Source organism: Meles meles, chromosome 1 (genome assembly GCF_922984935.1).
Source record: "Meles meles chromosome 1, mMelMel3.1 paternal haplotype, whole genome shotgun sequence".
Classification (NCBI taxonomy): Eukaryota; Metazoa; Chordata; class Mammalia; order Carnivora; family Mustelidae; genus Meles; species Meles meles.
The window spans coordinates 210410831-210551872 of NC_060066.1; the positions used below are offsets into that span (position 1 = coordinate 210410831).

The window sequence follows — 141042 nt, forward strand, 5'->3', positions numbered from 1 at the left end:
ACCCAGCTTCCCGCCCAACCCTAGCCAAGCCCTTGACTTCCTTCCCTTCTCAGTGAAAGTGGCCCCTCTTCGCCCCGTGGCCAAAGCAGAAACCCGCCTCACGGCTCACTGCCACCGCTGCAGGTGTCGCCCAACCTCGTGGTCTGCGTCACCATCGAGGGGCGGGGCTCTGAGTTTCACTCACCCATCCGACACGTGTCAAAGGCCACCAGACATGGTCCTGTGCCCCGAGGCTACTGTGACAAACGTCCCTGCCTCCAGAACATTCAGGTGGGGGCCGGGGCGGATGGTTCAGAGATAAGAAACGAATACATTTATAATACCTTGCAAGGTGGGGGGTGCTACGGAGAGCAAAGCAGGGTAGGGGGTCCGCAGACCAGGTGTCCTCCTCACTCTGCTTGGGCTCCGCATCCCACCCACCCCCCACCCCACCCCCCACCCCACCCCCCACCCCAGTCCAGCAGCTGCTGTCCTCGCCCCACATGTTCCCTTTCTGATTCTCTGCCTTACTGACCCCAGGCAAGGATTCCCCCTCTGTTCTCATTCCCTCGGGCTCTGATACTTCCTCACCAGGCCTGGGGTCCAACACCCTCACCGGCCACCCCGGGGAGCTGCTGGCGGGTCCCTTTCTTCCCCCCACCCTCTGCCCCCTGCCCTGTGCCCTTTGGACTGAATTGTAAAGGAGGAAAGGGAAGGAAGGGGAGAGGCAGAGAGGGTAGTGGTCCCTCAAATGGATATTTTGAAAATTTCAAACCCTCCTAAAAGCAGAAAGAGTAGCTCAGTGAATGCCACACACCCTGAAGAAAGGTGTCTTCCAGTAACGGAGGAATGGTCTGGGGGGAACTGAATGGGGTAGGGGCTGGAGGGGGGCGATCGGGTGCCGGTGGAGGGGCCCGCCCTGGAGGGCTGTGTGGACAGTCCGGCCACAGGCAGGAGGGCAGGGGCAGGGAAGCGTGTTCACAGGCGGGCGCTATAACCCGCGAGTCCATGCACCTCTCGCCTGGGCTTTGCGGGTTTTGTTCTGTGCAGTGGGAAGCAAGCTTATTGGCTGACAGAGGAGAGGGGAGGAGATGCTGAGAGTGAGGGTGGGAAGTGAGGGTTTTGGAAAGTCTCCCCAGGAGCCCCCCAGCACGGCCCCCAGGAGTGGAGTTGCAGGGCTGCAGAAGGCCCCTCGGGGGTTGGTGACCATGCAGCCAAAGTGAGACCCAAACGCGTGCCTGCTTTTCTCCCGATGCTGGGCTTTCGTCCCAGTGGGTCTGCACCTGCCCCTCCATCTTCAGCCCCTGCCCCTGCCCATCTGTCCTCACCCACGGAACAGCTGCTCGTTCCGAACACCCAGCCCAGTTACCTGTCCCCTAGCGACAGGGGCCCACATCCCAGGCTCCCCATCTTTGGGGTTGGGGCCGAGCGGAGTGAGTTGGGTAAGCTGGAGGCCTCCTGCCTGCACCCCCCTCCCGGAGAGGCACAGGGACAAATGGTCCAGCCAAGTCCCGCCTGGAGGGCTTCCAAGATCCTGGCACAACCAGGCTGGTTCCTCACCTCCCCCTGCCCAGGGCTTCTCTGGCTGAAGCTGGTCTGAGCTGGATTCTCCCACTTTCTCACGTGGCACATTTCAGTTGAGGCTTCTGACCCCAGGATCTTCTCTCTCACCTGTCTGTCCTCCAGTGCTCTTCCCCTCCCCTCCCCAGTCATGCTCCCTAAGTAACAAGCGCTGGTTCGTTACCCGTGAAACGGACAAGGCTCCTTTACACTATGGACTCTTCCCAGCTCCCAACAGCTTCTAAGAGGCAGGAAGCAATTCCCAAATTTTTGGTTTTGTTTCTGCTTTTTTCCAGGAGGAAACAGAGTCCTGGCAGAGTAATTAATTTTTCCAAGTGAGTGGACCAGTAGCTCACTGGTAGAGGTAGAATTCCACCCAGTTCCGTCCTTTGCGAGCCCGCCTTCTTTCCACGGAGCGGCTGGATTGTCCCCGAACTCCTCCTCTCACGTTCTGGATGTGCACACAGAAATTACCGAAGCTGGAGTGCTTGTACACAAGGACACTGCCCCGAAGTTTACCGGGGATCCTTGTGGCTTTCACGTGCCACAGTCCTGATTTCCGAGGATAGCCACTGTAGCTATCCGGTGGGAGTCCCTTCCTGCCAGCACCGGCTAGGTTCGTGGGTCCTGGTGCAAAACGAAAAGGTGGGTCCCAGGTTCAAAAATAATGAAGATTTTCAAGATGGCACAGCAGACCAGTAGTGGAGCGTGGAGCCCTTCTGAGTGTGGGGGGCTGTGTTGCGGCACGGACCTCACGCCGCTAAGGCTCTGCTTCCCGGTTTGCTTCTTCAGTGCACTCCCCAAATATGTCCAGGTCTTTAACTGTACAAAAAGCCAGCCTTGGGGCGCCTGGGTGGCTCAGTGGGTTAAAGCTCTGGGCCTCATCTCCGCAGCCGGTTTCTCCTGAGGCAGACTGTGGGTGGCGAGGTGACGGCCGGGTCGGCAGGTGCAGAGCTCTCTCTCCTCGCTGCCAGCAGCCGTCAGATGCTTCGCCGGCTGGAGAGATGCTGTCTTCATTTCATCAATTTCTCGATCTCATGACCAAGCTGCCTTTCTGGGGAGAGGGTGTTTCCACGTGGGGGATTGGGAGCTTGCGGTCCGAGCTGAGTCCCAGCCAGTGGGAATGTCCAGTCCTCAGGAGAAGGAGAGGGCAGTGCCAGGGGAACGTTTCACCTGGCGGAGAATAAGAGCGTGGACGGAGCAGGTGTGTGCAGTCAGGCAGGTGCGGGGAATGGGGGGCTGGGGGAGGGAGGAGCCCTCAGCAGGGGGCTGGCTCTGGGCTGGGGGCCAGTACAGGTGGCCTGACAAGGTCACAAGAGGTCTGGGCCTCATCTCCGCAGCCGGTGAGAGAGAAAACCAGCTCAAGCGCAGGGACGGCTGCGTCCATACGGACACCGGGAAGGTCTGGGTTAGCCCCCTGCAGCCGCCATAACAAGGAACCACAAAGTCGTGGCTTGAAACCACACACGTGCCCCATGTGACAGTCCCTCAGGTCAGATGTGCCACGGGGGTCTCACTGGGCTCAGCTCAGGCCAGGAGTTGAGGCCGCATTCCCTCTGGAGGACACGGGAGAGTCCGCTTCCTGGCCCTTGCCAGCTGTTTAGACGCGCCCGCGCGCCTTGGCTGGGGACCTTTCCGCATCTTCACAGTCAGCAGCGAAGCACCTCCGACCTCTCGAGTCCAGCGGCTCCAGGAATTAGGGTGCAGACATCCGTGGGAGCCATGCATTATTCTACCTTTGGGGGCCACGCATCTGAGACAATGAGAGTTTTTATTTATTTTTTTTAAAGATTTTATTTATTTATTTGACAGACAGAGATCACAGGTAGGCAGAGAGGCAGCCAGAGAGAGAGGAAGGGAAGCAGGCTCTCTGCTGAGCAGAGCGCCCCATGCGGGGCTCGATCCCAGGACCCTGGGATCATGACCTGAGCCGAAGGCAGAGGCTTTAACCCACTGAGCCACCCGGGAGCCCCAATGAGAGCTTTTAAAAACCTCTTCTTTTTTTAAAAAAATAAACCTGTGGGGTTATAATTCATGTAGTGCAAACTGTGTCCATCTGGAGTGTCCTGTTGGCTGAGTTTTGTTTTTGTTTTAAGATTTTATTTACTTATTTGACAGACAGAGATCACAAGCAGGCAGAGAGGCAGGCAGAGAGAGGGGGAAGCAGGCTCCCTGCTGAGCAGGGAGCCCGATGCAGGGCTTGATCCCAGGACCCTGGGATCATGACCTGAGCCGAGGGAAGAGGCTTAACCCACTGAGCCACCCAGGCGCCCTTGGCTGAGTTTTGACAAACACATTCACCCTTGGAACACTGTCTCTGTCAGGACGGAGGCCGTTCCCTTCATTTCTCGAGTTTCCTTGGGCCCCTTTGAATCTACCCTTCCCTCTGCCCCAGTCCCAGGTAACTGCCGACCTGTTGTATATCTGCTTTTAGTTACAAAACCCAATATTCGTTGAGAACAAAGAAAACAGAGGACACAGAGGCCCAATTTCAGCTCATCAAACTTCAGCTGAGGATGGGAAGGAGCGGGGTGGGCAGCCAGCCCCAAGGTCACCCTCCCAGGAGGAGCCAGCTCTGGGAGAGAGGGGCCATCCGGCCTCAGGGCCCGTTGGGAGTTGGGGGGATGTGGGGGGAGGCGGCGGGGGGGGGGGCATGGCCCAGGTCCGAGTTGCAGGAGGCGGCAAGAGAAGGCAGCGCCCTCAGGTGTGGACCAGGAGCGGCAAGTGACCGGGAGAGGGTGGCCGCTCTCAGGGACTGGCTGGGGGCGGGAAGCTGAGTTCAGGCCACAGCTCTGGGTGGGGGTTTGTTTTATTGTTGTTGTTTGTTCATTACTATAAATTCATTTACGTTTTCCAGAATTTTACAAAAATGGTGCCGTAGTCCTCCTTTGTGTCTAGCTTCTTGGGCTTAACGCAGTGGCTTGGAGACCCGCCGGTGCTCTGGCTGCGGGAGCAGCCCGGCCCCCGTTTCTAGGCAGCGTTCTGTTCTGCGGGTATGTCCATCCACCCAGCGATGGACATTTAAGCTGCTCTCCGTTTTTGACATTGTGATGAAGCTGCTACGAATTTCATGTGTGGGGTCCGTGCCAGGAGTGGGGGTGCTGGGTCACGGGGTACCTCGGAGCGCAGCATATCACGAGGGCTCCTCCAAACCCTCGCCCACACTTCCGCTGTCTGCCTCCGTCGCTTCTGCCTGTCCCCGGGGGGTGGGAGGTGAGGTCTCACGTACTTTTGATTTCCATTTCTTTTTTTTTTTTTTAAAGATTTTATTTTATTTATTTGACAGAGAGAGAGAGATCACAAGTAGGCAGAGAGGCAAGCAGAGAGAGAGGAGGAAGCAGGCTCCCCGCGAGCCCGATGCGGGGCTTGATCCCAGGACCCTAAGATCATGAACCGAGCCGAAGGCAGCGGCTCAATCCACTGAGCCACCCAGGCACCCCTGATTTCCATTTCTCTAACGACTACATGGTGAGTGACGGCTAGTGGGCACGGGGTTTCCTTTTGGGGTGATGAAAATGTTCTGGAATTAGACAGCGGTGATGCGTATACAGTGGCGATCAGTTGGGAACCAAGTGGAAGAGGGAAGACATTTGTCAGGGGAAGTGCCTGAGAAAAATATTCAAGTGACTGTCCCATTAAGCAATGATATTATAAAATGACCAGTTCCCCAAATTCTGTCATTTAAAAAAAAATACCGTTTTGGTTTAGAATAGTTTGAGATTTACAGAGAAGCTAGAACAGAGTTTCTGTGCACCCCACGTCTGCTTTCACCAACTGCTTACATCTCATATTGTTGCTGTGGGTCCTCTGTCGAAATGAATGGACCCGTAACGCTACTATAACAAGGTTCTGTTTTTACATGGATAATATTTAGGGACCGCATACCATTTGCATGTATCCTAGTGATGTGGGGTGGGCGGAAATAACAGTTTAACAAAATCTGTTTAAAAGCAACTGGGGGCGCCTGGGTGGGCTCAGTCGGTTAAGCATCTGACTTTGGCTCAGGTCATGATCTCAGGGGATCGAGCCCTGCATCGCCAGGCTCCCTGCTGAGCGGGGCGTCTGCTTGTCCCTCTCCCCAGCCCTGGCTCGTGCATGGAGGCTCGCTCTCTCTCTCTTTCTCTCAAATGAATGAAATCTGAAAAATAAATAAATTTTAAAAAGCAACTTGGGGTGTCTGCGTGGCTCAGTCCGTTGGACACCTGACTCCCGACTTCAGCTCAGGCCATGATCTCAGGGTTGTAAGATTGAGCCCCACACTGGGCTCCATACTGAACTTGGAGCTTGCTTGAGATTCTCTTTCCCTCTGCCCCAACCCCACTTGCACTTTCTGTCGATAAATAAATAAGTAAAAGCAATGTAAGGCTGCTGTTTACTCAGTACAGAGGCAGAAGATGGGACCTGCTAATCTGGTCTTTTTCTAGATTGTTCCATTGTGCCAGGGGTCCCTTGGGGACATTTGTATCCGCCCCTCTGTCAAGTCATCAGGGAGTGCAGTTGGTAGTTTGGCAGGTTTGAGTTAAGGGGCCAAAGAAAAATGAAGTATTAAATTCAACCCCCCCCCTTTCCTATTTGTGAAGTCAAAATAGAGAAGCCTGGAAGCCCGGCCACAGTGAGTTTGGAAGTTGCAAGTTCATGATAAATTATCAGCGTCTTGGCAAAAAGAAAATGAAATTTTTAGACAAAATCCTATCTCAGCAAACCTCTCAGCAGCTGTGGGGAGGACTCAAGGTCGTACATGCCCTGACCAGTGACAGCTGCTCTGTAGCTGTCTTCTTGGAAAACTGAAAACCATGCGCTGAGTGTTTCAGATGTGCCGTTCTTGTTCTGCTGGTTCGGGCTCCAGCACGCGCAGAAGGGGAGACCCTGCATCTCCTCGCTGGGAAGGAACACCCAGCGGGTCCTGGGCGTGTGGGTCTGCAACATGGGGCCCTGCCACGTGGATTTGTGCTAATGTGCATCATTTGGATGCATTAATCTGGAAATTTCCACTAATACTGAAAAGAAGAGTTAAATTCATTTATAGAGGGGCGCCTGGGTGGCTCAGTTGGTTGGACGACTGCCTTCGGCTCAGGTCATGATCCCGGAGTCCTGGGATCGAGTCCTGCATCGGGCTCCTGGCTCCATGGGGAGTCTGCTTCTCCCTCTGACCTTCTCCTCACTCATTCTCTCTCTCACTGCCTCTCTCTCAAATAATTAAAAAAAAAATTCATTTATAGACATTATTACAGCAAAAGGCCCCGAGGGGCCCCGGAAGCCTGTCTGTGACCCCTGTCACCTGTGTGGCCTGATTCTGACTGAGATGTCATAGGCATTAATTTATTGATTCCCACACAAGATTCAAGCTAAGCGACTATTTGATTAGTTAAGTAGAGAAAACATCAAACACGGAAAGTGCGTCTCTGCATATAGATCTTGGACTCAGATCTTTTTTGGGTCTCCAAAACCTGAACAACTTTTTTTTTTTTTAAAGATTTTATTTATTTATTTGACAGACAGAGATCACAAGCAGGCAGAGAGGCAGGCAGAGAGAGAGGAGGAAGCAGGCTCCCTGCGGAGCAGAGACCCGATGTGGGGCTCAATCCCAGGACCCTGGGATCATGACCTGAGCCGAAGGCAGAGGCTTTAACCCACTGAGCCACCCAGGCACCCCACCTGAACAGCTTTTAAGTTAAAAAAAAAAAAAAAAAATTCACCACCTGAAAACTCTTTCAAAAAGACCCCAGTAAATTTCCCCCGGCACCCCTAGCCCCGAGTGAAGCAGAGAAGCCCTGGGAGTCACACCCAGCGTTGCTCTCTGTCAACCCAAAGGCATATAATAGGGGTGTCGCCTCTTCTAGCTTTGATATCGTATGTGCTTTTTCTGGGCAGCGACAACTCAGTCTCTGGAAGTTCTCCCCAAACCCCAGAGCCTGCACCTAGTGGGAAACCTGGCCTCGAGCAGCTCCAAAGCATCGTTAATATTGGGTCCTTACTCACCTTTGGGGAGCAGGACAGATACCCCAAGGGTCAGCTGCGGCTTCGCCCTGGTTCTGCGCACATCCGAACCAAGTGGCTCCACCCACAGCCCCCACAGTCTGCGTGCTTCCACTGACGTCAGAGGTCCATCCCGGTGGTGGCAGCCAAGGCAGTGACCTTGGGTCCCCTGGGAGACCATCCCTTTGCCCCTGCACTCCTCTCTATGAAGGCCTCCCTGCTGGCCAGCAGATCCAGCCTGACGTCCTTCTCTTTGTTCGGGTCTCAGCAGGTCGGTGGCCAGACTGGTCAGGACATTCGCAAATGGCTGTCCCCCCTTTCTCCTCCCGAGAGACTCCCCGTTCTCGGACCCCCCCAGCCAGCACAAGAGCCTCAGCTCTGAATGTGGGTGAAAAGCACCTTCTCCTGAACAGATCCAGGAAGTCAGACTGGTTCCCCGGTGACCTCCAGTAGGAGACTGGAGCCTGGGTTTCCATCCTGAGACATCCCCACTGACCCTCATGGGCTGGGGACCCTCTGGCACGCAGGTGCAGCTCAGGGGAGAGGGGTCCAAAGCTGGTGTCACTCAGGCCTTTGCAACCTGAAGTGCTACAAACCGTCAGGACCCCTTCCCCCCCCCAGACCAGCCTTCTGCCCCCTTCTACCCCCACCCCCGCCCCCACCTCAAACACCCCTCCCCCCACTTCTAGGGTCATGGATTTTTGGGGTGGGGAGGGGCTTTGGCTGCCTCCTGGCCATTGCTGGCCTACCTGATGTTCTGACAGTAGTTCGTTATTTGTGACTGTTCTTTTAATCCTGTGTCCCCTTGTCCCCTGGCACGGTAAAGCCTAGGGGGACAGGAAGAAGCCCCCCCCCATGGAGATGGAATATGCATGACCTCAAGCCTCTCTGGGGTACCTGGTCTCCGTCCCCCAGCTCACCCGCATCTGCTCCAGTCCCCTGAGCTAGCATCTGGCTCTCTTGCCTGGCTTCGGAGGGCCCCGTGTGTCTCTCCCGTCACCTCTCCTCGGAGCTGAGACCTGGGAACACCTGCACGCTGGCCACCTCGTGGACATCTCGTTCCTTCATTCCACAGTATTTCGTGAGCCTCCGCTATGAGCCGAGGCATCTGCCCGGGTAGGTCACCTTCCCAAGGGGAGGCAGCCACCACGGAGACTGAATGGAAGCAACAGGACACTTAGGGACAGAGTCACGGGGGGTCCAGAGGAGACCTCTGAAAGCAGGCAGCCTTTGAGTGGTGCCTGCAGCTACAGTGAGGGGAGGAGGAGGACTCCGGGCAGGGCGCCCAGGGGCCTGGGTCCACCTGCTGTCTCCAAAGCATCTGACGCAAACGCTCACAGCTGAGTTTCACAAGACCCGTGCTCTGCCGTCCCCCTCCTAGTTTCCCTAGTTAGGAGGGGCCCTTCCACCCAGCCACCTGCGTGTGCTCCAAGCCCAAGGCCCACCTGGACACCACCCCGCCCCCACCTCCCATGGCGGAGTCCTGTGGGTCGTCCCGGCAATCGGCCAGTGTCCTCCCTCCTCCCGTTCTCACTGCACCTGCTCTCCCTGGAACCAGGCGGCTGCCCCCACTGGGCCCTCCTTTCATTCTTGTGCTCCTCCAACCTCTGTCTTCACCTTGTGCCCAAGCAACCTTTTAACAATGCACATTTGCTCCCGTCTCTCCCTTGCTTGAATTCGGCATTGACTCCTTCGTTCTTGGGGTGAAATTGGAAATCCCAATGCACCCTTCACGGGGGACCGCCTGCTCTCCTCCCTCCCCGGGCTCTTGCCACACTCTTCAATTCTTTGAAAGCTGGCCCCGGGGGCCTTTCCAGAAGCACTGGACGCCCCCACACGCAGTGATCTCATCGTCCTTGAACTTCCTCTCCAGCCTCCTGACCGCACTGGAGACGCTGTGTCCTGTGACCTCGCAGCCCTCTGCTGCCCGTGCGTGGACTGTACGCTGACCTCGGCCGGCCTCCTGCTCTAGGTGGGACTCCGCGGGACAGAGCCATCAGGACTCCGCTCACCACTGGAGCCCCAGTGCCCGACACAGCCGCGCACACGGGCCCTGCGCGTGCTAGGGGCACCGTCACAGCTATTGTGCAAATTTGACTGTGATGGATGAAGGCAAGAACGTGCTGTGGAAATCCCGGAGCTCCGCCAGCTAATGAACAGGGGCCACACACAACTCGAAGCCAGCAAGTGCGTCCAGTCCCACGTCGGTCCCTGAAGCCAAGCTGGCGGTCCCCAAGCCTTCCCCAGGTTCCTCCACTCCTGGTAGTGAAATGTCCTCAGAGATGCTACCATACAAAAGACTTTGCATCACAGGAGGGTCTTGGCATCTGATCACCTCTCAGAAGGGCCAGGTCAGCTAGGTCCTTGGCCCAGCCCCCTGCCGAGCACCCCCTGGGCGCCATGAACCCCACCCCCCATCCTCCCTTTGGGTGCTCCCATGTGCTGGGCCGCCCCTCTGCACTGTGATGGGCTTTAATGCCCCCATTGGGCCTGCACCTTCAGAGTTCAACTGAGCCCACAGAAAAGCAGACCCCGCAGTCACCAGGCAGCCCAAGCACAGAGCTTGTCGGGGGGACACTGACCAGGGGCACCCCTGGCTCCCTGCCCCTGGTGTTCTGGCTCAGCGAGGGTCCAGAGGGGCACCTTTGAGTGCTTTTTCTGAATCCACCCTGAAGTCGGACCTCCTCACCCAGGCTGGGCAGCATCCTGCTGTGTACTGGGGGTGAAGGTGTCAGTGACGAACCGGGCTGCCAGGAGGGTCAGTGGGCCACTGGGAGGCGGCTCGGGAGAAAACAAGGTCTGTCGCCCCTGCAGCTCTGGGGTCAGGTTGGGGCCTGCTGGTTGGGACAGGCTTTCTGCCTGAGCCCTCCTGGCTCACGCTGTCCCCAGGGACACCCTCCTAGGTTCTGGGCTCAGCCAGCTCCCGTCTGCCCCGCCCACCCAGGCCTGCCTCAGGCAGCAGGTCTCCTGGTTCCAATCCCTTCGCCTCCAGGGGACAGGCCACACTGTACTTGCCACTGCCACCATAAGCCCCAACACCCACTCTCAACCCTGTGTTGAAGAAATGGGTGAAATCGCTTCCGCCTGCGGCCAGGACCCCTCCCCACCGGGCCTGAGCCTCCCGAGTGAACAGAAGACAAGACGGACGGAGGTACGTAGTTCAAAGGTTGGTATCTTTTTTGGTTTCCTTTTTTGCTTTTATAAAGAAAAATAAGGTTGTGTTTTTTGACTGAAAGAAACGTAAGCAAGCCTCCTTCCCCACCCTGCCTCTCCCCTGCCCCTGCGGGGTGCTGGGGCCTCGGGTCTCGGGCAGGAGGGGCCGAGAGGAGGGGGCGGGCGCTCTGTGTTGGGGGCTTCCTCAGAGCCAGAGGAAGGGTACTCGGGAGTGGAGTTTGGCTTCGTTAGGCAAAAATAAAATTAAAAAACTTGACACACGCGCCCGCTCCACAGACAGGGGCCAAGCAGCACCATCTGTGCGTTGGGATCAGCCCTGGCAGTCGGACTCGGGGTCCCGGTGCGGCCCCCGGCCCCGCACGCCCCGTGTGCTGGCGGGGAGGCAGGGCAGGAAACAGCTCTCGGGACAGGAGCGGGGGCGGGGGCGGGGAGAGGAGAGAGGGGGAGGTCAGAGCAACTCCTTCCCCACATGGTAAAAAAAATTACTAAAAAAGCACCCAAGGCTTAAAAAAACGAAACCTCCCTGGCAGGGAGAACTGGGGGCATCCCGCAGAGCAGCAGAATGCCTTACCTGGCAAAAATGTGTAGAAAAATAAAATTAAACTTTATCCCTGAATGATAAAGACCCTTCCTCCTGTCCTCGCGACTACTCCCCTCCACCTCCCCCACTGGCAAGTCTCAGAGTTCACCGAGACCGCCAGGACCTTCCCGAGGGGCACAGGCACGTGCAAGACACACACGCGGCCCACGCTTGCTTGCTGGCCCGTGGCTGAGGCCCCGGGCAGTGGGGCCGGGGTGGGGGAAATCTGAGGGCCACATGCACACGCACACGCATTCCTCACAGCACTGGGTGGGGGCGGGGTCCCTGTGCCAGACCAAGGGCCTTCCTTCCCCCGCTCAGGGGCAGGACGGGACCCCTGGCACAGAGGCGGAGGGTCGCGGGGAGCAAATCGGTGGGAGCAGTAGGCAGGGCAGTGGCGGGGCCTGGGGTGGGAGAGAAAGTCAGCCGAGGTGGCCTGGAGACCGAGGTCACACTGAGCCTACAGTGACAGCACAACGAAGGGAGGCAGGAAGGAGGGTCTTGGGGGGGGCCAAAGGGGCCAGGTTGGTGGCAGGGCAGGGTATGGGGTTCGGTCTCCTTGGAGACCTGCAGGCTGCCCCGGGCCTGTCCCGCACGGCCATGTAGGCTGAGGGCTCCAGCGAGGCCCCTGTGTGAGCCCCAGAAGCGCAGGCCTGGGCAGGTCACTGGAGGTAACAAAATGGGGGCACACGAGGGCAGCAGGGAGGCTGGCAGGGGGACAGGGGAGGAGAAGTGCTTACACCAGAACTTGAGGGGCCCTGGGCTGGGGACCCCAGGCAGGAGAGCCAGAGGCCAGGCCAGACTTGGAACTGATAGGACAGGGCGAGACGGGGGCAGGGGAGGCCCGTCCTCGAGGGGGCCTGTCCAAGGGCTCTGTTCTTCCCCAGGCAGGACTGAGGGTGAGTGACACAGGGACTGTCCCTTGCTCCTCCCCCAGGGAACCTGAGGTGGCTGCGTGGAACCAGAGTACAGTACAGAGAGGTGTCTGGCCCGCAGCACAGGGTCGGGGGGCAGCCGGCTCCCGGGCAGTTACAGTCGTAGTGGTCCTCCTGCCAGGCGGGCTGGGCAGTGCGGGAGGGGACCCCAGGGTCCCGCAGCCCCTTGGGGATCCCTGGCTTCGGGATCAGGGTCAGCACCAAACACAAGTGATGTCAGCCGAGGAGACGGGCAGGGAGGAGAGTGATCTCACAGCCCACGCTCAGCCCTACGGTCTGTTAGGTGAGGAGGGGATCCCGAGGACAGGACGGGCCCAGTGGGGTCACGGGCCCTGGAGAGGACGACGGAGGCAGCGCCCCGGGGAGGGCTCCGAGGCCGGCAGTGGTGGGAGCAGCATGCACCGGGGCACCCCTGAGCCCCTCAGGGACCTGGAGGCTTCGGGCCGCAGCTCAGCGCAGGACCTGGTACAGGTAGGCCGAGGTGAAGAGCACGTTGGCGGCCAAGCTCACGGCCAGGAGGCCCCGGACCAGGGAGGGCCCGAAACGACCTTGGAGAGAGAGTGAAGAGACACTGTCAGAAGAGGGACCGGCAGGTGGTGGGGTCGCTGTGCAGGGGACCACCGACCCAGCCCCCCCGGGGCCTCCCCGCCCAGGAAGACCCCTGCCCCTAGGGTCACTTGGTCAACGAGGCGCCTCCTTTCCTGAGCCCGCGCTACCAGACGGGGACCGGGGTAGAGTGTCCTGCACTCGCACCCGGGTAGGGGTCAGGGGGCGACCGCCACCGCACAGACAGGAACAGGGGCTCTAGCAGAGTGAAGAGTGCCCCACCTAGGCTCTGGGCTAGGGTTCCCTCCCCAAGTCTGTGCTCGGGGGTTTCACGGCTGCTGGGTCGCACCCCACACCAGCCAGATGTGGGGCGCAGCACCTATTTCCGGTCGGCTCAGGACCACCTGCGCACACCTGTCCGCCCATCTTCCCCACACACGTGGCCCCCCGATGCCCCTGGGCTGACTCCTGCGTGCCCACCGCGTGCCTGGGGCTTCACAGAGCCAGGAGCTCAGCTCACTTCCCGCCCCGCGGCCCGCACGCAGGGGAGCCGGACGGGAACCCCGCAGCTCCCACGCCGGCACAGGCACTCCGGGTTGGCGTCCTCCCGGGGACCCCGTGCGAGGGCTGGAGTGCTCTGCGTCTGCGCTGGCGACAGGAGCCCCCCTGTGGCACCGGGGGGCTCAAGATGTGGCTGGCACAGCCGAGGCACTACGTTCTCACCGGTGCTAAGTGTTCCTTCCGTCAACTCTGACTAACCCTGAGGCCAGGGGCGGATCCAGACCCTGATCGGAGCATGGGGCATGGGCCTGTTGTCTGTCTGCCCTGTGAGGCTGGACTCGGAAGGCGCTGGGGGGGTTGTTTCACAGACTTCTGGCCCTCGAGGGCCCTGGAAAGCTTTCTCTCTCAGGGTCCCTGACAGACCAGGAGGGGCGGGGGCTGCAGACCCGTGGCCCCCCCGAGCCACCCCGCCCTCCTCCCCCAGGTTGGAGCACAGACCTCTCCAGGTGGCGGCCCCCTCTGTGCACCCTTGGGTGGTGGTGTCCACTACACAGGTGGACGACTGGGAGGAGTCATCCTCTTTCTTGATGGACCGGCTGCTGCAGGCGCTGCCTCCTTCCGGCCCCGACCTCATGTCTGCAGAGAGAAGGGGTGTCTCAGCAGGTGCTCACAGTTCACCCCCGGGGACAGACGTGGGGTGGCTCCACCTCCAATCCCAGGACCGTCCTTGGACGTGGCCCTGCCCACTTGCCCTAACCCTGGGCAATGGGAGGCCAGGTCCTTGTTCATAACCCGGCTGCGTAGCTGCCACGAGGGGAGCTGGTTTTGGACCAGGAGCAGCAAACTCCGTGCCCAGCAGGCGCTGGCAGATGATGGCCACAAGCGAGGCTTCAGGAGGTGGGACAGGGGGGTGGCCAAGGCTGGGACGTGGGATGTCAGCCTGTCCTTCCGCCTGTCTGGCCAGTATCCAGGCCCACTGTGGCCAAATCTTCTGGCGCTGTAAGAAGCACAGCAAATCCACACATTCAGGGGAAAGTTCTACATTGTAAAGGTTAGGCCTGATTTTAAAAATTTCAAAACGCTTGTCAGAACACCACCATCTGAGCAAAGCAAAAATATCTGTGACCAGACAGGAACAGGCTAGCAAGGCACGATGCCTTTTTGATCCATCCCAAAGAACAAAGGCCCCTCAAGGTCAAATGCAAAGGAAGAAAATAAAATCAGCCCACGGAGGGCAATATCTGACGGTCTATGGGCACCAGAAGCCAGGTCGGGAGTGTCTGGAGCTCAGGAGAGGGGCCTCACATGCCCAGAGAAGGTCAAGGACAGGCCCTGTGTGACCTCTTGCTGGGTCGTCCCACACCTGCATGTGACCAGCAGCCCTGTCACAGCTCGACCAGGGGGGCAGTCAGAGGGTCGTACCCATGTTGAACTTCGTGTCCTGTGCCGGTGATCTCTGCGGGACCTGGGGCGGCTCGAGGGGGAAGAGGCTGCCATTGTGGGGTGAGTGCTCATCTGAGCTGCTGGGTGTGCTGGGGGCCTCCCCGGGGGGTGACGGGAACAGCAGCAGCTTCTGCCCCTGCAGGTTGAGCCGGGCGGGGCTGATGAGGGGCCTGCGGTGGCGCAGAGAGCCAGAGCTGGAGGCCACGGAGCCAGCCACGGAAGGCGCTGGGGAAGGGAGCGGGGAGGAGGGACAGCATCCCGACAGCAGAGAGAAGTAATCTGGAGGGCAGGAGGAGGACAGAGACGACGACTTCTGGTTAGACTGGTGACAAGGCGTGAGCATTCCCTACTGTCACAGCTACCCTTGCTGTGGCTACTGTTCCTTGGTCCTGGGGCTTCTCCTCTAGTAACCCGGGAAGAAAGGCAAGGCTGCACCAGGCTGGGGGACTGCCGGGGGCTGAGGGCGGCCAGAGGATCACAGACCCTTCACCACATCCCTGCTGCCCCCTGAGGGCACTCCTGACTTAACTAAGGTTGGGGAACCCCAGCCCTGCTCCTGGCGGGGTCCTGAGTGCGCGCCTCCAGCAGTCATCACTGATAATCGTGACAGCATTCCATCGAGTCCTGGAAACTGCTGCGCCCATTTGACAGAAGAGCAAAGTGAGGCACAGGATGTGAGTCACTTGCCCAGGGCTACACTTGCTGGAGACGCAGGGCTGAGACTTGAACACCGGCCCCTTTCGGACCCTACAGCTCAGGCTCGCCACGCTGCTGTTCTATCCACGGGATGCTCCGGAAATTCCCGCCCACACCGCGCCCCATCGAAAGGAGCTTCCCCATCCTCCTTACCTGAAACAGGAACCTCTCCAGATCGAGACACCTGCGATGGGGGGCGGCTCCCGCTGAACAGATACCCCGAGTCTGGAGGGAAAGAGAAGGGTGACAGGTGTCAGGCCTGTGGGGACGACAGCCGCCGCCCCTCCATTCTCCAGTCCCGGGTCTGCTGACGTTTAACCTTTGTCACGCATGTCGGGCTCTCACGAAAACGGGCTCTCAAGCGACTCCGTGAACTACTGTCCGAGATCCGCTTCGCCCCTCTCAGTTCGTGGGGAAAGTCACCCTGGCCCCCTTCGCCCAGAACCACTCCTGCAGCCTTCTGGGGTCCCCCCCGCTAACCTGTGCCTGCCCGCCCGTGCTGCACCTCAGGGAGCACCGAACACGCTGTTACTCCTCAGTCAGGCGCCCCCCAAGGGCGGAGACTCCACCCCACACATCCTGTGTCCCCAGCGCTCCGCTGAGAGCTGAGTGTGGGAAGATCCAGCGGCCGCCGCGTGCTGTCCTGAGCGGCTGCTGCTTCACCGCCCTCGGGGTCCCCTGCCCCTTCCCCTACAAGGCCCACGGACACAGGCCCAGGCCAAGCCCTGTGTCTGGGTAAGCGTGGCCACGTGGTCTTTCCGGAACCTGTTCTATGGATGCTAGGAGAGCAGTGTCTTTGCTGGGCACGAGCTGTAGGGATGCAGGGATGAGGCCAGAAGCAGGGAGGAGTAGAGGAGAGCGAGAGCGAGAGAGACAGACAGACAGACACAGGAAATGGGAACCTGGTTACCTGAGCAAGGAGCTGCAAAAACTCATCCTCACCGCCCCTAGCTGGGAGGCCCTGGGATCCCGCCCGTCACCAGACGGTCCGAGACTGGCCTGGATCCTACAGAGATGCCCCACGGTCCTTGCCTCCAGCCCCGCAGGGCAACAGGGAGGCTGTGGGTCCTCTGTGATGGGTGGGAAAGCCCGCCCCCACGGCCTGCACTGGCTCTGGGATGCCGCGCCCGCCCCAAGTTCTCTGCAAGGGCCACAGGAACAGATGGACGTCTCTGCTCAGGGGAAAAGGAAAAGCATGAGTATGAACTCGGGATATAAGCAAAAAGGCCTTTAACTACCTTGGAGGAGCTAAGCCTCTGGTCATTGCCGTTACGGGTATTCCCATCCCATAGTAACAACAGCAGCGTGTCTGCTGAGGGCCCTGCTCTAGAAGCTTCCCTGATGTCACGCCCACCTCAGGCCTGAGGTACGGCCTCTGGTTCTAGGCCCTCCCAGGGTCATGGGCTGGGGACCCACTTGGCTGTTCCCAACGGACGGTTCCTGGCACTTCAGCTGCCCACATCAGGGGCTCACGGGACCCCCAGGGCGCGTGAATCAGCACGAGCCTGGCTAGAGATGGGGAAGCCTGAGCAGCCCCAAGTTGCCTCCAACAGACCAGCAGCTGGTGCACTTTTCTCCAGAGGGAGGAGCAGTGGGTGGGGGGGGGGGAGACTTGGGGCTGTTTTTCAACCCTGCGTCTGCCCTACGGGGAACAAGAAGGGCAGGAAGGTGCCCCTCGGAGATCAAGTCCCTGCCTTTCACCCTGCAGGACGTTACCGGGAGTCATTTCTTTTCGGGCGCTTGGGATCAAGAGTCCTCTGCTCTACTGACTGCGCCAGCCAAGTGCCCTGCTCATTTCATATCTTAAAGAGCAGAACAAGAGGCAGCCTTCCCCCACAGTCTGCACCTCTGTCCCCAAGACGGCCGTCCGAAGGCCCCAGCAGGACCCGAACTGAGCTGGTCCTACAGAGGCCTGGGAGCTTGTGTCCCTGTCCCCACCTCGGCCCCCACCAGCCACACCCTCACCCCTACCCAGAAGGCCTGATGAACAGCTCCACAGAACATTCTAGGGGAAGGGCCCAGCTGCTGGGCCTCCCAGGTTCCCAGGTTCAGGGAATTCCAGGGACCAGGGACCACCCCCAGGGACACAAGCAGGGGATCAGGAGCTCTGCTGAATGAGCGGAGGAGGGCGGCTCGTCCAGTAAGCCCGCTGACTTCTGGTTACACAGAACTATTCGGAGTCCAGGTGTCTGTACTGGGGCAATCACACCTTCGGTCCTACCCCAAAGGCCGTGAACCCTACCCACTGTGTGCCCTGTCCCTTCTGCGGTGTGACGCACCCTCTATCCAGGAGGATGCCTGAGCTCAGGAGCCAGACAACTGGGCACAAAGCCCGACTCTGAGCGCAGTGGGACCCTGGGCAAGTCATGGCAGGGGGTGGGGGGGAACCAAAGCTCAGAGGGGACTCTGCCTGGAGCCGGAGCCCCAGCCCAGCAAAGCTGCCGTGGGGCTTCAACGAGACACCAGTTGCAGGTTACCAAGCCCGGATTAACCAAGAGGGCGCCCACAGTCTTGGAGGCTGGGATCCTGGCTCGTGGCTTCCCACTTCTAAACCCGCCACCCGGGAAGCCAGCCCCCAGGACGCAGCCTGAGGAGGCGGCAAGCTCAGTCTGCCCAGGGGGCTTCCCAGAGCACCAAGGGCCCTCACAGGTGCTCCCCCCGAGGCTCCGAGGAGGAAACGCCAGATTTAATTGATAACTGACTTCCCAGGAAGAGTCTGCTGCAAAAGGTGAAGGATGGGACAACGTCTCTCTGGACAGGGCCCAGGTGTTGGTCATGCCAGGGCCTGCAGGCAGCAAGCACTCAATAAACCCGGGGAAATGTTCCAGCCCCCAAGCTCTCAAAACGTGGCAGTCAGGACAACAGTAAGAACAGCAGCAAAAGACCAAGGCCAATATGTGGACATCTACCGAGCGCCCGCTGCCCTTCGAGAAGGTGCTTTGAAAGCGTCACCTTGTTTGACCCAAACACCCACAGGCAGGTTCTGCTACGAGCCTTGTTTTCTTGGAGGGAAACTGAGGCTCAGAGTAGGAAGGCAGCTGCCGAGCAGACGCGGCACCAGGATCTGAGCCCAGTTCCGTCCGTCCCTCCGGCAGGAGCTCCCCCAGCAGCCCCCCGCGCCGCACCCCTTACCTGCCCGCGTCAGGGAGGGTATGGTTCCCAGCGAGAGGGCCCGGCTGAGGCGGCCCGGCAGCGAGGAGGGCGAGGCCCGGCGCGGAGACCGGAACAGCTGCTGGCTGGCGAGCGGCAGGAAGCCGGGCGGGGTGGGGATGAACAGAGACGGCGGCGAGGGGCCCGCGCTCGGGCAGGGCCCGGCCAGGCTGGGGCTCGTGGGGCAGAGGCCGGGTGCAACGCATGGGGAACACCTGCAAAAGCCCATCGGGCGTGGGAGAGAAGAGGAGGGTCAGCCCCGGGGGGCTCTGGAGGCGGCCTCCGCCCAGGTCCCGGCCCCTCTCCCCTGGTGCCAGGTGGGGCCGGAGTCGGGGTCCCAGGGAGGCGTGCGTTAGTTGAAGCGGAAAAGCAGTCCGACCACATTCACGCCATTAGGAGCGGGTGGCTGGAGGCGCCCGCGTGCCCCAGCCCTCCCCAGCCCTCCCTGCATGCCCCCTCGGACCCCCATCAGCTTCACAGCAAACTAGTTCCACTACTAGTCTCGGGATTAAAGTGACACTGTCGCCCTTGCCAAACCCACGCCAACCCTTCGCCTTGAAGCGAAAATGCCCACGCCCGCGCCAGGCACCCAGTGAAGGCCAAAGGCCTTGGGCTCCCCCTGGCCACTTGGCGCTCCATGCCAAGAGCCTCCTGACGGGGCCGCTGAGCTCGGGGAGCCCCCTGCTCCCCAGGGCCCGGCTCCGGGCACCCCACTGCTGCTCTCTGGTCTCGTTCACTCGTCTAAAGCCGCTTGCAGAGTGGAGAGGGAGGCGATCAGGCTCCGGGACCCCTGGGAAGTGGCTCTTGGGGACGCAAGCCTAACTCTAGCTTAGAAAAGCCCAGTAAACGATCGCAAGGCTGCCCAAAAGACGTAAGGTGACAGTGTCTCTTTAACTCGAGAATGGGACAAATCACACAAGAGGACCCGGTGGCCCCAAGCCAGATTGTCAACCATGCTTCTGATTAAGGCAACCGATTACAGAGGGAGGGGAGGGACAGAGGCAGTTAATACATTAGTCCGCCGTCCGGACCGAGCTGGGGGAGGTCCAGCCTTACCTCAGTCCCAAGGGACAACTGGGGCCATGGACAAGGTGCCGATGGATAGGCAGGCCGGCTCAGGCCCTGCAGCAGAGCCGGGGGCCGGCTAAGGGACCCACCCTGCGCCCCTCGTGACCAAACGCTCGGGGCACCGCAAGCAGAACCACACTCTGCTGACCTCCCTGTTTTTCACTCCCAGCCCTCGCTTTAAACAAGTTCCACGAGGCAAGCGTGGGGTTCGCCCTTGCCCCCCTAAGAGAATCATGGGACCTTTTGGTGCGTTCCAAAACACCAGGAGGCTACCTGGACGTTAGCAGCAAAGGCAGGGCCCCTGGGTTTGGGGGACGTGGGGAAATCATGGCAGGAAATCATCAAGCCCGTCGCCAGAAGTGTCTGGCCAACTCCCCGCAGGACGCGCCCACACGCCACATGCTGACTTGTCCCGCCCAAGCCCATCGGACCCCCACCTCCTTGCCCCCCCCAGACACCTGTGGAAGGTTCTAGCTCTACACAGGTCAGAACGGTGATACCACGTGGCAGGACGGTGCCACCACTGCGGGGGAAGAGCCAGAGGCGGGAGGGGGCGCTGCCTCACTGCAGGGGCAGGCAAGGCACACTGGGACCCTTGGCCAGCTTGCTCTGATCGCGTGTGAGGTTCTGTCCCCTGCGGGGACCTGCGCCTCCTCGGGGACCTGGCAGGCTGGCAGGGCAGGCCTGTCCAGCAGAGGGCAGCAGCACTCGGCGCCGGGCCTCCTGTGCCCACCCCCACCGCAGAGTCCACTACCCCCCGCCTCCCACCACCTTCCCCGACCCGCCAAGTGAGGGGAGCGGCTCCACGTCAGGCTGCAGCGTTCGGAGGTGGTCAGCTGTCAGCTGTGCCCAGGAGAAGCTGCCAGGGTCCTTCCAGCTCTTGCCCGCTTCCCCAGATCCTGCTCACACCTGGGGCCGCCCCAGTGCTTAGAACTGGAGTCTCAGCCGTCCGGCACGGGAGCTCTTCCCAATCTCTGATTCCGAGAACGCTGGCACCGAGGAGCCGGTTCTCTGGTCTGACCCCTCCTGCTGTGACACGCAGTGACATCAGTCACCTAGCAGAGCCTCGTAAAGTGCCAAGGGTGCTCCCATCACGGCTCCGCAGCAGACGGTCCCTGGAAACCTCTGCCAAGCTCCAGCGAGCTCAAAGGTATCGACGCTTCCTTTGGCGAGCAGCCCCCCCAAACCAGCCCGCACCCTCAGACCCCATCTCAGAGAGGCACTAAGCCCCGAATCCAAGTCTGCACGTCCACAGCATCAACGGGTTCTGGGACGGGGCGGGCGGCATGTCCCATCTGACGCTAAGGGGGCCACCCGGTCTCTTTCGACCCAATCCCAGTCCGTGTCGGGAACGGAAGGAGAGAAAGGACTACATTTTAAGCAGCAGTTTATTGAGACGGGGGGACAGACGACCCAGCCGGGCACGACGACAGCCGAGCCCTGAGCCGCTGGGGCCTGCATCGCCAGCACCCAAACCTGACTCCCGTGGGCACACCTGTGCCCCAAAGTCCCCTGCCCCGGCCCAGAAGCCTCTGAAGGAACGTGAAAGAACAAACAAAACATGGTGCCTGACGCCCGCCGGTGGGAGCGGAGCCCCGGAGGCATTTATTGAGAATACAGCATGACACACACGACATCTACGGCCGGAGTCACGGTTACAGCAAAGACAGTCACCGGCCAGTCCCCGCAGGTCACCACGCAACCAGAGAGGGAGAGACACAGGGCAACAGTCACAGACAGAAGGGACAAGGGCTCCTCCCCAGGCGGGTGTGTCCAGGCAGCTGCTCCGCCCACGATGGGGACCCGAGACGTGGGCCCCCCCTCACGTCTTGGAGACAGTCACCACCTCAGGTGGTCTGACAGTGGTCCCCAGCAGAGGGGACAGAGGTCCCAGGTAGGGCGACGCATTTCCAGTTAATAAGCCCCGATCCCAGTGCTGCCTGCTCTCTCTTAGCTGTTGCCAGCAAACATCAAAAAGCGTGGAATACACTCCAAGCAACGCACTTCGAAGGACAGACAGGTAATTTTAAAAAAAGTCACACAGAACTCTAAAAAGCCCAGGACCCTGCGCTCCGAGGGTGACTTTCCCTCCCCGCTAGAGGGCAGGAAAGACATCTGCTCAGCGGGGGCTCCTGGCCAGCACGGGGGCTGGTTGTGGTTATTATAAATAATTTAACTTAAATACACACATACACACAGATGTCCTGCTTCTACTCAACGCCAAGAAAAGCAGTCATTAGCATCACGCTGTCAGTTTCCTTGAGGACGGGCGCTTCCGTACACGAGGGCACGCACAGCCAACAGACCATGGGCTCTTGGCCTGGCACCTGCCGCCTCCTCTCCCTCCCCGGCAGGCTGACTGGGGATGAAGGGACGGGCAGTGGGCCATTGCCCCCAGTTCCTCCTTCCTGGACGGTCACCTTGCACCTCCCTCTCTGCAGAGAATACGCCAAGCCCAGCCAGGCGGGGGCCTCAACTGGGGCCACAGAGCTAGGAGGCAGCTCCAGACCCCCCCCGCCCCGACCCCAGGTGCAGGGCGGTGCCCCGGCTGCTGCACACGCATGTGCGTGGGGTAGGGTGGCTTCTTAGGACCCCGTGAGCATATAAGGACCATGACAGCGGGGCCCAGACTCCATGAAGGGCCGGGCACCTGCCCCTCAGGCTCGGTTAGTAGGTGGCCCCTTGCTGAGTGTGATCCTCAGGGGCACGTCCTCTGCTTTGCCTTCCCCCAGCTCCAATATGGAACGGGGAGCGGCTGGCACCCTCGGGGGCCCATCTGGAGGGGGACAGATACTCAGTGACGGGTGGTAGGCCACACCGGCCCTGGAGGGAGTCAGCTGAGTCAGCAGAACGCCGGACGGGGGCAGCCCTGGGCCCGCCCGCCTGCTGGGATGGCACTCAGAGATGGCACCCTAGGCTAACGCCTTCCTCCCTATGCGGGTGGCACTTGTGTGTTCACGCCAAGATCAGCACTCAGGGGCCTGGAGAAAGGTCCTCCTCTCATGTCAGATGGTAAACTGAAGCGTGGAAGAGCCCAGGCCTGGCTGGAACCAGCCAGTGACCAGCGGGCGTGCTTCCCCGGGAGCAGCAGCTCCGTCCCTATGTTTCCACCTGCCCCACGGGGAACCGGGAAGCAGGAGCCTCAGCAGCCTCCGGGAGTGGTGCCAGGAGGATTAGTGACAGGACAGAGAGGGACAAGTGACAAACGACCCGGTGTCATGTGTGCCAGTCTTGGGCCCCCGCCCTGTGCTATCTGCAGGGAGTGAGAACCTTCCCCAGGCATCCTACAGGGGCCAAGTGGAGGAAGTGGGACACCCCAGGCCTGGGGCAGGGGAGCAGCCGAGAGGACTCGGGCCTCGCTGCCAGCCAGGTGCGGCAGCCTCTGCTCGGGAGGCCTGTACCCCAGCCCCTGCGGCAGGTCGGGGTGGCGGTGCAGAAGGCTCGGCCACCGGGATCGGGCCCGGCTTTTAAGGGCAAAGCCAGCTGCATCTAAGAAGGATCAGTGCCCGAAAAACAGAAGACTGAAAGAGAGACTGCTCAGACCTCCCCCCACTGAGCGAACGCCCCCAGCAGCCTGGCTTCTGAGAAGACACTGACCACAGGAGCCACAGGATTCTCTACGTCCCCCTCAAGAGCCTCGTCCCACACACTCAAGGTCAGGCCCAGTCGGGACCCAAGAACAGTGTTCTCTGTTCCTGGGGAGGGAGGCCGAAGGACCATGCGTCTCAGGAAGATCTTGGAGCCGAACTGAACCGTACACCCCGGGGGCGCAGCCCTGTGTCCTCCTGGTTCCCCGGCTCCGTGAGGGCTGGCTGGGCCACTGTCACGACCAAAAGGATAGACCGGGGAAGTGATGTGGAGACCTGGTTGGGGGGGCTCTGCTCTGGCCCGTGCTCAGCAGCACCTGCCCATGCCCAGCAGCCCAAGGAGGCCATGCGGCAAGGGCCCAGCCCCCAGCCACTGTCACCAGCCCGAGCCAGGGGCTCAGGGATGGAGCAAAGTGAGAGGAGCAGCAGACAGCAGGGACCTGCCCCTCACCCCTGGTGTGAAAAGCAGGAAAGAGCTGCCAGCCAGAGGTCCTGGGTCAGAGGCAGGCTGTGTGGGTGCCCCCCCAGGATCCAGTTTCGGGGCGGGGGGTGGGGTGGGCTCTTTGGCCAGAAAGACAGCGGCAGTGGTGGGCAGCTAGAGGGCACTTGGGAGGGTAGCTTGGTGGTGCCGGAAAGGACAGGGGCTCTAGGTTGGGCAAGGGCAGGAGTGAGGCAGGTAAGATGCAAGTCAGAGGGGCCCTGCTCCGGGCCTGTCCGTCTGTCCGTCCTCCCCCCGCAGTCACTGCTGCTTCTCTGACCTTCGGGGCCGGAACCTCCGCGGGCCTGTCGCCTTCCTTGTGGCCACGGCTGCCGTGAAGCCCACCAGGCAGCACAGGGACGTGGTGCTGAACTTGAGTGTGTCCAGCCAGCCGGGCGAGGCAGCCTGCAGGTACTGCTCAGTCAGGTGCAGCCCCAGCAGCAGGGCCCACAGGCAAGTAGAAAAGGCGTCGATCCTCCGGAGCCTGCAGGACAGAGGAGGGCGGTGGTGAGGGCCTAGGACGGGCAGGGTTAAGAGCCCGCACCCTCCGGCCACTTCCAGTCTCCCGTGTCCATCCCTGGTCCTGCCCACAGCACAGAGTCTGGGGCCACGAGAACAGGGGCCTCTGACTCCCACTCCAACACCCATGTGCTGCACGACTCTGAATGGGGGGATCCCAGGCTACAGACCCTCCCTCGGAGCCCCCGAGATGACATGGACACTGTTCACCACGGCCTCCAAGTGCACGGGGGCGTGGGGGGCTAGGGCCCCACTCGGTCCCCAGACAACCAGGGATGGAGTTGGGCCAAATCACCCCACTCTGCACCAGAGAAGCCTGAGAGACAGAAGCATGCCAGGTGGCCGAAGCACGGAGCGGTGAGGGGCCGGCCGGCTCCAAGTGCCACCAACTCCCTCAAGCAGGCCACACACGTTTCTGCTGCCCCCCACCCCATCCCCACTGACTCCCAGCGGCCGGAGAAGAGGGACCGTGTCTCGTTCCAGCCATGCCACGGAGCCTTGCCCACGGCTGCATGCCCAGCAGGGCCTCCTGGCCTCGACTCCGGGTGCTCCTCCGCCCCCCGAGTCCTGCCCCGCTGGGCTCCGCACACACCTGAGGCGGCCGGCCAGCAGCATGGCCAGCAGGCAGGTGAGCAGGCCCAGGGCCACGACGCCCATCTGGTGGCTCTGCCCGAAGGCCCAGGCCTCACGCAGCTTCTCGGCCGCGTGCTCGGGCAGCAGGCCCAGCAGCTGCTGCCAACCCTCTGGCCCCGGGGCGCTGCTGTTGTCGGGTGCGGCGGAGCCGTTGCCACCGGGCGGCAGGGCTGGAGGCAGGGTGGCCTGTGGGGCAAAGGGGTTGCTGGTGCCATAGAGCGCGAGGGTCAGCAGGAAGGTACAGGCCAGGAAGGCGAGGGTGCGGAGCACGATGACCTGGACTGGGGCCTTCACCGCAGATGAGAAGCTCTGAGGGGGAGAGAGACCGGTTAGCGAGACGGCCAGCGCCATCAACGGTCGTCTCCGGGGCCCGCTCTGCAAGGGGGGTCTGACCAGGGCCCCAGCACACTTCTGAAGATCCACCTGGTTCCGGGGGCGCCTGGGCGGCTCAGCCAGTGAAGCATCCGACTCCTGATCTCAGCTCTTAGGGTCCTAAGCTCAAGCTCCGCTTGAACCAAACCAAACTGCCACCTGGTTCCTGGCGGTCAGAGACCCCCACTTTGTTTCTCGGTTTACTGCCGGGCTCCGCTGCCGCACCTCCTGCCTCTCCCGGCCTTCACCCACCACGGACGCCACCGTGCTGGGTCGGCTACGCTCTCCCACGTCCTCTAGAGAAACGTTTTTGATATTACGGTGACCTGTTTTTTCTAGTAAGTTTTTCCTTTTGTCCAGTTCTCATCAAAAGTTCCTACTGTGATCTTAAATGGAATTATAACACACACCGCGGTAACTCAGGCCAAAACGAAGTTAAAAAACCACAGCAGCCACGTTGTTTGGTCTAGGAACACAGTGGTGAGGAGCAAAGCCAAAGGTCAGTCCATCTGGCTTCCTGCTGTGTAGGAGTGGGCGTGCGGGCCGTGGCCGTGTGGTCAGAGGCCTAGGTGCAGCCTGAAACCACACCAGCTGGGCATGGAGAGGGTGGGCAGGAATGCCTCTGCGGGGGATGGTTTTGTTTTGCCTTTTTTTTTTTTTTTTTAAAGATTTTATTTATTTATTTGACAGAGAGAGATCACAAGTAGGCGGAGAGGCAGGCAGAGAGAGTGAGAGGGAAGCAGGCTCCCTGCCGAGCAGAGAGCCCGATGCGGGACTCGATCCCAGGACCCTGAGATCATGACCTGAGCCGAAGGCAGTGGCTTAAACCACTGAGCCACCCAGGCGCCCCTGCCTTTTTTTTTTTTTAATGTTATTTATTTGTCAGAGAGAGAACACAAGCAGGAAGAGCGGCAGGCAGAGGGAGAAGCAGCCTCCCCAGTGAGCAGGAGCCCCACACAGGGCTCGATCCCAGGATCCTAGCACCATGACCTGAGCTGAAGGCAGATGCTTAATGACTGGGCCCCCCAGGTGTCCCTGGGGTGGATGGCTTTTACTTCTAAGCCACCTGCTATTACCTCAGAGTTTCCAAACCAGAACATTCCATCAACCTAGCACAGTGATAATGATTAGAAATAGCTTCAGCTAGACAGTCCCGGGGTTCAAATCCTGGTGTGCGGCCCTCTGCAAGTTATTTAAACTCCCCAAGTTTGGCTTCCAGCTGTAACTGGGGGTCAGGGGGTGGGACGGCAGACCCACCATGAAGGGGGCCGTGGGGGACCGTGCCGGTGTCGGGGAAGCAGGGCCCTGACGCCCACCCCCACACCCTGCTCAAGCGCACAAACACACGCCAACACAATTGGAGCCACTCTTCCTGGGACCCCTGCTTGGTCTGAAGACAGGAAGGGACAGGGGACAGGGGTGGGAATGGAGCCCCTGGAAAGGCTCCTGCCTCCAGGAAAAGGACCTTAGCTCTGAAGAGCTGCCCTCCGCTCACGGGGGTTCAGCCCTCTACCAGGGAGTTTCCGCCCCATCTCAAGGTTGTGACTCCCCAAACGCTGCAGCGGGGGTGGTGGCGGGGGTGTGTGTGTGTCTCACTCCAACCTGCGCGTGGCTCTGGTCTGCCTCCCGGCGCCGGAACTGGTGGCTAAGCAGCAGGGCGCGCAGCTGGCGGTTCTGGTGCTTGATGTAGTACTCGACAGCCGCCTGGCACGGCCGACACAGCTTGTACATCTGCTCCAGGTGGTGGCGGTACACCTCGATCTCTTCGTCGTACCTGCCCTGTGGTGCGGACACACGACCGAGGCTTAGCATCCCCGGGGGGCGACCCTGAGCAAGCCATCCCCGCTGAACCTGCTTCCGGTGGTGCCCGACCCGACGGATGGCCTGCGGTGGTGATGCCGGCCGCCAAGTGGCAGGCCCAGCCCAGAACCTGGCATGCGGCAGGGGCCCACGGGTGACAGGGGCTTCTCCAGCCAGGTTCTGTGACCACACAGGGGGCACCAGGAGGCCAGGAACTTGAGATGTGGTCCCTGCCTCAGGCTCCACTCCTGGGCTCCGGGAAGGCAGGGGAGTCCCAGGAGAAACAGCTCTGGGCTGATGCTACTTAGATGCAGACAGAACCCGCCCAGAGGCAGGGCCTGCCCCTGCCCTTAAGATCAAGAATCCAAAAAACACTAGAGGGCTGAGGGCTTTCGTGGGAGCTGAAGGGTCCTTTGGGCTTCAGGAAGAGCCCAGAAGATTCAAATCTCAGCCCTCCTCCCTCGAGAGGCAGCAGCACACCTCTCCTTCCCCGGGGAGTCCAACACTCCAGTCTGCAGTGGCCAGGAGAGTTACCAGTTTGGTCTCTTACTGGCACCCAAATGCCACAGCAGCGGCTCCGGTTGCCAAACTGCACTCGCCTTCCCTTCTTTATGCAGGTTCCCCGTCTCCCCCTGCCCAGCCACGGCTCGGCTCTGTGCTACGCTCCTTCCTGCCAGCAGAACCGTGGGGAAGCGGGGTCTCTGGGCCCCAGGTGGGCTCCTCTCCAGCGGCCAGGGAACCCCTAGACCGGGCTGTGCTAGCTAACCGGCCTGCTGGGCCCCAACGTGGGCACAGGCGAGGCGAATCCCTAACAGGGGCTGCTTGGCTCTGCCTAGTTTCCTCTTCCAGAAGCTGGGAGTGCTCTCCGCCCACCCCACAGCACCCGCCAGGCGGGCCAGTGGACGAGACGGAGCCAGAGACACAGATGCGACAGTCTGACGAGGCCTGTGCTGGAGCCCCAGGACCCCACCTCCTCCTTGCCCAGGACAAAGCCCTCAGGCAGGCGCTGGGGTTTCCACGACCGTCCTGGCCTGGAGCCCTGCTGGCTGTGACCGCGTGAGCATCACTTGTGCCCCGACGGAGGTGGACAAGGTTGAACGGCTGGGATGTGGGGCTGGCGTGGGGCAGGAGGAGAAGGCCCCCCCCCCACCATGCGCCACCCCCCCCCCCCCGCCACGCACCCCCCCTCACCTCGTCGCGCGGCGCGAAGGCGGCCAGCTGCTTGATCTTGGTGGTCTGGTGGTGGCTGCACCTGCGGCACAGCAGCACCTGGCTGCTCACCCACTGCTGCGGCTGCGCAGGCGCGCGGGGGCGGGGCGCGCCGCTCACCACGTGGTTCAGGTGCTCCATGTACTGCGCGGGGATGGGCTTGTTGTAGTCGCCATTCTGGGGGAGGGGGTGCATTGGTGGAGTCAGTGGGGGCGCCCCTGCTGGCGCCACTCCAGGGAAGTGGGGGCGACCTCAAACCTCCCCCTTCTTTGCAGACAACGGCAGAAACAGCCTGCCCCCTCCCCACAGCCTGCAGCCCTCGGGACCGTGGCACCCTGTGGCTCCAGGGAGCTCCACAGCAACCCTGGGCTGGCCGCCTGGGTCTGTGCGCGGAGTTTCCCCGCACTGCAGCTGCCCTCCCCCCCCACACTCGCTGACCCAGGAGTCTGGTGGCCTGGCAGAGCCGGCCGGTGGCTGTAGAGCATGGCCCACACAGCCGCGCGACCCGGCCTCTGCAGGGAGCCTGCGGACTCCAGGTCTGACGCAAGGCACGGAATGGCCCCGGAGCCAGAAAGTTCCGGGTGTGCACCTCAACCCGCCACTTGTAAGGCTGTGACGCTGCCACGCCCCCTTCCCCAGGCCCAGGTCGTTCTCCCAGGTGGAGGGGCACCCGCACCTCCTGGAAGCCGTTGTACTGCTCACAGTGGGGACAGTCCCAGCAGTTGCGGTTCCCGTAGGGCACGACCGTGTCCTGGTTGCAGAACCAGCAGTTGACGATGGTGTGCGTCGGCTTCATCCTGTGGACGAGGACAGGGTCGTGTCAGCCAGAAGAGCTCTGCCACCTGCACTATGGGAAGCAAGACGGGGGACCCGGAGCCGGGGACGCAGCAGGCTGGAGGAAGTGACTCGGCAAAGGGCTTGGCTGCGTGCTGAGGGCTCACCAGGAGGCCCAGCAAGGAGGCTGAGGCCAGGTGGAGCTTCTCCTAAGGCCAATAGGCAAAGTCTGCCTGCTTGTGCTCCCGCCACCCCCCCCCCCCACCTCCCCAGGGAACACCTGAAGACGCATGAGACCCCTTGGCTCCCGCTGGTCTATGTGGGAACCCAGGGCCACCCCCCTGTCCTGGGGCGGGACAACAGGGGCCAGGCTCTAGGACCACCCTCCTGAGGCCTGCAGACCCTGGGCCTCCCCCTGGGCCGTGGAAACGGTGCTCTTCTGGGAGTTTCCAGATGGCAGGAGCCTCCTGTGCTCCACAGATGAAACCCCAAGAGATCGAGGCCAAGGAGACACAGGGGCGGGGACCAGAGACAGCTGCTCAGACTGGAGCCAAGCATCCCCGATGGAGGGGACAGGGCAGGCCATCCACAGGGGGCCTGGTTGGCCACGCATGTGGTGACAGGTGGGGTCTGCAGGATAATCCCAGCCCAGACACTGGGGGATCTGTGCTCTGGGCGCCTTCACCCAGCTCACTGGCTGTGGGGTGGGGGGAGTGGGGGAGGGAAGAGCAACTGCCCAGCAAACCCCTCCAGTCCCAGGGAATCCAGAAACCATGTGGGCAATGGATGGCAGCTGCTTGAGCCCTGGGATCCTGGCCTCATGGCCCCTGTCCCTTCTGTTCTCCCCGAGAGACCACCTCCAGCTGGGGTGCTGCCTGGGCCCCGCTGTGTGGGCACTCACACCACACCCAAGTGCTGTCCACAGGGCAGCCACGACCTCATGCTTCCTCGAGCCAGAGGTCCTGGGTCGGCCAATTCTAGATGTGAGCCCCAGGAAGCTTGTTCTCACCCAGCCTGGCCTGCATCTGCCAAGCGCGAGCGATCACAGAACCCGCGCCTCCATGTGCTACAACGATCCAATGGCACAAGACACCCAAAGGTGCTCTGCAGCGTAAAGGGCCAGCTCCGGGAACTCGAACCGCGGCCGCCTCCTGGCCCTTCCCTCACCACCCACCCCACCCCCGACCACTGGCAGGTTATGAGGGTCGTGCAGTCAGCCTTACGACCTGTCACCTGGGGACAAGAGCATGTCAAGGGTGGGAAGTACAGAACGATGCCGGCCTAAGTGCCTAATCCATGGTGGTCAGGCTGGGAAGGGGTTGGGGGAGGCGACGGTATGCAAGGAAGGGCCCCAAGGTACAGAGGGCACCCTGCACCGCCCCCAGCAACCACAGCAGCACACTCTCTGCCCCTGTTCAGGCCAAAGCCCTCACGTGGACAAGGGCCCGTCATGTCCTATCAACAGCAAGAGGCCAGAGTAAGGCCTAGAAATGGCCAGGCGGTGCAGCACCATGCTCCCGGCTGTGTGGTGTGGCCTCTGGAGAAAGTCACCTGCCTCCTGGAACCTCCACTGCTTAGGGGACAACGGGGATAATGATAATCCTTGCCGCAAACGGAGGCTGCTGAGGGAATCAAACCTGGGCATTTAGGAAAGTGCTGAGCTGGGCAGGAGGCTGGCACAAGGCACTCGGGCAGCTGCCCCGGGCTCCACGCACAGAGTGGGGGACGGCGGCGCCAGGCAGGGCGAGAGGTGTGGAAACCCACCCCGCCGAGATGCTGCCGCTTGCCCTCTGCTCATTCACGCCTGCTTCACAGGCGTCTCTGTGATGGTGCAGGGGGCCACATCCCCTTGAGTGATGACACAGGCCGAGAGACCTCTCTCACCTGCCCCCGGGGCCCCCATCCTCACCCGGGGCCTCCTCAGCCCCCCCACCACGCCCACCTGGCCTCTGGGGAGACGCCAAGCAGAGGAGCCGGGAGCCTCGGCATAAAGGGCGAGCGGGGCAGGAGATAAAGACGCCGGCCCCGGGGACTCCACGGGGGTGAGCAGGACCTGCAGCTTCTGTCCCAGGGAGTCCCCCGAGCCCCTACTGCCCCAGGAATCCATCATTTCCACTCCGAGCCTCCAGCTCCGCTGCTCAGGAAACGAGCCTGGCCTGGACGCGGGTGGCAGGAAGGAGAGGCGGGGATTAGCTCTGGTCCCCAGGGCCAGCCCGCTGCTCTGCCTCCTGTCGCTGTCACCCCGTGGTGATCCCTGCCCAGGGTGGGGGGTGACAGTGGGGGTCCAGAGGCTACCGAATGCTCCCCAACAGGTCCCCTGCAACCAGTCCTGGAAGGGTCCAGGTCCTGGGAGCGATGGACGGGCCAGCAAGCACCGGGGTGCTGGGGGCATGAGCGTCAGCAACCCGGCCAGCGCCGCTGGGCCCTGGAGGGCTGCACCCTCCTCCGCCTGGACCAGGCCTGACAAAGGAGTGAGGGTCTATTCTGAGAGCTTAGCACCGCTCCTGCTCCTGCTCAGGGAAACGCCCCCTGGTCCCCTCATGAAACCTCCAAACCCCTCCTCCCCAAGCCAACAACCTCCACCCCAGGGAGGCTCTCGGACAAACCACTCTGAGTAGTGGGCGACGTCTGAGGTAGTAAGACAGCATGTCTCCCTACCACAGGCAAGGGGGAGACAGGCCCTGGCGAGGCGGCCTGGGGGAGGCAGGCTGGGCCCCAGCAGGTGGCGGACAGGAGGGCCTGGCAGGGTTCACCCAGCTTCTGCTGCAGCGGGCTGAGCTCCTGGGCTCTCCTGGAGCCAGAGGAGGCCCGAAGCAGCCAGGAGCAGGGCAGCCCCTTGCGAGAAACAAGAGGCAGCTACGTTCTCCCGACCTAGCCCTCCACAACCCCGAACCCACAGACTGGGGGGGAAAAGACAGACACACGCCCTCAACAATGGTACCAGCCCATCAGCTCTGATGGGCATTCAGTGAAAACACAGCTCCTGTCCTACATTTCCTACACATGGGGCGGGGTATGTTCCAGGAGGGGGCCCTCCGCCGAGGGACGCAGCGCCAGGCCCTCGACACCGGCCGGGAGCCCAGCACCGCGTCACACGGAGGAGACACAAGGATGGGCTCCAAGCCGGCTTAGCGTCTGCGGAAGACCCAAGTCCACGTTTCCACCGGGCCCCAAGAAGTGCCCAGCCTCCCCTGAGAGACGGTCTCCAGGACAGGCAGGCCGGTTCCCGTAGAAGCCAGGAGGGCAGCCCCTGGCAGGGCCCCGACAGACAGCGTGGGACAGTCTCACAGGTGAGGGGGCCTCGCTGCAGCCCCAGGTGGCTCCTCACTTGCTCTTCTGTGCCCTGAGCGGGCAACGCGTGCTGTCCTAGCCAGGAGAGTCCGAGCAGGTGCCCCTGCGGCCGCGGCACCAGCAGCTCCAAGAAGCAGCTCGGTTCCTCCAGGCCTCCTGCCCCGACTCAAGACCCACCTCTCTGGGGACAGACCTGGCTTGGGGATGGCGGACCACCCGCCTTTGCCCCAGCACCGCCCCGTGTTCACGGAGCACACGCCAGGCTCGTCGGCAGGGACGAGCAACGCTCTCCACTTCTGACCCGGACACGAGGAGAACGGAGAAGTCCGAGGGCAGCTGGTGACAGATGTCACAGGAGACGCCAACCAGCAGAGCATTTGCCGTCACCCTAAAGAACGGGTCTGCTGGTCAGCAGGGCACAATGAGCGGATAGCATTCAGACAGGCGGGCTGCGGGGCCAAGCGGGGAGGGGACACCCGGCGGGCATCCAGGGAGGGCTGGCCCCTGGGCTGGTGTGTGGTGGGCGGGAGACGGGGACTCCGGACGCCAGGATGAGGCTCTGCTGCCCAACCCGGGAGGCTGGTCTTCTCCGTCTCTAAACCCCAGAAAGTACACAAGCCAGTAAACACCCAGGGTGCCACGGGCGGTGACATGGGAGGCCCCGAGCAGGGATATGCTGGCAGGAGATAAGATCCTGGACACAATACCGAGCAGCAGAGTCCGGAGACGGAGTCGAGGTGGGCCAGGAGCGGGCAGCCATCAGGAGCCCGGAGGCAGGGCAAGCTCGCCCCGCAAAGTGCAATTCAGGCTCCCAGCCCGGGGGGGACAGTGGTGGCCTCCTGCGCACGCTCAGCGAGGACCCAGTGTGGGGCTTGGTTAGGACCCGAAGGGCTGGAGTGGATCTGCTGTGCAATGGAGGCCAGAGGAGGGCATGAGCCCAAGCCCTCCAGGCCCCGCTTCCCTCATCTGGAGAACGGGCTTCTGGAGGCGGTGTGCCCGTACTACCGCAGGCTGTCAGCACCGAGTTACCAATGATCCGGGCAGGACTACTGAGGCTCTGGGAGGGCTGCAGCACTTCCGAGAAGCGGCCTCTTCCCCAGGCTCCCGGGCCGGTCTCCGATACCTCTGCGCTGAGTCCACCAACACCCAACCCTCCCAAGTCGCTTCCCAGAAACAACTCTCCTCATTCAAAAGCCACAGAGCGAAAGCCAACGTTCCTCGCTGTCACAGCGATCTTCCTGCTAGAGGGAGAAGGGCTCAGTCTCTGCAGGGCTAGTCTTGCTTCTGGAGCAGGACAGGGGACGATTTATGATACCCAGACAAAAGCCCGTGCTTTCTGACAATCCAGAGCATCCTGGGAGAGGTCTGGTCCTTCTCAGGCCAACCAGGAAAGAGGTCCCCACGCCACACCATGACTCTGGTGTCCTGTTGCTGGAGTGAAAAGGCCTTCCAGGTACCCTCCGGGCTGCCCTTGAATCAGCTTACCCAGCACAGCCCTGAGTCTCCAGATTCCTATCTCTGGGAGAGGGGAAGTTGCAGCCAGCAGCCCAGGAGGAGAGAACAGGACCCCTGAGAAAAGCCACAGCTAAAGACACAGGAGCGTGAGGCACAGTGAGCAAAGCCAGCCCAACTTCAGCCACACTAAACACAACTGAAGCCTGACCCAGGCTCTGATCCTTGGTGTACCACTCCCCACGCCAGGGCGTCGGGAGGCAGCACTGTCCAGGAGACAAGCCGGGCCCTGAGCTCCCTTCTGCTGTCCACACGCTCTGGGAATCAGAGCAGACTGCCACATGCCCCTGCACTTCGGTTCCCTCACGTACAAAATGACCACCTTGAACCAGCTGATCCTGGAAGCCCCTCCAGCTTCCAGAAATTGGGCAGGAACCAGAACACTGGGAGACCTGTGGTGTCAGGGACCCCTTGAACCGGGAGCTCCATCAATCTCCCGCTATCCTCCCCTGGGAAGCCACCCCTCCTCAGCCTGCCCATCTGGCTCACCCTGCAGACACAGCTGACGTCCTCCTACCCTTCCTCCTCCAGGAAACCTGTGACTCAGTCACCCTCCTGTCTTTCTCCCTTGGATGAGAAACAGCACATGGTGGCGGTTAAGGAAGAACCACCAGACTGCCCAGGTTCAAATCCCAGCTCTGCCACTTGCTGCCACGGACCGAAAGCCCAGTTCCTTTTCTTCTTCTACCTGGTATCTGAGCTTTGCAGGTCCCTTGCTGAAATGACAAACACCCACTCTGTCCCTAGAATGTGTTCACAATCCTGTCTTTTCCCCCTGTTCTCTGAGAGGCCGGATCAGATGTGGAATCAGCTGGGCTGCCCCTGAGGCCCTGCTGAACTAGAGGCCACTCCACTTTTCTCCCTGACCACGGAGGGCCCTCAGAACACCCGGGTCAGCATGATCTGAGCCCTGCCAGCACTGGGACAGTTACTGACCTAGCTCAGCAGCGGCTGCGGCAGCAGCAGGCGGACCGGATCATTTAAGAATATTAGGCTTCCGTGGAGCCTGGGTGGCTCGGTGAGTTAAGTGCCTTCAGCTCAGGTCATGATCCCAGGGTCCTGGATCCCAGCCCCGCTTCAGGTTCTCTGGTCGGCAGGGAGCCTGCTTCCCGCCCCCACCCCCTCTGCCTGCCTCTCTGCCTACTTGTGATCTCTGTCAAATAAAAAAATAAAATCTTAAAAAAAAAAAGAATATTAGGCTTCCCCGCTCTAGGACGTAGTGTAGCCTGGGGGTTAGCAATGCGGGCTCCAGGACCAGGTGGCTTCAGTTCACACGGTGGCTCTTCTAATTATGACAGTTTACTCAGCTCTTTTGTCCCTGGCTTCCTTCTCCAGGGGCTGCTGGGGTCATGACTCTGACTGGGCCCCTATGAAATCAGAACGACGCCCCAGCCGGCGAACGCCCGACCGGAAAGTGCCGGCTAGTGTCAGTCCATCCCAGCGTGTGCCCGCCGAGCCGGGCTGAAGGCCGGCAAGAGAGCAGTCCCCATCTCCCGGTACTCTCCGGCAGGGTGTCGGGGCCGGGGTGGGCGTGGGGCGGCCCTACAGATCCCGCGGCTCGGCAGGCACGCGTCTCCGTGGGGGAGGAAGTTTGTAACCCACGCGCTGGCCGTCCTCGCCCGCCCCGCATTCCTGGGATCCCCGAACCCACCGCCCGGCCGCTTCCCCACCACGAAGACTCCCAGCCCAGCCCCCAGCGGGACGCGGGCGTGCAGAGCGGGTCCCGGCGCGTGGGCCCATAGGCCGGGCCCCCACCGCCACGCCGGGGCCTCGCGGGCAGGGAGACGCCGCGCGGTCCGGGAGCGGCCGGGGCGGGCGGAGAGCGGCGGGCCGAGGCCGCGTGGGCCGCGCGCACTCACCTCCGCGCGATCCGGTAGAGCAGCACGCCGGCCGCGGCGCACGCCGTGACCCCCAGGCCGCCGGCCAGGCCCGCCGTGGGGCAGCGGGCCAGCAGCGCGCTCACTCCCTCCATGGTTCCCCGCGCGGGCAGCGGGCGGCGGGCGGCGGACGGCGGGCGGCGGGCCACGGGGCTGGGGGGGGCCCAGAGCCGCAGGCGGGACGCGGGGCGGCGGCGCGCGCCTTCTCGCGCCGTGACCTTCGCCGCTTTGTAGCCGGCGCGGGCCCGCCCCCTGACTCGGCGCGCTCCCGCCGCGCAGCCAATCGGGGCTCGGGGCGAGCCCGGGGGGCGGGGCGCCGGAGGAAGCGGCGGCACCGGGCCGCGCGCGCCCTCGCGCGGCGGGAGGTGGGAGGCGGCGCGGCGCCGGGTCCCCCGCCCTCCTCGGCGCCTCGCGACGCTGGGGGTGAGTAGTCTCCCGCTGGTCCGCTCTGCCCAGCGCTGGCCAAGCCCGGCTCGTGCTCGAACAGCTGTTTTTCTGCAAGCTGCAGCTCTTTTAAGCTACTCCATTCAACAAAAAATTCGTTACTGGAAACATGAACGTCCGTCCAGAGGGGCGAGGTTGAATGAATCTCAGGACAGCCCTACCTCTGAACTTCAGAAAGCGAGGCGGGGGCTACGGGTGCTGGCCTGGCGGGAGGACGCGGCTCAAATAAAGGGAAGGTGCACACCGATTTTGGGAATAACGAAGTTTGAATGAAGACACTGCTAGCAGGTGTGTGCTTGCCCAAGTCCAGGACTGTTAACGCTGAGCCCGGTTCCGCAGGGGCGTGGGTTCAGGGAAGATTCACTTTGTGCCAGTTTAATGGCTTGAGCTAAATTACTTTCATAACTAAAAAGAAGACATCAAAAACCCCAGCTGGTTGTAAATATTCGTATCTGTACACGACAGGTGTCTCGGTGTCCACGCTTTTCCAGTGTTTCAGAGGTCAGCATTGGAGTTCTGCCTGTGGTGGACGGTGCCCGCGTGGGGTTGTTTAGCAGCAAATGTTATCGTTGATTCCTGTTAACAATTCATAGTCACCGGCCTTCCTAGGAGCTGCAGAGAGGACAAGGAACAGGGCACAGCACCCAGGGGCTGGCGAGAGGGGCCGCTCCTATTTCTTCCATGTGGGTCAGAGCCAAGGTCTTGTGGGGCTCTCACCACAAATGAACAAATAGCAGTGAAACCATCTTTAGAACGTGTGGCACGGTTCTTTACGTACCATTTTCTTAACAAGGAAGACTCAGAGACTGTGTGACGTCCCACTCAGGGCGGACAAAGAGCGACCCAACCACCGTGTCCTGGGTGTTACCAGTACAATCGCACCTTCACCGGTGGTAGTGCCTGTGGGCTCATGACCTTGAGTGAATGGAACAGTTTGCTGGACCTTGGCTTCGGTCAGACCATTCTACAGGCTCAGATGCCCCCTCTAATTTATACTCATCTACCCAAGCACTGCAAACCCACTACTGGCCACTTTACAACTTACCATCTCTCTCAGACCTCAAGCAAGTCATTAAACCTCTGGCCTCTCTTATTTGTAAAATGTGGATCATGGTAACACCCGCCTCACGAGGTTGCGGCAAAAATAACCAACATGAGAAAATACAGAACATCTTATACAGAGGTTGGCACCCAGTGGTAAGCAATGAGGGCTTTTCCAAGTCTTATATATACAGGGACTTAAAAATAATGACTGAGCTTATGCACAAGAAACAGAGTGGCTGGGTGATGGACACTGGGGAGGGCATGTGCTATGGTGAGTGCTGTGAACTGTGCAAGACTGACACAGACCTGTACCCCTGAAACAAATACACTGTATGTGAATAATAATAATAATAAAAGAAAATCACGGGACCTCTCCACGGACAGCTCAAACAGTGACAATTCCCATCTGAAATATGACAAGCCCCTTTAGAGTTTCCTGCTTTTCTTCCTACTTCTGGCGTTCCCCTTTCTCATTTCAATGTCCTGGTACAGGAGAAGCAATCAGAGAGCAAAATGATCCTAGGTCAGCATCAAATTTATTAATTCAAGAATGTAGAAATTAAAATTATTTTCAAATAATTCTCACTCCAAATCTGCAAATATTAAGCAACCTAATTTTTAAACCTTCAGATCCTGAGGAAAATTCAGGTTTTAATATGAATACTAAAATAGGAAGATGTTGCTAACAGTTATCCTATCAAACAGTTAAACTGAGCTCCTGGAATAGCAATCTCTTGGCTGCCATGCGGTTTACAAGCACCGATGCTTGACTAAAATGATTTATTTGGACTTCCACCCAGCTGTGGACAGTGAGGCCAATTCTGCCAGAGAGCTCAAGCACACCAACTAACCTTCATGCCTAAAGGTGAGCAAAATTAAACTCCATTTTAAATACAACTTGAAAATATCCTACTCCCATCCCCACCGGTGCCTCTGAATCTGACGCTACAATGCATCAGTCACTAGAGTCCAGTATCTTTCTAGATGTTCAGACTGAAAACTAACCTCAGTGGACACTAAGCAAATTTCAGTGGAAGAGCTAATGGAAAGCCATCTCACTTACTTGCCTTCCGCGTTACCGCTGTCCCTTACTAAATTTCCTTTAAAAGTGGGGAGTGCTGGGGTGTGGCTAAAATTCTGGTCATTTGTCATTCCTAGGTTTTGTTTGTTTTTTTTTGAACTAGGGTATTTAAACACACCTCCTGTGAGAACAAAAGTGAATTCTCTGAGAGGTAGGCAGTCAACCCTACATCACGTCCCTCTCCGCCAGTACCAGGGACCCAAGAACAGGGTTAAAGACCTTGACAGGAAAGATCTATTATTCACCCTACTCCACATTCATAGCCGACACGTACAACGTACCCAGGCTCGACCAGGCTTAACTTCTGGAAATAGGTCCAGGAGTAAGACAACTGGTGAACATTTCGTTAAAACTCCTGTCTTTGGTTCAAACTTGGGATAAAAGATAACTTTAGAAAAATGTTTTACAGTTCAAAATATTTAGCATCAGAAAGTTGTACTTTTTAAACTCAGCAGCCTGAAGGCTTCCATTTTTAATTTGCACGAGACTAGGAAATGTACAGATAAGAAAAATGGCTACAAGTCTTTCCTGGTGCACCCAGTGCCGCCAAAACGTGACCCATCTTACCCGTTCAGGGGTGTAGTGTCAGAGGAGACCAGTTGTATTTTGATTTTGCGGGTTTTCTCTGCATTTCTAGGGTCATGTTTCACTGAAGTACTTAGCAGTAAGTTTACAGCACAGTGAGCATAAAAGAGGACACAAACCAAATTTATACTTAAATTAAGTAGCGTGATTTAATTTAGCTGCTGCTTAATCCTGAATCCTCTTAAGTTAAAAAAAACAAAAGTTATAATTAACTATTAAAGTTAATGAATTTAAACCTTCCAGAAAACATGAATCCAAAAGGAAATGTCCAACGGGTGATACAGGCCACATTTTATGGCCTTTCCTGTTTTAGTCTCAAACATTCTAAACATCAATGGAAAAAAAAAAAAATTCTCTAGAGTTTTCAATTTTATTCTAGAGCACAATTTTCTGGCCTGTTACTGGGTACGGTCTTCTAACAGGTACACAATTAACTCGTAGGTAGACAACACAATGGCAGTATTCGGTATCTGCCGGATGAGCTGAGCAAAGAGTCCTCTGTAAAAGGCAAGGTAACCTTCTTCCCGGAAGACCAGCCGAGCGGTCTGGACAAAAGACTTGTACTTGGTGCCTTCCTCCCGGAGCCGTGTCCTTATGACTTCTGCAGAGAGAAACACACACTTTATGCTACAAACCAACCGCATCACCAAGCAATACAATGAGAGAATTCAAAGCACACGGCTCTGTAACCGTCAATGTACATCTCTGGGCATTTGCTGCCGCAGCTCGACTTGGGAGAGCCGAGTCCCTTAGACACAATACAAAGCTGCGATCCTTTCAGAACATTTTCTAACTCTGGAAAATGGTTAATTAGGGATGTTACATATATAGACAATAGTACAAAATCAATTTTAAGGGACTGTAAAAGCTTACTTTGAATGGGACTTCATTTTAAGATTGTTTGTGGTTTTCTATTCCCAATTAAGTAAATGCTGTAATTTCACTGAAGGTGTAATTTGTATTAAGCATGGCAAATCATCAAAAAGATTCTCTTTTCATGTACTTGCCAACTTCTTCTCCTACTAAAAACCCTCCTCCACAGCTCTCTCCAGCTCAAAAGCTGCCTGCCGCGTTTTCAAACCGCTGCACACCTGGTCCTCCGTGACGCAGGCGCCCCGCGGCCTGACACCTGTCACTGCTCAACATGCTGCCGTCTCCCCAGCCCTCGGGGGGCCGCTCAAACTCTCATCCCTCAGCCCTGGGGGGCCGTTTATTGTCCCAGCACGTGACAGGGGCTCAATGACCTGCGTGGGAGGTGACCGCGTACCCCGTCACAGCTGACAGTGCAGCAGGCTTTTGAAAACAAAACCGGCTTTTCTTGGTACAATCAACGAAGCTATTCTTTTTTTAAGTAGGTCAGTGGAACTTTAGGTCTCTGATTCCTTAAAAAATAGACTTAGCAAAAGTAGCCTCACTCGGCACTCCGTTCAAAGTGGAAGCCGAGATTTTTTTTTTTGGGCTGGCTCCCATACCATTTTTTTAAACTGAGGAATTTTGAATAAATCCAGACTTTCGGCTTCTCTGAAAACACCCGAAGTTCTACAACAAGGGGCCCACACTCTGCACAGTACGTTTTGGCCCCAAGTGGCTGGAGCCGAGCAGAGGCGAGTGGCCGCTCGCATCACCTGCGGACAGCAGGAGCCGGCGTCACACGGGCCCCGTCACCTCAGGACCTGTGCGTGTCTGCGTGGGCGGCAGAGGTCGAGATGTAAGGACAATGACACGGACCTCACAGCGGTTTTCCTGTTCTGGAAGAAAAAGCAAAACATACCATGTGGATAAGCGATGCAGGAAGCACATCCCTTAGAAATCGCAGCAGCTGCCATAAGTCCAAAGAAACTTGTGGAATTTTTCTCAGTCCCATTTGTGGAGGCGGCTAGTGGAGCTTCTTTCAGATACTTCTTCAAACTTTCATAAATAGCAAAACAGATGATCGTCTCGGAAATTCCGGCGTACGAGGCCGTTAATCCCCGGTAGAAGCCACGGACGCCTTCGGTCTGGTAAACGTGGCGAGCGCACTGCAGTGTGTTCGTCTGCTTGCAGCCTCTCACCCTGTGGAGAGCAACGAAAAGTCGTTACGAGGCGCGCTCAGGAGGAGCCTGGCTCCCGTATCAAGCTAAAGAAATGAGCGCTGAGCATAAAGAGAAATTAGACGGCAGGTGACATGTGTCTTCCGTGTCCTGTGTTCAGCTGAGTCCGGGGCCACCGGCTGGGACACAGGACGGGCCACAGAACAGGACGTGCATCTGTAGCAGGAGTCGTGGAAACTGACCTAATTCTGCAAAGGGCCGAACGCAGGAAGACATTCATCAAGGAGGAAAATGTAGCTGCCATACAATCGAAACAATCCGCTTCTCTAAAAACAGAACAGCCAGGCAGACTGGGATACGCACTAGACTAGCACAGTTGTGAAGCCAGAAAGCTACCAAGTGCCCGCGCGGCAAAGCAGGACGCAGTTGTACGTGGAGTGTTAATTACACGCATGGCACAAACGTGCTTTCCGAAAACGCCGCAGGACAAGCCTCACCAACGTGCCGACGGGGCAGTGAGGGCAAGGCCGCCTACACTAGCAAGATTTCTTCTTTCTTTCTTTCTTTATTTATTTGACAGTGAGAGAGAGACAGAGATCACAAGTAGGCAGAGAGGCAGGCAGAGAGAGAGAGAGAGGGAGAAGCAGGCTCCCTGCCGAGCAGAGAACCCGATGTGGGGCTCGATCCCAGGACCCTGAAATCATGACCTGAGCCGAAGGCAGCGGCTTAACCCACTGAGCCACCAAGGCGCCCACACTAGCAAGATTTCTTAACTCTAGTCTCCAGACGGTGTGCTTTGATTCCATTATTTCTAGATTTATGGAATGATAAACACTGAATAAGCTACACAGTAACTAATACAAGGCTTCAGGGTTGCTGCCCCTGGCTCGTGATGGGAAGGATCCCACAGTGGCCGATGCGGAGGGAACCCCAGGGCCCGACAGCACGCCCACTGGTCCTGTCACAGAGCCCTCCCTCGGGGCTGAAGCCTAGCGCACCCCCAGCTCCAACCCATCCCAACAGGCTCTCCCTTCTTCACGGTGTCTTTCCAAGGCTCCTTCTCCACACCCGAGCCGGGGCGGCCTTTCTACTACAGATCCAACCACACCACGGCCCGGCTTGAAAGCCTCTGATGGAGAGCTTCTCCGTTTGGGCACTACTGACACTTTCCACCAGATGGTTCTCTGCTGTGGAAGCTGTCCTTGCACTGAAACATGTTTGGGATTACCCCGGCCTTCACCCACCAGACGCCAGAAGCATCCCACCTAAGTTGTGACAACTGGAAAAGTCTCCAGACATTGTCAAACGTCCCCAGGGGGAAGAGTGTTCCCCACTCTCACCCCAAACCATGGCTCTCCATAGCCCTCAACCCTCAAATTAGAGCCCGAAGCCAAACACCAGGACCCTCCCAGGGCTTTGGAGGATGTAGCCCCCACCCACGCATTTCTGTAGCCTTGGTTTTCTGTGATCCCCTCTCCTCCAGCACGCGTGCACACACACAGCACACTCCAACCATGCTTCCCTTCCTTCAGGGCCCCAGAAATGGATGCTTCCTGAGTCTAGATTTTCTGCACACTCTGTTCCCAGCCTGAAGCCCATGCCATGCACAGCCCCCACTCCCATTATTTTTCAGACAGTACGGCGGACATCTCTGCTGCAGGAGGCCCTCTTGTGCCCGCCCTGCCTGGATGGCATCAGGGACCCTCGGGGGTCCTTAGCATTTCTGGCCCCTATTTCATCAGCCTACAGTTCTCTTTATTTTCTGTGAAGCTGTGAGCTTCTGGAAGGCAGGGCCCATGGCGTATTCCCTGCTGTTTCCCCAGTGACTAGTACACAGCAAGCATGCAATAAATACGCGTGGTTTCAAGACTGGTTAACAGAGCCTCCCAAACAAAACTTTAAAATGTCCTGAGCATTCAGGTGCCTGGGTGGCTCGGATGGTTAAGCGTCTGACTCTTGATCTGGGCTCAGGTCACGATCTCTTAGCAGGGAGTCTGCTTGAGGACTCTCTCTCTCCCCTCTGCCCCTCCCCCCACTCACGCACTTTTTCTCTAAAATAAAGAAATAAAACTAAAAAAAAAAAAAAAAGTAAAAAATACTATGTCCTGAGCATGGACCCTTACGAAGTAGATTTAAAAGAGTGCCTGGCCGGGCTCTTTGCTGACTTGTGCACGTACCTGCTGCTAAGAAGGAATGATTACCAGGACTGGAATGGGGAGTGATTACCAAAGGTTTCCAGGAGAGGATGCCGGCCAGAAGCCTGAAGGACACACACTTGTTCTTGAGCGACAACAGGGGGAGAGGGATTCCTGGTGAGGGACAGCACACTCAGGGAAATGGAAGCCTAAGAGCACAGGACAGCTTTAGAAAACTGCAAAGGACCTTGAATGTTAAGCCCAGGAGTTAGGATTTGACCGTCAGAGTAAGCAAGATTCGTCGAAGCATTACACGCTAGCAATCTGTCCAAAATTATGAGATCTGATGGATTCTAGAAGATTCTTTCACACAGAACGGATTGGGGGGAAACATGAAATCTGAGACCAATAGAAAAAAGGCAGACCCACAGCTACATATCCAGGGGGATATTCTTGCTGCTTCTCTCTCTTCTTTACAGGTTGCTTAGAGTTCGGCGGGACCAGCTGAAAGCCTGCAGTGCCCACCTGCATTTCCAGGCCACACCATTACACAGGTTCTTAGGATTCGATGACAGTGTCCCTTAATCACCGTCATGTCTTTGAAATTATGGGGGTTATTGGGCCACTGCTTGATCTTGTTATTTACTGTGTTAAACAAGTCTATATGACTATACTGCATTTTAAACAACACTGATAATCGTACTTCAACAACGGGTTTCCATTGCTTTCAAAAATATTACTGTGAAAAGCCACTGCAGAGGCTTCCCCAGACTGCCAAAGGGATCCACAGCATGAAAATGTTCAGAACCAAGGGCCAGAGTTTCAGGGCAGAAATCCAGTACATCTGAGGGCCTTGGAGATTAAAATGACCTTTTGCCATTCGACCCTCCCTGGCATCTTCCCACTTAAAAGAGAGGCCATCTGGAGGAGCCCACAGAGCTCCAGTTGCTGGTGGGGTTGGCCAAGACCAGAGACCCACCAACTATCCGAGAGAAGTGAGGAGCAGTCAGGAGGCGGGCAAACTTCCAACCTCTCCCTGGGTGTTAACTTCCGTGGGCCCTCATCTCCCCAGAGTGGCTGGCAGCACGCACCTCAAAACAAAAAGTGTTTCTACATGTAGCTTATGTTCAGGAGAAAAAAAGGATGGGGATGCCTAAGGGCTCTGTACACCTCATTCCACAACTGGAGCTGGGAGGAAGCAGCAAATCTCCATGAATATTAAAGGAAAGAACAATTAACAACTTACTTCCGTTCTAGCTGCATCCGGGTTTTAACCATCCATATAGGATTCATTAAGGTATTTGTGATAAAAGCTGGAAGAAGAAGAAAAAAAAGAAACAGAAAATGTCATTACTGAACACAGTCCAGGCTTATTAAAGCTATTTCATATGATAAACTTTGAGATCAGGATTTAAACGGCTTCACAGTAAAAATGGAGAGTAGGAAGCCGTTACAGCTCCAGGTTGCAGGCGGAAGGTACAGTCCCCTAAAATGTAACATCTATCGATATTCTGGACCTAAAAGAACGATCTCCATTTTCTAGAGCCCAGTCTAGTCTTTCCAACCTGTAGATGGTGCTGTTGGTATTTCTGTAAATGCAATTCCTATGCTAAATATGAAAACTATTCTAAAACTCAATTTATAAGCTTCAGGTCCAGAAATAATTCGTTTTAAGAAGTTGGTGATCTAATCCAAAAGGTTGCCTTATATATCAAACTTAAAACAGAAGCCACTAAATCTCCGAATTTACCGAAACTTGCACAGAGGCAGACAAAACCTTACAGGCTAGGCTGGCAGGAGGTAGCAAAGTTCCACAGAGCGCCTGTTTAAGTTTTCCAGGATACTCTTCTATTTACACGAGACATAAAATGGTACCTAGACAGAGCCTTCTCTCAGCAACCTACGAGCCCATGGTTATTTGCCAAGTATTTCCTGGGGAACAAACCCTGTTATGAATTTTCTGTAGTGAGTAGGATGACTCCTGTACTACCTGATCTGGCACCAGCCCCCCAAGATCTCCTCCATAGCCCCGAGCCCTCGTCACAGAACCCAGCTGGGGATACAAATGCCAGCTGTCCTCCAGGGACGGTGGACACCATGGAGAGTCACACACAAAAAGCTCCATCTTTAAAATAACTTAAGGAAACAGAAAGACATGAAAACGCATTAATATTCCTTTAAAGGAAACATACACTCACCAGCAGCATGCATGAGCACAGGCAAATTTTGAGGGAGAATAAAAGTTTTAATTGTCAAAGAAAATGGAACGGAGTTACAAACTATTCGCAAACATTCATGTTTTTATTAGTTCTGACATAAAGTGTCAGAAAAATGCTTTCAGATGCAAAAGAAGCAGAGACCTAATTTCTAACTCCTGGAAAAAGCTCTTTGGCACAACACATGCTTCAGGAAAGTGAGAAACTCATCTCCACTCACTGGGGTCACATACCTGCGGAGCCGGCTGAGAGAACGTGCACGAGGTTGCTGTTGGGCACAAAAATGCCATTGAACTGCTCTTTGGCTTTGGAGTAACACGCAAAGTACACGGCCCTGTTTGAAGAAAGAGAGAACGCTACAGATACTGGCATGGCCCTATGCACGTCCCTCCGCAACCTCTGAAAAATTGAGGAAACTATGAGAAAGGAGGTTAACATGTAACCAAAAAGAAGGTTAACATTGATCTTGTCTGTAAGACCAAAAGCTACTGCAGGCCCCGCAGAAAGCTCCTGCCTGTCCCTCAGAACGTATTCAGTGACGGCAGAAGTGGCCACGGTAACTGAGGAGGAGGAGATTTGGGTAACAGACAAAATCCATGTATATTCTTCGTTCCGGGTGTCAATTCTTTAAGCACCAAAATCTATACTGAAACTTTTAAAATTTGTAATACTTCTAAAATATACCACATCTGCCTTCTACCACAATGACTATATCATATGTAATTTGGCTTTTTTTTTTGGATGACTCAGGATCATGAAGGGAACAACCATCACACGCACATTTTCGTATCAAGCTTCCACCAGTGAATACGCCTCGGCCTCCCCCAACCCTGCAGCTCCTGTAGGTGGAATCTAGGCACCTTCCTTCCCTCCAAACCCTGGCTCTGGTCTGGTCTTTGTCTGCTTTCCTTCTTTTGACTTCTTCCTTACTGGGGCTGGGGAGCAGGTGCTGGTTTGTACTTTCCCTGCTCCTTCACCAGCAAGGCCACGGGACATGCCTCTTTATTTTGGCTGGCCAATGCATCTACCATAGAATGTATTTTTCAACTTAGGCTCTGGACTACTTATCATTACTGCCTTATGTAACAGTATTCTGTTTTCTCCGGGTCCCGACTGTTCTAAATGGGTGTAGCAGCCAGGAAGCTACGTCAGACTCACAGTGTCACCAAATGAGTTCTGTCCACAAGGAGATACAGCTCGGCTTTATTTACTACGCACCCGCAGTACATCCGCCGTCTATTATAATGCGGACTCCATATACTCTCACAGCCTCGTGCTTCTATTTTTAAATTGAGGAAACACATATGCTACAAAATTTTAAAGGAACAAAAGGATTTACTAAGAATATGAATTTTTACAACATCCTCAGGTGATTTGTGTATAAACGAGCACAAATCTGCAAGAATTACAGGAAGCTTTTAGTCTCCACCTTATAGACATTTTCATTTTTGTTACAAGATTAATTCTCTTTAAAGTCGATCGGAGTATTACATAAAGTAATGTCAGTATCCTACCCCTGCCACCTAGCTCCCCTCCCAGGACACAAATTTTGAGAAGCAGCTTCTTATCTACTTTTCAGAGATACGCTACACACACTCTCACCTGTTCACTTTTATCAAACAGGCTTTAAAGAGATACTGAAATAAGGATGTTTTAAATAAAGTAAAGCCCAGAAGCCTTGAAACTTGCTTCAGATCAGTGCTACCGAGTGCATATGAATCCCCTGCGATCTTGCTAGAATGCGGATTCTGATGTAGGCCTGGGGTGCGGTCCGAGAGGGTGCCATTCTAATAGGCCCCAGGTGACGCCAATATTGCTGGCCACTGCTACTATTTGAAATAGCCCGTGACCGTTTAGAAAAGGATTCCAGGAGACGCGAGCAGACAAATTTTCACTGAAGAATAAAATAACTAGACTCTCTCTCACACACACACACACCAAAAGACGCACCAGCAGTTGTCACTATTCTGTATGTCAAATGCATCTAGGCAAACCCCACAGAGAAAAGACACTGGCCATCTAGCAGTAAAGCACTTCAGTACAAAAGGAGTCTTACATATTCCATGCAGCGAGCCAGCTGAATGTTTAATGCTTACCTTGATGGCGCAACTCCAACCAAATTTGGACCCAAGCCTCTAAAAAGTGACTTTGGTCCCTCCTTCTCCAAGATTGACCTGAATAATAAGAGAAGATCTTTAAAATCCTTAGGCAGGGCCTATGCAAAACAGCGAGGCATCAGCCTTCACATCAGCTCTGTAAATACAAAACAGAATGTTTACAAGACCCCAGACTCTTATCTGATTATATTATATTACAGTACAGCATCAGAAGGCTGAAGCATACTGCTTTCATTACAGTGAAAAAGCATGCTTCAAAAGCACCAGTTTGGGGCGCTTGCGTGGCTCAGTGGGTTGGGCCTCTGCCTTCGGCTCAGGTCATGATCTCAGGGTTCTGGCATTGAGCCCCGCATCAGACTCTCTGCTTGGCGCAGGGCCTGCTTCCCCACCACCACCCTGCCTGACTCTCTGCCTACTTGTGATCTCTGGTCAAATACATAAATAAAATCTTTAAAAAAAGAAAAAAGCACCAGTTTGACCTGTTTGTTTGCAAGAAGGCTTTTCCCTGGTTCATGAAGGACTGAGATGTTAGGGGTCTGCACTACATGCTAAAATCTCAGCGAGGCAGGACGAGCATGGGGCAAAAGCAGCTCAGGGAACCACGTCTTCATGATAACCAAATTCACTGAGAAACAAGTTCCGAGATTTATTTGGATCACATTTCTTTTGGGATTTACTCCTTATTTCTAATAGTCCTATCTTCCAGATCTTTACTTAGTGTAGAAGGGCCCCAATCAGGGATCCACAGAATAGAAAGACCAAATGATTTTCAAGGGCTGGATGAATGTTTTTTTAAAGCCAAAGCACAGTATCTCAAGTTCAAAGAGAAGACTGCTTCTTTTTAATTTCTAAAAAACATGGTAACAGAGATGCCTGCATGGCTCAGTCAGTTAAGTGTCTCCCTTCAGCTCAGATCGTGATCCCAGCGTCCTGGGGATGGAGTTCCATATCAGGCTCCTTGCTCAGCGGGAAGCCTGCTTCTCCTTTTCGCTGCCACTCTCCCTGCCTCCGCTCTCTCCGACAAACAAACGAATAAATAAAATCTTTTAAAAAACAATCATGGTAACAGTCACATACGAATTTCCCATCTTAAAGCGCACAGTTCAGTGGCATTGAGTATTTCCACAACGTTGTGCCACCATCACATCCGTCTCCTAAACTTCATCTCCTTGAACCGCAATCACACCTGTTAAATACTGACCCCCTATGACCCTGCCCACTCCCCCAACCCTTGGCAACCACCATTCTGCTTTCTGTCTCTATGAATTAGACTGCTTTAGGGACCTCAGAGGAGTGGAATTATTCAGTATTTGTCCTTTAGTGGCTGGTTCATTTTACTCAGTGTAGCGTCATTAACGTTCATATATGTTGCAGAATATGCCAGAATTTCCTTCTTTCTTTAAGGCTGAATAATGCCCCATTGTACATGGGCCACATGTTGTTTGTCCATTTATCTGCTGGTAGATACTCGAGTTGCTTCCACTCTTGGCTACTGTGATTAATGCTGCTATGAATATGAGTGTCCAAGTATCTATTCAGGTCCTCAGTTTAAATTCTTAGGGATACATGCCCAGAAGGGGAACTGCTGGATCATGCAGTAATTTTTATGTATAATTTTTTGAGAATCTGCCATGCTATCTATCACAGCAGCTGTACCATTTTACATTCCCACCGACAATGGACAAAGGTTCCATTTTTTCCACACCCCTGCCAATGTGCTTTAAAAAAAAGTGTTAACATATTTTCTCATTGAAAGTGACTGGGGGCAGGGAGATGCGTGGGTGGCTCAGTCAGTTAAACGTCTGCCTTTAGTTCAGGTCATGATCCCAGGGTCCTGGGATTGAGCCCCGAATCAGGATCCCTACTCAGCAGAGAACCTGCTTCTCCCTCTCCCTCCGCCTGCTCCCTCTCCTGGAGTGAGTGAGTGAGTGAGTGAGTGAGTGTGTGTGTGCGCACACAGGTGCTTACTCTGTCAGTCAAATAAATAAAATCTTCAAAAAAAAAAAGGTGGGGCGGCTGGGTGGCTCAGTGCGTTGGGCCTCTCTGCCAGGGTCCTGGGATGGAGCCCTGAATCTGGCTCTCTGCTCGGTGGGTTAAAGCCTCTGCCTTTGGCTCTGGTCGTGATCCCAGGGTCCTGGGATTGAGCCCCACATTGGGCTCTCTGCGCAGCAATGAGGCTGCTTCCCCTCCTTCTCTCTGCCTGCCTCTCTGCCTACTTGTGATCTCTCTCTCTCTGTCAAATAAATAAATAAAATCTTTTTTTTTCAAAGATTTTTATTTATTTGACAGACAGAGATGGACAAGTATTCATATTGTCATATGAATACTTTCTTATGACATATACATATACATATGAATACTGTTGTACCTCTAAGAGCTATGGTCAAAAATGGCAGGCTAGCAATTAGATAAGAGAAAAGAAATAAAAGGTATTTGAACTCATGACCCTGAGATCAAGACAGGAACTGAAATCAAGAGTGGGAGGCTGAACTGACTGAGCCACCCAGGCGCACCAGCAAAACTCTCTTTACTCAGACAATACACTCTCATACACAGAAATACTAAGGAACGCACTGAACAATTACTGTTAACGAAAAAACAAGTTCAGCAGGTTGCAGCGAACGAACAAGATCAATACACAAACATCGACTGTATTTCTACACAGCAGCAATGAACAATCTGAATACAAAAATAAAAACTGATTCCATTTACAACAGCGTCAAAAAGAACATTCCTAACTACAGGGAGAGGGAGTAGTTCAGCGGTTGCCAGGGTGGGGTAGGGGGAACTGGGAATGACTCTGGATGGGTACATGTCTCCTTGGGGTGCTGAAAGTGTTCTAGGGCTAGATACTAGTTGTGGTTACATAATTCTGCGACTATACTAAAACCCACTGCACTTTAAAAGGGTAAATTTTATGGTATGTGAATAACAACACAATAAAGCTATTCTTTTAAAAAATAATGAACTGGGGTGCCTCGGTGGCTCAGTGGGTTAAAGCCTCTGCCTTCAGCTCAGGTCATGATCCCAGCGTTCTGGGATCAAGGCCCCCCCCCCCCCCCCAATCGGGCTCTCTACTCAGCAGGGAGCCTGCTTCCCTTCCTCTCTCTGCCTGCCTCTCTGCCTACTTGCGATCTCTGTCAAATAAATAAAATCTTAAAAAAAAAAAAAAAGGTAAAATAAAAAATAAAAAGTAATGAACTGTACCCTAGTTCCATCTGAATAGTTATTCCAAAATACTAGGAAGATAATTGTCTTCTTTTCTCTTTCTCTTAAAAAGAAAAAAAAGATTTTATTTATTTATTTGGCAGAGAGAGAGACAGAGAGAGAGGGAACATAAGGAGGGGGAGTGGGAGAGGGCGAAGCAGCCTTTGTCCTGAGCAGGGAGGCCAACACGGGGCTCAATCCCAGGACCCTGGATCATGACCTGAGCCTAAGGTAGACGCTTAATGACAGCCACCCAGGCGCTCTCTCTCTCTCTTTTTTTTTTTAAGATTTTATTTATTTATTTGACAGAGAGAGATCACAAGTAGGGAGAGAGGCAGGCAGAGAGAGAGGAGGAAGCAGGCTCCCCGCGGAGCAGAGAGCCCGATGCGGGGCTCGATCCCAGGACCCCGAGATCATGACCCGAGTCGAAGGCAGCGGCTCAATCCACTGAGCCACCCAGGCGCCCCTCTCTCTCTCTTTTTTTAAACAATGGTCTTACTTTCTAATCATACAGTGTTTTCCCTACTGGCAGTTATCAATCCAGGCCCTTTCAAGTGATCCCGTGACGCACTGTTGTTTGTATAGTCCAACCTAAACTCTCCAGCCACCGCTGAGCATCACATGAAGGGCCTCTGTCTGAGACATCACACAATTAGAGAACACATCTACTCTAAGTAGAGTGTACCTTTTTCTTTTTCTTTTTTTTAAAGATTTTATTTATTTATTTGACAGAGAGATCACAAGTAGACAGAGAGAGAGGCAGAGAGAGAGAGAGAGAGAGAGAAAGCAGGCTCCCCGCTGAGCAGAGAGCCCGATGTGGGACTCGATCCCAGGACCCCGAGATCATGACCTGAGCCAAAGGCAGCAGCTTAACCCACTGAGCCACCCAGGCACCCCGAGTGTACCTTTTTCTTTCTTTCTTTTTTTTTTTGTCATGGCATCTGGGGAATGTAAAAGCAAGGCATTTAAAATGAAATCTAGCCACACACTGTAACATTACTTGGCAATAAAAAGGAAGGAAGTACCGATAAACACAAAAACAAGGATGACCTTCAAGAAACATTACACGAAAGAAGTCAGACACAAGAGGCCCTATATTGTTTTTTTTTTTTTCTTTTTAAAAATTTTATTTATTTGACAGACAGAGATCACAGGTAGGCAGAGAGGCAGGCAGAGAGAGAGGAAGGGGAAGCAGGTTCCCCGCCGAGCAGAGAGCCCGATGTGGGGCTTGATCCCATGACGCTGGGATCATGACCGGAGCCGAAGGCAGAGGCTTTAACCCACTGAGCCACCCAGGTGCCCCTGTTTCATGTTATTTCTATGAAATGTCCAGAGGAGACAAGTCTAGAGACAGAAAGTATATTAGTGGATGGTTGCCTAGGCTGGGGGTGGGTAATGGGAGAATGACTGCAAATGGGTGAGAGGTTTCTTTTAGTAGGGATAAAAATGTTCTAAGATCAAATTAGTAGCGTTGGCCACACAAAACTATGCACATACTAAAAAAGTTGAATGGTATTCTTTAAATGGATAAACCGTATGGTATGTGAATTACATCTTAATGTTAAACAAACCAATAAACAACCCGGCAAGGAGAAAAGAAAGGGTCCTTGAAAAAGATCTAGTAACAGAGCAGGGGTGCCTGGGTGGCTCAGTTTGTTGCCTTTGGCTCCATTCATGATTGCAGAGTCCTGGGATGGAGCCCTGCATCAAGCTCCCTGCTCAGAGGAAGTCGGCTTCTCCTTCTGTCGCATGCACATGCTCTCTTGCGCGCTCTCTCTCAAATAAATAAAAGGAATGAATATGGACTGTAGATTAGTTAGAAAGCAGTATATGAATACTGAATTTCTTGAATTTGAAAAGCATACCATGGCTTGAAAAGAACACCCTTTTATTAGGAAATAAATGCCGAAGAACCGAGGTAAAGGGGCATAATGCGTGTAATCCATTTTCCAATGGTTCAGAGAAAAACATACATGTATACACAGAAAAAAATACAAAATGTGGCGATGTTACAAAATGGTGATCTGAGGTAAAGAATACAACGAAGTAATCTGTACCATTTCTGTAACTCTTCTGTTTGAAATTATTTCAAAGTAAAAAGTTCTTTAAAAAAAAAAAAGGTATAGGTCATAGGTCATAAAAATAGTAAACTCATGACAAGAGCCCACAAAGTCCCAGAAGCGAGGGGTGCGGTAAAGACAGTTCTTGGGTTTCTGTAACCCTAACACGCCAACTGAAGTTCCTGCACTTTGAGTGAACTTTCCTACTGGCTCAAACAAGCCACTAGGCTCTTCCTAGGCAGGAGAATTTAGTATTTTCAACTGCAAATACTTTATTCTTACTCTTGCTCAGAACAGGACTGGGCTTTCAAAAAGCCAAGCTCTCTGAGCAAAAACCTCTCTCAAGTAACACCTTTAAGTGACCTACAACTTTATAAGAGAGATAAAAGATTTCAAATGGTCAGTGCAGTCAAACATTTTTCACGTTTAGATTCTGTCTGTGGTCCCATTAACGGAAAGGGTGCAGAGCCAGACTCAGGAGGCAGTTCAGCATAATTAAGGGACTCTGGCTCCAGGAAGCCCCAAGCCTCTCATCTATAATGCAGTAGGGAACTGGTGTCCTCAAGTGACTCAGGCCTTTTAAGAACTGCAGAAAGATGGTCTCCATAGCTACGCATACTAACAGTGGGCAAAAAGTCAAATCTGTTACATAATCCCAACTTCTAACCTATCTGGATGTTTACAAAGCTCTTCTGGAACAATCAAGTTCCCACTATAAATGGTACGCTTCGGCTTCATAATAAAGCATGTCAGGATCCAGACCAATTTTCCCACAGTCATATCGAGTTTAATTTAGAAAAGAAATGCGAAAGGAAACTAGGTTCTTGTTCGGAGCGTTTCATTCTCTTCACTAGGTTTAATCACAATATGCATACTGCAGACTAATCCAAGACAAAGATGTCATCTGAACAGTTTTTATAAGACAGAGACTAGCTCTGTCTTATATATGTCTATATATGTCTAATATATTACTTTTCAGATTAAAAAAACTAGTTGAAAAAACAAAAATAAGGTACCTGAGTAGTTTACAGAATAGCTCTGACAGAAAAAGATTAACTCTGAAGATTTTTTTTTTTTTAAAGATTTTATTTATTTATTTGACAGAGAGAGATCACAAGTAGATAGAGAGGCAGGCAGAGAGAGAGAGAGAGGGAAGCAGGCTCCCCGCCGAGCAGAGAGCCCGATGCGGGACTCGACCCCAGGACCCCGAGATCATGACCCGAGCCGAAGGCAGCGGCTTAACCCACTGAGCCACCCAGGCGCGCAGACACCAGAGATAAACTGATACATTAGGAATCCCTATGGCAAATCTAACAGCGGGAGCCTAAATATGCTAGCATCTGGCTTTTTTTTTCTTTTTAAGTAACTATATTCGAAATGTAAAGGTTACTGGTGCTCCGGTAGAGGATAAAATTTTCTTTTTTTCCTAACAGCTTACCCTAACATGAGACATGTGCAAACACTGATTTACGGTTTGAAGAATGTGTTTCCTGTGAAGAAATTCTGTTGCCTGGTTGAGTCTTTTAAAGGAGTACTGCCTGAAATATAAGACTAGAAATAAGCTACTTAGTTTTAAGTGAATAACCATTTTATTCACTTGGGTGTTTGGTAACTCAATGCCCTCTGAAACTGTGAATAGACAACCCTGATGTGCTTTGTGCTATAGAGAAAAGGCCTGATTCTTGTCCTCCTTTTGTCATTTACCAGATAAAAAGCCCTGTCTGGGAGTGCCTGGGTGGCTCAGTGGGTTAAAGCCTCTGTCTTCATCTCAGGTCATGATCCCAGGATCCTGGGATCGAGCCCCCGCATCGGTAGCCCCGGCATTGGCATCAGGATCTCTGCTCAGCAGGGAGCCTGCTTCCCTCTCTCTCTGCCTGCCTCTCTGCCTACTTGTGATCTCTGTCTGTGGAAAAAAAAAAAAAAAAGCCCTCTCTGTAGATGCCCATCGCTGCCCTTGGCTCAGCCACATTCATGGAGGAGAAAGCCAGCTGGTAACCTACATGCGAGGGAAGGGCTGCTTCAAGCCAGGGTGGTGGCAGAGAGAGAGGAGAGCAGCCGCCCTGTCACAGCACCCTGGAACCCTGCTTGCCATGCTGGGCGCTCTCCGTATTTAAGTGCTAAGTAACACGTTACTTTTAGAATGCGTAATAGGGAAAGACGTAGATTTCCCCTTCAGAGCAAGTACGCTTTCTTCAGATGAGAATTATGTAATAGGATAGTCAGCCTTTTTTGCCTTGGCCACCAAGAAACTCAGTTATAAATCTTATGTTTAGAAAGTGCTGAAAGGGGGCGCCTGGGTGGCTCAGTGGGTTAAGCCTCTGCCTTTGGCTCGGGTCATGATCTCAGGGTCCCGGGATCAAGTCCCGCATCAGGCTCTCTGCTTGGCAGGGAGCCTGCTTCCTCCTCTCTCTCTCCGCCTGCTTGTGATCTGTCTAATAAATAGATAAAATCTTAAAAAAAAAATAAAAAGTGCAGAAAGTACGTATTTGACAGTGGCTAGTATTCATGATTTACACGGTGCGGTGTGTGTGCCAAACCCTTTATATCCCATATCTTACGACATGCCCCAATTCATTCATTCATTCTACTGGTACCGAATGCGTATTACTATGTGACAGGCAGCATTCTACGTGCACGGGGACACGCACAAAGACAAATCAAAGTCCCTGTGTTCAAGGAACTTCGACTCTGATGGGGCAGAGAGAAAATAAGCAATATAAACATGTAAACTACACTGCATGTTGGATGGAGGTAAGTGCTGGAGACAGAAACAGAGCAGGAAGAAGGGATGGGGCGAGAGGGGAGGCCAGTTTTAAACAGCATGGTCACTGCAAGGCCTTCCCACAAGGCGACAACTGGGAGTCAGCCAGGCAGAGGGCATCCTAGCACAAAGGCCCTTCTGTGGCAAACGCTGCACTGCTCCCAGGATAGAAGGCTGAGGAGCAGCAGAAAGAAGGCCAGTGTAGCTGGGTGCGGGAGGGGAACTGATCGGGGGACATTGGGGTGGCCGCCGGGAGAGCCTACTGAGTGGCAAGCACGACTGTGACTCTGGTCCTTCCTTGGCAGGAGAGGTTGGTGCCTGGAGGGCCCTGAGGGCTCCGTGAGAATACACTAAGGAGCAGGCCCGTCAGGACGCCCATGTAGCAGCACAGGGGACATGTGGCGGCCGCCCTCACGGCAGCGGCGGAGCGAGGAGGGCCCGGGGGCCCGGGGGTCCGCTTCCGACAGACGCCAGAGGCAGAGGTGGGAGATCCTCCTGCAGGGCCGAGAGAGGTAAAATCTCAGGTGACTCTGGGGCTTCAGATCCGCAGTGGGAAGGACGGAGCTGTCTTTCCCGGACACCGAGGAGACTTGGGGGTGGCGGCGGCGGCTCGGAGCAGTGCCAGCTACGCCCGGCGGCCCCCCAAGCCAGACCATCCTGCAGGCAGCGGCCGACCGTGACGCTCAGGAGAAACGCCGTCATTACAGGTGGTACTTAAAGCCCTAAGACCAGAGGCTATCCTGGACGGGGCGGCGGGAGCAGGGCAGAGGGTCACCGTGGGAGCCCCAGGCCTCCAACATCAACAGGCTGTCACGGAGACTCAGCAACTGCGCAGAAGCCGAGGCCAGTGCGGCGCGGGTGGTCCTGTCCGGCTGAGCTGGAGCCGCAGCTGTTTCCATGTGAAAGAAGGAGAAGCAGAGCTTCATGCTGGGGGCTGGGGGCAGGCCGGGGAGGGGGGCTGTCACTGTCTGCTCTGAGCTGCTTCCAATCTTTCTTAGATTTCGAGATGAATATACATTGAAATGACAGTGAGCAAGTCACTTTACCTCCAATTTGCACTTCCTCATCTATAAAGTAAGGGTCGATAAAATAATTTCACACCTGAGTGCTGATCTCAGAGTTCCTGTGGAAACTGAGTGAAATACTACTACAGAAACGTGATCATTTTTTAACTCAAAAGCTAATGAAGATCAGTTGACAATCTTCAAAGTGTATATATACATCAAGTTGAGGAAATAAAGCTTAATGAAACAGCTCTCAGGTGTAAAACATCACTTTACAAACACTCTTCTAACAAAATATTATGACAAAGATTTTACTTCATACTTCCATTACGCATATTTTGATGTGAATACAGAAGTGTGGTTTTTTAATTTTTATTTTTTTAAAGATTTTATTTATTTGACAGAGAGAGAGATCACAAGTAGGCAGAGAGGCAGGCAGAGAGAGAGGGGGGGAGGCAGGCTCCCCGCTGAGCAGAGAGCCAGATGCGGGGCTCGATCCCAGGACCCTGAGATCATGACCTGAGCCGAAGGCAGAGGCTTAACCCACCAAGCCACCCAGGGGCCCCCAGAATACGCGGTTTTAAAAAGTATTCATGTGTCAGTAATGTCTCCCAATTGTGTAGTTGTGGCTGCGTGAACTGATGACTGCTGGGGGTCTCCAGGGGAAAGGAGTTGGCCTGTGTGTGGTGTGGTGTGGTGTAGGCACTGTTCCGGTATTTTATAAGATAGAAAGGCTTTTTTTTTCTTTGACTTACATTTTAATAAACAACCGTCCTAACTGAGGGAAAATATGCACATAGAGAATGAGAGAGAGAGAGAGATTTCAGGAGAGAGACAGAGATACTAGGGATGGAGAACACGTACCCTTAAAAACCCCCATCCAGAGAAACATCCCCATTTACCTTTGTTTACCTTACAAGTTTGGCCCTGCTGACACCCACAATTTATGGGTAACAGTTTCCAGCTACAGTAAATAGATAAATCCACTAGTCATGAGTTATTTGGCAAGCATGTAAGAGGAAGTGCTTTCTGAATGTCAGTAAAGTTGGCAAATTACCTGTTTATTTCATTATGTCCAAAGCACTTTGTGTTCCTCGGAAGGGTGTCCTGTGAAACGCTGCCACTGGCTAAACATGTAAAACGGCAAACCAGGACGGGGATGTTTCCACAGTCATAGCTTTTAACCATGTGGACTTGTCTCTCTCCCTACCTGGATCAAAGTGTGCCTCCGCATCTCTGTGTTTCTCTTTTCTGGGCCCATCTCTAGGTAGGCTTTCTGTCTTTTATGTCTCCAAGCCCCTTCTCGGTATTTCACTGACGTGGCTGATGGAAGCCCTGGGTACCAGCCTCCTTTTCCCTAGCTGGGTTCTGGATACTCTTACTTGGGACCTTGCCCTCAGCGGCCGGTCTGCTGTCCAATTTTGCTCTATAAACTCAGACGCACTCTCATACACACATCTGGCATGGAGGCCTGGGTGACTCATTAGTAGACTTTACAAACAAAACGTGACTAAAAATAAATTTAGAACTTTCCAATTCATTCCACCTTATCTAAAATGTGACTGAATTCTGTCCAAAGTGCTATGTGAATGGTTACTAAGACAGAACATTTCCGTTTTATTTCATCTTTTCCTAACATTTCCCAACTCAACATCTACATTGACAAAACAGCAATGTCTTTCTTTTTTTTTTTTGAAGATTTTATTTATTTGACAGAGATCACAAGTAGGCAGAGAAGCAGGCAGAGAGAGAGAGGAGGAAGCAGGCTCCCCGTTGAGCAGAGATCCTGATGTGGGGCTCGATCCCAGGACCCTGAGATCGTGACCTGAGCCGAAGGCAGAGGCTTTAACCCACTGAGCCACACAGGTGCCCCAGCAATGTCTTTCTTGAACACACCCTTTTCTGCTTAAGTTTCAGAGACCTCAACGTCCTGTTTAGCTAAATTCAACTACTTTTATTGAAACTATTTATTCATTTTTTAAAGATTTTTTTTATAGTTTTTTTTAAAAGAGTTTTTAAAGATTTTTTTATTTGACAGACAGAGATCACAAGTGGGCAGAAAGGCAGGCAGAGAGAGAGGAGGAAGCAGGCTCCCTGCCAAGCAGAGAGCCCAATGTGGGGTTTGATCCCAGGACTCTGGGATCATGACCTGAGCCGAAGGCAGAGGCTTTAACCCACTGGGCCACCCAGGCGCCCCATAGTTATTATTTTTTTAAGAAAGACTTTATCTATCTGTCAGAGAGAGAGAGGATGAGCGGGATGGCGGGGGAGGTTTAGAGGCGGAAGGAGAAGCAGGTTCCCGCTGAGCAGGGAGCCAGAAGCGGGACTCGATCCCAGGACCCCAGGATCATGACCTGAGCTGAAGGCAGACGCTTAACCAACTGAGCCACCACGATTTTTTATTTTTAAGTAATTTCTGCACCTGACGTGAACTTAAACTCACAACCTTGAGATCAAGAGTTGTGTGCTCAGACTGAGCCCTGCTGAACTGAACCTCCTGTTAAACACCTCTATGAAAGTACACGGCCCCAAGCTAAAACTCAAGCATTACCAAACCATCTTCTTTGTTTCTGATTCTGCCTTAAGCATGGAGACTGCTAAGCCAAACTCAGCCTTCAAAATCTTCAGCCACTTCATAAGCAAATGAGACATTTTTAATGCAGTAAAAATAACACACTAAGCAGGTAGTCTCGGTATGAAACAAACATTTAAAAAACTATTTCATTAAATATGTGTTGCAACTTTTCTATAAATGTAAAATTTCCAAACAGCAAGTTAAAAATATCAGAATATTTTGTCTCTATATAATGCACAGTCTTTAAAAATTTTTTTTTTAAAGATTTTATTTATTTACTTGACAGAGATCACAAGTAGGCAGAGAGGCAGGCAGAGAGAGAGGAGGAAGCAGGCTCCCCGCTGAGCAGAGAGCCCCACGCAGGGCTGGATCCCAGGACCCTGGGATCACGACCCGAGCCGAAGGCAGAGGCTTCAACCCACTGAGCCACCCAGGTGCCCCACAGTCTTTAAATTTTTAATGTCACTCTACCAACCCAGATCTTGCCAGCCCTCAAAAGATTTTGGGCAAGAGACACATTCTGATGCAAAAATTTAAACATGTGTTTTTGGTTTGCTTTGTTAGGTTTACTTTGACTGTCGCTGGATGATGATCACAGGTACCCCCGCTGCCAAGGGAGGTCAGAGCTCAAAGGTATCAGTACGGAAACCTAATTCTCAAGTTTGGACAGAGACTGCAAACAGAACACCCATCTGATGGGCTTGACAGACCGTCTGTAGTCATTGTGGGGGTTGGGGTCCCGCTCGGAGACTGAACTTACTTCAGAACTTGGAAGAGTCCAGGTGTCACGGATGTTGGTCTCACCATCCCAGCTCCACTAATGGTCCCCAGATGAACCTGAGGGTAATAGACTGTCCGAAGAGCTAATCTTGAAGACTGCAACCGTGTCTTAATGACTTCTAGTGGACAAGTGAAAATAGCACCAACCGTGCCCCCACACCTGTAAGAGAAGAAATCACAACAGGATCAGGAAAGCCACACTATTCCCCATCCCGGTAAAGCGTGAGGTTTCATTTTTCTCTATTAAGAAAAAACGCACCTGTTTATTTCATAGAACATACTGGGAGGTAAAAAGAATTTGCTGAAGTCTCAGCGGCTAAAGAGAGAACCACTGTCAACATGATGACACGCCCTTTAGGGTTTTTAATCACTGGCTTTTTCGCCTCCCCTCCCGCACTCACCTGGATGCTGCGGGTGGCTCTCTCTGGCCCCATCTACACCTACCGTACCATCTGTGAGGGCGACACACTAGCACTCTGCACTGAGCTCTACCATTTTAACCCGTTAGTACCCTTAGCTGTTTCCAACTTCGCTGCCATGCTGCAGTGAATATTCTTTTTTTTTTTTTTTTAAGATTTTTATTTATTTGTCAGAGACAGAGGGGAGCAGAGGGAGAAGCAGGCTCTTCACTGAGCAGAGAGCCCGATACGGGCCTCATCCCAGGACCCTGGGATCATGACCTGAGCCCAAGGCAGCTGCTTAACAACGAAGCCACCCGGGTGCCCCTGCAGTGAATATTCTAGACAAGGCATCTTCGCACAGCCAAAAGTTACTCAGATAATGCTACTATTTTGAGAAATCAACACTCACTACAGCACAGACTTCCATTAAAATATGATTAATTTGGACTCCACTGAAAATAAAGCTAAAGCTCCTTTTAATGATGAAGTCCTCAAGCGTCCCTCAGCCTCCCAGGATCAGGGTTCCCCTAACCAATCTTTACAATCTGTCCATGCCAAAATATTACCTGAATTAAGAATTTAAGTATTTTTCCTCAAGACAACTCACTTATTTATCCTAGAAGACCCAGACCCACTTTCATCTTCTTCTTTTTTTTTTTTTTTAAGTAGGCTCCAAGCCCAGCATGGAGCCCAATGTGTGTTTTGAACTCAATGCCCTGAGATCAAGACCTTGAGTCGAGGGGCACCTGGGCGGCACAGCTGGCTAAGCATCTAACTGTTGGTTTCAGCTCAGGTCGTGAGATCAAGCCCTACATGCAGCTCCCAAGCCCCTACCGCACTCTGCCAGGAGCCCTTACACATGCATTCTCTTTCAAATAAATGAATCTTAAAACAACAACAACAACAACAACAAACCTGAGTTGAGACCAAGATCAGATGCTCAACTGGCTGAGCCACCCAGGCCGTCCACACCTTTTCTTAAACAATAATTTCCATGAAATACATGTTTGATGGGCTAGTTATCATTAACAATGTCAGGGACCCATCTAAAACCATCCCATCACCACCAATAACTGTTTTACTCTTTGGAAAACACTGAGGATCAGGACCTGTGTCTTACTTGTCTTTATATCCCCCGACATCAGGACTTCCAAGTGCGAACAGTATTTACTAAGCGCAAGAATTATTAAACTGAGATTTCAAGGACAATGTCTTTCAAGGAATCTAAATATCTGAAAACAGCATATACTCTCAGAGTTCCTGGGTGGCTCGGTCGTTAAGCATCTGCCTTCGACTCGGGTCATGATCCCAGGGTCCTGGGATGGAGCCCCGCCTGCTTCTCTCTGCCCCCTTGTGCTGGCAAATGAATAAATACAATCTTAAAAAAGAAAAGAAAAGAAAAGAAAAGTAGCACACACGCGCGCACACACGCCCTGCCTTCTGTCGAGGCTCCATTGCGCGGGAGCTCCGTGTAGGGAGGGGCTGTGCAGCCACATACTCTTACTCAGAGAGGACAGCACCAGGCCAACAGGCGGCTCAGTAAAAAACGATAAGCACCAGTACCTGTGACTGGGAACCAGTACAAACAGGAAAGGACAGGCGCTGGCGGACAGACAGTACTTAAGTTAGCTGCCCTAAGCCACCAGATGTAAATGTTGGCAGTGTGGACGTGAATCCAGCACCCAGCACAGACCCTAAAGCAAGGAAGGAAGTCAAACTCCACACAGCATTTTAGAATCAGGAGCTGGAAGTTCCACAGAGCAAGTAAAATAAGGATAACCAGGAGCTGGAAGCGAACAGTTAAAGAACAGCGTAACTGGCGGTGACTTTTTTATGACACTCATTCAGTCCTCCAACAATCCTGGGAGGGAGGAGCTGTTATTATTCACCCCCAATCTACCAGGAGGAGTATGAGTGTCAGTAAAAGGGAATGAGATGTACAGACTGGGTTGGGTGGAGAGCGAAATATTAATTTTTGACTATTTAGGCAAATCTGCTTTAAGATCATGATGATAATACACAGTACATTGAACTGTTTACACAGCACAGTGTTTTCCGAACTGTGGGCCCAACAAAGCCCGTCAACCATGAAAGCAATTTAGGGGATCACAAACAGAATGGGAAGGGAGAATGGCAGAAAGGACTTGATGTGTATCAGACAACCACCATACAACCCTCAAGGATTTTCCCACTGGTATTGTCCTTACTTTTGAGATGGGGAACCCTGGTCTCAAGCCATACACTTTCGCAGAGCCTCAAAGTGAGTAAGGGGCTAAACTGATACCCAAATTCAATGTTCTTCCCACTATACTCTTAGGAAGGATAATGGAAAGATGGTCTTTTTTTTTAAATTTTTTTTTTATTTTATATATTTGACAGAGATCACAAGTAGGCAGAGAGGTCGGCAGAGAGGCAGGCAGAGAGGGGGGAAGCAGGCTCCTGCTGAGCAGAGAGCCCAATGCGCAGGCTTCCCAGGACCCTGAGACCATGACCTGAGCTGAACGCAGAGGCTTAACCCACTGAGTCCCCTAGGCGCCCCTGGAAAGATAGTCGTTAGTTAACTTAAGACTACTTACACTCACCCTCTACTTGGCAAATAGCTGATTTGACAAGGCCTTTAAAATTCTGTGCTTGGGGGCGCCTAGGTGGCTCAGTCATTAAGCATCTGCCTTTGACTCAGGTGGTGATCTCAGAGCCTGGGATTGAGCCCCGCATCAGGATCCCTGCTCAGTGGGGAGTCTGCTTCTCCCTCTCCCACTTCCCCTGCTTGTGTAAAATCTTAAGAAAAAGTAAAATATTTTAAAAAATAATAAAATAAAATTCTGTGTTTGGAGCGCTTGGGTGGCTCAGTCAGTTAAGTGTCTACCTTTGGCTCAGGTCCTGGGATCAAGCTGAGTGGGGCTCCCTGCTCAACGGGGAGTCTGCTTCTCCCCCTCCCTTTGCCTCCCCCTGGCTCATGTACACTCTTGCTTTCTCTCTCAAATCAATAAAATCTTAATCAATCTCTGTATTCTTCTGCACCAAGGAAAATTCGTGAGCCTAAACTGAATACTGGTCTGTTAATTCGCTAAACACTGGAATATGTCTAAAGAAAATGGGATACAGGGGCGCCTGGGTGGCTCAGTGGGTTAAGCCTCTGCCTTCGGCTCAGGTCATGATCTCAGGGTCCTGGGATCAAGCACCACATCAGGCTCTCTGCTCAGCATGGAGTCTGCTTCCCCCCCACCCGCCCTGCCGCCTGCCTCTCTGCCTACTTGAGGTTTCTCTCTCTGCCAAATAAATAAATAAAATCTTAAAAAAAAAAAAAGATATAAAAACTAACTCATGTCCATTCACACAAAATTACCCTTACCTATTAGAAAAATAACCATGTGTTTAAAAGGCTTAGTATTTAAAAACAGTGGAAAACTCACACACTACAGAGTAAGATTAAAAAAAAATCTGAAATTTATTTATGTTCAATAACATGATTCCACATTGTTGAAAAAGAACAGGACTTCTGGGTAGTCTTTCATAAGAAAGTCAACAAGTTCAAACACGACATAGGTCATCCACCTCCGCTTTGTCCCATGTCAGTTACATTCCTCACTCTGGCCAACCATCAACCAAATGCATGCTACTGATCAAAGGATGACCCACAGGACAGTATGCGTGACCCACAAAGCAAGCGTCCTACTGATAGCAAGTCGGTGAGCTCTTTGAGGCTGGTAGACCACACTCACAACCACACACCCTCTTCTATGCTATACCCTGGGCCCATGGCAGGAGCTGGGGTGGTGGTGGTGGTGAAAAGGCCCCAGCTGGCCTTCTAGACTCACGAGGGGACAAATGAAGGCACTCTCAGGCACCTCTTCTACAAGACAGAGTGATGCTGCCTCAGTGTTATAAGAAATGACAAACTGGGGGGCGCCTGGGTGGCTCAGTGGGTTGAGCCTCTGCCTTTGGCTCAGGTGGTGATCTCAGGGTCCTGGGATCAAGCCCCGAATCGGGCTCTCTGCTCGGCGGGGAGTCTGCTTCCTCCTCTCTCTGCCTGCCTCTCTGCCTACTTGTGATCTCTCTGTCAAATAAATAAATTAAAATCTTAAAAAAAAAATTAAAAATTAAAAAAAAAATGACAAAATGGGGAAAACACTGCCGACTCTAACCAGCAGTAAGAAGTAACTCTTCAGCAGGCGATCCCCTCCCTACCTACTAGAAACCTTAGATGAGAAACAGGCATTGATTTTCAGCCATTTTTTAATTCATTAAAAATAATTTAATTCATTAAAAAATACTTAAAGTTATTAAGCTACATTGGATACATTGTCACTAAAATATTCCTGATTAGAAGAAGGTCTGATACCAAACTGCAATTTCCAGACAAAATTGTTCCTGAAATTTAAAACATTTCACAGCAGAATTTTTATTTTTAAAGATTTTATTTGTCACAGAGAGAGAGAGAGAGAGACCACGCACACAAGCAGGGGGAGTGGCAGGCAGAGGGAGAAGCGGACTCCCCGCCAAGCAAGGAGTTTGATGCAGAACTCAATGCCAGGACTCTCAGATCACGACCCCAGGCAAGGGCAGACGCTTAACCAACTGAACCACCCAGGTGTCCCGTAGAAGAATTTTTAGAGTATCTTTCAGCTCAACTTCTTTTTCTTTCTTCATGAACCAGCATGTATAAGACAGTCATCAGGGGCGCCTGGGTGGCTCAGTCGGTTGAGCCTCTGCCTTCGGCTCGGGTTGTGATCTCGGGGTCCTGGGATCAAGTCCCACATCGGACTCTCTGTTCAGCGGGGAGCCTGCTTCTCCCTCGCCCACTGCCCATCCCCACCGCTTGTGCTCGCTCGCTCTCTCTCAAAAGAAAAATAAAATATTAAAAAAAAAAAAAAAAGACAGTCATCAGTCTGGGAGTAGGCATAGAAATAGGGACTTCTCTGAATTGGCTTTCCAAGTTTTTCTAAAAATATATTTTTTAAAAGATTTATTTATTTACTTGACAGAAGTCACAAGTAGGCAGAGAGGCAGGCAGAGAGAGGAAGGGAAGCAGGCCCCCCACTGAGCAGGGAGCCCGATGCGGGGCTCAATCCCAGGACCCTGAGATCATGACCTGAGCCGAAGGCAGAGGCTTAACCCACTGAGCTACTCAGGCGCCCCTAAAAATATTTAATATTTTAATATTTAATCATATTAGGTCCAAAGCACTTGCAATTACAACAAATTACATTATTTGTAGACAAAAGTTCCTGTCAATTCTCAATTCAATACAAAGACAACCTTCAGTATTAGCTTGGCTCCTAACCATGGTCACTCAGCTCAGATAAACCCCTGTTCACTCTGGGCAGTAGTCATTAACTGAGCTTTCTGTGAGTCTCAATTCAGAAGAAGTCATTAGCTCTGTCTGCCAGGCCTCCCCCATCTCTGCTATTCGGCTGCCCTCTACTAAATTCCCCACTTCTTGGGGGCGCCCGGGTGGCTCAGTCGTTAGGCATCTGCCTTTGACTCAGGTCGTGATCTCAGGGCCTGGGACTGAGCCCCCATCAGGATCCCTGCTCGGTGGAAAGCCTGCTTCTCCCTCTCCCACTCCCCCTGCTTGTGTTCCCTCTCTCGCTGTGTGGAGAGCTCACCATGGACAGTTATCTGGTAACTTCCAGGTCTTCAAATTCAGGCCCGTCTAAAACTTCAATCTCAAATCTCAACTGGAACTTCCCTCCAGCGCCACCAGCCGAATGACTTGAGGGGACTTGGTTTGCTCTTTTTCTTCCCTTCTTTTAAGGGTTCTCTGGGCATGAGGACACAGAGCAGTGACATGGTCTTATGTAACTGGTTTCTGTCTTGCTGTATGTTACGTTAACGGCCTCAGCAAATGTGACGATTTCAGTGTAGACGGTGTGCAAACTTTGGAGTGGTGTTCAATCTCACTGGGAACCCCCATACTGGTCCCACCAGCAGTCCATCCCCCGATTTCCTTCAGCCTCACTTGGCTGGGAACCCTGTGGATAGCACTAGGAGGTACCCTTCCTTCCTCTGGTCCCCATGCTCCTGGACACCAAGCCAACGGGTCCACTGGAGTGTTCTTCCACGTCCGTCAGGAGGCAGCAAGATTGGCACTTGGTGGAAGTCACTCCCATGTCTGCCCTAAGCACACCACACCTGTTCCTTCTCATCCAGCTGGCATGGGCTAATGCAGTGGCCTCTGCCTGCAGGAAGCACTGGTCAGAGAGCAAGGTACCAGTCTTCCATCCTTCCACGTTCCTTCAATCTCCAGCCCAAACCAGTAGGGACTAGGAACAGGGTATGGGACCGTGACAGCAAAACCCTCTCTCCACACTCCACATGCCACAGTGCTGACAAATACAGCCTGTCTGCTCTGTATGTACAGTGTGGGGTGAGGTGCTCAAAGGCAGTCAGGCAGATTCTGGCATCCCTCAGTCTTACTTAGGGCAGGCTCTTGGTTCAGCTGAGGGCCACAGCAGCCAATGCACGGCCAACAGGAAAAGTCCCACCCAACATCCGATTACATGGTGACTTTGCTGACATCACGTCGGGAAAACAAGTCTGACTGGATACCAATATTTCAGACCACTAATCTCCAAAGCGGGGGACACAGTCTTAACGTGCGCAATGGAATACTGGCATAGAGGGAAAAAAAATACAGAAAAAAATAAAATTTCAACTTACTTCTAATCTTTACCATTTAATTTCTATTGTGCGTATATGCTTTACAACACATATAAAATTAAAAGGGTATATATATGCAGATACGCGTAAACACTTTAATCTCGGGACCCTATGATCCAAGTTGCAGAGCATTACTCCAGACCAGCGGTTCGCAGCTGCGGCAGTTTTGCCTCCCACCCCAGTGACGTGTGGTCACGCGTGAGACAGCTCTGGTTACTGCTACTGGGGGAGGACGTACTGGGATCTGGTGGGCAGAGACCAGCGTTGCCGTTAAACATCCTACGCGGGCTGCACAGGAAACCACACAGCAATACCCTGCCCCTCCCCAAACAATTATCTGGCCAAGGCTGAGAACCTCTGTTCTCGATCAATAAAACAGTCCATCTATTTGAAGGCAGTACAACCAATGCGGAGGGCACTGCGGGCTGCCTCCCCGGCATCCGTTCCCTTCCTCCTGTCTTAATAAGACCCCAATTTCTTAAGTCATACAGTCTGGGTAACACTTGAACCCATTTCCAGTTTAACCCTGACTCATTTAACCAACATAATACCATCTATGCTGCCATGTCATCTGTTCAGAGATGGGCACATGATTCAGCCCAAAATAAACAGCATAATAATCTCCTGGGAACAGTGACCAGCTTAGAGATGGGCGCATGTCCAAATTGGTCCAATCAGATTAGGCTTAAGACTTTCCAATGCCGGAGAAACACTAGGAGCTGCTGGAAACCATTCTGTGTCCATGCGGGGACAAATCTTAGAATCATGCAGCTATTTCTGGAACACAGGAATCAATGAGGGGTCCCACAGTGACAGTGCCAAGCCATCTAAATAAGCCCTCACCAAAGCCTGTTCTCGCTAGAATTTTAAGTATATGTGCCAATAATCAAGCCAGTTGGAAGTTAGTTTTTATTACTTACATATGAAAAGCCTCCTAAGTTGAACCTAGTTAATAATAAAAAATCCACACCCTCGTTTTCCAAGAAGGCACTTACAGAATTTTACTATTATCAATAATTTTCCAAAAAGTAGTTAGGACTCATGTACCTAGTAGGCTATGTTTCCAACAGCTACGAGGAAACTCCCTGGATGTTAATTTTGCTCCTAAGGTAATGCTGCTCTAACCACTGATGCCAAAGTTCAGAGGTAACTCTCTATGGGATATTTCTCTTAGGGAAACCATGGGACAGGTTTGAACCGAAGAGCAGAAGAAAGGCCACGAACAGCGAGCCATTAAATTACATGTCTGGGAGCAGTCACAAGAGTTGCTCTCTGAATCTATTTGCCCAATTTTCTAAACAATCTATTACCTGGATTTTTCCGTGCCTTTTCCCACTCTTACTACTTATTCCTGAATGCCCTCCCCACACTTTCTCTTTTTTTCTGCCCAGAATTGAAGTCATGTGTTTAGTACATAGACTTGGATTCAACCTTTTCTCTTTCCCCACCTAAGCCTTACTTGATATCCTCCCCCTACCCCGACAGGTTAGGCTCCTCTCCTCCAGGTTATAGCAGAACAAAGCGGGACTATCACTACTCCAACATATACACTGGATTTCTTTTGTCTTCATGCGACCAGACACACAAAAACTTGTAATTACGCACACGAATTTTTGCCTTTTAACTCTTGAGTGTCAATAAGGACTCCTTTCAAAAACTAAACATTTTCAACAAGAACCTGTTTCCTATATGCACACACAACTCACTCACCTCAGGCACTAAGGCCAAGACTGAACTACTCTTTGTTGTAATTGCTACCCAACTGGTGATAAATTATTTTCCAGATGCAGAGCTTACACATAACTACCACCAACAAATGACACTGTGAGACAACCTGATCCCAAATCTAGGGAGTCTTCAGGAACTCCCCTTTTCATTCGCTAACTCTGCAGTCACTACCTGAAAAAACACTAGGGCCTCTTTCTAATTTTCTGGAATGTCTGATTTGAATACCTAGCATAGGACTTAGAGGATTTTGATCATGCAAAGTCTGTATTTACTCAGTCAAAGCCAAATGCCTAGTTTCTATGCAGCTTATCACCTGTTAAGATTCTACTTCCTATGTTCTACCACGTTTGGAAAGAACACTTCAATAGCACCCTATGAACAAATAAAAAAGCCCTCTAGTACTTAACGAACCTAAAGAGAATTGTTATTTTTCACAAATACACAAATCCAAATGTTACCTTTGGATGTTACCTTATGCCAACAGGGTCTCAGCAAATCTTCCTATAGAACCATGTTCACAATTCATAAATGATCAAAGTACCGCTTCCCTTTATTTGGCACAATTTAACAGGCCACATAAATCTAAACCCCCAGATAAGACACACACTACCTTTTATTCACTTAGTTAATCATTAAACAAGTATTGTTTAAGCATCTGTACCAAGTGTGGTACTGTACTCAAGATGTACGAGTGATGAAAACAGACATGACTGCTATTCTCATGAAGCTTAATGCTAGTGGGAATCTCACACGAACACCATACAGCATTTAAAAATGTTTCTCAACATATAAAAAATACACCAATGAGGGAAGCCTGAGTGACTCAGTGTGTTAAACCATGCCCTTCGGCTCAGGTCATGATCCTAGGGTCCTGGGATCGATTCCCACATGGGGATCCTGCTTCTCTCTCTGCCTCTGCCCACTTCTGCATGATCTCTCTTTCTGACAAATAAATAAAACCTTTTAAAAAAAATACACCGATGAAATAAAAGTTAACTTATATTCTTGATATACATAAGCCCTATATAAACTATCACGTCCACACTGTTCTTGTCTTACCAAAATTCCTTTAAGGATTCCAATTAAGTCTTGCATCTTCTCTGTATTTTGGTCCCTTGGCAAATCTATGACCATGTGCCTGACACCACCAAAGTCACCAGGAGCTGATCCAGACTACACTCCTGGAGGCAAGCGCAGGACGGTAGTAGTATATACACCAGGTGAGAGCAGTCCATAATGGAGGCAGGGACACGAAACACTGCATCCTGACAATATCTTAGATTATGTATTTTAAAACCTTAAAAGACATACGTTCCCACTAAAATACATTTGAAAAGCTGTGAGTATATTTGACGACGAAAGAAAAAAAATCATGCCTAGAAACACCACTGAAGCATAGTCTGGGCCCTTCACCTCAACCCAGCGCCAGCTTAGGTCAGCTGTTGCAGGTACTGAGCATGTCTACAAGTTCTCACCCGGCTGTAACTGCTTGTTCCGTTAGCGAACAGGGTCACTAACACTCTATGTACTACCTGAACCCTGAGACATCTAAGAAAGGTTAAAGGATTTTTCTTAACAGACCTAAGGTCCTAGTACCAGAAGAGGCACTTGAGAGGATTTCTGTGTCTCTCCTACTGAGTCTAAACAGTAGAAGAGGACAGTAGGTTTCGTTATGTAGTAACAAAATCTGTTTGACTATGTTTTTTATTTTGACAACAACATTACCCAGATTTTGGGGACAGGAGAGAACAAAGCAGAAAACAACAGAGTCCCTAAAGATACTAAAAACCAACATGAAGTGAATGATGCTTTGCTCATGCAGAAGTAACACCATCAGAGCTCGTTATGGAAGTGCCAGGAGGTATGGGAAGCCTTAAAAACGTGTTCTGACTCAGCGACTGTGTCATTTACTGGTTTATTCTCAAGAAGTAATTAGAGAAGGGGCACCTGGGTAGCTCAGTGGGTTAAGGCCTCTGCCTTCCGCTCGGATCATGGGGATCCCCTGCATCAGGCTCTCTGCTCAGCGGGGAGCCTGCTCCCTCCTCTCTGCCTGCCTCTCTGTCAAATAAATAAATAAATAAAATCTTTGGGAAAAAAAAAAGTAATCAGAGAACTACACAGGTAGACGTAAGGATATCCAGTAATTTACGTTGGCAAAAAATCAGAAATGAGATTAAGTAGAAATTATATCAGAATAAATCTGGTAGCCCTGTCATAAATTTACTATAACATCCTCACTCCACATTCCAGTCATTGGGCTTGGAACTGTATTTGCCTTCTTCATTGCAACCACTGAACAGTAAGGACTGCTTGGAGGTGTACTGAGAAAATTCACTATCGGGGCACCTGGGTGGCTCAGTGGGTTAAAGCCTCTGCCTTCGGCCCGGGTCATGGTCCCGGGGTCCTGGGATCGAGCCCCGCATCGGGCTCTCTGCTCAGCAGGGAGCCTGCTTCCCCTCCTCTCTCTCTGGCTGCCTCTCTGCCTACCTATGATCTCTGTCTGTCAAATAAATAAAATCTTTAAAAAAAAAAAAAAAGAAAGAAAATTCACTATCATGTCGCCCTTAAAGTATTACTAAGAATAAAGCAATTTAAAGAATAGGAGCCCATTTTAAAGTAGCTATGGAATTATATTTGGTACACATACACATAACCTTTCTAAAATGCCTTGTTTAGGGGCACCTTGGTGCCTCAGTGGGTTAAGCCTCTGCCTTCAGCTCAGGTCATGATCTCAGGGTCCTGGGATAGAGCCTCGCATCAGGGCTCTCTGCTCAGTAGGGAGTGTGCTTCCCCCCTTCCCCCCCCCCCCCCCGCCTACTTGTGACCTCTGTCAAATAAATAAAATCTTTAAAAAAATAAAGTGCCTTGTTTTGTGTTGGTTTGTGGGTGGTTCTTCATCCACTTCTCTTCTTCAAGCGTAATAGTGTTAAAAAGATAACTACTAGAGAGCAAAGGAATATTTCTGCTTTTGCAAAGAGCCCAAGAAACTGTCTTAAAAAAAAAAAAAATCCAAAAAATTTAGAAGACTATGAGTTGTTTGGGATGTAGTTTTTATTTCCCAGGCTCTAAAATTAATTTTCAATGCTTCCTAAGCCTCTTATAGCTGATAAAAATAATTATTCAGTATCACTAATTAGTGATAGCATTAAACCTGTTTGATGTTAATTTCCCATGGCTATCCAACAAACAGTAGAAATGTGACAAATTTACACACAAAGGGCTCTAACTTTTCAAAGACCGGGGATTTCAGTTTTCTGGAAAGATGCCAGTTTAATAACAGCAGAAACTAGCTACTTAGAGCAAAGCAGTGCATCTCCCATCGGACCAGGGGGGACCACTGGGTTTACTGATTTTAACTCTATGAAATAATAAGCACTCAATACTTAGCTCCTTTTAATGCTCTTTCCTAAAAGAAATGGAAGGAATATATTTTAAGCTAGTGGGAATGAACCAAAATGCAATCAGTTACTCTGAAAGCATCCTGTTCGAAGATTTATTTTCTTTCCGGAGTATCTGGAAGGACTTCTGAGCAGCTGCTGAAGAAGGAACCTGTTAGATACAATGGCTTCAGGCACCACCCTAATAAACCCTCTACATTCTAAGTAGACTTCTGCCGGCTACTGCCGCCTTCCTCCATCACAATTTAAGACGCTGCAGCTCGGTAGGAGAATTAGCAGCCAGAGGGCACTGTGAAGGGCGGGTAGGGAGATTCACGAAGACAGGGAAACGGATTATGCAGCAAACCTCACAGAGGCTGCCCCAAAGCAGGTAACTCTTCCCAGTCTGGAATGCAAAGGACTTTTTAAAAGCCCACCTCACTAACAACATGAAATCAAAATCATGTAGTATCATTTTTAAGTTACCCTCCTAGGCTTGAGAAATGACTTAAACATGGGCAACTTGTTTAAAATTCCCCCAGAATGACCAGTTAATACACTGTATTAATTTATTAGGAATGCTCCCCCCTCCTCTGTGACTTTCAGGAAACACTGGGAGTTAAAGTGAAAAGATGAAGAAGGAACCACAGGGAAGAAATGAATGAGAAATTCTCCTTATGTACGAAGAACCAAAATTTTTTTAGTTGGAGAAACAGAGTGGGTGGTCACATACAGTAAGAAGTACAAACACTTTCATCGTAGTTATTTTGCAGGTAAGTTCTCAACCATTACTCATTTGTAGTAAGGAACATACCTCCGTCCAAGGTGCATCTAATATCCAAGTCAAGATGATAATCCAGAATAACTTCTATTTTATGCAGAATGTCTACACTGAAAAATTGCTATGCCAAGCTTGTGAGGTCCTCAAACAAGACAAAATGTCTGGAACTCCAAAAGGAACCAAACCCACTGGCTGTATTAAAAAAAAAAAAAAATTACTAATACTAATTTTCACTACTACTTTGTGAAGAAACAAAAAATCAGCTCTGTTCCTGAACCCCCTACCACTCCATCTCCCTAACAATGCGTTGCGGCCACTGAAAAATATCAGGAGCATGATGACCCAAAAAATGCAGCTCTCAAAAACAGGATACACCTTACGGTGCATGCGTCCACTAGCAGGTGAGAAGCATTTTTTCCTTTTTTTAAAGATTTTATTTATCTATCTGACAGATACAGGAAGAGACAGAAAGAGGCCCGAGGGAGCGAGCAAGCACGCAGAAGCAGGTAGGCTGTGAGGGAGAAGCAAAGGTTCCCCACTGAGCAGGGAGCCCAGTGTGGGGCTCGATTCTAGGACTCTGGGATCATGACCCGACCGGAAGGCAGATGCTTAACCGACTGAGCCACCGAGGCGGCCCAAGAAGCATTCGAACACAGCTTCCTGACCTCATTCCACCCCCCTCGACCCCCCAGTTGCCCTCCCACAGGTTGCTTGCTGGCCAGCATCACGGTTCGCCAGCACTTTCCAGGCCCCTGCGGATGTCCGACCCCTGCAGCCCTCTAGACTGTCTGAACTCGCCGCTGCGCTACCCTGAGGAAGTCCCGGGCGCCCCCCCCCCCACCCCCCCACCCCCGCCAACCTCCAGCATCCACCGGGCCTCCCAGGGCCTTCGGGAAGAGGCCCCCGAGCACAACCCAGGCAGGACAGCGAGTGCAGCACGACCAGGGCCGCCAGCTAGGAGGATGCGGGGCGGACCGTGCCACAGTGGCCAGGCAGGACTGCCCCCGAGTGACCCTCGTCACACCAGCCTCTAACTGTTCAGAAGGAGAAAAAGCAGGAGATCCCGCGGGAGCGGAATGCGCGTGGGAACGCGGGTAACCACCCTCGGGAGATGCGGCCCCGGGCGGGGAAGGCCCGCGCCCCCCGGGGCCTCCCCACACCTCGGAGACTTCCTCCTCCGGGAGTCGGCGCTCCGGCCCGGGGGAGGGCGGGTAACCGGCCGCGGCGCCCGAGGGCGCGGGGTGGGGGAGCGGGGTGCGCGGGGTCCGGCCGGGACGCTCACCCGCCGGCGAAGAGGTGAAGCAGCGTGTTCTCCTTCTGCTGGGTGCCCGTCGCCATGGCCGCGCCGGCTCCGCGGCCCGCCGCCGCCGGGTGCCGCGAGCGCGAGGTGGCTCGAGGGATGCGCAAGAAGGCCCGCTCCGCTCGCCCCGCTGCCCTCAAGCGGCTACCGGCGCCGCCTCCATGCGCGCGCGCCCCGACACCCTGCGCCCTCGCCTTGCGCCCTCTGCGGCGTGGCCGCCGGCTCCTCACCGGCCTCTGCGGCGCGAGCCCAACACCAGCCGGAGTCCGGCGCGCGGCCGTCACGTGGCGGGGGCCGGGCCGTGTCGTCACGCGGCTGCGCGAGCCCGGGGCCGCACGCGGCGGGGGTGTGGGCCCGGATTCCGCGCGCCCATTGGCCGGCGTCGGACGTGGGCGGGGCGACTGCGCGGTGTGGGCGGGCGTCGGCTCCGGGCGCACGGCTGGGCGGGGCCGGCTTGGGTCAATGCGCCGCGAGTGAAAACCGGCCGAGGCTGCCAGATTCCCGTTCCGAGCCGAGAGCGCGGACTTGCCAAAAGCTAGGGAGACCCGGGGCCGGCACTTGCCTCCCGTTTTCTAGTCTATTTTAAGTTCAGTTTAGTTTCTGTGATATGATGTGCAAAGGGCTTAGCAATTACGTATTGCAGCTTACAGCTCTGTACTCGACATCCAGCCGAGGGAAAACACGGGACCAGCACAGCCCAGCATGCCACCCCCAGCCCGTGTACCCCTAGTATACCGTTGGGTATTTCTTTTTTTTCTGTGGTCTACCCTTTCTGATCACGTGCGGCCCAGACTTCTGAGCTCAAGCCGCTTCTCCCCTTGCATGGCCTTAGGTCGCCGTCAAACCCAGCCTGGCATCTTACCTCCAGGTCTGCCAGGCCTTCCTGGCCGCCCTGCAGCCCGCGATCACATGACTCCATTTAATTTACTCACACAGGCTTCTGCAGTTCTTGGCTGACTTACTCCTTTAAGCTGACCTTTTACCTCCTAGAGTGTAAACTTTAGGAGAGCCGGGATCTTGTTTCTTCTATTTCTGGCTGCTCCCCGGCAAGGTACCTGCCGCTAGGAATGCCCAAGAGAGTAATGAATAAATGTCCCGAACTGAATTCATCTTTCCATTCTTCCCCTTCCCCACACCTGTCCAGGCTGTTGTATTTCCTGCTCTGGTAGTGACACCACCATCTGCACGGCCACTAACACCAGAAACTTGCAGTTACCGTGGACTCCACCCCCTACCCCCCTTTTTCTCAGTAACCCAACACTCACCAGGCACTTCCATCTCCTGAAATTCTCCCAAAGCCATCTCCTTCTCTGCGTTCCTGCCCTTACTGCTGCTGGAAGTTTTCATGCCTCTCACCTACTTTGTAGCAAAAAATATGCCTGCTCTCACAGGAAACCCCTTTACCCCTTAGTCTGTCATCCCCCCCCCCACCCTCTTCCACCCCTTCTCCAAGAGCACAAGATACAGAATATACCAGCACTGTGTTTTCTTTTTCTTTCTTTCTTTTTTTTTTTTTTTAGCACTGTGTTTTCAATCTCCAGAGCTGCTAAAAGCAGTACCTTGACCAGACCAAGCTTCTAGATGTCTGGTGTGTAAACACAAAGAGAGCTTAAGCAGAAGGGAAATTGTGTGCAAACCCAAGAGCTGGGTATTTGATTGCTGGGACTCTTTAAAAACAGCTCTTAGACGCAGTCATCCAAAACACAAACACGATGAATACTCCATATTAAAACCATTATTCCCAAGCTCAGAAAGGGGGAAAGGCACACTAGTGCTCCATGATATGGGGAAAATAAGAGAAAAGGAAGGACAGAAAGCACAGAAAGGGGAAAAAAAAAAGTCAGTTTATTTGTGTTTCCTAGATCTCCCGTATCCTTTGCTTTAGCTGCTGGCGAAGTCAGAGTTGGTTTTAGCTGAAGATGACTTATGAGGCATGAATAGAAGGAAGAGAGAGGAACAGGACCCCATTAACCAGGAGGGAACCTCTCCCATCTGGGCAGGGTTCTATCCCAGGGAGATGCCATCCTTGGAGCAGAGCCCTACCTACTGGCTGCTCTCATGGAGGTATCTGAGGCTGGGACCAAGGCTTCTAACGCCAATGGCAGCACCCAGCCTCTTGCCTGCTTTTGCTAAGCTAGTCTGGGCTGTGCTGGACACAAGTACAAGCCTCCCCACCTCCTTGCTAATGGTCATGCTGCCTTCATGTTAGAGTTTTTCCAAGGTCTTTCACATGTATTATCTCGTTGGATACTCAATGTTTGGCAGCCCTGCTGTTTTCTTTCTCGTTTGATGGATAAGCAGGACAGATTTGCCCAAGGTCGCACAGCTAGTTAGTGGCTGATGCAATGATCTTTCATGCCTCTGTGCTTTGGAACATGCTGTTGCCTAGGATGCCCCCTTCCTCCGCTGGACCTCCTCTGAGACCAGCTCAACAACCAGCTTTTCTGTAAAGCCAGTGAGCAGCAGCACCAGCATTCATCCCCTGGCAATGTGTTGGTGGGACTGAAGACTGGGACAACATTTTCTTTTCTTTTTTAAAGATTTTGTTTATTGGGGCGCCTGGGTGGCTCAGTGGGTTAAAGCCTCTGCCTTCGGCTCAGGTCATGATCCCGGGGTCCTGGGATCGAGCCCCACATCGGGCTCTCTGCCCTGCAGGGAGCCTGCTTCCTCCTCTCTCTCTGCCTGTCTCTCTGCCTAGTTGTGATTTCTGTCTGTTAAATAAATAAAATATTAAAAAAAAAAAATAAAGATTTTGTTTATTTATTTGACAGGCAGAGATCACAGGTAGGCAGAGAGGCAGGCAGAGAGAGAGGTAGAAGCAGGCTCCCCACTGAGCAGAGAGCCCAGGACCCTGGGATCATGACCTGAGCCAAAGGCAAAGGCTTTAACCTACCAAGCCATCCAGGCACCCCTGAGACATTTTCAGAGGGAAGGGCGGATATTTTGCCAAAATGTTGAAATGGGCACAACCTTTGACCCCCACATGGAGGAAGATGTTTGATTAATTCATTTATTCAGCACATATTTATTGTACAATTGTTCTGTTTAAGGGTGTTTTCTAGGCTCTGGGATATATCAGGGATTAAAAGGGATAAGAATCCTATTGCAACTCAAATCCAGCAATATACAAAAAGGATTATACTTCATGACCAAACAAGGTATGTCCCAGGAATGAGAGACTGGTTTAACATTTGAAAGTCAATCAACATAATTCAGCATACGCACAGAATAAAAAAAGAAAAAAACAGACGATCGTGTCAATAGATGGAGGGAAACGTTTGACAAAACTGAATACCCGGGGCGCCTGGGTGGCTCAGTGGGTTAAAGCCTCTGCCTTCAGCTCGGGTCATGATCCCAGGGTCCTGGGATCGAGCCCCGCATCGGGCTCTCTGCTTGGCAGGGAGCCTGCTTCCTCCTATCTCTCTGTCTGCCTCTCTGCCTGCTTGTGATCTCTGTCTGTCAAATAAATAAATAAAATCTTAAAAAAACAAAAACAAAAAAACAAAAACAAACAAACCAAAAAAAAACTAAGTTCTGCAATATGTATAAAAAAAAAACAAAAAACTGAATACCCATTTTTCTCAGCAAACCAGGATTAAGAAGAAATTCCTCTACCTGATAAAGGGTGTCTACAACAAAGCTATAGCGAACAACATATTTGGTGGTAAAAGATTGTTTCCTTCCTCCCTAAAATCAGCAACAAGAAAAGATGTCTGCTCTAACCACTTGTTCAGGGTGGTACAAGAGGTCCCAGTCAGTGCAATAAGGCAAGAAAAATAAATACAAGGGGCACCTGGGTGGCTCACTGGGTTAGGCCTCTGCCTTCTGCTCAGGTCATGGTCTCAGGGTCCTGGGATCCAGCCCCGCATCGGGCTCTCTGCTCAGCAGGGGGCCTGTTTCCTCCTCTCTCTGCCTACTTGTGATCTCTCTCTCTGTCAAATAAACAAATAAAATCTAATAAAAAAATACAAGATATAAAGGAAGGAGGAAAACTGTCTTAGTTGCAGATGATGTCATCGTTTACTAGGAAATCCTCAGGAATCTATACAACAAGTACTAGAACTAATTAGTGAATTTAGTAAGATCCTAAGAGACAAGGTCAATATACAAGAAATAACTTTTGCTAGCTGCAAAGTTTCACTATGAAATTTTTAAAAAATTCTATTTACAACAGCATCGGAACAATGGCATCAATAACAGAGAAGGGGACTGACTGCAAAGAGGCCAGAAGAACTTCTTAGAGCGATGAAAATGTTCTCTATCCTGATCAGGGTTTACGTATTTGTTAAAATTCGATAAAATAGGTGCATTTTACTGTTTGTAAATTTTATCTCAAGAAAGTTGATTAGAAAGGAAAAAAGCAACGCTGACTGCAGGTGTACATATATGTATAATGACGTATCAAGTTTAGGGGTAAGGAAGGGTGCAGACAGATGGTTAGACAAGCAGACCCATTTAGAGGCTACCCCACTTAAGCCACAACTCACAGATCTGGTAGGTGAGGGAAGAAAGGCTTGTTTGGGTTTTTTCAACTGTTTGAATTTTGAAGGGCCTGAGGCTTCCTGCTGACCTGCGGCTGGTTTCTTCTTGCTTTCTTCCCCTGATTATTGGCTGTCAAACCTCTAATTGCTTCTTTAATCCTTGTTTTTCTGCAAATCTGCCAGCTGTCTGCCAGCTACTAGGAAAACACCCCCTCCCGCCGCACCCTCCAAGGGCTGGGATTTCAGATCTTTGCAGGGAATTGTAAGGAGCATTTCAGTTTTTCTGAGCTGGAACAGGACTGGTTTCTCCCCTGAGAGGCCTCACCTAGAATGAGCTGATATTCAAGGCCTCTGTCTGCCCAGGGGCTGGTGGGCAGCAGAGGCAGGGTGTATGGTTGGGGGGTCACGGGCAAATGCCCAGCACGATGCTGCTCTCCCTCTTTTTGTTTCTCCTTAAAAGATCCAGCCTGGGGATGCCTGGGTGGCTCAGTGGGTTCAGCCTGTGCCTTTGACTCTCAGGTCATGATCCGGGAATCCAGGGATCGAGTCCCACATTGGGCTCCCTGCTCAGCGGGGAGTTTGCTTTTCCCTCTGCCCTTCACCCTGCTCTGGTGCACTCCCTCTCCCTCTCAAATAAATAAAATCAAATTTAAAAAAAGAGAGAGAGAGAGAGAGATCGATCCAGCCTGAGCCAAGTTTCTGCCACAGTCCAAGTGAGGCTGTGTAACCCAGCCTTCCTGCTGATGAAAGGCCTGCGTTGTCCCTGTTCCCGCAAGGAGAAGCCACTGCCGGCAAGTTGCCCTCTTTAGGTCCGCCAGGCTGGAACCTGTTTGCCCAAGCTCTTTGTGAGCCCGCTGTCTCTCCCCCCAGGTTTCCCTGTTCATTCCTTAGAAAGAATGCACTGTGGGGGAGGAAAATAAGTTTACTTCTACCCTTCTAGGTTCTTGGCTGAGACAACCCCCTGTATTCAAAGAGAGATTAACAGGAGAAAAACAATTTAATTGAATTTCATTTGTATGGGGCCCAGGGAAGTGACCCAAACAGGTAGGTTTTATACCTTTTGGACAAGAAAACAATAAAATTTGTAAAGAACTGACAAGACAAAGGGGTTCGGGCTTGGGGTAGAAATTGGAGAGGAGGTACCAAGGTTTGTTTACATGGCCTCAGCCCAGAATTCCCATCTCTGGTGATAAGGATGTCTTTCTTTCTGCTGGTACAGGGACGGTAACTTTCACATGAGAGATTACTTCCTGCTTTCAGGGGGACAGAGGAGGGTCAGAGTGTCCTTCATGCACCAGCTGTTTCTTAAGTAACTTTAATTCTAAATAATCAACAGGCCAAAACGGCATATTTTAGGGTGACCTGCCCTGAGCCCCATCAGCATCTCGGTATAATGTCAACGCCAATATTTTCTGAATAACGCTTGGAACTCAGAGACTGGATATTAACTGGATATTAACTTCTGGCACTCCTAACCGGCCAGGCAGGCCCTGTCCTTCCTCCTCCCTTGTCCTTCCCTCCCACGCTTCCCCGCGTCCCAGCTTCTGAGTGGCAGCAGACCATGGTGCCAAACTGCCAAGCGACTTCATCTCTCCAAGCCATTATTGTTCCTACTGCAGAGTGGAGATGCATAATAACAATTCTGCTAACACTGAGTGTGTGCTGGGCGTTGTTCTCTATCTGGCGAGGACTCTTTAAGTTGAAGCTATGACCGTGTCCCCCGTTCACTCTATCACGGAGATGGCAAACGGCAGGCCTGACTAGGAAGTAGGCCTAGCTGGGATTTCAACAGAGGAAATGCCACGGTGGGAGGGTATGGGCTTAACCACCCAGGTATACAGTCTGAGGCAGGACGCAGGAAGGGCTCAGAGCCCTGTCCGTGGTCAATCCTGAGCACACAGACATTATGACCAGGACTGGCACTCATACCTGTTTGCAGCCATGTTTCCATGGAAGCCATGTTTCTGGAAGTCTTGTTTCCAATGTGGAAGAACAGAGCAGGCTGGTGAGAGAGAGGTTAAGGAGTTGTCTCATCCTAAAAGAAGGGCAAACTGTCATTTATGGAGTACCTGCAGTATGCCAGCCTCCTGAGGAAGGTGCGGAAACACAACCCCTTTTCCCCAAGCCCCGGGGCTGTGTTTCACAAGTCAGGGCTGTTCTGATGATTTCGGAGAAGTCAGAGGCCTCCCCCAGGGCAGCACTCCGTCTTTCAGCACAGAACAGTTTTGAATAGTTACACTTGGAGGGGCTTAAAAGAACTCTCTAGGGCGTCTGGGTGACTCAGGTGGTTAAGCAGACTGCCTTCCACTCAGGTCATGATCCTGGAATCCCAGGATAGAGTCCCGCGTCCCACGTGGGGCTCCCTGCTCTGCGGGGAGTCTGCTTCTCCTTCTGACCTCTCCCCTCTCCTGCTCTCTCTCTCTCGCTCGCTCTCTCTCTCTCAAATAAATAAATAAAATCTTTAAAAAGAAATAAAAGCACTCTGTAAGCAGCTTCATGGTCAGGCAAGGTCAGGGTTCGCCACCAAACACGGCGGTGCTAGGTCCGGTTCTGCTGCCCAGGGAGGTACGGCTCTAATCTTCAGGGCTTTTTTGGATTTGGGGGTTGTGGATGAGGGGCCGTGGGGTTCCGTTTGATTTCATCCTCCAGTGACCGTGGGAGGCAGAGCGTTCGCCAGGCCAGGGCCAGGCCTAGGTCCCCCGGAGAAGCCAGGGGCTGCTGTTCCGCCCCTTTCGCAAGATGAGCAGACAGCCCTTGGGAGAGGCCAAGTCAGCCACCCCAGCCTGCAGGAGGGAGGGCTCCAGCACCAAGCTGAGGCCCGCCGTGAGCCCCCTAGAGCCAGGCCCTGGGGGTTCAAACCCCAGAGCCTTGGACAAGTCCGCCTCTCCGAGCACCTGTTCCCCAGCTGCAGAAGGCTATAATAGGACACGCCTCACAGCGTTGTGGTGAGGGTTATGGAGGTAATTGTGCCTGGGTCCAAGAATTTTATTATTGTCCTGCGTTCAGCTCCCCAGTCCCCCATTATGGTGGCTGGCAGCTGGGAGAGGCTTTTGGGCCAGAATCTTTGAGGACCCTCAGCAGAGGAAGTGGGGTCTGGGTTCCTGTCCACAGAGTGTGGCCCTGAACTGAAGAGATGCCCCTGGCTCTCCACAGCCCGACAGCCCTGAACCCTGAGGGATGCTGGGCCAGGAGCACCTACCTGGTTGTGGTCGACCCACAGGGAAAGGCAATGGGGACTGGACCCCCAGCGGCTTCCAGGCGCTGAGGGGAGGGAGGCCAGAGCAGGAGAGAGAAACGGGGTTGATGCCCCCCATTCATTTACTGATTCATGTGACCGATACTGATTCGTCCCACTCTGTCCCAAACCTGAGTATGGCAGGGGGCGTCCACGGCAGGCGGGAGGGCCTCACAGGGTCCCTCCTGCCTGGGGCTGCTGTCTTATGGAGAAGAAAAGGCCAAGCTCGGGGGTTGGAGCTCTTTCTCTCCGGGTGGCTTCCCTTGGTGGATAAAGCATGCAGAACAGGGCTGGGATCCCAGCAGCTCAGGGCAGACATGCAGACAGACAAGGGTCCCCACCTGGGTCCCCGAACTGTCGCTGAAGCAGAGAAGCTCCAGGCTCGGATGGGTCACTTCTCAGTGGGCCTTTTTCTGGGCCTGCTTGCCCAGGGAAGCAGAACCAGGACACCCCTCAGAGGGTTGAAGGGGTAGTGTGCCAACAAGCCCCAGGGGTTTGAAGAATTCATTAGCTCCTGGAAACTATCCCATGGTCACTGTCGTCCCTGGGGAGCTGGCTCGGGTTGCAGACCTGACCTCGCCAAGGTCTAAGTAGGGCAGGGCTGGGATCTGGCTGCCTGGGCCCAGGTCCGGGGGGGCGGGGGGTAAGGGGGTGGGCAGGTCGGCAAAAGGGACCCAGCATCCTAGCACACATTTATGGAGCCCCTGTGCTTATATTAACTCACCCAGCTGTTCCAGCAACCCCGTCAGGCGGAGACGACTATCATTGTCCCCATCTCCCGGAGGAGGACACTGAGGCCCAGAGGATTTGAACCAGCGTGATTTGGCTCTGGGGTCTGCGTTCCAGCCTCCTCCCAGGACTGGATTAGGCAGAACGCATCCCCAGACTTTCTTACCTCGGACGTTCAAGTGAAGCTGACCTGCGAGCCACCTTCTCCACGGATCCCTCCCCTTCGTGCTGAGGGACCAACCTGTTACCTGTGAGGGAGGAGGGAGGCAGGAGCAAGAGAGGAGGACGAGGCCCTGGGCGGTCCCATGGCGGTCAACATCAAAGTTAAGGATAAGGGAGCACGCCAACAGCTGTGGGCTGCATCACTCAGGCTCAGGGACTTCGAGCGAATGCCCTGTCTTCTCTGAACCTTTCTTTTCGTATAAAAAGGTGCTTAAGATGCCTCCTTCAGGGCCGCCTGGCTGGCTCAGTTGGACGAGCCCACGCCTCTTAATTTTGGGGTCATGAGTTTTGAGCCCCATGTTGGGTGTGGAGCTTACTTAAAAAATAAATAGGGGCACTTGGGTGGCTCAGTGGGTTAGAGCCTCCGTCTTCAGCTCAGGTCATGATCTCAGGGTCCTGGAATCGAGTCCCTCATCAGGTTCTCTGCTCGGCGGGGAGCTGGCTTCCCCTCCCTCTCTCTGGCTGCCTCTCTGCCTACTTGTGACCTCTGTCTGTCAAATAAATAAAATCTTAAAAAAAAAAGAATGAATGAATGAATGAATAAATAAATAAAACGAGTTACCTCATCAGACAGATGGTCCGGAATCTTCCCAACTCACAACTGCCTCTCCTGATTCCTTGGAACTTGGCCCATTATTTCCTGAGAACTCTCCTCCCTCTGCCTCCGGGCCTCTCCCTTTAAAGGGTGGGGCCCAGGACAGGGCGTATTGTTCTCCCAAACCCAGGCTCAAGGGCACTGGCGGAATGTGGGTTTTATTGTTGCTAAATAAGGCAGGTCCTGTGGCCCGTGGCAATTTTACAGAGGGCGGGGGTACACTGGGAGAGGTCACCTCCTGCCCCGTGGGATAGCCAGTGGGGACAGAGATAAGAGGAATCTGAGTCTTCGAGGTTCTGAGCTCCTTCTATGGAATCCTACTGCTTACCTCGGAAAAGGATGTTCTGGGTGGCTGACCACGTGGTGTAAATGTGGTTCCTATAGCTCAAAAAATGCCAAACTTCCTCACCTGTGATTGGGGGCCATACCCTCTCCTTAGGTGACCTCCTTTGGCTCTAAGACTTTACAAACCATCTACACAGCATCCATATGACTCCCCATTTCTGTCTGCAGCTCCACACTTTCCCTGAGATACGTTCTGGAACATTCATCCGCCTACCTAGTTGACACTTCCAGACAGGTTCGGAGGACGTGGGTGGGACTACACAACGACCAAGCGCCTCCACTCAGCCCTGGTCCCATTGTCCCTGGCATCTGTTGTCCCCATCCCTGCCGGACCGTTTCCGAAGGACCTTGCCACCCACACAGGTTGCTTAATGGTGTCCTTGATCATGATAAGTCCGAGATATATACATACAAATTGGGGGGTGAGGGGGGACACATAGCTTCTACCTGAATTCTTCCTGGTCTGGGCAGTAGGGGCTCAGGTAAGAACAAGGAGTGGTTCCCACCCTCTTGGAGCTCAAGTTCCAGTTGGGGAGACTGTCACAGAACAAAGAAACAAAAGGTACATTACATCCTTTGCTCATGTCTGACGCCAGGAGGGAATAGCCGGGGTGCTGTGGATTTCAAGTGTGTGACGCGTCTCTGCAGAAGTACTGAGGGACGGCAGTGGTCTCCACTCTCGTCCCAGAGCCTCTGGAAAATGGCAGGTTTGGGATCCCCAAAGACCACCTCCCTCATGCTAGAAAACGCCTCCAAATCCAAGATCAGACATAACAAGTAACGTTTATTTATGTATGTATTTATTTATGTATTATAAGTTTTTTTTTTAAAGATTTTATTTATTTGACAGACAGAGATCACAAGCAGGCAGAGAGGCAGGCAGAAAGAGAGAGGGAGCAGGGTAGAAGCAGGCTCCCCGCTGAGCAGAGAGCCCGATGCGGGACTTGATCCCAGGACCCTGGGATCATGACCTGAACCGAAGGCAGCGGCTTAACCCACTGAGCCACCCAGGCGCCCCTATGTATTATAAGTTTTTTTTAATAATGGTCTTGAGTTCAGCTCACTTTTTTTTTTTTTAAGATTTATTTATTTATTTATTTGACACAGAGAGAGAGAGAGAGATCACAAGTACGCAGAGAAGCAGGCGGGGGTGGGGGAGCAGGCTCCCCGCTGAGCAGAGAGCCCAATGCAGGCCCCTGCTATAAGTTTTAAGTAGGGCTCCATGCCCAGGCTGAAGCCCAGTGTGGGGCCCTGGACTTGATTCTCAGATCAAGGCCTCAGTCCATACCAAATGTCCAAGGCTGAACTCTCTGAGCCCCCCAGGGGGCCCACAGATAACTTGTAAAACACAAAGCTAAGTGATTCTCTGATTCATTTATTTTTAGTTCTAATATTACAGACATAACAAAACTTAACATTTTAACCATTTTTAAGAATACTGTTTAGGGGAGCGCCTGGGTGGCTCAGTGGGTTAAAGCCTCTGCCTTCAGCTCAGGTCATGATCTCAGGGTCCTGGGATCGGTACCACATCAGGCTCTCTGCTCAGCAGGGAGCCTGCTCCCTCCTCTCTCTCTCTGACTCTCTGCCTACTTGATCTCTGTCAAAAAAAAGAATACTGTTTAAGGGCATTAATACAGGCACACTTATACAACCATTCCCCACCATCTCTCCCTAGAACTTTCTCATCTACTGAAACAGAAACTCTGTCCCTGGTAACCCCCTCTTCCACTTTTTTGTCTCTATGAATCTGACAACGATAAGTAACTCATGGAATGATACAGTGAAATAACAGAGTAGTTGTCTCTTGTGACTGGCTTGGTTCCCTCAGCATCATGTCCTCAGGGTTCGTCCGTGTTGCAGCAGGTATCAGAATGTCTTTCCTTTTTAAAGCTGAATAAGGGCGCCTGGGTGGCTCAGTGGTTTAAGCCGCTGCCTTCAGCTCAGGTCATGATCTCAGGGTCCTGGGATCGAGTCCCGCGTCGGGCTCTCTGCTTGGCAGGGAGCCTGCTTCCTCCTCTCTCTCTCTCTCTGCCTGCCTCTCTCCCTACTTGTGATCTCTATCTGTCAAATAAATAAATAAAAAAAAAAAAAAAAAAAAAAAATCTTTAAAGCTGAATAATACTTCATTGTACATATAAACCACATTCTGTGTGTCCATTCATGCCCCGATGGTCACTTGGCTGGCCCCCCGCTTTGGCTATTGTGAGTAAGGCTGTTATGAACATGAGTGTGCAAATATCTGTTCACAATACTGCTTTCAATTCATTTGGGTGTGCACAGAAGAGAAATTGCTGGGTCACATGGTCATTCTATGTTTCATTCTTTGGGGATGTGTGGTTTTCAGTAAACACATGGGAAATCTCCATGGGTCAACGGACAGAGAGCTGTGGCTACCCTCTAGCTATTTGCTGAACTTTATAAATCTGGTGTTTGGGGTCAGGGGTTGAGGGAATAGGGGTGCAGGTGGGGCCCTCTGGGGGCCACAGCAAGGAGGAGGGGGAAAAGCTCCTCTGAAAACGTGTGCTCATGGACCTGCCTCTCTGCGAGTCTGGGGTTTGAACGGATACCACCTTGTGATCCAGAAAGAACGAAATGGGAAAAGTTATGCTTGCCTTTGCTTTTCCCCAAAGCAGGGACTGTGACAGGGCTTGGGTGCAGCTGGTTTGTTCGGGAGGTGGTCCCGGGCATGGCAGTGAGGTGAGGGAAGGGAGGAGAGAGGTCTGGGGGTGCTGATGAGCTGTTACCACTGTGGGGATATGGGATCCCAGCGAGGCTGTGTGGGACACAGTTCAGAACGCCCCCCTGAGGGGCATGGAAGCTGAGTATCTGTCCACCAACTCCTTTTTTAAAGAAATTTTAATTTAATTTAAATTTGTTTTTATTTTTTATTTTTAAAATTTTAATGTTTTAAAATAGTAAAATAAAAAAATATATATATTTATTTATTTATATGTCCACCAATTCCTATTCCTGCTGCGGGACTAACTCCCGGATCCCTTGGGCTGCCGGCGTTCCCATAGCTGGGGATCATCCTCATGGATGATTCTGGAAGCCACAGGAGCTCACCAAGGAAGTGTCTGCCATGAGTTTTGGGGTTGGGTGAGGGGATGCAGGTGGGTCCCCAACCATGTTTAATCCATTAACTTCATAGCCCTGGGTGGCCGTGGCAGGGGCTTCTAATGGATGTCCCACACCCTCCACCACGGTTTTACAGGATTCCCATCCTCTGGTACCCAGGCGAATGTGAGCTCAGAGCCACCATCTCAACGCACAACCTGCCCCTGGCAATATTTCCAGATTCTTCTGTCCCAGGACACTCCCTCATGCCTCCTGCCTTTGTCCAGGCTCCGCCCTACCCCTGGACTCTCCCCTTTCCAAATGCCACCTGCCCTGGGGAGCCCGCTGCTCTTTCGCCTGGGGGCCCAGGGAAGCAAGTCTCCCTGTGTGCCTCTCCGGCCCTCCGCCGGGTGTCAGAAGAGAAGCATTTGTTTTCACATTTGTCGTTTCTGCTTTAGTTTTCACTGCACACCTTGTGCCCCGGGAATTATGTGGGGAATGAAGGGACAACAGTTGTCTGGTCCCTTCTCCAGGAGAGCCTTACTACGGCCGAGCTGGTCCACTTAGTTTCAATAACCCTGCATCCTTGAAAACACTAACATTTAATTCTTTCAAACGATCTGTGAATTTTACCTGATTCCAGATCTCCTTTCCAAGTGTGCATATCGGTGTTTCTGTTTTTGTCTTCAATGGTGCTGAGTGGGGTTTCCAGCGCACCTGGGGGCACAGGGCTCTGGAGACCCATCCCTGGGACACTGGCTCGTCCTGGCAGCTGGTGGGAACTCGCTGTTCCGTGACAGTGTGGCGATGCTTCCTTCCTTGGCTCTGCCCCCCTCCCAGAGCTTTCCCTTGGGGGAGCACAGGGGCTCAGCGGACGCTCTGGGACTGGCCTGGGGTGGCCAGCCCTTCTTAGGTAGCCCCAGGGACAAGCCAGTCCTTCTCCTGAGAAGCAGAGCTGGCGCTTCAGCCCGGGTTATTAGGGACACCGCGCAGGGACTTGGCCCCATCTGTGCCCTCACAGTCACAGATCATATTTCCATCCCAATGCCTTTAGAACTTCCTGAACGGCAGCTCTGGTCACAAGTCACAAGTCTTCAGTGAGGGGTGCAATGGGAAAGTGACTTTTTTTTTTTTTTTAAGATTTCATTTATTTATTTGACAGAGAGAGAGAGAGAAACAGAGAGAACACAAGCAGTGGGGCCTGGGAGGAGAAGCAGGCTTCCCGTGGAGCAGGGAGCCCGATGCGGGGCTCAATCCCAGGACCTGAGCCGAAGGCAGATGCTTAATGACTGAGCCACCCAGGTGCCCCTGGAAGTGACTTTAAGTGGATGCTTTCATTCCAGGATCAACTTCTCAGGTAGAGGGTGGAGGCGAGGGGGGCCTCTCCCGGGGAGACAGCCCAACTTAACTTTATGTTTTATAGCTCAGACTTGGTATCAGGAATCATATCCATCAGCAAGGACTGAAACTGATGAATCAGTTAGACTCATGGTCATTTTATTATTCACCTGTCTTGATGGATCTTTTTTTTATTATTATTAGAATAAAGGTCATCAAATACAGCCCAAAGACCCATTTTTGTATGGCCTGGGCTCTGAGAATGGCTTTTACATTTTTTTTCCTAAAGATTTATTTATTTATTTATTTGACAGACAGAGATCACAAGTAGGCAGAGAGGCAGGCAGAGAGAGGGCGGGCTCCCTGCTGAGCAGAGAGCCCGATGCGGGGCTCCATCTCTGGACCCTGAGATCATGACCTGAGCTGAAGGCAGAGGCTTTAACCCACTGAGCCACCCAGGCGCCCTGGTTAAAGATTTATTTATTTGAGAGAAAGAGAGAAAAAGAGTAGATGAGCAGGGGTGCGGGTAGAGAGAGAGGGAGAAAATCTCAAGCAGACTCCACGCCGAGTGCCGAGCCTGACACTCGGGGCTTGATCCCACTGCCCTGGATCATGACCTGAGCCGGAAGCAAGAGTCAGGCTCACCCGACGCACACCAGGCGCCCACACCTAATTCTCTGGAAATCAGGGCGTATCTGCTCTGGGCCCTGTCATGTGGCAGAGAAGGCAAATTCATGGTCGGGTACGGCAGCTCCCATCTTCCCCCCTGCAGAGGTCCTGACGTGTCCTGACGTGTCCTGAGGCCCAGACACTGGGCCTGGACCCAAAGAACTTGGCTGGGCCTCTATGGTTGTTGCTGATTGGTTGGCCCCACTTCCTAGCCATCCTCTTCTGCCCTTCCCTGCTTCCCGGAGCCCCTAGCATCAGACAGTTCAACTTTCTTTGGGAAACTGAAAAAACTTAACTTTGTCCCGGAGTAGAGAATCCCTGAGTTTCTAGCCTCAAAGTCCAGATAGTATGTGTCAAGGAGGGGAGAGAGAGGAAGGGAAAAAGAACTGCATTCTTTTTTCCAAGAGCAAGGAAACAAAACGCTCATTATTCCGCTCAGTAGGTGATGCTGTGTCCTCAGCTGGGTGCTCTCCTCTGCTCCTCTGCCCAGCAGCGGCCTCCACAAACCTCCTTTTGCTGGGCCCCATCAGCCCTTTCTTCCCACAAAGGATCCCAGCCTGGCTTCAAAGAGAAAACAGACGTTGGGGTTGCGCACCACCTTCGTGGCAGCGGGAGCGGGTCCTCAGTGCTACTGGCCAAGTGCTCCCCGACCCCCTCCAGCTCCACTGACGATCTCCTCTTCTGCATTTTAGTTTTGTTTTTTTTTTTAATTTAAATTTTATTTTTTTTAAATTTCATTTATTGGGGCACCTGGGTGGCTCAGTGGGTTAAACCCTCTGCCTTCGGCTCAAGTCGTGATCCCAGGGTCCTGGGATCGAGCCCCACATCGGGCTCTCTGCTCAGCAGGGAGCCTGCTTCCTTCTCTCTCTCTGCCTGCCTCTCTGCCTACTTGTGATCTCTGTCTGTCAAATAAATAAATAAAATCTTTTAAAAAAAGCGTGTATCTACATAAAAAAATTCATTTATTTATTTCACAGAGAAAGAGCACAAGCAGAGGGAGCCAGAGATAGAGGGAAAACGATGCAGGACTCGATTCCAGGACCCTGGGATCATGACCTGAGCCAAAGGCTGATGCTTAACTGACTGAGCCATCCAGGTGCCCCCTAGTTTGGTTTTTTTTTTTAATAAAACTTTTATTTTAGATTCACAGAAAAGTTGCAAAAATAGTACAGAGAGTTCCCTTAACAATATCCCCCTCCCAACCCGGTTTCCCTTCCATTAAAATCTTATAGTCAATATGGTATGTTTGTTAGGACTAATGGACCAATATTGACACATTATTATTAACTTAGGTCCATACTGTATTCAAATTTCCTTAGTTTTTATGCAATATCCTCTTTCTTTCTTTTTTTTTTTTTAAGATTTTACTTATTTATTTGTCAGAGAGAGAGAGGGAGAGCGAGCGAGCACAGGCAGACAGAATGGGAGGCAGAGGCAGAGGGAGAAGCAGGCTCCCTGCCGAACAAGGAGACCGATGCGGGACTCGATCCCAGGATGCTGGGATCATGACCTGAGCCGTAGACAGCCGCTTAACCAACTGAGCCACCCAGGCATCCGGTAATATCCTCTTTTTGTCCCAGGAGCCCATCCATTCAGGAGACCGCGTTACCCTTGATTATTGTGGTCTCCTTAGGCGCCTCTTGGCTGGGGCAGTTCCTCAGACTTTCCTTGTTTTTGATGACTTTGAAGGTTTTTTTTTTTTTTTAAGATTTTTATTTATCTATTAGAGAGAGAGAAAGAGAGAGAGTATGCGCAAGCAAGGGGAGGGGCGGAGGAAGAGGAAGAGAGAGAATCAAGCCACATCCATGCCTGGCACAGAGCCTGACCTGGGGCTCCATCTCAGGAGTCTGAGATCATAACCTGAGCTAAAATCAAGAGTCAGACGTTTGGGGCGCCTGGGTGGCTCAGTGGGTTAAAGCCTCTGCCTTCAGCTCTGGTCATGATCCCGGGATCCTGGGATCGAGCCCCACATCGGGCTCTCTGCTCTGCAGGGAGCCTGCTTCCTCCTCTCTCTCTGCCTGCCTCTCTGCCTACTTGTAATCTCTCTCAAATAAAAAAAAAAAAAAAAAAAAAAAAAGAGTCAGACGTTTAACTGACTGAGCCACCCGGTGCCCCATGACCTTGACAGTTCTGACTACTGGGCAGGTGTTTCGTCCAAGATCCTCAGTTGGGAGTTATCCAATGTTTTGCTTGTGAGTAGACTGGGCTTGTTTGTTTTGTGGGAGGAAGACCACAGGGGCCGTGCCTTCTCATCACACCCTATCCAGGGTACCCGCTGCCAACATGACTCACCCCTGCTGGCGTTGACCTTGGTTCCTGGCGGAGGTGGTGTTTGCCAGGTGTCTCCACTAGAGAGTTCCTCTTTGTCGCCCCTTTCTTGGTGTCCTTGTTGGAAGGAAGTCACTATGTACAGCCCACACTTAATGGGTGGGAATTATGCTTCACCTTTTTGAGGGAAGGGTCATATCCACGTGGTTATTTAGAATTCCTCTATACATGAGGTTTGTCTCTCCAGTTTCTGTACTTATCCAACCATTTATTTGTATCCGTACAGACTCACGGACATTTATTATATGGTTGGAGTTGTTATCAATACTACACTATTCATTTTGTTGTTCAGATTGTCCTAGCGTTAGCCACCAGGGGCTTTCAGTTGGCACCTGTCTCTTTGACACAGCCCCACTGTTTGCTTTTCAGGCACGTCCTGACTCTCTGGACGGACAAGATTCATGGGGAGGCGGATCTTCTGTATTTCCTCCCCCATCCTGGCATTGGCCTTGGTCCCTACTGTTGAGAATGGGATCAGAGACCCAGATCCAGGTGACGGCTGTGTGCTCCTTGCCACTGGGTGCCGTGGTTTCTAGCCCTCTTGAGGGACAAACCAGGAAATGCACACACAAATACAGTAACCTGTGCTCTGCCTGTCGGTGATTTCTGTGTTCATCTGTACTTATATTCGGCTGGACAGGAGTTCATGGGGATGTCTCCAACTCTAGACCCACAGCTCATGGTTCCTTCTAGGCTTCCCCCGTGGTTGCCTGTCACTTCCGCTCCAACTGCGAGAACCTGGCTCCGCCCTCGCCATCCACCGTCCTGTTTACTAAATCCCAGCACACAGGTACCGTGCTGTAGGCTGCTGTAGGACTGGTCACTGGCGCACACCAACAGGCATGATGTCACCAGCCGGGGAGCAAGGGCTTCTGCGAATGTTCCTCTGTCTTCATCCCTCCCCACCCCCCACCCCTCACCCCCGTCTCGACTCAGCCCGGGTTTGTTAGGGGACGGGGGGACGTTGGGTGGGCACCTCCTTCAGTGAGGTCGTGTCCTGCGTTTGTAACATGGTTAGGATTCTTCGTCACAGTCTGCCTCCCATCCTGGGATCCCCCAACCACCTCACTGAGTTTTTGAAAGTTTGCCTCCATTGGGGCGCCTGGGGGGGCTCAGTTGTTAGGCGTCTGCCTTCAGCTGGGGTCATGATCCCGGGATCCTGGGATCCTGGGATCCAGCCCCGAATCCCCGCTCTCTCTGCTCAGTGGGGAGCCTGCTTTTCCCTCTCCCTCTGCCTGCTCCTCCCCCTCTTGTGTGCTCTCTCTGTGAGATAAATAAAATCTTAAAAAGAAAAAGTTTGCTCCATTAAATCTCACTCCTGGTGTCAGGGATCTTAAAATGCCCAGTGTTACACGGAGCAGGTTCACTGCCCTCCCCCCATTCCCCACGGATCACCTACTCAGCCTTCCTTCCAACCCTGGCAACCACCGATCTCCGTTCTTCTGCGGGTTTTTTTTGTTTTTCCAAGATTTTAAAAAATTTATTTATTTGACAGACAGAGATCACAAGTAGGCAGAGAGGCAGGCCGAGAGAGAGGGGGAAGCAGGCTCCTAGGATCATGACCTGAGCCGAAGGCAGAGTCTTAACCCACTGAGCCACCCAGGCGCCCCTGTCTCCTGAACTTGACATTCCCTTTGGGTTCCTGCCCTCTGGTGTTTAGCATCTTAGAAAAACCTTCTCTCCAAGAACCTTGGGTTCCTCCCACCACATCACCACACATGTCCCCCTTTTATAGCCAAACTGTGTATTTGTCTTCAGCCTGACTTCTCGCCTAGCCACTGAAACTGCTCCTGCCGGGGTCACTGGTGGCTTCCTTGTTGCTAACCCCCCAGGGCCCTCCATCCGCCCTGTGGCCACCTCCTGTGACGAAACCTGTCTTGCCCTTCGTCTTGCTCAGCACTGTCTCCCCTAGTGACTCATTTCCTCTTGGGCGTTAATAAGCACCCACGTGCTGGGGCTCCCACGCGGACACCTCTGCCCAGACTTGTTTTCACTGAGCTCCTGCTCTCCTCTGGATCTCCCGCAAGACGTCCTCACAGGTGCCTCCAACGCCACGGGACTCACACCGCCCTCATTCTCTTGCTGCCCACCACGATACTAGAAGTCACCCCAAAGTGGGGCAGGGAGATCATAGAAACATTTTGCTTAAATCAGAAATTTAAAAAAAAAAAATCATTTAAGAGTGAATCAGCTGGCCAGCAGGCTGCTGGCATTCTTTCCCCTACATCTGGCTGCATCCTCTCTGACCCTGATCCTCTGTCCTCGCCATGTGGGCTGAGCCGCAGTGACTGTGGTAGAAACATTTCTGGAAGCTTTGTCTGCAGACACTGAACAGACTTGGCTGTGGTCCATATAAATGTCCTCCAGGAAACCCGGCTACCCCTCCCCTCCCCAGTCCCCAATCATGGCCCGCAGCCATTGTCACCCAGGACCCCAGACAGGAGGGGGAGTGAATTGGAGGGGGAGTCTAACTGCAAAAAAGCAATATTTAACTGATCGCTGCTGAATATCTCACTTTGGCAAATTTTACATTTGACCATGAGAGGACTGTCACTAAGGTCCCGGACGCTTAAGAGGCCCCTCCCATCCTCTGTGTACAGAGGTCCCTTCTCTCTCTGGAAAGAATTCATGACCCAAGCTCTCTCGGTGAGCGGGCTGGATGGTGCCCCTGCTTCTCTTAAGGACATTTGTGCATTTTCTACTCGCGGTCCCAAAAGAAATCCAGGACTTTATACACTTGCCAACATGAACACTCCTAGCAACATTATCCCTAAGAGCCAAACAGCATAAAAACCCAAATGTCCATCAACAGACGAACAGATAAATAAAATGTGGTCTGGCCACACGGTGGGGTATGACTCAGCATTAAAAGGAAGGAAACTGTCACCTGCTACAACGCGAATGAACCTCGACGCCACGAAAAGGAAGCCAGACACACGAGAAAAGCCAGATATTATATGATTTTATTTATATGAAATGTCCAGAATAGGTAAATCCATAGAAACGGAAAGTAGATGAGTGTTTACGGGGAGCTGAGGGGAGGCAGAATGAGTGGGTGGTGCCCAAGGCTCCTTCCTGGCTGTAAAAATGCTCTAGAATTAATTGTGGGGATGGTTCCCCTCCACCACGCATATACTAAAAGCAAATTGTACCCTTGAAGAGGAGGAATGGCATGGTGTGTGAATTACAGCTGGAAGAAGCTGTTGCTCAAAACTGAAACAAAGTAAAACCTTTCTGATTGCTTTAAGGCAGTCTTCACTTAGATCAGGCATACTTATTTATTTTTAATTTATTTTTAACAAAGATTTTATTTATTTATTTGTCAGAGAGAGACAGCGAGCATGTGCGCACAAGCAGGGGGGAGTGGTTGGCAGAGGGAGAAGCAGCCTCTCTGCTGAGCGGGGAGCCTGATGCGGGACTCGATCCGAGGATGCTGGGATCGTGACCTGAGCCGAACGCAGACACCCAACCCACTGAGCCACCCAGGCGTCCCTTATTTTATTTTATATTTTTAAGATTTCATTTATTTATTTGACAGAGAGCGAAAGAGCACGAACAGGGGGAGCAGCAGGCAGACGGAGAGGGAGAAGCAGGTTCCTGGCCAACCAGGGAGCCCGACACCAGGCTGGATCCCAGGACCCCAGGATCATGACCTGAGTCAAAGGCAGATGTTTCACTGGGTGAGCCATCCAGGAGCCCCAGAAATAAATAAATCTTAAAAAAAATCAAAGTGGAACAGGTTGTGCACAAACCCAAAACAATCACACGATTCAGCTCCTGATCACCATCTCTCTCCACTCTAGGACACGAACTCAGGATTGCAACCTGGGGCCGTTTTGCAAGCGACAGAATTTTCACCCCCTCTGCAGGACTGTTGCGTTGATGCCAAATGCAGACGGGATTACTGTTGCGTTGATGCCAAATGCAGACAGGATTACAGCCACCGCTGAGTTAGGAAACAGCCACGGAGCAGCCAAAGAGCTGGATTCCAGAAGCTGAGCTGAGGGCGAGCGTCTCACTCCCAGTGTTGGACACATCCATTCTCACTGCGAGTGACGGGTCACGGGGGCGGGGGGCTGAGGAGGGAGCCAGACGGCTTTGCAGAGCGATTACAAAAGTTCACTCTCCCTTGAGTTCCAGCTCTACCAGCAGACTTTCCGGGCTCACCTGGGACCTCTCGGCGGGCTCGTGCTGAATCTGGACACTGTGTGGATTTCCTGGTGCCCGGTTCTCCCTGTCCACCACCAGTGGCTGCTGAAGGAGCTGGTTTCAACTTCTCTTTCACCATTGACTCACCTGGGCATTAAGCCTTGTGCCAGACTGAATGGTGGCCCCCCGAAAATATGAACTCTCAGAACCTGCGAACGAACGGGACCTCATCTGGGAAAGATCTTTATGGATGTAATTAAGGATCTCTAGATGAGATCACCCTGGACCCTCCGGGCGGACCCCACGCCCAGTGACTGGTGCCTTTATAAGAAGGAGAGACACACCCAGTTCAGAAGGCCACGTGGAGAGGAGACTGGGGTTGGGGTGACCCTGGAGCTGCCCACAGCTGGTGGAGTGAGGTCCTGTGAACCCTTGGTTTCTGACTTCCAGCCTCCGTAACTGCGCGAGAATCCATTCCTGTTGCTTTAAGCTGCCCACTGAGTGGTCATTTGTCACAGGAAATCAATGTGGTCCTTCTGAGTCTCTGTACCTCATCTATAATGCATTTATTTTAAAATAAAGCAGCATTTGCCACAGGCCAGGAGCTATGTAGGTTAAGCATTAACCTACTTAACACCGTCTAATCCTCGGACTAACCAGCACGTGGACGCTAGTATATTCCCGCTTGGCCATCGTGAGAGGGAGGTGAAGACGGGCTGAGTGGCCTGGCGGGGGCTGGATCAGGCTGGGCAGGGTAATCAGCTCCCCAAAGCCCCCTGCCCTGGGCCACAGGGTGTTCACGCCCTGGGACTCGAACACATGCAGGCCTGCCCCTGAGATCCGAGGTTCCTCGCACCGACTAGCACTGTGGGGTCCAAGCCTTAGTGTCAGGACTGGAAATGACCCTGGGAGTCTCCTGGTGCCCTGTCCAGAAGGATCTCTCTCCTTCCGTAGCTCCTCCTGCTCCCGCCAACCTCTGAAGTACCCTAGTCGTGGGAGAAATGCTTGGTCCAGCGGGGGACAAGAGGTCAGAGCTGGAAGTGACGCAGACACCATCCCCTCCTTGCACAGATGGGACACTGAGTTTGGTCCGGAAGGTGAGATGCTCCTTGGCCCATGGCTTTGCTCTGTTGCGTGTAAGCAGGAGTGATGGCAAGAGGCTGAAGGCTTGGCAGGGCACAGACAGGGCCCAGTCACAAGGGACAGTGGTCACACACAGCATGCACAGGGAGGGAGGGGGGTCCTGAGATGCCCTCCCGGCCCCGGGGATGGAGGTCCCTTGTCCCCGTACAGGGTCCCACAGATGGCTCTTAGAGGGCTGTTTGCGTGCACCCTTCATGTCTCATCTTTGCCCCCGGAAGAAAGCAGTCTGAGTTGTTAAAAAACGCTTAAAAATAAAGTAAGCAAGTGGAGGTCCTGGGTGGCAGGGCTCCCAGGGACACCCATTCTAGGCAAGTAACTTGAGCTCTGTGACCTTTCCTGGAGCTTGTCTGACTGTCAGGCCAGCGCAAGTGCGCCTGCGAAAGGCATCAGAGCCCTCGCTGGCTCCCTCCTCCCTTGGCCGGCACAGCCGCTCAGTGACGCCATAGGCAACCAGAGCTGGCCCCAGCGCAAAGGCCTGGGCGCCTGGCTTCTCTGGGCGCCTGGTGCAGGGCCTGCTGCCCATAGTCCTGGATCAGGCGGGCTTGCTTCAGTCTCCCGCGCCAAGCTTTTTCTTTTTCCAAAGAGAATCCGAGTCGGAACAGAGTCAGGTGAATCCAGAATCAAACCGCGGGATCAGTACTGGCTCCCCATTCTTTGTCAAGGTCTCAAAGGTTCAGCTGTCGCTTTTGTCCTCCCCGCTCCCCGGGGTGCAAACCCCTTCACAGTGGGAGGGAAGCCTTGGGGCCATCAGGGGAGGGGCCTCGGGCTCCCAGGAGCATCTGCTTAGACTTTGCCCTGGGTGGCGTCCTTCCCAGAGACTGACATATAAAAGCTTCATTGTTATTTACCAAGTGGACTGAGGTTCCCAGAGAATGGGGCCTCCCGATTGCCCACTGCAGGGCTCAGGGATGTGCTGTGACTTCCACCGGCCCTGGGCACGTTTGCTTTTGTGGGTCTTTTTTTCCATAAAGAAATGATTAAGAGTTACATTTTTTTAACGGTGTCAGTATAAAGTTAAACATAATTCAGGCTGCGTTTACTATTAGATATTTATTAGTAATATAGTCATTTTTTCCCCCCTGATTTTTTGTGAGCTCCTCCTGAAAGTATCAAGGCCTAGTGTGTCCTGGGCCTGAGCGGGGAGTCAGCCCCGGGAACTGCCCCCCGCCCCCCACTGCTGGAGTCTTTCACGGTCACTGGGAATCTAGCTCCCTGGGCTACGCGATTTGGATTTGTGCAAACTCCTATTTCTTTGCCGCCACAGGCCCTGGGGGTGGGCGCCCTCTCTACCTTCCATCTCACAGACGAGGAAACCGAGAAATCAGCTGACGTGTCCGAGGTCACACACAGCTGGGGCCGCACGCACAGTTGACTACAGTCCATGAGCCTGTTTCTTAACTTCTGTGCTCCATGCCTCTTCACCCACTTTGGACTTTGAAAAGTTTACCCGCCCAGGGCTCACTGCAGAAGCCACACCCAGCTATCTGGAGGCCTCTGCTAATCAGAAGCCATTTGCACCTGGCCCATGGGCAGCACCAGGAGCCGAGCAAAGGGAACCGCGGAGCTGTGTCTGCCCCGGCAACAGGTTCTGCCCTCCCACCCCCTTCTCTCGTCGGTCCTCGCTGGCCCAGTGTCCGCCTCATGGTTCTGCGGCAGCTGGTTCCCCCCCAGCCTCAGCTGCCCCAGACTCAGGGCCATTGCCCTGCGAGAATTAGCAAGAGCCATTCCTTCCTCTGCACCCTTGACTGACACGAAATGAGTTCAATAAACACACCAATCTAGGACGTCTGACATGTTCACGATGTGAATAGCAGTCTCTTTGATATGTGCTGTGCACACCCTGCCCATCCATGCAGGGCGCCCTGTTCCGGCCTCCAAAGTGCCCCAGTACCATGGCCTGCTTTCCAGGAGGCTCTAATCTCAATGATGATGGGCTGATCCTGGGAGAACGCCGGTGAATGAAGTGTTTGCTGCAGAAAGAAGGGGCATGGTGGGAAAGTGACAGGGCTACAAAGGGGACCAACGCCACACTATCCCGGGGAGTTGTACTGGGGGTCAGGACCATTCAGCACAGTGTGCGCTGGAGGTGGGCCTCGGTGCATGCACCAAATGCTACAGATGCAGAGATGAAAGGTCCATCAGTGCTGCTGGGCAGAAGGGAAAGCCAAGAAAGGTTTCATGGAAGAGGGAACATTTGAGCTGGGTTTTGCAGAATGAATACAAGTTTGCTATGGTAAGAATCCAGGAAGAATTTTTTTTTTAAAAAGATTTTATTTATGGGCGCCTGGGTGGCTCAGTGGGTTGGGCCTCTGCCTTTGACTCAGGTCATGATCTCAGAGTCCTGGGATCGAGTCCCACATCGGGCTCTCTGCTCCGTGGAGAGCCTGCTTCCTCCTCTCTCTCTCTGCCTGCCTCTCTGACTACTTGTGATCTCTCTGTCAAATAAATAAATAAAATCTTAAAAAAAAAAGATTTTATTTATTTATTTGACAGAGAGAGAGATATCATAAGTAGGCAGAGAAGCAGGCAGAGAGAGAGGAGGAAGCAGGCTCCCCGTGGAGCAGAGAGCCTGATGCGGGGCTCGATCCCAGGACCCTGAGATCATGACCTGAGCCGAAGGCAGCGGCTTAATCCACTGAGCCACCCAGGCGCCCCAAGAATGTTTTTTTTTTAAAGATTTTATTTATGTATTTGACAGACAGAGATCACAAGTAGGCAGAGAGGCAGGCAGAGAGAGGGGGAAGCAGGCTCCCTGCTGAGCAGAGAGCCCGATGCGGAGCTTGATCCCAGGACCCTGAGATCATGACCTGAGCCGAAGGCAGAGGCTTTAACCCACTAAGCCACCCAGGTGCCCCCAGGAAGAATGTTTTGAAAGGCGTGTGGAAGGGATGCCTGGGTGGCTCAGTCGGGGAAGTGTCTGCCTTTTGCTCGGATCATGATCACAGGGTCCTGGGATTGAGTCCTGCATCAGGCTCCTTGCTGGGCGGGGAGCCTGCTTCTCCTGCCTGCTGCTCCCCCTCCTTGTGCACACGCTCTCTCTCTCTCATTCTGGCAAATAAATACATAAAATCTTAAAAAAAAAAAAAAAAGAATGGAGTGTGGAAGAGGAGTGGAGAAGCTGGAGACCCCAGAGCTATCAAAGGCCGCTGTGCGCCCCTCCTGTTCTGGCACGGACCCCCCAGTGTTACTGTTGTTTGTTTACTCACCTCTCTGGCCCCTTGCACAGTCTGTTCCTGAGGGCAGGGCCTGGGTCTGTCGGCCTCTATCTCAGAACTGGGCTTAGGATCTGACACAAAGGGACCTTCTCTATGCATTCGCAGGGTGAATGCACCACCTGTCCATTTGTTGTAGGCACATTTTTAGGGGCTGGGAGTCGGAGTGAAGAGGTAAGGGGAAGTGAGGCTGAGAAGGCAGCTGGAGACCTTGTGTGGGGCTGGGAACTTTACCACCGAGCCTGGGCCTCACCATGTAGGGGACATAGAGTCAACGGAAGGGTTGTCCTTTCTGGACTTGTCCTTTCTCTGTTGCATAAGGTTTGAGGTGACCCCCATTCAAGTGGGCAGCGCCCTGAGATACCAGAAGAGAAAGGAGGAAAATATTGGGATTGTGGGCTTCTGGCCACATCTACCTGCTCTGAAATGGTGGAAACAGTCCCACTGAGGGAAGGAGTGAGTCCTCCAAATTAGGAGTCTGAGTCAGGAAAAGTATCATATACTCCTGGGTCAATTTCAGTGGAGTGGGTGGGTGTGGCATGGGACATAAGGGACCCATAAACTGTCACAGGGCTAGTACATGAAATCATTCACTCAGCACCGTGATCAAGTGGGATTTGTCCCAAGTACAAGGCCGGTTCAGTATTCAAAAATCAATTGATGTAACCCATCCCATTGACAGGCTTAAAAAAAAAAAGTCACATGATCACATCTCTAGATGCAGAAAAAGCTTTTGACAAAATCCAACACTCATTCATGATCAAAAACTCTCAGCAAACTAGGAATAGAGGGGAACTTCCTCAGCTTGATAAAAAGTGTGCACTGAAAACCTACAGAGAGGGTGCCTGGGTGGCCCAGTCAGTTAAGGGTCTGCCTTCGGCTCAGGTCATGATCCCAGTGTCCTAGGATCGAGCCCCCTGTCAGGCTCTCTGCTCAGCGGGAGCCTGCTTCTCCCTCTCCCTGCCACTCTCCCTGCTTGTATTCTCTCTCTCTCTCTCTGTCAAATAAATAAAATCTTTAACAAAAAAACCCTAAACCTTAACAACAACAAAAAAGAAAACCTGCAGCGGATGTCGTATTTAATAGTGAGAAAATGGAAGCTTTCCTGCTAAGATCGGGAACAAGGCAAGGATGTCCTCTACACTATTGCTTTTCAACACTGACTGGAAGTCTTGGATAATGCAATAAGACAAGAAAAGGAAATAAAGGGTATAGAGATGACATGATTGTCTGGTGTAGAAAATCTGAAAGGATGGATAATCCTTCCTGGAACCAATAAGCAATTTTAGCAAGGTTGTAAGATACAAAGTTAATATAGGAAAGTCAGTTGTTTTTCCCTATACCGCCAACAAACAAGTGGATTTGAAATTAAAAACACACTATGTACATTAGTACCACCACAAAAAGAAATACTTGGCTATCAGTCAAACCCAGACCTATGTGAGGAAAACTACAAAACTGTGATAAAAGAAATCAGACAAGAACTAAATAGATGGAGAAATTTCTATATTTATGCATAGGAAAACTCAATAATGTCAAAATGTTAATTCTTTTCAGTTTGACCTATAGAGTCAATGCAATCCTGACCAAAATCCCAGCAAGTTATTTTGTGGATGTTGATAGGCTGATTCTAAAGTTTATATGGAGAGTGGTGCCTGGGTTGCTCAGTGGGTTAAGCCTCTGCCTTCAGCTCAGGTCACGGTCTCAGGGTCCTGGGATGGAGCCCCACATTGGACTCTCTGCTCAGCGGGGAGCCTGCTTCCCCCTCTCTCTCTGTTTCTCTGCCTACCTGTGATCTCTCTCTCTCTGTCAAATAAATTCTAAAAAAAAATCTTTAAAGTTTATACGGAGAGAGACGAAAGACCCCATAGCCTTCACTATTGAAGGAGAAGAACGAAGTCCGAGGACTGATACTACCTGCCCTTCAGACTTACTGTAAAGCTATAGTAATCACGACAGTATACTATTGGCAAGAAAACAGACAAATAGATCCATGGAACAGAAGAGGTCCACATAAATAGGGTCAATTCGTCTTTGAGAAAGGAGCAAAGACAACGCAATGGAGAAAAGATCTTCTCTTCAGGAGATGGTGTTGAACAAGTGGAGAGCCCATGCCAAAAATAAATAAATAAATAATTCAGGCACAGATCTTATCTCTTCCAAAAATTAACTCAGAATGGTTGATAGACCTAAATGCAAAATGCGAAACCAGAACACAGGAGAAAGTCTCGGTAGATCTTGGGTATGGTGACCAGTTTTTAGATATAACAGCAATGACAGTATCTGTAAAAGAAAGAATGGGCACACTGAACCTCACTGAAATCACAAAGTTCTGCGCTCTGGATAATAATGCTGAGAGAATGAGATAAGCCACAAACTGGGGGGAAATATTTGCAGAAGACATCTCTGATTAAGGACTGTTATCCAAAACGCACAAAGAACTTCTGCAACTCAATAAGAACAACAATAAGAAAATTAACAACTCCATTAAAAAATGGGCAAAAGAGAGGTGCCTGGGTGGCTCAGTCGGTTAAGTGTCTACCTTTGGCTCAGGTCATGATCTCGGGGTCCTGGGATCAAGCCCAGCATTGGGCTCTTTGCTCAGCGAGGAGTCTGCTTCTCCCTCTCCCTCTGCCTCTTCCCCCGCTGCTCATGCTCTTTCTGTCAAATGAATAAATAAAATCTTTAAAAAAGAATGGGCAAGAGATTTGAACAGGTACCTCACCGAAGGAGATAGATAGATGGCAAGTAAGCATGTGAAAAGAAACTCACATTAGGGAACTGCAAATTAAAACGACAATGAGATATTACAATATACCTATTGGAAAGGTCAAAATCCAGATCACTGACCACATTTGGGTCATTGGGATGACGTGGAGCCTAAGGAACTCTCATTTATTTCCCGTGGGAATGCAAAATGGTGCGGTCACTTTGGAAGACAGGTTGGCAGTTTCTAATGAAGCGAAACCTACTCCTACCACGTGACCCAGCCGTTGCTCTCCTTGCCTGCACGATGTCCACGCAGAAGCCTACACACATGTTCAGAGCACCTCTATTCATAACTGGCAAAACTTAGAAGCTACGGAGATGTCGGTCAGTAGACGAATGGAAAACTGAACTGTGGAACGTTCAGATAATGGACTATTCCTCAGGGTTAAAAAGAAATGAGCCATCAAGCCCTGAAAAGACACAGAGGAAACTTGAAGGCATATTACCAAGTGAAAGGAGCCAATCTGAAATCAAGCCTACGCGCTGTATGATTCCAACTATGACATTCTGGAGAAAGCAACACTGTAGAGGCAGGAAAAAGATCAGCGGTTGCCGGGTGTCAGGGGGGCGGGAGGGAGCAGCACCAGGAGGGGAGTTTCAGGTGGTGAAGCTCGTCTGAGATACTTCAGTGGTGGGTGCAGGTCAGCATACATTGGCCAAAACCCTTAGCATGCGCAACACTGAGCGTGAACCCCGAAGTGAACTGTGAACTTTGGGCGATGGTGTGTCGGCGGGGGTTCATGGGTTGTAGCAAAGGCACCACGCCGCTGGGCGATGCTAACAGTGGGGTAGGCTGTGCCTGTGTGGGGGCAGGAGTACATGGGAAAGCTCTGTACCTTCTGCTCGGTTTTGCTGGGAACCCAAAACTGCTCTAAAAATAAAGCTTATTAAAATAAATGACTCTCCCCCAAACCCTTCCCTGAGCCCCCACTTACCTCCCTCACCAGCCCACTGAGATGCGAGTAGAAGGGACGATGAGGGTCGCAGGAGACGAGCCTCTGGGAGAGGCCGACCAAGGAGGCAGAGTTGTGCCTTGTCCTGGCCTGCCCAGGTCACCCTCATGTCTACAGGCTCCATAGGGGACAATGGCGGGGGGAGGGGACTGACGGCGACTGTAACCCTGGGAAACTGGGCAAGTCAGTGTCTGTCTGTAAAATGGGGGTAGCTATTACCCCTCTGGTCCGCGCCGGTGGCGATCCCCGAGGTGACGCAGGTGGAGGGCTCAGGGAGGACCGGGAATCAGTGGTCCCCGGTGGACGCGCCAGTTCCCTGCGGATTCTGTAGGCGCCACTCCGCCCCCTGGTGGCCGCATCGGGGAGGGGCCGCTCTGGCAGGCTTGGGGCGGAGCCACAGGGGTCCCTGTGGTTTTGCGGGGGGTGGGCCTTAGGATATATTCATCAAGCGTTCCCAAAGGTGGCCACACTGAGTTTTCTTCTCAGGTCCCGGGCCACCATTCTCGGGACAGGATTAGTGAGTGCTTGGGGGTCAGCAGCAGGACTGTGCTCCAGACTCCTTCATCTACCCATAACCAACCTTTCCCGGGATGGACACCCCTCCTCTTCGCCTCCTCGCCCCCAGTCCACTCCCCCCACCACCCCATGCTCCTCACGATCTCCCAGGACACATCCCCAGAGGTGGAGGGAACCAACCTTTCTTCCTTCTGGAGAGCCCGCTCCAGCCCAGGGGAACCCACCCCACAAAACCAGCTGCAAGGGCTGGATATACCAAGAGGTCCTCTCCGGGCAGGAAGTGCCGGCAGGGTGCTGCCACGCTGCTTTTGAGTGAGGCCAAGTGCCAAGACTTGGGGTGGGGGATGGCAAGGCTTTACCCATCCCCCATCTCCAGAAACCCCTGTAAGTATAAAAGAAATGTGAAGAAGGACGTGTTTCAAATTCCCAAGTTGATGGTACTAATGTTTCTTTCAGGAAAGGAAGACATTAAGAGAAAGTGATAATACTGCGAAATAATTGATTGGCCATTGGGGGAAATTCTAGATCTCATTAAGGGAAAAAAACCAAACCTATTAGGCGACCCGTTTGTGAGGATATTTACGAAAGACATCTTTATGGATGATTTTCTGGTGCTGTCCTTCAGATGGCCGATGACATCTTTCCTGCAAATGTGCCCTAGTCCTAGCGACCAAAGGGGGACCACTGGGCACGGAAAACTGGAAGATGCGGTGTGTCCGTGTTTGGGTTTCGGTCTAGACCTGAGTGGGTTGTGAAATCAGGGCATTTGAGCCATGTTTATCTGAACTTCCAAGGGCACAGTTGGCCCAAAGCGACAGCTCAGTCACTTACAACAGTTAACGTCATTGGTGTTGTTTTGGAAGTCCTGGTGCGGCCAGCACACAGGCCATGTGACAGGGCCCTCCAGGTTGACAATGGCCGCTCGCTCTGCAAGGAGAGCAAGGCATCCAAGAGGGGCGGTGAAGAGGGAAGGAGTGAGGGCTCCCAGTGTAGACTGCGGCCAGGCTAGGGAGCTGAGCGGGCAGGTGGAGGGGTCTCATCTGGTCAGACCTAAACTCAGGCTTGCCTGTTCCTTTGCATTTCACACCACTGGATAGAAGTATTCTTCACAATCTCAGAAATCCCAGGACTTTGAGAAATTTTAGGTTCAGGTCCATTGAAAGAGGTCGGTTGGACAGTATTTAAAATTTTTTCTCTGACAGTGTCTCTCCGATGCATTTCTGTTTTTAAAAAGTTTTTCTATGATAAAAGAATGAGAACCACAGAGAGCTGGGGAAACTGGGAGAGAAAGGGCCAAGAAAACCACGGCAGTGGGAGCGCCTGGGTGGCTCAGTGAGTTCAGCAACTGGCTTCTGCTCAGTTTCTGATCTCAGCGTGCTGGGATGGAGCCCTGCCCCGCCCTGGGTGGGGCTCCTGGGCTCAGTGGGAGTCCGTTTCCCCCCTCCCTCTACTGCTCCACCCCCCCCACCTCTGCTGCTTCTCCCCCTCTCCCTGTGCCCTCCACCCTCCCCTCGCGCTCTCTGCCCCTCCTCAAATAAGTAAATAAAATATTAAAAAACAAACAACCAAACACCGATCTCTGTAGCTCCAACCATAAAACATGATAGGGATGTGGCTTGGTTCCCTCTGTTCATTAACATGGCTGCAATCCCAGGCCACTTGCAAATTTAAATTATGTGTTACAAGAGGAAAACGCTAAGAGACTAGCTCTGCATTGTTCTCAACACACATGGGCAGCTATGTGACGTGATGGGCGTGTTAACTACCCGATTGTGGTCATCATTTCATAGTGTATCAAACCTTCACATCATAACACCTTAAATATAGACAATTTCGCCAGTTATACTTCAACAAAGCTGGAAAACAAAGGAAAGCAAGTTTCTTCAACTAGTTCAAGATAAACAAAGAGACTATAAAAAGAAATTTCATTTTTATTTATTAACTGTTTTTGAGCGAGCTCGAGCAGGGGGAGGGGCAGAGGAAGAGAGAGCAAGAGAGAATCTCAAACAGACTCCACGCCCACTGCAGAGCCCATGACCCTGAGACCTTGACCTGAGCTGAAATCAAGAGTCAGAAGTTTAACTGACTGAGTCACCGAGGCTCCCAGAAATTTAAATGGCAGATCAACCAAGCTCAGTGGATTCTGATTCAGACAGATTGCTTAGGAAAAAAAAAAAAAAAAAGAGGGGCGCCTGGGTGGCTCAGTGCGTTAAGTGTCTGCCTTTGGCTCAGGTCATGATCTCAGGGTCCTGGGATCCAGCCCCACATCGGGCTCCCTGCTCAGTGGGGAGCCTGCTTCCTCCTCCGCCCCCTGCTCCCTGCCTACTTGTCATCTCTCTCTCTCTCTCTGTCAAATGAATAAATAAAATAAAATAAAAAGAAAGAAACTTTCTTGGTATTGATAACATGACACTGAGAATTGAATAATGTTGAAGAATTTTTTTTAGGTGTGATAATAGTATTGTGGCAATGTTAAAAAGAGTCCTTATCTTTAATGCAAATATTTATCTGTAAATATTTACAGATAGATAATATACTATCTGGGATTTGCTTTGAAATAATACAGTTGGAAAGAATGGATGGGGGTCAGCATGAACTGAGAATGAGACTGGCCACAGGTTGGTAGTGAAGGAGGAGTTTATGGGGGGGGGTCATTAGGCTATTTCTCTCTCTCTCTTTTTTAAGATTTTATTTATTTATTTGACACACAGAGAGAGAGATCACAAGGAGGCAGAGAGAAGAGGGAAGCAGGGTCCCTGCCAACCAGAGAGCCCAATGCGGGGGCTCGATCCCAGGACCCTGAGATCATGACCAGAGCCGAAGGCAGAGGTTTTAACCCACTGAGCCACCCAGGCGCCCCTATTTCTCTATTTTTAAAAATATAAATGACCCATCATAAAAAAAGGTTTTAAAAATAAAAAAGAGGAGTCACACAGGGGCTTCTTTGTGGGCAAAGGGGCTCTATCACCCAGACGTATCCTTGCTGGCTGGGAGAGGGTACCTGGCAGGCTGGTCCCTCCTGATGCCCCTTTCTGTGGCTCAGTCCCAAGTGCCCACCAGGGGGCGGCCAAGACCACAGTAATCCGGTGGGCGCCGCCCCATCGGACCGCTTTTCCGCCCCGTCTGAGACCTGCTAAGATTTCAGACTCCTCCTCCGGGCTGGAAGTTGAGGCACAAACCTAAAAGATATGCCTGAGGTCAAGTCCAAGGTCAAGACTGCAGGACCGTGCTGCAGACTTGTACAAGAAAGGGGGTTTCCTACTGTTTTTTTTTTTTAAATTTTTTATTTATTTTTATTTTTTTTAAAGATTTTATTTATTTATTTGACAGAGAGAGATCACAAGTAGATAGAGAGGCAGGTAGAGAGAGAGAGAGGGAAACAGGATCCCTGCTGAGCAGAGAGCCCGATGCAGGACTTGATCCCAGGACCCTGAGATCATGACCTGAGCCGAAGGCAGCGGCTTAACCCACTGAGCCACCCAGCCGCCCTGTTTTTTTGTTTTTGTTTTTTTAAATCCCAGTGCCACTTTGGGTTCTGTCCCGGAATTTCTCCCATGCGTGTGTGCGCGCGCATGTGTGTGTTTTAACAATTATTTGCAGGATATAATTCACATGTCATACAATTCACCCATTTAAAACGTACAATTCAATTGTTTTTCGTATATGCAGATACACGAAACTCTCACCTCTGTCAATGTGGGAAATTTTTTTTTTTAAGATTTCTTTTTTTTTTTAAGATTTTATTTATTTATTAGTCAGAGAGAGAGAGAGAGTGAGCACAGGCAGACAGAGTAGCAGGCAGAGTCAGAGGGCAAAGCAGGCTCCCCGCCGAGCAAGGAGCCCGATGTGGGACTCGTCCTGGGATCCCAGCGTCCTGGGATCATGACCTGAGCCGAAGGCAGCCGCTTAACAAACTGAGCCACCCAGGCGTCCCAATGTGGGAATTCTTTTTAATCACCCCAAAAGGAAACCCTGTACCCTTTGGCTATCCCTACGCCCACCCTCCCATGCCCTGACCCCAGCCCGAAGTAACCACCAATCTATTTTATGTCTCTAGATTTCTCTATTCTGGACATTCCCTCGTGGTTTTGATGAGCAGGCAGGCTTCTTCCTCTCCCGCCCTGGAAGTGAGAGAGTTATGGGGACTCGTGGGACCTCCGGCCCCTTCCCTCAGGGAGCCTGGTCCGACATGTGGTAGTCCCAGGACGCCATGATAACCTATGGCCCGCTGGATGAAACGGCCTTCTCCAAAGTTAGACTCTAAAGAGTTAGGGTCCCCTTTGGTGGATCCCACCCCCCCAACCCTCACACGTGTCCACGCACAAGGAATTTGATCAGGGCGATGAGCAGTTACAGTTCAGAAAGGCCCGACCACCCTCACACATGGCTGGGGGGAGTCGTAAAGTGGTGCAGCCACCGTGGAAAACAGTCGTCCAGTTCCTCAGAAAGTCAAACATCGAGTCGCCCCATTGCCCAGCAATTCCTCTTCCGGGGGTAGACTCCAGTGAGTCGAGACCACGTGACGGTGCAAAAACTTCCACCTGGATATCTGTAGAAACATTATTCGTGGTAGCCGACAAGTGGGGAAAACCCAAATGTCCATCAACAAGGGGGGCTTGATACACGGAGGGTGGCCTGTCCGTGGCATAGGGGATGCCATTCCGCCCTAGGAAGGAATGAAGTGTGGATCCAGGAGCGAACACTGAAAACACGGTGTCATGTGAAAACACCAGACCCGGAAGCCGCACGTTGTGGGACCCTGGTGATCTAACTGTCCTGGTCAGGTGAATCCACGAGGACGGAGAGTAGATCAGTGGTTGCCTGGGGTGGGATATAATTCCCTTGTTACCAGAAGGACAGGCGCCTTCGGGTCCTGCGATGATCAGACGCAAGCCTGGAGGGATGGCCGCTTTCATGGAAAAGGTCTTGGGTTCAAATCCCAGCCTGACCTCCTGACCATACAGCTGTGTTTGGTTACGCACACCTGCCCAAACTAGTTTTCCTCCCTGTGATGATGGTCGTGAATCCTGTCAGGTTGGCTTTTTCAAATGAGATAGTCCCTGGTCCGTGGGAGATGCCCCACTGACATGTGCGGGGGCCCCGGACTGCTGGAATGACCAGGGGGTGGTGGTCAGGATGTGCTCAAGGCTCCAGGACTACCCCCCGAGGCCCTCTTTTTGCTCATGACCCAAAGCGGTTTCCTCCCTCAGCTTGATGAAGAGCCCCCGGGGAGGGCAGGCGGTGGGCCAGGAGAGGGGAGAGACCCTCAGAGTATCACAAGTGTGCTCCACTTGGACAAATTCCCCAGAGAAGAAACAACCTCTGATTCCCAAGGGTGCTATTTTCGGGCAAGTACTTGTCTGTTGTTGGGCCCGTCACAAGTACTTGCCCGAAAACAGCACCCTTGGGAATCAGAGGTTGTTTCTTCTCTGGGGAATTTTCTTCTGGGTCTTCACACACCGAGTTCAGGGGCGCTTTGGAGGGAATCTTGAGGCACGGGGGAGAGGACGGCGTGGTGGCCGGTGCGCTGGTTTCGGGGAGCCGAGACCCTGCTGGCAGGTGTTAAGGGCCCGGACGGGAGGAGAGGCTCAGGCAGGTCTGGGAGGAGGGCTGCTGTGATGTCACCAGGAGGAAGTGACAGACTCAGGATGGAGCCCGGTCCTGGGCAAAAAGCCCGAGCGGGAGAATAATAGCATCCCAGGGGCTGCAGACGTGTTCCCCGCTTGACAGCTAGCATTTTTCAAGATCAAAGTCTTCAGAAGGGCTGTGCAGGGAGCCGCCATCTCCCCACGCCTCGCCTGAGCTGCAGCTCCGGCCTCTCTGTCCCCGGTTGGCCTGGGAACGCTGTGGCGGGTGCGCTGCCTGGCCCCTGGGGAGCTCAGCAAAGAGGGGCAGGTGGGTGGGATCGGCCGAGGGAGCCCGGGGTGAGCGACGGGCTGCTGGAGCGGGTGCTTCTCGAAGACCTGGTAATGAACAGGGGGCTTCTGTCTCCGGCTGGAGCTGAGCAGACATTTGCCGGGCCAATGTCCTTGACTTTCTCGGTTCTCCGCCCTTTAGGTCACGAAGCTTCATGGATTCTGGCCGACAAGGCAGTGCCCTGCCGGTTACTAGTTGAAGCAGAAACATTTGGATCATCTTCTCTGGTCCCCTTATTTGCTGGTGAGGAAAATGAGGCCCTTGAGGGCAGCCTCAGCCCCCTGGGACAGTGTGTGGGGGACGCAGGGACCTGGTGGGATGACCCTGTGCCTGGGATGCGGGCCAGCACAGTGCCGCGGGGGCTCGACTGTGCCAGGAACTGCTATGGGGAATGGATAAGGTGCGGACTTTTATGGAGCAGGCCTGAGATCCCGTGTTTCCCATAGGCTTCTAGGGGATCTACGTGGCTGGTCCGTGGGCAGCACAGAGTGGCGAGAGCGTGGGCTCTGTACCTTCCCTTCCTGGGAAGACAGTGTTGACACAGTTTCAAAGCCAGATCCCGCCAAGCCCCGTCTGCCCCCTCTCATGGTTGCCATCCGGTGCTCCCAAGGGAGACTGGACCGTGAAACAGAGGACACTCTTTTCCTCTCCGGGATCAGGAGCCCCAGCCGTTCTAGAGCCCTCCTGTGTATCCCAATGAGGTGGGGTGGGAGGCAGAGATTTTCAAACCCAAGGATGCTCGGGCTGCACTCCCTAGAGATTCTGCAGCCCGTTGGTCTGGGGTGGGGTCCGGGCCCCCTTGTTTACAGAAGCTCCCAGGGGATTCTCACGGCAGCCAGGGTGCAAAACACTGCTCTTGGCAGTAAGTTTGATACTTACCAGTGACGCATCCACTCGTCTCCTTCATTTACACAGCTTGCTAACTTTTCACAAGATCGAAGTCCCAGGATCTGCTCTGTTCGGAGTGACCGCCTCCTCCCCAGTAGTTATCGAGCCCCCAGTACCTGCCAAGCCCTGGTCTAGGCCCTGCGGACACACTACGAGCCACAGGAGCCCTTGAGCAGGAAGGGAGGGGACCCTGCAGAGGGGAAGGCCAGAAGGGGAATTGGCCATGGGGGCAGTTCTTTGCTGGGATCGCGGGGCAGAGCTCTGCCAAGGTGACCTTTGAGCTGACCCCACGGAAGTGAGCGTGGGAAGCTATGTGGACATCCCGGAGAAGCACGCTCTGGGCAGGGGAAGTGTTTGCAAAGGTCCTGAGGTAGAGGGCGCTTGGTGTGTTTGAGAAGCAAGGAGGGAAAGATACGGAGATACACTCAGCCGAGCAAAGTGGAGAACAGGGCCTTCTAAGCTTGCTATAGATGTGTATTTCTTTGTCTATTTTAAAATGAATTCAAGGGGTGCCCGGGTGGCTCCCTTGGTTGGGAGTCTGCCTTCAGCTCAGGTCATGATCCCAGGGTCCTGGGTGGAGCCCCGTGTTGGGCTCTCTGCTCATCGGGGAGCCTGCTTCTCTCTCTCCCTCTGCCGCTCACCTTGTTCATGCTCTCTCAAATAAATAATAAATAAATCACAAGTAGGCAGAGAGAGTGGGGAAGCAGGCTCCTCACTGAGCAGAGAGCCTGACACGGGGCTTGATCCCAGGACCCTGGGATCACGACCAGAGCCGAAGGCAGAGGCTTTAACCCACTGAGCCAACCAGGTGCCCAATAAATAAATCTTTTTTTTTTTTTTAAAGATTTTATTTATTTATTTGTCCAGGGGGAGTGGTAGGCAGAGGGAGAAGCAGGATCTCCTCTGAGCAAGGAGCCCAATGTGGGATTCAATCCCTGGACCCTGGAATCATGCATGACCTGAGCAGAAGGCAGAGGCTTTAACTCACTGAGCCACCCAGGAGCCCCTGAATAAATCTTTAAAAAAAAAAATCAAGTGTTGGAAAGGGAGGAAGAATGTTCCAGAAGAACCTGCAAGAGCGGTGTGGACTGAGAAGTGCAGATGTTAGATGGAGTCCATGTGGGGGTCAGGAGACCCTGATCAGTGATGTCCAGAGCCTCGTACTGTGTTTGATCCTGAGGGTATGGGCACCACGGTGCCCAACGGCAGCGGGGTGGGGGGGGAGAGGGAAGGGAGGGGGGTGGGAAGTGATCCCACCCACCATCTGTTTTTCACCTTTTTAAATGGTTGGGGAAGAAAAAAAAATCAAAGGCAGAATAATGGTTCGTGACACCTGATAATGATGGGAAGTTCAGATCTCAGTTTCTACAAATACGGCGTCGTTCACAAGAGGCAGGCCTGTTGCTTCCACTGAATGAGGCTCCTAGGGCTCGCGGGGCCAACTCAGACTTTACAGGAAAATTGTGGGGCTTTGTGATCCTGTGTTTCAGAGAGACACAGCAGTGACCAAGACAGAAATTGGGGCTCCAGGCTGGGGGGGGGGGGGGAGGCGGTGGCTGTTTTGCTCCAGAAGGTGCCTCTGAGGCCAGAGACCATTTGGAAAGTGATCCCCTCCTGCTTCAAGAATTTCTCCAGCTCCTCCCCACCCTCCCCCCAGCAGAGTCAGTGGTCACGAGGGAGCAAGTGACCTCTGAGAGACCTGTCCTGCCCCGAGAGGCTCCCTCCCGAATCCTCTAGGGGAGGTGCTGTGGGCCACGTGGACCGCTGGGAACATTCCCTCCGGCCTGGTGTTCATGACGTCATCCGTGCTCCAGCCAGGGAGGGGACCGCGTCACCAGCATGGCCTTCTCAGGAGCACGTTCCCTCACTGGTAGAATGAGGTCTCCCTTCACCTAGAATCAGGTTTCATTGTTTTGTTTTTCCCTTCCGGAACAAACTGTTCATTCAAGGGCAGATGGAAAGCGCTGTTTTCAGCAGCGGGAGGCCTGCCTCCTGGAGCTCCGTGGCAGGGACCCACCCACGCGGCTCCTGGAGTTCTCTCCCCTGAGGGCTTGAGGACAGAGACAGAACCAGAACTCTCCGGTCTGGGAGCCCCCCACAAGCTCCCCTGACCCCGGAGTGGGCTGGAGGGGCAGGGTGCCCTGAGATGCAAAGATGTATCTGTGCCTGGCAGCTTGGTCCCTGAGGACCCAACAGCTGGCGTGAACTTGTCCAGAGAGATGCCCCCATCAACAGAAGCTGCCTTCACAGGCGCCAAGAGCAGGGACCTGAGCCAGACCGCTGTTGGTGTCTACCCCTTCGTCGCTGTGTGACCTTTGGCCATTTGCTCAACCTCTCTGTGCCCTGCTTCCCCAGCTTCTGTAAAGTGTGGTAATCCTAGTCCTACATAAGGCTGTTAAGATAATTAGATGATTTAGCATTTGTTCTGAGAACAATGCTTGGCCCGGAATATTCTGGAAGGCCTTGTTACATAAACTAAACGAAGGAGGGGACTCTCAGAGGGATTCTGGCTCTCTGGTTCTCTCTCAGGTCCCAGAGCACTTTACCCATGTGTTCTCCTGGCTCTTAGCTGTTCTTCATTTATTGTGATTGGCTCCAGGGTGGGCATTACCCAGCCCAGAGCCTGGCTCATACGGGTGAATGTTGGTGGAAAAACAAATGAATGAAACACCAACCTTCTCTCCCAATTAACAGACTATTCCTGAAAAAAGGAGTCCCTGAGAAGCAATCTTCCATGATAATCTCTCCCAAACTTTCAGAGCTGGGTCTGGCTGGGTGCTCTCCTGACAGGGGCAGTGGGAGGGGGTGGCTGGGTCGGGCTGGGGACGAGCAGGGGTGCTGAGTGGCACCAAGGGGAACACGTGGCAGGATGGGAGGTGTGGGGGGCCCAGGAACCGAGGCAGCTGGATGGTGAGCAGTTTCCTGGAGGACGAGGCTTCTGGCCAGCCCGGCCCGTCCTGCTGAACCCCGGAGAGAAGCCAGGCCCCGTAGGCATTCAGTCAGTGGTAGGTTCCCTCCGTACAGCCTGGGATCCGCTTTTGATGAAGTCCTTGCGTGGACCAGGGCCCGGGTCTGCAGCCGATCCTGGCAAGTTAAACCTGCAAACTGGCTCAGAAACCCAGCAGCTCCTGGAGGCAGGAAGTGTCCAGAGAGATGACTTCTGCTCCCTGAAGAGTCAATGGAGGGACCGGTAGAGGAAGGAGCGTGTCCAGGGAGCCGTAACTCATCTCGCCTACAGCTCGGGTCAAGGCATCTGTGAATAATCTTCGCGCTCTGGCTCGGGCGCCCTCCTGACAGCCGGTTCCCGAAGCACCGAGTCACCCCGCTCAGCCGCATCGCAGCTGTTCACACCTTCGTTGGCATCCGGAGGGGACGGTCCCTTCTGGGAGCTGCAGAAATAAAAAATGTGCTGGGGAGCCTCCTTGTCCCCCGCCTTCGGAGCTCCTCTCTGCTCCTGGAGGCCCAGACACTGAATCAAGGCTCGCGGAGCCAGCTGGCAGGAGGCGGGCAGAGGCCTGACATCACTGTTTGGTGGGTCTGCATATCAGAGCCACCCGAGGAGGAGCAGCGGGGACAGCCGCTGGAGGACTTCCCCTGTCGGCCTTCGGGGTCTCATGTTTAAAACCATGCGTGTGGCCACGATCAGAAGCATTAGATATAGGTTTTGGGTCGTGCCTAGAGGCCTGGTCGGGATCATTCAGGCTTGGGGGAGATCTCTGGACGCCCCACCATCAGCAGTGAGTGCCCAAGGCTTCCCTGTGAGCCACTGCCCGTCTCTCCTCATCCCTGCACAGAGGGGCTTGGGGTGGGCATGGCCCCAGGGTCCAATCACAGCCAAGGCAAAAAGACCAACTTCTGAAATACTGGAAGGTGCACCCTTGAGTCCAGGACAGAACGGAGCAGACGCTCGCCCGGATGAGGGCTGCTGGGGTACAGGGAAACGATCTCTGGGAGAAACGTGGAAAAGAAACTCTTTTTCCAAGCGGTCTTCCATGAAGGCCTTGGGTTCATTCATGTGTAGAGGCCTTGCTATGGCCCGAGCATTGTGCTGGGCACCAGCGAACCAGACCCAGATGTGGCTTTGAAAATCCCCCCACCTTTGGCTGTGTTGGGGGGCAGGAGGACGCAGGGACAGATCATTAAAAACAACTCACGGTCAGGTGCTGTGACTGAGCCACACTTGGGGCTTCAGGGATTGCAGCTTCCAGCTGGAAGAGAGGTGGGGCGCTTAGTCAGGAGAGGCTTTCTGGAGGAGATCATGCCTGAACCGAGTGATAAAGGGTGAGTAAGCATTCGGGGGTCGGGCTGGGGTGATGAGAGCATTCTGGGCAGAGGAGACAGAAAGAGCAGGGACGGGAAGGCAGGAAGAAGCATTGTGTGCATGCGTGTGTACGTATGTGTGTGTGTGTGGCTGGCATATTAAATGAGAGCTGGACTATGCAAGGATGAAGAGGGAGGGGAGCAAGGGCCTAATCAGAGAGGTTGCTTTCTCCCTGCTAAGGAGCTGTATTCTGTTCCACAAGGGATGGGGAGATGCAAAGACAGGAGAGAGTCACCTCTGCCCCGTGTATTCGGTTGTGTGTTACGGAAACCCAGTTTCAGATACCTTGAGCACGAATGGTGGATATCTGCTTTCAAAAGTGCCGTGTCCCAGGACAGGTCTGCCTTCAGGAAGAGTTGGATCCAGGGGCTCAGACCATGTTGACAGGAGCTCCACCTTTGTGTCCACTTTCCTTTGTGGGCTCTGTTCTCAGGTAGGCACTGCCTGCCTAGTGGCAAAGGCAGATGCCAGCTGTTCCAGTCTCCCGTCCTGCTAACTGAGCCTGCCCCAGTGTGTGTCCCGCGGCGGCTCTCAGAAGCTGGGATTGAGTCCCTGGGACCATTGCTGAACCAGTCATGGCGCCCAATTTGCAAAGCTTGGGTCTCTTGTCACCTGCAAGAAGTGAGGCGGGGGCAGGCAGCCCCATGGATTGAGGGACGTGGGGTGGGATGATTTCCCTAGAGTAAAATGCAGGTGCTCTGATCAGGAGAAGGGAACTGGGCAGCGGGACAGGTGAAAATGTCCTGTCCTGTCACATACACTATGGTTCCATTTATAGGAAGGTGTCCAGAAGAGGGGCTTCCATAGAAACAGGATGAAGATGGGTGGATGCCAGGGGCAGGGCAGAAGGCAGGAAGAAGCAGGGAGTTTCCTTTTAGGGGGATGCAATGTTTGGGAGGTAAATAGAATTGGTGGTGTTTCAACGGTGTGAATAAACCCTTTGTTAATAAGGGCCACTGAACTGTTCCTGTGGTTAATTTTATGTTAAGCGAATCTCTCCTTAGTAAAAAAAAAAAAAAGAAGAAGAAAAGAAAAACACAGCAGGTGTCCACCCCCAGGCATCCTGGGGTGCTAGACATCCCACAGGGCCCGCTGGCCCAGGGGAGACTCCATTCCCTCCTGCCGTCTCCCTTCTGCAACCTCAGAGGGTTTGGGGTCTGCAGTGGATCTTACGGCAGAGGCAGTTCTAGGCCTGGTTGCCCGCCGGGCCACCGCCCACCGCAGGGGCCGTGGGAACTAGGTGGCTGGTCCAAGGCTGAGCTCCTGTACTTTCACGAGACCTGGTCAAGCAAGCTCCAGTGAGTCGCCAAGGACGTCTTGTTCACCAGCTGTACCTGTTTTCCTGGTGGCTCTGGGCGGTGGGAGGAAGCCATGCTGCGCGAAGCGGGCGGGGGGTGGGGCACAAGGCTGGGGCCCCCACGGGCAGGGAGACGGAGCGCTGGGTTTCCATCATCACTTGGCACCGAGGGTGCGCGTGGGACGCAAGCAGGAGAGAGGGCTATTCCCGGGAAAGAGCTATTTGAGCTGGACTGTAAAGGGGAAAGAGGGTTTGGGCTTACTCTCTGGGCCTTTCCAAATCCTCCCTGTTGGGGTTTGGGCAGAGCCCAGAGCTGCCTTGGGGCTCTCCCAGAACGAGCCTGCATTGGCTCCTTCAGGAATGGGAGTTTGAATCCAAACCTCCCCTTGGGTTGCTCAGGAGAAGAGGACTTCTGGTCCTTGCAGGCCTGGCACGGAGCTCATCTGGCACGGACAAGGGTAGCGGTCCCTTTGGCTGAGCTGTACGCTCTGCTCGTCCCTTGAGCCGGAAATGGGACGATCTCCAGCCCAGGGTCTGGTCTCAATGGATGCTTCAGGGATTCAAGACTTGGTCTTGGACCTTTCTGTCCTTGCCTGCACGGAGTCATGTGGGGCTCGAGGGCCTCGTTTCTAGTATGGATTGTGGCTCGCTCCTCCCCACCAGTCAACTGGGGCAGAACTGGCAAGCGATTTTCCAGCCCCCTTTTGGGGATTCGTCACAACGGAAGCTGGAGATCGATTGGAGGATGGGATCATGCTTTGCTTGCAAAAGCTGGGATTTCCCGCCCGGTTACCCCTCCTGCTCGCATGTGCAGTGTGGGGCATTCCGGCAGATGTTGGGTTCTGGCACGGATAAGACAGTGGGTTGTGGGACCACGTGGGATGGGTCTGAATCCCAACTCCACCAGTTACCAGCAGAAGGACTCAGGAATAACCTCTTCACTCTGCTGGTACCGTGTACTCATCTGTAAAAAGGGGATCCCCCAGTTCACGTCCACCTAGACCCTCAGCATGTGACCTTATTTGGAAAGGGGGGCTTCGTAATTAGAGATCTCCTTGTGACATCACCCCGGATTTAAGTGACTGGTGTCCTAAGTCTGATGACTGTTGTCCTTCTAAGAAGGGGCGAGGACACACAGAGAGCCATGCACAGAGGGGAGAAGGCCATCTGAAGACAAAGCAGAGAGCAGACGGTGTGGCCAAAGGCCATGGAATGCCTGGGGCTACCAGGAGATGAAGGAAACTGGGAAGGATTCTCCCTGGGAGCCTCTGGCGGGAACGTGGGCCTGTTGACACCTCGCTTTCTGACTTGTGGCCTCCTGAACCGAGGGAACAAATTTGTATTGTTTTAAGCACCCAGTTTGGAGTAATTTGTCATGGGCACGGTCCTGCGAAACAAAACATCCCCTCAAAGGCCCGTCACCGCTGAAAGCGTTTGACACACACGGGACATAGTAGGTGCTCAGCAAACAGCCACAATTGTCAAGTGCTGTCTGCGGCCCTGTAGAGGACCGGCATGCCAGATGGAGCGCCATCCGGCTCCCGGGGTGCACTGTCTCGCCCCATGCCATGCTGGCTGCCTGAGGCTGGAGCCCTAGGAGGGCTGAGCCAGAGGGAGAGAAAGCAAGGAGGCTGCTGGGAAGGGCAGCCGCTGCCGAGGGTTGAGGTCTGCAGGAGGAATGCTCACTGCCATGAATCATGCCTTGCAGGCCGGTTGCTGCCTGCTGACACATCACGCCCCAGAGGGAGGACAGCGGTGACCTCATGCTGGTTGTCCCACACTCAGGGCTCCTCCCAGCACCGCCCAGCCCTCAGCGCTGCCCAGAGGGAGCTGTCCCCACCCCACCCCTGCCCAAGTGTGCATGCGCTCTCCTCCCCTGCGCACACAGCAGGACGAGCGGACCTACAGAGCCAAGACTTCGGTGGGGGTTTATTATTTGGATGCGTTTGGAATGGGCAAGGCGAGCTGTTTCCACTTCCCCGAGGGCAGCCGGATCGGAAACCCTGGATTATGCGCCGCACATCTGCGAGGGCTGCCTCGGGGGAGCTGGCCGGGACGAGCATCGAGGGGCTGTGTTCCCGGGGCTGGCGTCCCGTTCTCTCCCGCCTCCGTCTGTCAGGACGGGGAAACTGAGGCCCAGAGGAGCCCAGGACTTGCTATACGCCTCCTAATCGGAGACCTTCTCGGTGAGAACAAGGATTGGCATTAAGGATTTATCTTGGGCAAAGCTCTGTCCTTCCTGGACCGGCGTCCTCGTCTGCTTGGCCACCTCTGTGAATCTCGACCACCTACTCCTGGTGCCTGGGTGTACCAGGTAGAAACCACTCAGCTTTCTTTGCCCCCTTGCCTTCAGAAAGCAAGCGCGGCTACTAACAGGAGTGACGTTTGCTCTATGAACTGCCTCGGGGCGCACCCCACCTTCCAAGATGGAGAAAGTTCTCCCTAGGCCTGGGATTCCGGTGCTTGGCCACTCTGTTGCCGGACCACCGTGAGCAAGAATTTTAGGAGAGTCTTTTGGGACAGGCCATCCAGCGTGGAGGAGGGGTCCCTAGCAGCGGGGGCGCACGCAGCCCCTAACCTATGTTCCATCCCCACTGGAGAGAGCTATAGGCTTGAGCGAGTTGGGCCATTCTGGTGCATGGGCTCTGACCGGTGATCTGGAACAACGGGCTGGGCCACTTCGAGCTCCCCAAGGCTCCTGCTTATTTATTTTACCAACAGAACTTGAAGCCAATATTTAAGCATTACCAAAGCAACAGCCCCAACCCTCCGGCCCTTGGTCCCCATCCAGCCCCACATGGTGGGGACCGAGTGGGAGGAGGAGCAAGGAAAATGAGTCAGCCATGCCCCCCACCTCCCAACCACCTGGGAAAACAGTGACCCAAACAACAGATCCCGGCTTCGCTTCCAGGGTAGCTGTGCATTCCCGTGGTCCTACGGCTCTGTGCCTTTCACGCAGGCAGAACAAAGTCAGGCAAGACCTCTGTCCCCGTATTTTATTTTATTTTTGTTGTTTTGCATGGAGCCAATAGGCTTTCCAAACCTTTTATTGACATTTAATATACATGAAGAAAGTGTGCAAACCGTTAAGTGCACAATCTTTGGGTCACACACTGAGGCACCCAGATTAAGCCACGGCACGTGAGCAGCCCTGCCCTCCGCTGCCCCCCAAGGTCCCCTTTCCCCTCTCCTCATTACTATACCCCCAGGGTGACCACAATGCTAACCGCTCACAGTGTAGCGTAGTTTTGCCCGTTTTTGTACTTTGTATAAACGGAATCATATACTCTGTTCTCTCCTGGATTGAAGCCAACAGCATTTTTAGTCCCAGGGAGACGTCTTGCCATCAGCTCTGGGGAGGAGAAAATGAAGAGAGGGCACCTTCCCTGACCCGCAGGCTGTGGGTGTCAAGACAGGTAGTGGAAAGCAGCTATAGAATGGGGGGCGGGTGGCAGTCTTGATTTCAAAAAGAAAGACACAGCATCCTTTTCCCTTGTGCCCCCTGGGACTCGGGTTTCCACCCGATGTTCAGGGAAGGAGAAAGGAGAGGAAAAGCAGGGTCATCTCGAGCCCCATCGTGGGGGGGTCTCTGGAACCTGGCCCCCCACAAAGTCCTCACTGCTTCTGGTGGGGTGCTGGGGCACCTGCATCAGTGGGGGGAGTGAAGCTCTCCCCTGGAGGGCTGGCTCCGGTCCCCTCCATGCTGGGCTCCTGGCTGCCTGGTCAGCGGCCCCGGGCACCCCCCTCCATTCCCTGGGCCCCTGCTGTTGCATTTTGTCCTCGGACCAGGGTGGGGCGCGATTCTTGCTGCTTGCTATCCCCTTGGGCCAGGGAGTCCCAAACTATCTGCAGAGAAGGACCAGCAGCTTTCAACGTTTCCAGCTGATGGCGGACGGCCGCCTTTGGGAAATGTGCTAACCGCAGCATTCTCAAGAAAACGAAATGGGAGAAACAAGAGCCATGCGAGATGCAAACCCTCATTTTTTATCATTAGAGGCAACCAAACTGCATTTCACAAACTCTAATAGGACAAACCTAACAAGGGGAGAAAGGCCCATAGAAGTTTCTCTCTCTTGATTGTTTCCCTCTTTTGTTGCATTCTTGATGATAAGCTGTTCGCCGACCCCCACAGCCCAGTGGGCCCCTGGGGATCAGCACTCCCTTGAGACCCCCCTGCCCGCCCTCAGCTGACCTTGTCCCGTCTCTGTGATCTGTATCTGCCTGGGGCCCTTGCTCCTCTCCTTGGAGGCCCCAACTTCGCCTGATTTCCGTGTGTGTTGCTTGAGGGGAAATGAAAGATGTGTAAACCTCTGCCCACCGGTTAGGGGATCCTTGTGTAGGATCCAAGCTCACAGGCCACGCTCTGCTCAGTTGCTCACAGAGCCTGAGCGGGGACATTTCACTTCCCTCCGCCGTTCGTGGCTACTGCCTTTCAGACGGGGACAAGGTCCCCCCGCAGCTGGGTCGGAGTCGTGTCCCAGAGAAGGCGATGCCACACCCCGATCCTGATCCCGATCCTCTCTTCTCCCTTTGCCCCCACCCATGTGCTACGCTGAAGCCGGGCACCGCGGTGTCCCCAGGGTGTCCCTAGAGCACAGAGGAGGCACCATTTCCCTCCTCGATGCCTAAGCCTCCATCCCACAGTCCAGACCTGAGCTTGCAGGTCCTGGGCTTGTCCTCTTGGGAAGGCTGTCAGGATTCAGGTGGGCAGGCAGCTTTGTTCTAGCTGGGGTGACCGCACGGTTCATAACCAAGCGCCCTGTCCCGGGCGCCCTCCCGGTTCTGGCAGGAGATCTGCAATCTCGGCTCCCCTTACTGCAGGGAGGGCTGGAAGGGTGCTCAGCCCCTCCCTCTTACGGCCTGGTCGTCCCTCCTATGGCCATCTATGCTATCTACGGTGGGACCAGCTTCCCCAGAGGGTGGCCTATATACGCGTCCTCCGGCCCCAAGTGGCATGGACTCGTCTGATCCCAAGCTCATGAGTATGCGTGGGACAATGTATGGGAAGGGGGAGGCCGAGGAGGGCGGAGTGCGTTTTCTACATGAGGCTGGTCTCACTGGGGCTTCTTTCGGGCTTGGCGAGGACAGGGTAACCCCAACCAGAGACGGAGTCAGAACGGGCGACGTTGGAATTTACCAGCTGTCGCCGTCCCTGCGTGTACAAGCCTGCTTGCTTCCCCTTTCCTCCCTCATTCCTCAGCTTGCTTTCTGTTTAATAACCCTGGCTGCATACTTCTCTAAACTAAACCATCTGTTTACTAGCTTTTTATAAGCAGTAATAAAGACAGTGAAGACCCAAGGGCCCTTTGGTCTCCAGGCGGCCGAGGAAGAAGTTGAATGCCATGGTGGGGGCTGGGAGGGGCTGTGTGGGGCAGGACCCTGGCCTTCTGCCTGCGGCTGCCTGTTCGAAGCACGGTCTCCTTGCAGAGGAGCTGGGGCTGCCGTTCCCCCGCTCCCCTTTCCGTGGCCATGTCACAGGATTTGGGGGTCACCTGCCCCGCGGCGGGCCGCCTGCTGGATCAGGAGCGAGCGTGGAGGCACTGGGAAATGATCTGGGCTCACGGGGTGCCAAGAGGTCACTCTGAGCGAGTGTTCTGAGCCGCGAGTGAGCCCAGGAAAACAGTCCGACAACAATACCGAGTGCCTAGGTGACAGGAAAAAAAAGAGGAGACTGTTTGGGAACAGATTTCAGCCTCCGCTTCCAAGGCATTAGTAATTCAAGCAGCAGTGAGTGTAATATTTACTTGGGAAACTATGAAAAGTCTGTAACAATGTACTTTTCCCAGCTTTTATCCTGGGCTTGCTGGGTTCTGAGCGCAGTCAGCCCCCTAATCGCAAGCAGAGGCTCGCTCAGCCATCTGGCAGCAAGGTGTCCGCATGCCTGTCCCCCACTCCTGCCCCCCGGGGTCCCAGGAGGCCCTGGATAGCAGGTCCCCCCCCCCCCGGGCACTGGCGCAGGGACCCCAGCACTGCTTGGAGGAGGAGTGGGAATGGTGCTGCTGCTGCTGAGAGTGTCTGGCCTGGAGCTTTAGGAAATTTTCAACTTATTTTATTTCATTTTTTGGTGAAGGGAAAAGGGCGGGGAGGGAGAGGGAGGGTGGCCAATGATCCCTGTTTGCCTGGGACAAAAGAGGGCTTTTGGGCTACAGAACTTTGTGTTCTAAAACCAGAGAATTCCCAAGCAAACCAGAATGGGCTGGTCACCCTGGTGGGAGGGGACGTCCATGGGGCAGGAGAAAGCACAGAATTCAATGGGTTTATGGTTTGCCCTGAACTCAAGGTTTGTCCTCCCTGGGAAAGTCAGGTCACCTCCCAGGGCTCACCTGTAAAAGGGAGGGGTTGGACCTCTGTGGGGTAATGTCAATCCGCCCGGCCACAGCCAGGGCAGGGAAGCGGAGTGTGAGGGGGCAGGTGTGAGGTCATGGATGCTCCATGGGGGTGGTGGGGTCCTAGGATACCCCAAGAGGAGGCTCTTCCCCTCCCCCAACCACCCCTCCCCCCCAGCCTGACATAATGTGGGTCCTGGTCTACCAGACTGAGTTTCTAAAGAAGTTTTTTTTGTTGTTGTTGTTGTTTTTTGTTTTTTTTTGGTGAAAGCTCCCAAATTCTGAAGTGTTAGCTCCCATTAATGACATCCTGCACGGGCCACACAAACACAGCTGACTGCCAATTTGCAACCTCTTGACGACACATTTTCTGTTTCCTGTCAGTTCTAAAGTTCAGTGACTTTTTTTTTTTTATAAACTCCAGCCAGCCATCCCCTCAGTTAACTGGAAATGAATCACATGGTTTACTTTGAGAAAGAATAAGCAAACATATATGTTTCAAAAGCTGATCTCAGGGTTTTAATTCCAAAAAGTGGTTTCTGCTGTGGCCCAAGCTGGCATCTCTCTCCACGGGCGTAGGTGCTGGAGAGTTCGGTGTTGTTACGAGGTGGGGAACCTTGACAACATGATGCAAAACAGAAGAAGCCGGACACAGGAGTTCCCATGTTGTAGGATTCTATTTCCACGGAAGGGTCCAGAACGGGCAAAATGACTGAGACAGAAAGTAAATGAGTAGTTGCCAGGGCCTGGGAGAATGGGGGCGGGGCGGGTGGAGGCGGGAAGAATGTTTCACGGGGATGGGGTTTCTTTTTGGGGTTGACGAAAATGTTCTGGGATTCGATGGTGGTGATGGTTACGCAACCTTGTGAATGTATGAGACGCCACTGAATAGTACAGTTTAAAATGGAGGTTGTGAATGGTATCTCCGCTAAAAAATGCAGTGTTCACGGGCACCTGGGTGGCTCAGTCAGTTGGGCATCTGACTCCTGATTTCGGCTCAGGTCACGATCTCAAGGTTATGAGATCCACGTGGAGCCTGCTTGAAATTCTCTCTCTCTCCCTCTGCCCCTCTCCCCCACTCATGCACGTGTGAGTGTGTGCTCTCTCTCTCAAAATAAATAAATAAACAAACAGAAAAATCTTTAAAAAATATATGCTGTTCAGGTGTTGATTCTCATGCTTTTTTATGTAATCTTTTTTTTTAAAGATTTTATTTATTTATTGGACAGACAGAGATCACAAGTAGGCAGAGAGGCAGGCAGAGAGAGAGGAGGAAGCAGGCTCCCCGCTGAGCAGAGAGCCCGATGCGGGGCTCGATCCCAGGACCCTGAGATCATGACCTGAGCCGAAAGCAGAGGGTTTAACCCACTGAGCCACCCAGGAACCCCTGTAATCTTTTTTTTTTTTTTTGCAATTTTTTAAATGCATTTTAAAAATTATATGCAATCACAGTCGAACTTTCAGCAGGTTTTTTGGGTAGAAACTGGGAAACTGATCCTAAAGTTCAAATGGAGATGGGATGCCCATAGAGTAACTTTCAAAATAACTTTGCACAAGAAGAGCAAAGGAGGAGGGTCCCACACCATCTGATTCCAAGTTTCATAAAGATACAGAAATCCAGAAAATACGGAATCGGCGGAAAGACAAACAAATAGATCAGTGGAGCAGAATAGAGAGCCCAGAAATAGACCCACACAAATACGGACAACAGATTTTCAACAAAAGTTCGAAGACCGTGCTGTGCAAAGGGGATACTCATTTCCACAAATGTCCTGCAAGAAAAGAAAAAAAAAAAAGAGCATCGAGCCATACCTTTTGTCCTATAAAAGTATTAATCCAAAACAGACTTAAATGTAAAACTTAAAACTGTAAAACATCTAGAAGGAAACACAGAAGAAAATCTTGTCATCTTAGGGTAGGTAGGGATTTCTTAGATGCCGCAGAAAAGCACAGCCTGTGAAAGAGCAAATGGCTGGGGGCGCCTGGGCGGCGCAGTGGGTGAAGCCTCTGCCTTCGGTTCGGGGCATGATCTCAGGGTGCTGGGATCGAGTCCCGCATCGGGCTCTCTGCTTAGCGGGGAGCCTGCTTCCTCCTCTCTCTCTGCCTGCCTCTCTGCCTCCTTGTGATCTCTGTCTCTTTCTGTCAAATAAATAAATAAAAATCTTAAAAAAAAAAAAAAAGTTCAAAAGGGGGGTGCCTGGGTGGCTCAGTGGGTTAAGCAACTGCCTTCAGCTCAGGTCATGATCCTGGAGTCCTGGGATCCGGTCCCACATCGGGCTCCCTACTCGGGAGTCTGCTTCTCCCGCTGACCTCTCTCCTCTCATGCTCTCGCTCTCTCTCTCAAATAAATAAATAAAATCATTAAAAAATTTAAAAAAAAAGTACAAATGGATAAACTGGACTTAATCCAAATGAAAAAACTTCTGTTATTTTGAAGATTTTATTTATTTGAGAGAGAGAGACAGTGAGAGAGGAGGACAGAGGGAGAGGCAGACTCCCCGTGGAGCTGGGAGCCTGATGCGGGAAAACAAAAGGCTGGGCGCGCCAGGTGGTCGGTAGAGCTGTAGAGCCACTGGGACTCTCTCTGCCGAGGGGAATGCAAAATAGCACAGCCGGGCTGGGAAACACCGTGTGGCACTTTGTAAACAAGACTGCCACATACAACTGCCACATACGACTTCAAGTATCCACCCACCAGAAATGGACACGTACGTCATACCAAGTCTTGTAAACCGATGCCCGGAGCAGCATTATCTATACAAAGCAGAAAACTGAAAACACCCTGAGCGCTCCCAGCAGGTGGAAGGATAAATACATCCGGTGGTGGACCCATGGGGTTAGGGTTTTACTTAACAATAAAAATAAACCTGTACAGGGGAACATGCAGACAAATTTCAAAATAATGAGACTGAACAAAGGCCGTCAGACACACACACACACACACACACACAAAAAGACCGTGCCCGTACTGTTAGTCTGCTGGGGCTGCTGTTGCAGGGTAGCCCAGACTGGGGGCTTAAACCCCAGAAATTTATTTTCTCCCAGTTCTGGAGGCTGAGATGGAGGTATCGGTGGGTCTTGTCTCTTCTGAGGCTTCATCCTTGGCTGGTAGGTGGGTCTTTTTCTGGTGTCCTCTTACAGTTTGTCCTTACCTCCTCTCTCCTCCTTCTTTTAAATTTATTTTATTTAATTAACCAGGCTTCATGCCCAGCGTGAGGCTTGAACTCACGACCCTGAGATCAAGAGTGCTTCAATGACCGAGCCAGCCAGGCGCCCCCTGACCTCCTCTTATGAGGACATCAGTCAGACTGGACGAGGGCCCAACCTAACGACCTCATTTTAACTTAATCGCCTCTTTAAGGGCCCCCTCCTCCAAATATAGCCATATTCTGAGGCGCTGGGGGTTAGGGCTTCAAAATATGAATTTTGGGGAGACACAAGTTGTCTCGTAACAGTAGTGTGTGATTGAATTTATGTAAAAGTCTAGAAAATGCAGCTTGATCCCTAGTGACAGGAAGCAAAGCAGTGGCTGCCAGGAGATGGTGGGTTGGGGGGGGTGGGGGGCAGCGGAGGTTGGGGGAGGAGACAACAAAGGGGACGTGAGGAAACTTCTGGGAGGAGTGGATCTGCTCGTTATCTTGGCTGTGGACATGTTCTCATGGGTGTATACACATGTCAAAAGTTATCAAATCATACACTTAAAGATTTTATTGATTTGAGGGAGAAAGAGAGAGCGTGAGTGAGATAAGGCAAGAGGTCAGGATGTGCAGAACAGGGGTGTGCGGAACACCCCGCTGAGCAGAGAGCCCGATGCGGGGCTCGATCCCAGGACCCTGAGATCATGACCCGAGTTGAAGGCAGAGGCTTGACCCACTGAGCCACCCGGGCGCCCCTCAGATTGTACACTGACGTGCTGTTGACTTAACGTCAGTTCCGTAATATCCCAATCAAGGTTTTTTGTTTTTGTTTTCTGTTATTGTTGTGTTTTGTTTTTTTAAACAATCTCAGGGGGTTCGTTCTAAAAGCCAGTCTCCTCCAAGCGTCCTGGGCCTGGCATACTTCCAGCTCCTCCTGTTTGCCTCTGTCTGGGGGGCCCTGATGGTTGAGAGGGTGTTCCCGGCTCACACACGTCCTCTCCTCGGGTGCTGCCCCACAGTCACCTGCTTTCCTGTGGTGCAGGTGGCCTTGTAGCGCCTTCCACAGACCAAGCTTTTTCCTTCCCAGGGCGGGGGTGGGGGCTGGGGCATCAGGGTGGGGGAGGGGAGGAGGCTGCCTCCTGTGTCCCGGATACTCCAGTCCCTACTGGCCACCCCCTCGCCTCCTCCTCCTGCTCTGAGACCCAGTGTCCGCTCTGGGCTTGGCCCAAAGTCTAGAATGTCCCTTCCCCCATCTTATGTCTTCATCCCCAGAACCTGGGGCTATGACAAGGCATCACTCCTGGGGTCGTATTGTATCATACAACACAGTTCACCTTAAGATAGGAAGACATGTGCCCCCCTGGCTGGCTGGGGCAGAAGAAGTCTCGAGAAGGGAAGTGTGGGGAGGACAGGGCAGACCATGGCTGCTTGGAAGATGGAGGGGTCACATGGAACGTGGGTATCTCCCAGGTGCCGAGAGCAGCCCCCTGTCCCCCAAATGGACAGGGACCACAGTTCTTGGTGTAGACTCAGTGTTCACGTGTTGAAACCTAACCCACTGGGGGGGTGTTGGGAGGTGGGGCTTTGGGGAGGGGATTAGCTCACCACGGTGGAGCCCTCATGAGTGGGGTTAGTGCCTTTATAAGAGACCCCCCCAGAGAGCAGTCTTGTCCCCTCCTACCATGTGAGAGGACAGCGGGAAGACAGCTGGCTGTGAACCCGGAAGTGGGTTCTCACCGGAAACCCAGTCGTCTGGCGCCTTGATCTTGGACTTCCCAGCTTCCAGAGCAGAGGGAAGTAAGCGTTTGTTTAAGCCCAGTCTGTGGGGGTCTGTGCCAGCAGCCTGAACGGACCAAGGCAGGCGTGTGACTGCAAGAAACTTGCCTCTGGACAAGTGGATGGAGCCTGGATGTGGATTCTTTCTGGGAGTTCCCGAAGAGATCCCAAGCCTGTCCACAACAAGCCTGGCCACGTGAGACCCTGAGCCTAGAACCCAGTGGAGCCCAGCCAGGCTTCTGCCCTACAGAACGGTGTCATAACACTCATGAGTGTCAGTGAAAAAATGGGTGATCCTTGAAGATTGCCCTTGATCAAGTGATCTGCCTGCTCTCGTCTTTCCAAGGGACACAGCTGTCAGGGTTCATTTGAATTAGACAGCTTCTCATCACGTGTTAAAACAAAATGGGAGTTTAAAATGATTGTTGTTCTTTTCGTCTAACTGAGACAGTGGGTTGGCCAACTTTCCCAGCTAAAATTGAGAGTTAGGCTCAGGACTTTTTTTTTAAAAGAATCTTTCTGGAAAGATCCAGTGACATTGTTGTTTTGTAAAATATGACTGACCAATTCTTAGGACTCCTGAAAAGTGGATAGGGGTGGAGAGCCGTCTGGCGGTTCCTGGAAAGGTTAGACGTGTGGTTTCCACATGATCAAACCATTCCACGTTTTGGTGTCTACCCAAGCAAAATGAAAACACGTGTAAACAAAATTGTGTTCATGAGTGTTCGCGGCAGCTTTCTTCACGGTAGCCAACAAACTGTTTTGAAGTTTGGAAGTTTGGAAGTTCTGGCCATTTGGAAATGACGCAAATGGCCAGAAATTGGTGGACGGATAAATAAAATGTGGTATATCCATGCAATGAAAAATTATTCAGACATGAAAAGAAATATAGAGCAGATCCAAACATGAACGAACCTTGAAGACATGGGTGCCAAGGGAAGGAAGCCAGGATACAAAAGAACACAATGTGCTATTCCATTCATATGAGATGTCCGGAATGGGCAAATTCCTGGAGAAAATAGATTCGTGATTACGTAGGGCTGGAGGGAATGGGGATGATGATTTCAGAGCGTGAGTTTCTTTTGAGGGGGATGAAAATGTTGTAAAAGGGACTGTGGAGGCAGATGTACAATTCTGTGCATGTCCCAGAAAACACCGCATTGTGTACCTTAAAAAGGTGAGTTATATCCCAGCACACAATTCACGGATAGCGGTATGTGAATTAGATCTCAGTAAAAAAGAAAATTATATGCCACAAAGGTAAGAATAAGAAAAAAGTGGGTGTGGTGAGAGCTGTAGGCATTTCCAAAGATGGATTAAGTGGGAGCAGGACCCCCCAGCCCCATGCCCTGCTGGGGGGCAGACCGCCCCCAACGCCACCACCAAGACTCTAGATCTGAGTGGGCCCTCCTGTGCTGCCACAAGGGTGTTTTCAAGTTTGATCATTGGTGGGCTTAAACTTCTAGAAAAAAGAAGAAGTCAATGTAAAATTTGGCGTGTGAAAGCCGCGAAGTATACGCAGTCTTCAGTTCTTCTCTAAAGGGATCGATGACGTCATGGAGGGATCTTCTGGGTTGCTTCCTCAGAGTCCCCGCTGGGCCTTCCAAGAGCCCAGGCTCCCACCCTCTGCCAGCGGTGGCTGTCAGGGTGCATAGAAGTCCTTCTTGCTTAACCCCTACAGTGGCTGTGCCTGATCCCTCCAGGGCCTTCCAGAATGCTTGGAAGGAACCCACCACCTGAGTAACATGGCAGAGAGAAGAATTCTTTTCAGATCCCCAGTGACTCTGGGTTCGGGTCCAGAGCACACCTTATCAGTGCTTTGCAGAAACAGATGTTGTTTATGAGAATCAAATCACGGGCCCCCGGGGCGCCTGGGTGGCTCAGTGGGTTAAGCTGCTGCCTTTGGCTCAGGTCATGATCCCAGGGTCCTGGGATCGAGTCCCGCATTGGACTGTCTGCTCAGCAAGGAGCCTGCTTTCCTCTCTCTCTCTCTCTCTGCCTGCCTCTCTGCCTACTTGTGATCTCTCTGTGTCAAATAAGTAAATAAAATCTTAAAAAAAAAAAAATCACGGGCCCCAGGTGGAAATCTCAGTTTGGGACTTGGAACCATCAGGTGCACAAATCTGAGTCTGGAGAGATTGTCATGGCCCCGGGGCCCGTCCACATCTCACTCCCTGTAACTTCCTCTAGGCTTCAAGTCCAGGTCTGGAAAAAACAGAACCCCTCTTTGGCCTTTTGTGGACTTTTCCACTTGACCCAGGAGGTGAGTCCTGGGTTGGGTTGTTCCAAGACCATGCCTTTTTCAAGCAAGTGGGGTTTGTTTTACTCTTCCCTGGGACTGTCTGACAAGCATGGTTATCCCAGATGGGTGAGATGTTTGGTTCTGTGTGAAGGTTTCCCGAGGTCTGCCCAGTCCTTATCTGTACCACAGCAGGGCTGGTTGGCTAGGAGAGAGTCATGGGACCTGTGGGTAGCATCTGGGACCACAAGGCCTGAGCCCACCCTCTCTGCCCATCCATCCGGGTGTCTGACCTTCCATCACTGGTCTCTGCATGTATCTCCCACTGGGATAAACACATCCTCCCCGACTTAGCCAGTCTAACTTGGGTCTTCCAAGACTGAACCACATTAGCCCCACATTGCCTGAAGGTGCAGACTCTGAAGGGCTTTGTGCAAAGCTCTTGATCTTGGAGTTTGCACAAACTGGAGAGGAGTCCTCTGGACAAGGGAGCCCGCACTGGGTGCAACGGTCCGCTCTCACCAGGGGGCGCCACACTCCTCCTTTAATGCTACTGGGTTCTGGCTTCCAGATTTCCCAGGCTCGGGAAGGGGGATGGCGGACCTTCTGGATTCTCACAATCACACCCCTTTGTAAAGTGCTTCTAGGCACTGAGGTCTCCTGGGGAATGGCCCCACGAGTTTCTGAGCGTAGACACAGCTGACCTCCCCGACAAGGGCTCTTTGATGAAATAGCACGGAGCTTCCTTCTGCGTTCCCATTCTGCTTCTCGAGCTACTTTATGACTCAGAAGTACTTTCCTTCTTTTCCAAGTATAGCATCAGTCCCTTCTGGGGTCTTAAGTGGCGACCCTGAGAAAGGGGATCTGGCAAAACAGAGGTGTCTCTCTGAAAAAGAGCCTAAACAGACCCTAATTCGTCCTGGGGGCAGCTGCTGCGCCAAGATACTGCACCAAGAAGGGTTTCTTCCTTGGCGGCTGCTCCTTGTTGTAAGAAGACCACGGGGGGAGGTCTCGGCCACACGGAGGCTGGGCCAGGCTTCTCTACCACGGGTCCTCGGAGGGGTTGGTCCGGGGACATAGTCTCTATTGCCATGGTTCTCGCCGCCCACGGGACTGCAGGAGGGGAAGCTGCTCAGGGTATTTGAGGGAGCCTGGCCAGGGGTCCTGAGAGGGGGGAGAGGTCAAACCACCCCGATGGAGAGGGATCACCACTCTCCTACCAGGTGAGCGAGGCGCGGGGCCCAAAATAGTGTGTAACAGTCCCAAGCATGCACATCGCAGCGGAGGGGGGTCCCCTCTCCCTGATTCTGCTGCTGGATGCAAGAGTTCACACCGGTGCCTGGAGCCATGCCTCCGAGCAGCTGATGGTCGTGGGCTGTGGGTCTGCGTTGTTTCCAAATTTCCCGAGGCCTCTCCCAGGATGGGCAGGGGCCCCGGATCTCAAAAGCAGCTCCGCTTTCACTGGGGACCTCTAAGGGTCAGAGTGGCCCTCCGTTCCCTGGGGATCTGTGTTCTGGCCACCACTGCCCCACATGGGACTGGCCTCGGTTCGTGTTGTGCCCCTCGACCTGGTTCGAGCAACTTCTTTCCCTCCGGCATTTTGCCAGTGACGATGCCTGAAGGGGGGCGGGAGAGGACGCAAAGACAGAAAATGATGCTTGGGTTCATTTTCAGAAAGATGTCACAGAACTCCTGGTTCCTCACCCCAAGCCTTCTTTCTGGAGCACCCTGTGCAGACTGCCTCGCTCAGCAGGTGTCGTGGGCAACGAGTGAGGGATGTGTGCATACTCAGGCCCCAGGTGACCCTCAACTTCATGGCTTCCTGGAGCCAGCCTTTTTTTGTTTGTTTGTTTTGTTTTGTTTTGTTTTGTTTTTTTCCCTTTTTAATTGGGAGCCCTTAACGTTTCCAGCTTCTCTTTTGGCCAAATACAAACTTTAAGAACAACAGCCATATGCTATTCAGATCAATTTTATTTTTTTATAATCTTTTAAAAAGTAGGCTCCACACCCAACATGGGGCTCAAACTCATGACCCTAAGATCAAAAGAGTCACCTTTTCCATTGACTGACCCAGCCCGGCGCCCCATCCTAAGCATTTTTAAAGAAGAAAGCTCTTCCTACAGAATTACTTAATCTCAGATTAAATGACCACAGGATGGTCTTTATTATTGTTATTACTTTTTAAGGCGTATTTACTTATTTTAGAGAGAGCGCGTGCAGGGAGGGACAGAGGGAGAGGGAGAGAAGCAGACTGTCCGCTGAGCGCAGAGCTGGGTCCGGAGAACCCGAGATGGCGACCTGAGCCGAAAACAAGAGCCAGGTGCTGAACCCACTGAGTCGCCCGGACGCCCCAGAGGACGATCTCCAATGGAATGCATTCCGCTTTATGAGACACTGGCCACCTTTGCCCTTGTTTTTCTCTCATTTCTCTCTGTCTGTGATCGGTCCTTGGGTCCCAGCAGGCCCTGTGGATCAGGGGTCTCTCTCGCCCATCTTCCTTCCTCCTCCTTGGGGCCTGGGTGCCTCTGCTGGGCCTGATGTTGCTTTTTCACGGACACTTGAGTGATGGCCTTTTCACACATCTCTGCACGCGTGTCCCAATGCGTCTCCCTCGGTGCCATCAACTGCCCTGGTCACCCTTTGAGAGGTCGTGGGTGGAGGGCTGCTCCGAGGGGCTGAGCCCAGCGGTGTCCCGCTCTCTCCTTTACTGGCTTCTTCTGCTAGCTCCTGGCCACCCCAAGGGGGGGTCACAATTTGGAGGGGAGCGAGTGTGGATTACATGGAAAATCTTAGACGTATGCCAAGAAGAAACCCAGAATTTGTATCAAACACCGGAGAGTCAGGACAGGACTTTAGGGCAAGTTCCCAGTCCCTGTAGAAAGACAATGTCCGCAGGAGACTGGCACCCACTCAAGGCAGCGGACTTGGTGCCTGCGGTGGGAATGCTCTCTGTGGAGTAGAGCCCATGTCCGCCGGCCCAGAGCATCTCCCTGGCCTTGGTCTTGGCGCGTCCAGGCTCTTCTTGTTTCCCACTCGGAAAACCGTCTCAGTCTGGACTGGGGTGCCTCTCAGCTTCTGTCTCTTCCTACTCAAAACATTCAGAGCTCACATTTTCCCCTTTCCCCCCTCTCTCTACCTTCCTCATTTTGCAGCTGCCTTCCCCTCCCCTCCATCATCCTCATCCCTGGGGCTTAGCCAGTGAGGTCCTCCATGCTGAGCCCACCACGGTCACCTCCAACCCAGGAGGGTTAAGCTTCCCCATATAAAGTGAGCTGGGAGAGCTCTCCTCCTGCCCGGTCTGCTCCCAGCCCACATAGACGTAGTTCATCTTTGTCTTTCTGCATATACAGAGTGGAGCCGGCCACGGAGCAGGAGATGAAATACGGAGCTGCATTGCTGTGGGTGAAGTCTTTTCTCCTGTTAAAGAACATATTATTCAGACACTTGTTGAAGACGGTAAGGCAGAGTTTATTCAAGGAGAGGGGGCAAGGCGGTAGGTGTAGGGACCATTGCGATGGGGTCTTGCAGTAGGGGAGAGAGATTGGGCTCCAGCTGTCAACACAGCAGGGGCAAGTCGGAGATTAGAGCCAAGGCGGGGGTGGGGGATGGGAAATCACCGAGAAGAAATGTCAAGGGTAAAGGGGGTTCTGCCTAAACCAACCTGATGGGGTTCCTGCTGAAGGCAGGCCAGGGTGGTCAGATATCACCCGGAGGGCGGTGGGGTGAGGAGCCCCCAGCAGACATCAGCGGTGGGCATTCTTGCAGAACGGACTCAGCGGGGTTCTCTTATAAGGAAGGGCGTCGGGGTCGGAGTTTCCAGAGCCTGGAGAAGTCTGGTCAAGCAAAGAGTCTTTGTCCTCCAACATTTTGTCCCAAGGATAGTGGTGTGGGACATACACGGTACCACACAGGGTTCTCTAAGGCTGTGGTGTGGGAAGGTGACTTTCCTGCCTCATGGAACCCGCATTCTCATTAGGGAACAAAATATCTTTGTTTCGGAAAAGACCCAGCTCAGGGGTGAAAGGTGAGGCCCTCCGAATTAAGAGAAAAGGCGACCAAGAAACAAAAGCCCCAAACACCGTGAAGGGCTCGGCCTCGCAGGACAATGGGCCTTTGGGGAGAGGGAGGAGGAGGGCGAAGAGGCTGGGGACGGGGCAAGAGGACCGGAAGCAGGACGAAGGCCAGACCCAGGGTGGCAGAAGTGGCCTACGGGTGTTTCAGAGCAAGGAAGAGGCGACTAATCTGTTCTGTTTGCATTCGTACCCTTGCCCCATCTCCCCGGACTCTCTGCGAGAAGACACAGAAACGTCTTTTGCTGATACTGTTATTACTCGGTTTTTCAAATCAGAGGAATGAGGCTGCACCTGCCGTGGGCTGTGGCTCAGGTGGGAGAATCAGAGTGGGGGGACAGGGCCGGGGCTGGACCTCAGGCCAAGCAGGGGCCGGGAGGAGCACGGCGGGGAGCACGGACGGGTGCCTTTGCTGCCCCCTGCTTGCAGCCAGGCGGCCTGGGCTCATGGCAGGGAGGGTCTGCACGCCGCCTGCAGACAGGGCTGTGACTCCGCGGATCTGCTCCTTCAGGGAGCATTTATGGAGCACCGTCTGTATGCCGGGGGCACTGTGGCAGGACCAGGAGGGACTTGAGCACAGATCCATGGTTTCGGAGTAACGACAGCTTCCTTCCTTAAAAGCGTTGCCGGCTCCCCCTGCCTACAGGTGAAGTCTGAGCAATGGCCCATTCCAGAGGCGGGATGATGACCCTGGACCCCGGCCCATTCCAGAGGCGGGATGAGGACCCTGGACCCCGGCCCATTCCAGAGGCGGGATGATGACCCTGGACCCCGGCCCATTCCAGAGGTGGGCTGAGGACCTTCGGCAGCCCAGACCCAGCTCACTTGTTCGGCCCCTCCTCCAAAATTCCTCAGCCCCTCTACCCTCCGATCACATCTGATTCCTGGATGTTTCTGGAAGGCATCAAGCAGGCATAACCTCCATGCTCCAAATTCCTTTCCCCCTGCCTCCACACCTTCTCCCCGGGACCTCTGCTGCCCATCCTTCCAAACCACGTTAGTGGGCCCTGGCCTCGTGGCCCTCCTGGAACACTCCTTCTACTCTCTCCACTCAGCCCCCACCCTCCCCCCAACCCAGCAGCTGCCATCAGTCTGGCATCCGGGCTCCCCTGGTGCTCCCGGCCGGCAGGGACGGACCGGAGCGTCACGAGTATTTCCTATGATGTCTCTCCTCCTGAACTGTACGAGGGAAGAGCCGTGTCTTACTCATCTCGGTGCCCTCCCAGCGCCTGGCACTCAGTGAACTGTCCAGACAGCAAGGGTGAGAAATATTTTCACCTAAGGATCTACAGAACCTTCCCCAGGGTTGGGAGGCCAGGAACCCCCACGATGGCTACAGCCTCCCTTCTGACTAATTTTCATTCAACTCCCAGTATAAATAGCTCCCTTTCCCCGTATCAGAAAACATCTGCTCCCAGGAGCTGCCCAGGCCTGTACCAGCACTATAAATATCTTGGCTGCATCTCGGCCGCTCTGGCACGGGGACCAAGGGAACTTGAGAAGCGTGAACACCAAGCTAGAGGAGGGCAGCGGGAGCGAAGAAGCAAGATTGCCCAACCTCTCTCTCTCACACCTCCAAGCACAGGCTGACAGTGCTTCCCACTCGGGCTTGGAAACCCCCGCGGTATTCCTGGGAATTCGGCAGAGACGGATGAACGTCAGCTACTCCTGGTCTCGTGGTTTTCAGCGCATCGTCTGCTGCAAAGGCCCAGATCCTCTCTCACCGGGTGACAGGCAGCTTGAAATGCAGGTCGAGGCAGCCTTCCCCATCCAGCTGGGCTCTGGAGACGCAGGGTGGGTGCTGATACGGCTTTGAAAGTGTCGCTTTTCACGCATCTCTCTTTTTTCTTTTTTTAAGATTTTATTTATTTATTTGACAGACAGAGATCACAAGCAGGCAGAGAGGTAGGCAGAGAGAGAGGAGGAAGCAGGCTCCCCGCCGAGCAGAGAGCCCGAAGCGGGGCTCGATCCCAGGACCCCAAGATCATGACCTGAGCCAAAGGCAGAGGCTTTAACCCACTGAGCCACCCAGGCGCCCCTTCACGCACCTTTTTAAGGAGTCATGTCATTGTCTGCTCCTTGAAGCTACTTTTTCTATGTCATAAACCAAAGGGCTAAATTCCGCATAGTGTCGTGGTCTAGAACCTGCACGAATTTCCATGAGGACACGGGGGGTGGTAGTTAGTGTTTGGGAGAAGGGACGTGGGAAAACCCTCCGGCTCCATCTAAAAACACCAGTGGCGGATGTCACAAACTGTGTTTGTAAAGCTGGGGTGCAGGACAGACAGAGTTGGTGGGTGCCCAGGAGTGAAAGCCCCTTCTTCAGTCCCCAGCTTGTTGGATTCTCCCTCGGGGGGCTGGTTTTGTCTTCAAGCCCCACCTCCATCCCCCGGTGACATGTCTGGCAGCCCAGGGACCTCCAGGGGCTGCTGGATAACAAAACATTTGCTGGTCGTTTTGCCCATGTGGCTCAGCTTGCCCATGTGCTCAGTTTTGCACATGTGGCTTGCCCATGTGGCCTCCCAACTGGAGGAAGCTGTGCTAGGGTGCAGGGGAGGGACCCTTCTCGAAGAGCCCTCCCGGTGGGAGTCTGAGTTCTCCCGAGAAACAGGACCATGTCACAGATTGACTATCACGAATTGGCCTCCGAGGATCACGGAGGCTGAGGACTCCGAGATTTGCGGTTGGCAAGCAGGTGGCCCGGGATGGCCGAGGCTGTCAGTTCTGCTCTGAGTTAAGTTCAAAGGCAGAGACCAACGTCCCCGCTCAGGACAGTCAGACAGACGGAGAATTCTTTCTCACTCAGGCTTTCGTTCTACTCGGGCTTTCAGGGCCTTGGCGGAGGCCCTGTCACACCGGGGCGGCCTCTCTGCTCCTCTCTGTCCGCGGACTCAAAACGCTAATCTGGTCCAGAAACACCCTCCGAGGCACACCCAGAAATAACGTCTGACCCAGCATTCAGACACGCCGTGGTGCAGTCAAGCGACAGGTACAACTAACCCTCACGCTTGATTTTCCCACGTTTTCTGTCAACCTCCTTTCCTGCCACTCGGTGGGCGGCCTCAGCCCCTCCAAGATGAAGTGGGGTGGGGGGGACCCCTGTAATCGGCCACTGCTTCCTTTGGCCATGGCAGATATTTGAAGCTGACTTCTTCTCTTGTGAGGGGTTTTGGGGCTCTTCGGTGACTCCCTGTGGCCTGGGCGATCGCCACGGGGAGTTCTCCCTAGTTCTCTGAGGGGACAGGGATGTCCTGGCTAGTGCCTTTGCATCTTGGCTCAGTCCTTTCTCCCAGCAGCCCCTGGGGCCCGCTCTTTCCCGTGGCGTCTAGTCTGTGGGAAAACCAGGGGCGAGAGGCTCTACACCAATCAGGCAGCCACCATCCTCGTTCTGACTTTAGCGTCGTCGTCATGAAGAGTTCTCGGGCATGCAGCAGACACCAGTTGTCTGGTCCTGTGGACCTCGGGGCACGCATGTCAGCTCCGAGGGGCCCCCTCGAGGACCTTCTCACTGTGGTCCCTCCCGTCATTTGTGGGGCGTGGGGGAATGCGGAGGGAAAGTACCAAGGCACATGACAACTCTGAAGACATCGTCTCTCTGATTTCTGGCCACTTCCCATGTCTGGAGGTCACAGCTTCCCCGACAGCTCTGCAGGTCTCGCTGAGAGGGTCTAGGGCCTCCCTTTAGAACATGGGGGTATTGGCGCCCGCTGGTTCTCTGCCTTAGAACTGAAACGGCATCATATTTTAACATTTTAAACATTTTGTTGCCTTTGGATTAGCTGAGGGTAGTAAGCCAGAAGTTAGTTGTGATGGATATAGCCTGATGAATGATGTCCCAACATTTCTAGGGTCCTTGGATGGCCATCGTTACTCCCGGGGGGAGAGAAGTTCGGCGGCTGGAGAGCCTTTGTTGCCCTACGGTCCTAGCGGCTTCAGAAAGGTGATTGTGCTCCTCCTGGAATCAGGCCCATAGTCAAGGAAGGAAGAAGGACCAGGGGCATTGCTTGTCTTCCTGTCTTTTACAGAAGAAAGTCAAAGCCTTTCCAGAGGGTCTCCAGAAGACACCACAAATGCATCCTCTGGTAGGACGGTGCCAGGCACCATTGGCTTTCCCAGCCTCAGTGGAGACGGGTGAGGGAGGAGGGGGCTGGGAACATCAACGTAGTCGTGATGGTGACAGTCAGCATCTGTCTCTTGAGCAGCTCACCTCAGCTGAGATGGTGACATTGTTCAGGAGAGCCTTTCCCATCCTCTTCCCCCTTCCCTCCTCATTATCAAATATTAATGGGCTCTCATGAGTGACACCACGTAGATTAGACACTGGATGTGGGCAAATGACATTCTGCCCTCAAGGCGCTCATCTTGATCCTTGTATGGTCCCCGTGGAATCCGATATGTAGATGTTACAACTTTTGCTATCACTGTAGCAAAAAGCACCGTTGCTTCCTGTAGTAGGACGTTGAGCCTACTCGGCTCAAGAAAATTCCAGGGTGCAAAGTGACCTAGAGGTAGTGGGATGAACTTCAAGGTGTGAAAACGTGTATCGAACTATTAAGAGAGAAGAGAGAAGTGTTTTGGAACTCCGGACAAAAAGTGGATATAGCCTTAATATTTGTTTTTCTCACACGGAAAAATTTAAAAAAGATTTTGTTTATTTGTTTGTCAGAGAGAGAGAGTAAAAGAAGGGTAGAGAGGCAGGCAGAGGGAGAGGGAGAAGCAGGCTCTCCACTGAGCAGGGAGCCTGATCCGGGACTCGATCCCAGGATCCTGGGATCATGACCTGAGCTGAAGGGGGGCTCTTAACTGACTGAGCCACCCAGGCACCCCTCTCATGGAAATTTTAGTTTGGAACTGGTTCTGTGTAGAACTTTCTAGTTTGGAACTGGCTCTGTGTAGACCTTTCTCGATAGGATTGTTGTATAGGCTGGAGTAGTAGTAGTTAGAATTCGGGTCTAAAATTAGTTTTTTAGTTAGATTTCTCTGCGGGATCATAAGACTCCCTGAAAGTAGGCTGGCTACATTCTCAGGCGGGTTCAGTGCTTTTAACATTAAGTGACTCCTTCGGTTCACCAAATCTTGTCTTTCAGGCTTCAAACAGCTTCAGCGTTACCAGACTCAATGACGGCAGAGACACTTTGGCACCAGAAAGAAAATAGCTGATCACGTGATGAAAGCCTTTAAACGTGTGTCCATGGTGACATTATTAGGTTCGGGAGGGCGTGCCTTCCCCACTTAAATCGGGATAACCCAGCAGGTGCAGGGGACAGACGACGTGGCGAAGGGGATGTCGGTTATTAGGTCTGGGGGCAAGCAGGCTTGCGAACATTGCGCTCCTGAAACAGACATGCTGATTCATCCCGTCCGGTCGAGAGCGGCCCCACTGCCCAGCGTGCTCTCTGCAGCTGGTGGAGCCCAGAACAGGAGAGAGGGGACTACTCTGAGCATGTACAGTTCCCCCCATCTACGCAATTGGCAAACTGGTTCCACTTCCTTTGGGAGAGGACTGGGTAGGAGGAAGGAGTTGGAAGGAGCGAGGAGAGAAGCACAGAGTGTCCCCCTAGGATTTCCCTCTGCAGGACAGCATGAGGACCTGGGAACGTGTGTCTGCCCCCTCCTCACACATATAAGCTTAAGACATTATAAACATAAGCCGCTACAGGGTGCTCTGATCTGGCTGGGATTCTAGATGCTTCTGTCATTTTATAGATCTCCCCCAACTGACGCACCTGCCCTGTGCAAGTCAGCTTCTCTCTGGGTCTCAGTTGACTTATTACAGCCAGAAAGGAGACAACAGCCTTCCTAGTAATCAGGCTGACACAGAGGTTGCTCTAGTCCAGCTAAATTTTACTCTCTGTCTTATTGCAGATTTTACTCTAATGCTGGTTATTAATAAATCATATCACCCCCATTAAAGACCTGGCACCAGAAACACAAGAAAATTGCTATATCCAGACAATGGGAGAGTGTTTCGGTCTCAAAACAAACGAGCTATCAAGCCCCACCAAGACATGGAGGAAACCTCAACGCACGTTACTAAGTGAAGGAAGCCGATCTCAAAAGGCCGCACACTATGTGATTTCAATTGTATGACCTTCTGGAAAAGGCAAAACAACAGCGGTAGTAAAAGGGATAGGGGCTGCCAGAGCTTAGGGGCATATATAAAATGGTTAATAGAGAGGCCTGGGTATATTTATTCTTAGAAGCCCGGCCCATTTCACTCCCAACATCTGCCAACAAATTCTTCCTCTGTATTTGAAATGGAGGTGGTGTCGGGCAGAAGAGCCCCACGATTTGCCCAGGAAAGACATTTATTCAGGCAAATTCACCTTCCTCTGTTCCCCCTCCGGGGCCGCCGCGGGGATCCCCAGGGCTCACCCCACGCACAGAGAACATTGCCAGGTCAGCAGTCTACACCGTCCCTTAGACACAAGGAGTATTATTTAGTCTAGAAACTCTCAAAGGAAATATCCGCTTGCACGTGAAAAATCTCTGCAATTTCTCTGTTCCTTGCTGCCCAACATCCCTGTATCTGTGAAATGGCCTTGAAACGCCTCCGAACACAGAGCTGCCTTGTTCACGGCTGCGGTGGGCTGACTCCAGCCCACTTCTGTCCCTGCCCCCGTCCCCTCTGAGCTGCTCCTGCCCCAGACACTGGTGGTGCCCAGGAGAAGAGAGGAGGGGGAGGGGGGAGGGAACGGGGAGCAGAGGGCCCTCTGAAATCAGAAGGGACAAGTTTTACACCGGTTGGGAAAATAAACAGAGGGACAAAATCCACAGTCTGAAACCCTCAGTCCTGGAGTATCCAGGCCTCACTGCTTCTCACTCCATAATTAAGACAAGGAGGACTTTGGATCTAGACAATAAGAAAAACGGGGGGGGGGCTCGTTTGATCCCCTCCCACACCCCCTGCGCACCCCCAGCCAACGGTGACAGGTCTGGAGCTCATTGAGACCCGTGTGGGGGGCGTCGAAGGGCCTTTTGTCTGCGAAAGTATAACGAATTGAGCAATGGCCTTGTCTTCTCTTTAGCATGAAGACAGGGACACGCTCTCCCCTCCCATCTCCCGGGCCCCTCGTCACTCCTCCGGGAGGACTGTCTGGTCTCCACCTGAGTCCTGTTTCAGCCGCAAAGGGGCAAGACCACAATCTCCCAGCTCCTTTTATACAGGAGCTTATAAATATCTTTCTCTCCGTGCCAGCAGGTCGGGTGAAGCCAGGCTGACATGGGAAAGGCAAGGTGGAAAAGAATCTGAGGTAAGGAGGGTGCCCTCCGGAAAACAAGCAGTATTCAAGGGCCAGGTGTGGAAGTTTTAAATAGAAACCTGCTTACATTGCACTTGGAATAACAGCAGCCAGCACGTCCCGGGCTTCTTGTCAGCAAAC

At 53.0% G+C, this 141042-nt stretch overlaps 2 protein-coding genes and 1 long non-coding RNA gene across 4 annotated transcripts; 1 reads left to right on the forward strand and 2 right to left on the reverse strand.

Annotated features, from left to right (window-relative positions):
• Positions 1–8497: 8497 nt before the first annotated feature.
• Positions 8498–35879, reverse strand: TMEM201 (transmembrane protein 201). 2 transcript variants are annotated; one of them, XM_046017508.1, is made up of 11 exons: positions 35643–35879; positions 28883–29003; positions 28189–28383; positions 26800–26976; positions 24785–25134; positions 23954–24157; positions 18523–18755; positions 15544–15615; positions 14674–14973; positions 13750–13887; positions 8498–12752 (listed from the first exon to the last, which is right to left on the reverse strand). In XM_046017508.1, the coding sequence occupies exons 1-11, from the start codon at positions 35753–35755 to the stop codon at positions 12655–12657; spliced, it is 2001 nt and encodes a 666-aa protein (XP_045873464.1). In that variant the 5' UTR covers positions 35756–35879; the 3' UTR covers positions 8498–12654. The 2 variants fall into 2 exon arrangements, 1 of the variants encoding a protein (XP_045873464.1); XR_006820088.1 differs by lacking the exon at positions 8498–12752 and adding an exon at positions 14009–14248 and having other exon boundaries at positions 13773–13887.
• A 1786-nt stretch (positions 35880–37665) lies between these two features.
• SLC25A33 (solute carrier family 25 member 33) lies at positions 37666–74218 on the reverse strand. The gene is made up of 7 exons (XM_046027493.1): positions 73932–74218; positions 59680–59859; positions 47292–47369; positions 45429–45529; positions 44226–44292; positions 40586–40866; positions 37666–39415 (listed from the first exon to the last, which is right to left on the reverse strand). Exons 1-7 carry the CDS (start codon positions 73985–73987, stop codon positions 39213–39215), a joined length of 966 nt encoding a protein of 321 aa, XP_045883449.1. The 5' UTR covers positions 73988–74218; the 3' UTR covers positions 37666–39212.
• Positions 74219–137516: 63298 nt separating this feature from the next.
• Positions 137517–139216, forward strand: LOC123932746. Its single transcript, XR_006816470.1, has 3 exons — positions 137517–137600; positions 137686–137742; positions 138748–139216. It is a non-coding gene; the product is annotated as an uncharacterized LOC123932746 (long non-coding RNA).
• The last annotated feature ends 1826 nt before the right edge of the window (positions 139217–141042 follow it).

Bases quoted from the DNA above. Each gene is read 5' to 3' on its own strand.
- SLC25A33 (XM_046027493.1), bottom strand. From the start codon at position 73,987: ATGGCGACGGGCACCCAGCAGAAGGAGAACACGCTGCTTCACCTCTTC. The intron at 40,867-44,225 runs GTAAGTTGTTAA...TGCTCTCCACAG, and splicing joins CGGATGCAGCTAGAACGGAA to GGTGAGAGGCTGCAAGCAGA. The intron at 39,416-40,585 runs GTATGTTTTGCT...TTCTCTCTGCAG, and splicing joins CTGCATCGCTTATCCACATG to AAGTCATAAGGACACGGCTC.
- TMEM201 (XM_046017508.1), bottom strand. From the start codon at position 35,755: ATGGAGGGAGTGAGCGCGCTGCTGGCCCGCTGCCCCACGGCGGGCCTG. The intron at 13,888-14,673 runs GTACGACCCTCT...TTCTCTCTGCAG, and splicing joins GGACACGAAGTTCAACATGG to ACATGAGGTCGGGGCCGGAA. The intron at 12,753-13,749 runs GTCTGTGCTCCA...TCTCTCTCCAAG, and splicing joins GGGGGCCGCCACCTGGAGAG to GTCGTTTCGGGCCCTCCCTG.